Below are 115,938 nucleotides of genomic sequence, written 5' to 3' on the forward strand. Positions count from 1 at the left end.
CTGTCCACTGGTGGCTGGAGGCGGCTCTAGATAGGGTTCAAACTGTCCAATGGTGGCAGGAGGCGGCTCTAGATAGGGTACAAACTGTCCAATGGTGGCAGCAGGCGGCTCTAGATAGGGCTGAAACTGTCCACTGGTGGCGGGAGGCGGCTCTAGATAGGGCTGAATCTGTCCACTAGTGGCAGGAGGCGGCTCTAGATAGGGCTGAATCTGTCCACTGGTGGCAGTAGGCGGCTCTTGATAGGGCTCAAACTGTCCACTGGTGGCTGGAGGCGGCTCTAGATAGGGCTGAATCTGTCCACTGGTGGCAGGATGCGGCTCTAGATAGGGCTCAAACTGTCCGCTGGTGGCAGCAGGCGGCTCTAGATAGGGCTCAGTCTGTCCACTGGTGGCAGGAGGCGACTCTAGATAGGGCTGAAACTGTCCACTGGTGGCAAGAGGCGGCTCTAGATAGGGCCGAAACTGTCCACTGGTGGCAGTAGGCGGCTCTAGATAGGGCCGAAACTGTCCACTGGTGGCAGGAGGCGGCTCTAGATAGGGCTGAAACTGTCCACTGGTGGCAGGAGGCGGCTCTAGATAGGGCTGAAACTGTCCACTAGTGGCAGGAGGTGACTTGTACTGATTTAGGCTTTTCTCACATTCTTTGCGATCAGAAATATTTATAAAAAAAATCAACTAGAAAGAATCATAAGAAAACACGTTTTACGTGTATTGGTTGGCGTGTGGCTTATGACGAGAAGAACAATGTACCGCTTGGATGTATTAAGAGGGTTTTATGGTGTGATGGTTAGCACTCAGGACTCCTGCGATCCGAGTTCAAGTCTCGGTAGAACCTGAAGGCATATTATTAATTTTACTGTCTTTCAAAGTTCAACGTTCATTTATTCGTTAAACCGAATCGTTTATTTTTTAATACTGCATCAAAATGTTAATGGCAAACATCATCGTATTTGCAATAAAAATGCAATATAACAAATTCATCCTATCATTACATCTCATTTCCACTCATGGATGAATCTGACAACATGTTTATTCATGTAAAACAACAAACTAAACACAGTTTAGTCAGAACGATGTTTCTGCGAGCTTTTCAGTCTGCAGGTGAAACGAGTAATGTTATAATTTCAAAAAGGTTAACGCCCATGTAGGGACTCGAACCCTAGACCCTCAGATTAAAAGTCTGATGCTCTACCGACTGAGCTACACGGGCTTCTTGAACAACAAAATACCCGATAATTGATTTGAAACTTCTACTTGGTATGAACACTTGGAGAAACAGTGTATTTCAAACGATTACAACATAAGAAGAGCTTATATGATGTTTAGGTCAAAATTAACGGAAATACGGATTCACAACTTTGCTCTTGTAATATATTAAAGTGCTTTGAAAAAGACGCTTTGGCGAATAGCATTTTCATTAGAGATTTAGAATCAGATACAATATAACAGAATGCTATAGTAAACTACATCTCAGAGATGAAAGTCTGAATAAAGTTCGAATCACACGTGACCACGTCAAGACACTGTACCCCTCAAATAAATCTGATCTCTTCTGTTTTCCATGTATGTTTCGTCCTTTTTTGACTTATCGGTCATAAGAGGCGACGAAGGAAAATCATACATGGAAAACAGAAGAGATCAGATTTATTTGGGGGGATACCCTTTAAACACACACAATGTAATTTGATCAATATCATAATTTTAGTGTAGTGGGTGACAGTGTCTTGACGTGGTCACGTGTGATTCGAACTTTATTCAGACTTTCACCCAAATTCAGCAAAGAACACATCATTAAAATTGTTAGACTCATGTTAAAATAAGGTCGGGTTTCACATTTTCTCTTTTCTGAAATTTTGAATTAAAAATTGAAATGGCGACGTCCATATAAACAAAGCCTGACTTTTTCTATCGCCATTTACTACAACATAGTCGGATTACCTTTAACTCCAGATACCGTATATAATATTCATTGAAGAAACGCGGCGATTACAGGAGTTTGATTTTTTCTGCTTGTATTTCCAAAAATGTCTCGAGTCTTTGTATGTAATCACTTATTTCCTAAAGTTCTTTGCACTCGTATCTTTTTGAGAGCCAAACCAGACAGTTGGCTATTTTCTTGTGAAGGTAAACTGGTTGGTGGTACATGCAATACTTCATACACTGCTATTGTTCTGTACCTTATATATATTGTATGTATGAACCTTAAACAGATAAATGCAGTAAGTCTATTATATAGCTGTTCTGCTGTTTACACTAAGCCATCCTGTTATGTCCTCCTCCGAATCACTTTCATGACAGTGGGCAAACCGTGAAAGAATTGTTCTTGTCCTTATCCTCTATTTTTATTCCTCGCCTTTAGAAGATTGACTGAAAGTATTGTAGTAAATCTGACAGTGAAAGATGTCAACAAATGTTATTATAACCTTTTCGTATCAAATATTGGTTTCGATATTAGAAATTGAAAATCATACGAAAATTTGAATTGATCTTACATTAACATTTCGATATTGCTAATGTATTCTGATGAATTATATATAAGCGATCTGAACACATTTTGATACGTTAGCGACAGTCCCCGTAGCGCAGCGGATAGCGCGCTGGACTTCTAATCCAGAGGCCGCGGGTTCGAATCCCGCCGGGGATGTCTTTTTTTTTTTTTAATTCCAGATGAGAGAATTTGACAAAATTTATCATCACTGCAGGTGATTTTTTTAAAGCAATCAAAGCATAACGAATATTAAAAAAATAAAACCTTTTTCATCCAATTTAAACGAGGAAGGTCTATATCCTTTTCATCAATCGGTAATCTGAACGGAAGAGAGGAAAGTACGAAGCATTGCTGAGGGAGTGCAGGGAGATAGGATGGCAGACTTGGAGCTACCCGGTCGAGGTGGGATGCAGGGGCTTCCCCGCACAGTCTATGTAGAGAATGCTAGCTGTATTGGGAGTGTCGGGCAGGACCAAGAGATCAGCGGTGCAGAGGATGGCCAAGGCAGCAGAGAGATCTTCATGCTGGGTGTGGATGAAGAAAGACTCGAGTAGCTGGACACCCACCACCGGCGCGCATTAACTGATCACTGTGGACCCCCTATCCTGAGAGTGTACCGAGCTAGGGGTAGAAACACACAATGAGGGATTGTCTCGGCTGAGGACGTCGGCGGTGAAGCAGTAAAAGCATCTTAGCTGTATTTAGATAACTGAAGTTAGGTTACTTAGTTCATTATTTCGTTTTTTATTTCCTTTCTATATTCAAAATGTTTTAAAATTATTGCAACACAATATGAAGTCAAAAGAACGGGTACATCAATTATGTATGTGTATAAAAGGTCATCTATAGTGAGGATAAATTTTGTCAAATCCTGTCATCTTGAATCAAACACGCAAAATAACACATCCACGGCGGGATTCGAACCCGCGACTTCTGGATTAGAAGTCCAGTGCGCTATCCGCACTAAAATTACAAAAACAAATATAAACTGGTACAAAGCAAAGATACAAAAACCTATCTAATTACAAATAAGCAAAATTACTTGCAACACAAAAGAGTGAAAGTGGGGCGATCCCCGGGCAACCTCAAAAGCTAACACAACCACCAGGCGACCCTGAAGGTTATAAGGAGAAACGGGCGACCCCACTGCAGCACTGAGCGATCCCAGAGTTGTGATAAATAAGAACCCATTGCGAGTCACCGAGCGATCCCGGAATTGTGTACGTAATAACTTATTGCGAGTAAAGTGTATGCACGTGGCTTACAGGGCAAGACCTAGCAGGTACATAGACTTGAGAACAACATAGAAATGAAATGATGTAACAAATCTTAGTACAAAAAACAAACATAAAATGAATTGGGGTATAATTCCCAAGAATTAAATGCCCAAACGAGCGTAGGTACTATTTACAAGGTAAAGTAGTAACAAGTGAGAGCCCCCAAGAAAAACATATGCCAAAGACAAGTACAAAAAGGTTAAAATATGACATAATTACCATCATTTAGTTTCCTCTGAGCCGCCTGGATGGTAGAAGGTTGAGTTATGGTGTAGGTGGTAAAGCAAGAAGATTTCTATCTACCTAACACCTGAAGAACATGACCTTCAACCCCCGCAGCAGCTCCAGAGGTGCACGCCCCTATTCGGAAGGAATGGCCACTGTAAGAGCGGTCTGCATACCCCAACCTACTTAGGGCTTCACGAAGAAAAGCTAAAAAGGCAGTCCTTGAAAGAAGGGTAGAGGAACGCTCATTTTCAATAAATAAAGGAGATAACTCTGTAGCTCCTAGCTGACACCTTAAAGCTAAATATCTGATCATAGTTTGAACAGGAAATAATGGAGCATTGTCAAAGACATGAATGAGCACACCATTCTTAAAAGGATATGTTTTAGATGGCCTAAGAGTCAGTGTAAACTTAGATTTGTCCTTAGCGACAGAAATATCTTGTAGAGTTACATAATTATCATGCATTGTGCGACAAGTGAATTCACCACACCTTAAAAACCATAAAAGGCTGTTAAAAAAGCACATGTTAGCATAAAAGGGGTAAACATCCCTTTTACAAGACCATCATACAGATTTGACAAAATTGTAAAAGTAATAGGAAATCTTTGCTTCGATCTGTACCCTGGACTTGAGTCCTCCTGATCGCTCTCAGGATATAATGAAGTCGTAAAACATTACTCAAGGGGTCACCATGACCATATTTAATATAATGAAATCTGATGCCAGCCAAATACAATTTAATGGTATCAAACCTAAAGTTCAGCGAAGCTTGGCAATGAGTAACGAAGGAAATGAGTATATCCTCCGAGATAATAGGTAGGGAATCAGCAGGCCACGGGGCCACAAAATGCGTCAATGTAATGAAAGTCAAAAAGCAGTAAGAGAGGTCCTCCTTCACTCCATCATGAGAGATGGCATCGGAAGACACCGAGTCGGCTGGTTGTCTGCCTGTGGTGCGAGTACCCTGAACCTGGACATCTGCCAACGAGAAAGTGCATCAGCAATACAATTATTTCTTCCATCAATATGCTTGGCATAAACAATAAAGTTGTGCGTAACGGAGTGAAAAGTTAGTCGGCGCACGAGTTTCATGATACTAGGCACTTTTGATCTACCCTTATGGATCATTTCCACAGTAGCCATATTGTCGCAATGAAATAATATCTTCTTACATGACCACAAATGACCCCACAGCATGCATGCCATAACAATAGGGTACAACAAGGCCATGGAATGCTTTTTCGCGTACAGTTCTTCAGGGGAAAGTCCTTGAAACCACTTATTATTGAGATATCCCGCGAAAGATGTCAATCTGTGTACAACTCCATTTCTACCGCTTGAGTAACCTGATCGTCCAAGGAAAAAGATACGCCGTTCCAGTTCCGAAGGAAAACTGATCACATAGCTACGTCAGATCGAACTGCTGCTGTAAGAGTGACATGGTGATGCAACTCTTTCACTGAAGTAGACAAACTTATAAGATGAGACACAAATGAACGTCCTGGGTGAATAATTCTGCTAGCAAAATCAATATGGCCTAACAGACGTAACAGCTGGCGTTTGGTACAGGATTTCTTATCCAAGAAGTACTGTAGAATTTCCTGAATACGACGGATTTTGACCGAGGGTAGCCTAGCTTCCACTCGAACAGTATCAAGCTGCACACCACGATATTCTAAAGATGTAACTTGACCCTCTGGTATCAAAACCAATCTTTAAACTTTGTAGCAGGTAAGACATAAATTCTTTGTCCGGGTGAGAGGTTTATTCCTGAGCCAACATAGCCAAATCGATAGGAGTAGTCACCGTAAGGGAAACACTAGCTATTTTGGATTGGTTTGAGTCACAAGTTTCCCTAAAGGGCACTTACTCACCGAATGATTTGATTTACAGTTCAAGCAGATATGGGCCTTGGAACAGGCTGAAACCGAACGTCCCCTCTCTCCATTGAAGTCGTTACAAATTTCGCGAGAACCATAAAAAATTATAGGTCGTCCATAGGTATCCAATGTATACTGCTTTCCTTTAACAGAGGATTTTACAGAAGGTTGTTTCTGATTCTGTTGATGAACAGATGATGGGCAGAAACCAGACAGATGAAGCGAACTACCACAGAACGAGCAGCTGTTTGTTGGGCGATTGGTGAAAACGTTATTGAAAAGAACAGTGTCACTCACTGACCAATCAACGCATCGATTGTAGAAACGAAATTGAGCGGCTGCCAGTTTTGAAAATTCGCAATGTTATTCATAGAAACCCTGGCCCGGGAAACGAGAAGTCATTTCAATGATATCGCGTTCATACAGGTCGAGTTCGACCCTCCTGTGTGGAAAAGTTCTACACATAACCTGTTTGTATGTGCTTAATGCTTGAATAAATTCCCCTAAATCAAGGGACCTGTGCAGTCTGTGGTCGGGTTTGACGTCAAGAGAATTAATATCCCCCGAACCGCGAAGGAAGGGGAATCAACAGGGCAGCCAGGTTGACGTCCTTACCTGCGATAATCTGCTGTTGAAGGGTATGAGAAATGGTTTCTATCCTCGGCAGTGAATGCGCGACATAGCCAAAATGTCTTCTGGTCGCAGTAGGAACAAACTGTGGTTCATTCCCTGACCACTGAGAGGCGCTTCCTGTCGCCGCACTGGGTACATGTAGGCTCGATCCACTGTAGAACGATCGGTAGGCACTATGCAAGTCAAAACTGGAAACGTTACTGACTGTCGTATCACTCTCAGGTGTTGGAACATACCCTCGCTCCGCAGATGTATGACTAGTACTGTTAACATTAATTTTCTGTTCAATTTGTGAAACCTGAGCCGTTAAAAGAGACACAGAATGACTCAGTGTGGCTAACATACCAAGCCCGTTGTTGTTGTCTTGGGCGCGGCCATTTTGACTGACGTCACTATGCACAGCAATATTGGATCGCGCACTGTGTGTTTGTGGGGCACGTCTCGAAACACTATCGTCGTCCGCAGATGTGTTACCTTTGACTAGACGGCGAGCATTGTTGGTAAATGTTAAGCCACGTTCTTTGCACGCGTTAAAGTCCAGTTCTCCAGTAGTTCGGGATCGTACGGCACTGAACGGTTCGAAGATTTCCTTTTGGGCACCATGATAGGGACGAATGCACGACAGTCCAAACAAATCACGCACAAAACTTTTAAAGTACGTTTACAAACAAATCAATCCCCGTAGAGTAGGCCTAGTGCAACAAACCAAATCAAACAGATACATCCGTGGGGAAAGCCAAGTCCATCTTCGATCGCAGTGATGAGGAAACAACGGAAGGGAAAGATCCTTGTTTCAAATCACTGAAAAAAAACCCGAAAAGGGTAGGTCCGACACTCCGTGCGAAAACATGTAGGCAGTAAAAGTCGAAATACTAGTTACACACTTTCCGAAAAAAGCGACATAGGTGACGTTTGGATACCAAGATATAGTCTATCTAGAAAATCGTCGAAATAAACGTTAGGACATAAAAATAACGAAGAGTTGCAGAGAACAAAGAGACTAGTGGTTAATCTTCTTAAACTAATTAAAACTGACCGATGCGCATGCCCCTAATTGGAGACCCCCTCTAAGGATCAATGACCACTGACCGATCACGTGACTAAAGGAAGCTGACTTAAAGTATTACCCAGACTGAATGAGAAAAACTTACAAGATTAAAAGATAATTTAACAGAGAAAGGACTGGGCAAAATTAGTCATGTATAAACAATTATTTAGATAAACAAAATAAGTATTTAGAAATATATTTCAAGGGAAAAAGATAGTGATAGAACGCTATGAGCTTGTGCATGATATTCATATGGGTAGTGAATAACTACTAAAATGGGACCCTTCCTCGAAATGACATTGACTGTTTACGCTACTGATAATCCAGCTAACAGTATCAGAAAATAAGAAATACGTTAAGTCGCGATTAATAAAACTCGTATGAAAGAAAGAAAACAGGACTCGATTGATAAAACTCGTATGAAAGAAAGAAAACAGGACTCGATTAATAAAACTCGTATGAAAGAAAGAAAACAGGACTCGATTGATAAAACTCGTATGAAAGAAAGAAAACAGGACTCGATTAATAAAACTCGTATGAAAGAAAGAAAACAGGACTCGATTAATAAAACTCGTATGAAAGAAAGAAAACAGGACTCGATTGATAAAACTCGTATGAAAGAAAGAAAACAGGACTCTATTAATAAAACTCGTATGAAAGAAAGAAAACAGGACTCGATTAATAAAACTCGTATGAAAGAAAGAAAACAGGACTCGATTGATAAAACTCGTATGAAAGAAAGAAAACAGGACTCGATTAATAAAACTCGTATGAAAGAAAGAAAACAGGACTCGATTAATAAAACTCGTATGATAGAAAAATCAGTTGAGATTTCGCTCGCATAGACTTAAATATCATTCTATAAAAACATAAGAAATAGTGAAAAATAAAGACTGCTTCTTATTACGTCAGCAAAAAGTAATAACAAAAGACATCATTCCTTCATCCAGTCGTTCTTTTCTAGGTATTTAATTAAGAACGCGCCTTGCTTTACCAAATGGTTCTATGGTGTAATGGTTAGCACTCAGGACTTTAAATCCTGCGATCCCAGTTTAAGTCTCGGTAGAACCTGAATAGAACAAGGTGTTCCTACTGAATTTAGCTTTTGTCACATTCATAGTGATAAGCAAGTATAAAGAAAATCATCTTCAAAGAATCATACGAAAACACATTGCATGTGCACTGTGTGTTGGATGGCTTATCACCAAAACACAAATGTACCACTTCAACGTATTAAGAGGGTTCTATGGTGTAATGGTTAGCACTCAGGACTCTGAATCCTGCGATCCGAGTTCAAGTCTCGGTAGAACCTGAAGGCATATCATTTATTTTACTGTCTTTCAAAGTTCAACGTTCATTTATCCGTTAAACCGAATCGGTTATCTGCAGCAAAATGTTAATGATGAACATCATTGTATTTGTAAAATATATCATAACAAATTCATTTAATCGTTAAATCTCCATCGTATATATATTGTCATATCAACCCATGAATGAGTTTAACCACATATTTCTTCATGTAAAACATCAAGAAAGAATAGTTTAGTCAAACGATGTTTCTGCGAGCTTTTCAGTCTGCAGGTGAAAGGAGTTATGTTATACGTTTCAAAAATGTTAGCGCCCATGTAGGGACTCGAACCCAAGACTCTCAGATTAAAAGTCTGATGCTCTACCGACAAAGCGAAATAAAAAGAATTGGTCTAAATGATTGACGGCAAAGAGTTCGGATGAAAGGCAGTGGAAGGAGGCGTCTTACTTAGAGGTAATTTGCTTGTAGATGATCGTCAGCGAAGAGTCGGACGGTGTTGTGTTGAATGCAGTCAGAGAGACCGTTGATATGTGTCAAGAGAGAATTGGTCCAAGTAATTTCCCCTGTGGGACACCAGATATCATTGGGACCATATTGAACTTTATACTTCTGAGAAGGACCGACTGGGTACGGTCGACCAAAAAAAAGGATATTCATTTGACTTTGTGCATTAATTCCATAAAATCTTGTTTTGTACAGGAAATAGAGATGAGAAACTTTGTCAAACACCTAGTCCATAATAATAAAGTCAGTTTATTTGTTTTGGTTTTGTGAGGAAGAGATGTCTCGATTCGAATAGGGCGTTTAGAGCGGAAGCTGTGCTATAAGTAAAAAAGAATTTTCTTGTTTCCTAGGTCGCCCCTAACTTTAGAAGAAATGTTCCCGAATTTTACAACAGATACATGTTAAAGAGATCGGTAATTAATGAGGTTATGTTCATCTCCATTTTTTTAAAGACAGGACAGACGTTGACATGATTCTAATCCCGGGGTAATTCCCCGGATATTAGCATTTCGAATATTATTGTAAGGTTATTTTCCCATATGCTTTTGCTAATATCTGTTCTAGGAATTAAAGCGACGTCTTCTCAATAACCAACTGACCAAATGTTATGACATTTGGCTGGTGCGAGGACTGATTTATAAGTTGTGAGCCTCATGGGCTTGAGTGTTGGCGGTTATGTTGAATTATTGTTCACCATAATTCCCTTCTGTATCTATACAAATTCCCTTCTGTATCTATACAAATTCCCTTCTGTATCTATACAAATTCCCTTCTGTATCTATACAAATCCCCTTCAGTATCTATACAAATTCCCTTCAGTGTCTATACAAATTCCCTTCAGTATCTATACAAATTCCCTTCAGTGTCTATACAAATCCCCTTCAGTGTCTATACAAATTCCCTTCAGTATCTATACAAATCCCCTTCAGTGTCTATACAAATCCCCTTCAGTGTCTATACAAATTCCCTTCAGTATCTATACAAATTCCCTTCAGTGTCTATACAAATCCCCTTCAGTGTCTATACAAATTCCCTTCAGTATCTATACAAATCCCCTTCAGTGTCTATACAAATCCCCTTCAGTATCTATACAAATTCCCTTCAGTATCTATACAAATCCCCTTCAGTGTCTATACAAATCCCCTTCAGTATCTATACAAATTCCCTTCAGTATCTATACAAATTCCCTTCAGTATCTATACAAATTCCCTTCAGTATCTATACAAATTCCCTTCAGTATCTATACAAATTCCCTTCAGTATCTATACAAATTCCCTTCAGTATCTATACAAATTCCCTTCAGTGTCTATACAAATTCCCTTCAGTATCTATACAAATCCCCTTCAGTATCTATACAAATCCCCTTCAGTATCTATACAAATTCCCTTCTGTATCTATACAAATTCCCTTCAGTATCTATACAAATCCCCTTCAGTATCTATACAAATTCCCTTCAGTATCTATACAAATTCCCTTCAGTGTCTATACAAATTCCCTTCAGTATCTATACAAATCCCCTTCAGTATCTATACAAATCCCCTTCAGTATCTATACAAATTCCCTTCAGTGTCTATACAAATTCCCTTCAGTATCTATACAAATCCCCTTCAGTATCTATACAAATCCCCTTCAGTATCTATACAAATCCCCTTCAGTATCTATACAAATTCCCTTCAGTGTCTATACAAATTCCCTTCAGTATCTATACAAATTCCCTTCAGTATCTATACAAATCCCCTTCAGTATCTATACAAATTCCCTTCAGTGTCTATACAAATCCCCTTCAGTGTCTATACAAATTCCCTTCAGTATCTATACAAATCCCCTTCAGTATCTATACAAATCCCCTTCAGTATCTATACAAATTCCCTTCTGTATCTATACAAATTCCCTTCAGTGTCTATACAAATTCCCTTCAGTGTCTATACAAATTCCCTTCAGTGTCTATACAAATCCCCTTCAGTATCTATACAAATTCCCTTCAGTGTCTATACAAATCCCCTTCAGTATCTATACAAATTCCCTTCTGTATCTATACAAATTCCCTTCAGTATCTATACAAATTCCCTTCTGTATCTATACAAATTCCCTTCAGTATCTATACAAATTCCCTTCAGTATCTATACAAATTCCCTTCTGTATCTATACAAATTCCCTTCAGTATCTATACAAATTCCCTTCAGTATCTATACACTTTTGCCAGCGATGTTTAAGGGCCCCAATGCCACTTTTAAAAAAGTCCTTTTCTTGGTCGTTCAGAAAGTCCTACACTGCATGTATGACGTCATCATCTGACCGAAATTGGGAACCGGTTCCAGCTAATGGAACAGGCATTGCCTTCTCTGACAGGGGTAAACCAGGGTACTTCCATTGTTTAGACTGTTGTTTGCTGGGGTGAAATGATGGCCCCACGTTGTATCCATAGTCACAAACCTCTGCAGAAAGTTAGCAGGATCTATCCCTAAAAAGTTCATATTAGCATGCGACCAAGTCGGCTGGTGTGCTTCTGATCAAAGGTCAGAAGTCTTGGTACCCATTAGGCTGAGAGCTTTCTCATTTTCAAAATGGAACGTACTCTTCTTTCCTGTAAAGTACCAACTGTACTGGCAATATAACTCTCTGTAACTCACCTGTCAGCCATAACAATACCATGGACTTTATTTACTTTTCTGGAGTTGCAACAGTGACAGGCCTTCCAGGACAGGCATCATCCCCAAGGCTCTGCCTGCCATCTTTTTCACTGTAGCATATGAAGGGGCATCATTCCCTAGTGTTGCTACCATATCAGTATGGATATCCTTAGGGTGTTATTCCTTTGTTATACAAATATCGAATCTGTTCTTTCATCGATTTTGACCATTTTGCAAAAGTCACTTGCCTCGTTTATTTTAGAGTGCTACTTCTTCGACATAAACCGACAAAAATACACCATGAATATTATGAGAACAGTAGAGCTTTACTTCTTTAATATAAGGCTCACAACTTCTCAATCAACACTCATAGGTTAAATGCCAAGGGTGTAGGTGTTCATGTATTTGTGATAAACATCAATTCTATTTTTGACAAACGTTAAGGGGAAAATGCAGGCCCATTGCACCTCTTGTTAGAGGAAATGAGTGTGTAAGCTCTCTTTTTCCTTAGTAAACACACAAGTTTTCCCTTACATCTGACACATGTGTTTCTCCCATACTAACAGATAGATGATATGCTCAGATTGCAGCCCTTGACGAGACATTTGTAAGTAACAAATAAGACAAATTATACTGATTCATATTTATTCAGATGTAACTTAGTTGTGTATATAACAGTTTTCTGTATCACATTAAATAGCACACGTACCAAACAACACAGAGACACACAAATATTGGTGACCATGCCTCACCACTACACAAGTCAAATAAAAACATGTATTCCCAACAGGTTTCTCCTCAATGTTGTACAAGACCCTGACTAGTTCCAGAGTATACATGATTAGTTTTTAACTGTATTCTAAATTGATCTGATTTTGAATTTATTTTCATTGCTGAAAATAGCTTATCAATAACTAATTACTGTATCTAGACACACAGTAATTACCACTGTATCTAGATACACAGTAAATACCACTGTATCTAGACACACAGTAAATACCACTGTATCTAGATACACAGTAAATACCACTGTATCTAGACACACAGTAATTACAGCTGTATCTAGACACACAGTAATTACAGCTGTATCTAGACACACAATAATTACCGCTGTATCTAGACACACAGTAATTACCGCTGTATCTAGACACACAGTAATTACCGCTGTATCTAGATACACAGTAAATACCACTGTATCTAGATACACAGTAAATACCACTGAATCTAGCCACACAATAAAAACCACTGTATCTAGATACATAGTAAATATCACTATATCTAGATACACAGTAAATACCACTGTATCTAGACACACAGTAAATACCACTGTATCTAGGCACACAGTAAATACCACTGTATCTAGATACACAGTAAATACCACTGTATCTAGACACACAGTAAATACCACTGTATCTAGATACACAGTAATTACCACTGTATCTAGCCGAACCTTAAAAACCACTGTTACAAGCCACAAAGTAAATACCACAGTATCTAGACACACAGTTATTACCACTGTATCTAGACACACATTAAAAACCCACTGTATCTAGACACACATTAAAAACCCACTGTATCTAGCCACACATTAAAAAACCACTGTATCTAGACACACAGTAAATACCACTGTATCTAGATACACAGTAAATACCACTGTATCTAGGCACACAGTAAATACCACTGTATCTATGCACACAGTAAATACCACTGTATCTAGACACATAGTAAATCACTGTATCTAGACACACCGTACACAGTAAATACCACTGTAACTAGGCACACAGTAAATACCACTGTATCTAGACATACAGTAAATACCACTGTATCTAGACACACAGTAATTACCGCTGTATCTAGACACATAGTAAATACCACTGTATCTAGACACACAGTAAAAACCACTGTATCTAGGCACACAGTAAATACCACTGTATCTAGACACACAATAAATACCACTGTATCTAGACACATAGTAAATACCACTGTATCTAGACACATAGTAAATATCACTATATCTAGATACACAGTAAATACCACTGTATCTAGACACACAGACATACAATTCATTCACATGTAGTATAAATACTTATATATACAACAATTGTAATGACTTATCAGTGCTTATTGTGGTAGAAAATTTACTCGGGAATGAGTCTAGCTAACTTTAATTTACACAATTTCATCAGATCAGATTATTTCAATGATTAAAACACCACCTTCATCTTTTAGAGAAACGACAAACTAGGCTATGTATAGCACAGGTGGACTGTTGTCATGTGGTATACACAGGAACGACACAAGTTATGTTATAACAAAAGAGTTCTGTAACCAGTTACATTATAAAGAATGTACTGTTGTAGTTTACTCAGAGTTAGCTACATTATAGATGAAGTTCACTTTTTTACATAGGTTTGTAAGTATACATTGTACATAATGTATATGTGTGTATGGTAAAAACACAATGTATACTTACATTTTGAGTGTATGCTTACAATTCATTCAAAGTATGATCACATCATACACAAACTATTTATGTAAACAAATGCCAACACACCTAGAGTAAATAAGGTGTGTACAAACAGAATGACATGCACAAACTAGGAATACCAGTTTGTTTTACAGATCACATTGGCCAGCAGTGGTACAAGGTAGGCTACATACAGGCAAAGACAAATACTTCTCTTAGACTTATTATCAATTTTCCAGTTTAAAAACAAATATTGTAAGAAATTTCTCTTAATAGACATGTTTCCTTGGCTCAATTCTTCAGAATATGATACCCATGCAGAGAAAGCAGACACATAGATCCAGGGCTAAGTCACACACAGTGAATATCAGAATGCAGGCAACCTACAAACATTGCACTCAATTGTCTTGACATAGGTATCTTAATACATATTATACTGTATATAGTGTATGAATTTTTAAAAAATCTAGTATGCACAATGCAAATAAAACAAATCTATTATCTAATACTGCAACATAATGGAAATTTGTAATGTCGTCACAGACTAATTAATACACCAGATATTGCTCAGCCCCGACTAAACTTTCATTTGACATTATCAAGTGCTGTAATCAATATTACTTACAACATGTACATCCTACAATGATACAATTTCTATGATACATACACATAGAATAACACAATGTACATCTTGAAAGTTGCATGCTTCTAGATATTCCACAAGTCAAAGAACATTCCACTTTCACATTCAATATATCTAATTTACATATGAGAAAAAGTATCACAGTTTAGTAGTAACCATGGAAACAAATGATTCATCACACATTCTCTACATTTCCTCTAAACATAACTAGATGAAAGTCGGTGGAATCAACCAGAACAAAATAATGATTTCAGAGTGACATCATGATTTCCATGGCAATAGAATGGGTGGGGATAGCAGGGTTTCTATGGTGACAAAATGACATCATGATTTCCATGGCAATAGAATGGGTGGGGATAGCAGGGTTTCTATGGTGACAAAATGACATCATGATTTCCATGGCAATAGAATGGGTGGGGATAGCAGGGTTTCTATGGTGACAAAATGACATCATGATTTCCATGGCAATAGAATGGGTGGGGATAGCAGGGTTTCTATGGTGACAAAATGACATCGTGATTTCCATGGCAATAGAATGGGTGGGGATAGCAGGGTTTCTATGGTGACAAAATGACACCATGATTCTCATGCAGGTGACAGATCTGTCATAATTTTCATGATGACTAGATGACAGTATGATTTCCATGGTAACAGAATGATGTCATGATTTCCATGGTGACAGAATAATGCCATCATATTCTGACTTAAACCCTACATAAGCTGTGATTATGGAGAAATTGTTTGCTCTGAGAAAAAAGTTAACATCAATTGTATTTCAAAGGTGACAAAAAGTACATTTTTTTTCCATTTCACCGAGAAAACAAGATATAATTAAATGTTGAAACGGTAGAAGTTATTCCTATGGTAAAGAAAAAGCTATTCTAAAAATGGAAAGTTGTATGGAATGAAGGAATGTCACTGTGGTTATATCAATATCCTCCAAATATTTTACCAAACAAATAACGACAGGAAATAATGTTGACTTTGACAAGAAGATCAAATGGAATGTTTTCATTCGAGTACCTCACTACACCATGTCATTGGTAACTGCGTAAGCAAACATCACTGTATCATTTCCATGGCAACCGCTTACCATTGCCTTCATAACCAAGTAATCTAACCTCATTACATCATTGCCATGACAACCAGGTAATCTTACCACAATACACCATTGCTATGGTAACACCACTGCGTTTAAACAAGTGACTTTTCAAACAAATATTTCATTCATTGAGCCTCATATACCATATCAGATACACAATTAAGAAGTATCACATTAGGGGAAAGAATCTAAATATCTGCCAATAGAACTACTGGGATTCTTTTATACCCCTTCACGCAAATGGTTTATATTTACTGGTCACGACTAAAATCACCTAACATAAGATAGGACTACAATAAGATTAACACTAATACACTCTATACAAGGTTATGACCCTTACACATAGGAATATTCTAATTCTATAGTAAAAACTCACGTAATATCAATAAATAACTACATGGTGAGATGATAACACACTATGAAGTGATATATTGTGCATATTTAATGTCGGATATAAATAAAATTCATTATAGATCTTAATCACGGATCCTTATTGATATTTAAAAGCAAAATGGCCATTCCTTTTCTTTAATGTTGACAATAAACAATTATTTCACATTCAATTTTAATGAATTGATGCAACCATATAAATATTTAATGGCTAAATCAATGAAATCACTGACTAAAGACAAGCATTTGATCTATCACTCTAACACACACAATGTCACTATGCACATTCAATATTGGATTTATTTATATTTATTAACAATTCAAATATATCTAAAATCTAGTTATATCCATTATCAACCTCTATTCAAACCTCCTTTAGTATGTATTTACAAATATTCTATATCACTCTTTACAATGATCATTAATCATTAAGTACTTATGTAAATAAATTTTGAAACATGACAGAGAAGCTGAAGTAGCGACAGACAGGACAAGGTCACAAGTAGTCATGACAATACCTTGACAACTCTTATGTGATATTGTTAAGATCTTAATACATGTATGTGGAACCAATGTGATATTAATTAAATCTTTCAAATGCTAAGTGTTCTTAATGAATTTTCCCCCAGACTTGACGTTCCACCATCTCAGCCATAATACACCCAATACTTTTCCCTTATCATGTATGCTGAACTAACCCTGTAAGAAATGCTTCCCTTGTCTCAATGTTATGAATTGTTAATGTGCAGTTATAGTATTGCTGTAATGTGGCTCTACATTTGTTATGGCGGATATCAAAACAGAAAGCGGAGGGATGATATGAATGCCAGCATGAAACTTTTCTGAAATGATAATAATTTCGACTACCATCTCCAAATCAAACTTATATACAAGGAATTCTATAGATCATTTTATAACAATCCTACAGTTGAGCATATTCAGGAAGAAATTCTTGTGACAGACTTTCTCAGGCTCATTTAATCTGAACATTTTGACATTAATGATGTTTCTATTAAGATGTGAAGTGTGTGTAACTTTGATCATTTAAGAGTTACATTCTGTTACAGCTGAAGTAAAAATTATGTTATCAACTTATTTTTAATTAAACAGATGAAAAAAACAAATAACTTCTTCAAAGCTTGTATTTACTCCTAATTTTACTAAATCTTTCCAAAACCTGACCTCAAACCATTTTAAACCTTAACTTCATTGATGTGAAAGTTTAGTAACATATCAACAGGTTAATCCTCTCAAAGGAATTCTTTTTATCACAGAATCTGTTTATCACAGTTCAAATTTCACTGGCAAATAATTTGATTAACATGTTTTATGCAGCATACTTGTTAATCTTAATTTTAAATCTTCATATCATTGAAATTTTTCTTTAACTGGAATAATCTACTATTGCTTTTGAATCATATCTTGTTCGGCTCTCAAAGGGGCAAGTAGCATGTTTGTAGTTGGTGTCTGTGCTTTCTCTTAAAACAAGTTCTATGAACATTCTCTCAGTTTCACTGATAAATGTAGTTACCCTCAGTTTAATGTGGTTTCCCTCCAATTCTAGGGAATTTTCCTCCATTGCAATGTGGTTTCCCTCAGTTCTAGTTAGTTTCCCACTGTCCCTTAAAGTTTCCCTCTAGTTCAATGTGGTTACCCTTCAGTTCTAGGTAGTTTCCCTCTTTAAAACCACCTCAGTTCTAAGTAGTTGTTCTCTGTCCCATGTAGTTTCCCTCTAGTTCAATGTGGTTTCCATCAATTCTAGGTAGGTTGCCTCTGTCGTATGTGGTTTCCCCCCAGTTCTAAATGGCATCCCTTTAATATTTTGCTGTTTTTCTCCAGTCCTGTTGCAGTTGATCTAGTCTCATGCAATTTATATCTTACACATAAAAATTTTGACAAATTTCACAATTAATCTCTATTTAGTTAACAAGCAAAACAACAAAAACATACTTTTTACCAGTCTCTTCATATTAATTGGTATTGAATCTTTGATGGTAATAGACATCTTAAAAGAGTTCTTTTACAATAGAAATCAATTTGACTACAAGATATGGCTTCTGAATAATCTGATTCAAAACAATTCAATACACATATTCAGAAAAAACAGAAACAAAACAAAATAATTCTTCTTTGAGGGAAAACACCAACATAATATAACAAGTCAAAGTTCTAAACTTTTTCAAGCATATGTAACCTACATTGTAACAGGAAAGCATAACAATTTTTATTCTTGGCAAAAAATCAACAGTCTCATTTCAAATCCGTTTCTAATCACAACAAAGTGTGGTGGAAAATTCCACCGTCTCCATGGCGATCTCCATGGAGATGGACAAAGCTGTATCCTAAATGTCACCTTGTACAGCTCTAGGTGGCAGACCAGTACCTTACAATTGTCTCACGTTCTGGTAAGGCCCTGAACTTCATTGACCCATCAACTCCACAGGAGAACATGTGATGTGTTGAGCCAATAGAAACTTGAGTCACACCAGATGCAGCACCCATATTTCGGAAGAATGTGTTTTTGCTATGTTCTCCTGGAAAGCCTACAACCAGCTGGTGAACGTCCAAGCCCCATACCTAACATTAAAAAAACCTGTGTTAGTACTCTCTACCTTAAAGGCCCCAAAAAGGGTGTACAAGCTTACTGTGTCTCAAGGTCTGTCATTATATATATCTTGTCAAGTACGAATCACAAGTAGTGAAAACAGCGATTGAAACAACATATGTCCATCCCATGCAAGAGAAATTACCAGTATATCATTGTATTGTCTCACCAAAATGTCTCTGAGAAAAAATGCAATTTAATGTATTTCAATAAATCCAAATATGTTAGGAAGAAAATTGTTGAAAACTGATGGAGACAATCTACAGAAAATAGCACATGCTGAAAAGAGCAAAGAGCAATAATTCTTCCAAACCTGGCTGAGCCTTAAGTGAGTAGGTGTTACCTTGATATCTCCTTCAGACGATCCTGTTACAAAGTACTCCTCTTCTGGGTCCATAGACAAGCACCGGATAGCAGAGTCATGGGCCTGGAATGTGTGGCGTATCTGTCTCTGTCTGATGTCAAATATACCTGGTCTTGAGTCAAGGAGTTTGTAATGCACAATATGTGAAAGGCCAATATATCCCAATGCCATGACTCTAATCACACATCTCAAACCATGAAACAGTTATAATTATACATTAGAAACAAATGTACTGTTTAACAAAAACCTGTTTTTTGTTTGGATTTTATTATGATTTGATTCTTTGATTTGAGACTTGATTCACTAACACAAGAGGCCTAATGATCCTATATTGTTCACCTGTTCTGCAAGTTATGAAAATTCTGAATCTTCTAATTTGGCCAAGTTGAAATCCCATTTCTCAAGCATGCTTCTACACAAAGACTTTCACCCTGGGCCTTTAAGTTACTGCAAAAATGTCATTTGAGGGTTTTTAACATATTTGACTCATGTGAGGTTGAAAAGTCAGCCAAGGACATCCATTTGAACAAATTTGACAGCCATTCAACACAGATCAAATACAGGTCAATTAATATGATCTTGGACTTTTTGTGTAGTCATTTGAAGATTTTAACCCATTTGAAACCTCTGACCTTGAAATTCATTTCAACAAAATGGAATGTCCTTTATCAAGCTTACTACTGAACAAATATCAAGACCCCAGGAATATTGGAAATTGAGAAGAAGGCATTTGTAGATTTGAACACAATTGACCTATAAGACCTTGAAAGAACTTGACAGTCACTTCATCTCAGTGTGCAACAGGAAAAACATCCTTACCCTGGACATTTTGTTTTTAAGAAGTTGTTAAAATGAAAGACTTGAATCTTGGCAGATGTCAAATGACAGAGGACAAATGGACTATGTGCTGCAGCATGATATAAACTCAGATACCCTTTGGGCTGGTGAACTAAATATTGATGTTAAATGTATTCATAAGCTATGACTGTAGCACAAACACACTGTACAATCGCCTGATTATCCTGATGAATAGATGACAATCTTTTCTACCAAAACACAACTGTAATTGTATGTTACATTTACCAGGTAAGTTTTAGTATAAGATTTACATCTTACTTTAGTTACATGTTTACAAAAGGATACATATTTCTCCCTTGCGTCCCCCACTGATCAGGAGCTGATGGTGTGGTGCATACACTACAGCAGGGCAGCCATGTTCATGGCAGATAAACGCTGAAACAATCAAACTTTCAATGTCATATATACAGAAAGAGAAAAAAGATTTCCCAGAAAATCCCAGTATCTATTTCTCTATAAAGCCTCTGACACCAGTTCTCTGGTGGCGCAGTGATTACGCACTCACATTTCACCTAGCCGTCCGAGGTTTGACTCCTTGAACGGATGTGAAAAGGTAAGGGTCACCTGCCCGACCATGTGGGTTTTCCGTATGTACTCTGGTTTCCTCCCACAATTAGACCTCTGGCACACTTACATCCGGGCAAACAAGAGTGATTAGTATAAGTTGAAATAACTCATTTTGCAATTGTTGTAAAACAAATAAAGTTTATAGTTTCTCTGACATCATTTCTCTAGAGACTCTCAACAATTAATAGCTATAACCAATACTCCCTACTCAATAAATGATCTGCATAGCTTGCTGACAATGTGAATAGTTACAATGTAATACAACATTTCTAATATGAATAGCAGAGCACTCTGATTTCTATAATATATTCAATGGTACATTACATATGACATGTATTGACAGCATTTAGTACAGCCATTCTGATTTCATCACTTATGTTTTATACTGACATAGAACAGTTACCCATGACATGAAAATAGGATTTTCTAACCTGTACAGAAAAAGCATGTACTGTTATCTTTCACCTACATAGTTAAAGATAAAGAATTATCTATATATCTACCAGTATTTTCTACTTTCAATTCTGAGGTATCACAATATCTGATTTAATAAACTGATGTCTAGCCACACCAATATTCTAGAAATGAACCAAAACACACTGTCAAGAGGAATGCAGATGACAGGAGCACTGACCATGTACACAGGCACTCCTCTGGGGAAGTAGAGTGTCCCAAAGACATACATTGCGGCTTTCGGAGGAGTGACCAGCAGTAGCTATCAGACTTGATGACCCCACAAATGCAAAGTCACTGGTTGTCTTGTTATGGCATTTGAGTTTCTGTAAAAAGATATGATTAAACATAGAAATATGTCTACCTAAAGTGAGGGCAGAAAACAACTCACTTTCAATATTTAATTAAATAACATATTAATCTTAAATTTCATAAATTATAAATATATCAAAGTAATTTATGTAATTGTTAAGTAATTTAGACCTTTTTTCCTTGATTCTTTACACTTATGGATTCAAACTATTTATGTTTTCTCTTATCCTGGACAGGTATATCAGTGCTTTTTCCCAGTGTGAGATTTATAGGATTTCACTTCCTTTAGGGTGAGATAAGGGGATCTCAACCCGAAGGGGAAAATGATTAAGTTGTCAAACATGAGGCTTGTCGAGTGTTAGCTTGATAATTTTTCCCAAGGTTTGGCAGATGATGAGTTTGACTTCAGTCATTTTTTTAGGTCAGAGCTGAAGGCCAGTTCCTCCACATGTTCAGTACATTAAAAAGTCACTATTCATATGCCATCTATATGTTTTTGTTTACACACAATACATTTTGTCTTGCACTCGGACAAGGAAAACTGGGTAAAAGAAAAATAATTATTCATCCCTTTTAGTATTAGATAAGGAGTTTTCAACACTCAGGGAAAGGTTATCAGGTTGTAAAACACTTGCCAAGCCTCCTGTCTGACAATGCAATGACGTTTCCCCTCAGGTTGAGATCTCCCTATCACACCCTAAAGGGAATGAACAATTCTATTAATTGTTTCCATCTTTCCATCGCCTTTCAAAAAAGAAAACCTCAGTATTCCTTTCAATAATATCACATAAAATGAAAATAAAGTTATTGTTTGCATGTTACCATGATGGGTTTATTGAAGTTGCTGCCGAGTCCAACCTGCCACAAACAGATGTCTCCCTCTGTATCACTGACACAGCACTACAATAGACAACATAGCGTTATAACATGTTATTCTCCCACAAACAGATGTCTCCCTCAATGTCTCTAAAATAACACTGTTATAGACAACATAACATTGTAACTCACACAAACAGATGTCTCCCTCTGTCACTGACACAATACTGTTAGAGACAACATAACATTGTAACATATATATGTATTCAGGGAATTTTCATAGGATTACTTAGCTGAAGTTATTTCTTAATATCAGCTTCACAACACTGACACAGATCACCTAATTTGATTTTCTAGGAACATCATGTAACCATGTTTACCTTGTTTCCTTGGGAACTAAACAGAACTTTCGTTACTTTTGGAAACACGCCTGGTTGTCTAAGCATGGCCAGAGGCTGAACATGGCCCCATTCATACAGTCTGACGCTTCCATCTGATCCGCCAGTCAGGTCTGGTTTAATAAAATGCAAAACATGTCACACTTAAGCAACAACATCTTACATCAAGCAACAACAGTATAGCCAAATCGACTTTCATAAGTCAATTCATTGTTGTCACCTTAAATCTTGTAACCATTTCTTCAGATTACTTTTCAGCTTAGTGTACTCAAGATCATAGTACAGCAAAAAAGTCCTATGATTTCATATCAATTTTGTACACTCTAAAGCTCAGTGCAAATACGATTTCATACCTAGTTTGTACACTCTAAAGCTCGGTGCAAATACGATTTCATACCTAGTTTGTACACTCTAAAGCTCGGTGCAAATACGATTTCATACCTAGTTTGTACACTCTAAAGCTCGGTGCAAATACGATTTCATACCTAGTTTGTACACTCTAAAGCTCGGTGCAAATACGATTTCATACCTAGTTTGTACACTCTAAAGCTCAGTGCTATACACTTCACACTGGTCACTTGTTTGATGGGAGTGGCAATCATTAAAACATCACACCTGATTTTCTGATGGGAAAATCAGAACTTCTATTCACATAGACTTATAATGATCAGTTACGATATTGAACATTGGATTGGTAAGTATACATGTACACAAACGTAGCAAGTTTTATATGTCTCCAAACAGTGCTGCTATTTGTATATATTTTGAAACTCTATAAATAGTGTACCATCAAGTATTGGAAATCATTTGAATTTGATGTATTTTGTTATAACTTACAATGTGGAAGGTTAGGATGGGAGCCTATCCGTCTAACACCAGACACAGGACGGCGTAGTAACTGTAAAAACACACCATATCAGTAGGTCAGTAACATCTGTTGATATCAACATGCTTACATTCTCAGCAATATATCAACTTTAGTTTCTCAGCGATATTACATATCTCTTTGGACAAAAATCTTTTCCATTTATCATTAATTACTGGAATCCATAACTCTTTCAATAATAAAAAGCTAGGTATTATAATTTTTCCTGAAATTTAATTGTCTTAATGTAATGAACAAAACAATATCTTCAATGAAAAAAGAAAATGGAAGTAAATCTACATCACAATTTTTATTAACAAAATCAACTATGCCTGAATGAATTGTACTATAAAACTCAAAAAGCAATATACAAAACAACAATTTAACTAATAGAGACTCCTGAAATACATTCAATAACAATACCAAATACACAAACGAAAACAGTAATGATACAGTAAATATATAAAATCTTAAGCATTTTTGGCAAAAAAAAAAATAAAACAATTTTGTGATTCTCATGCTGCAATAAAATAATCTTTAATATAAATGCATGATAATTATATTCCCTGGCAAAGACCACATTTCTGTGTGTTTTCAAGTTTTAACCCTTCTCTGAGCCACTAGTTCCATACATACAAGTATTATCATCAAATGCTGTAGCAGATTTTCTGTATAAACCTTATACATCATTAATTTAAGTTAAACTTAAATTATGATTCCTTCTGTCTGTCTTAAATTGCTTTCATTCCTGTGTAAATCCTAGGTTTTAGATATCCTATATAACTCAATTATGATAAGTGAATACACAACACTCTAACCAATCAGCTAAACATATATGGAATGCCATAGGCCACATGTGACAAATATTACAGCAGTATTGTGACATAAGCTATCAATTTCGTCCATGGATGTTATTTATTAAATCAGATAATTAGATAAGCTTAGAAAGAAAAATCAAACATCATCACAGAACAAGAGATTTCAGAGCACTCCTGGCACCAACCATTGTTTGATCTTTATTAATTCTTTGTAAGTCAAATCTTTTCCTTTCTATATGAAATTTCAAAATCAAAAAATGTAGATAGTAACCATTACTTTTCAAGAAACATTGATAAGAATAACTGATTCTGGACAGACTGACAACAGATGACAGAACATTGACATCAGGTGATTTGAATGACTCACCATCATTTGATAGTGGGCTTAAAATAATGTATGATTGAAACTGAGTAGGGGTAACCTATTTAAGTGTTATTTACCATACATAAAGCAAATCCATAATTAACTGAAGTAATATATTCAAATATATTCAGATATTGCATGGCTACATTTCCACAGTTCATAAATGACATACGTGAGAACTCGGGAAGATCACTGAATCGTCAGTATAACCATGCATCATCATTCACAATATGTCAACATCATATTCCAAAATAGTATAAACAAATGATTTTTTGACTGAAATTGAGGAAATGAATGCATTTCCAAGATAAGACTTTGTTTATATTTGAATACTTTTGCATACATTGATATTTCAGCTAGAAATTTGCTGACTTGACAGATTCAGTTAGTCTATACTTAAAAAATGTTTTGCTACTTTTTTTAACCTATCATTTGTTTTTGTGTACTGTGAATACACAAGGTAAAAGGTACTGATGTATTTATAATAATCAAAAATATTTTTTTTTTATCAAAGCATCAAATAAAAATTTCATTTACCAAATAATTGTTAACTTGAATACCTTGGTAATTGTAGGAAGATAGAGAAACATGAAGCAGTACACAGTTAGAAGTTCTGTACAACAATAAATAATGATCCTACCAGTGAACACCAGAAATAAAAAAGAAATGACAAATAAACAACATAGCTTGTAAACAACACCAAAATAAAACAGCACAAAACAACACCAAAAAGCAAACTCAGGCTGCATGTCTGAGGTGAAAGTACACAAACAGATTTTTGCTTTTATTGGATTTCCAACCCTTAATCAGCCAACAACAAAAGGTCAAGGCCATGAAGTGTCATCCATTTACCATTCAGTAGTAATGTGTCATCTCAGACATAAAAAATAAAGTGAAATATAAATTCTAAAATATATATATATATATATATACAGCACAATAACAAAATGGAAAACAACTGACAGACAACAATGTTACAAAGGGCATCATACATGGGAGTCAGGAGATGACAGGGATACATCACCATACAACAGTCAACCCTGGCCAAGCACTTCACATTCACATGTTTGTTTATCAACTTAACACTTAATCAGCAAAACTCCTCTCACTTCAAACTTACATCATTAGATGTTTCATTTTCATCTTTATCTAAATGTACACCTTAATCCAGCAAAACCAAATTCATCTAATGGTAAACCTTCATCAGACAAAACCAAATTCATCTAATGGTAAACCTTCATCAGACAAAACCAAATTCATCTAATGCTTAACCTTCATCAGACAAAACCAAATTCATCTAATGCTTAACCTTCATCAGACAAAACCAAATTCATCTAATGCTTAACCTTCATCAGACAAAACTAAATTCATCTAATGCTTAACCTTCATCAGACAAAACCAAATTCATCTAATGCTTAACCTTCATCAGACAAAACCAAATTCATCTAATGCTTAACCTTCATCAGACAAAACTAAATTCGTCTAATGCTTAACCTTCATCAGACAAAACCAAATTCATCTAATGCTAAAACCATCATCAGACAAAACCAAATTCATCTAATGCTTAACCTTCATCAGACAAAACCAAATTCATCTAATGCTTAACCTTCATCAGACAAAACTAAATTCATCTAATGCTAAAACCATTATCAGACAAAACCAAATTCATCTAATGCTTAACCTTCATCAGACAAAACCAAATTCATTTAATGCTAAACCTTCATCAGACAAAACCAAATTCATCTAATGTTAAAACCATCATCAGACAAAACTAAATTCATCTAATGCTAAAACCATCATCAGACAAAACCAAATTCATCTAATGCTAAAACCTTCATCAGACAAAACCAAATTCATCAAATGGTAAACCTTCATCTGACAAAACCAAATTCATCTAATGCTTAACCTTCATCAGACAAAACCAAATTCATTTAATGCTAAACCTTCATCAGACAAAACCAAATTCATCTAATGCTAAACCTTCATCAGACAAAACTAAATTCATCTAATGCTAAACCTTCATCAGACAAAACTAAATTCATCTAATGCTAAACCTTCAGCAGACAAAACCAAATTCATCTAATGCTAAACCTTCATCAGACAAAACTAAATTCATCTAATGCTAAACCTTCATCAGACAAAACCAAATTCATCTAATGCTTAACCATCATCAGACAAAACCAAATTCATCTAATGCTTAACCTTCATCAGACAAAACCAAATTCATTTAATGCTAAACCTTCATCAGACAAAACCAAATTCATCTAATGCTAAAACCATCATCAGACAAAACCAAATTCATCTAATGCTAAACCTTCATCAGACAAAACTAAATTCATCTAATGCTAAACCTTCATCAGACAAAACTAAATTCATCTAATGCTAAACCTTCATCAGACAAAACCAAATTCATCTAATGCTAAACCTTCGTCAGACAAAACCAAATTCATCTAATGCTTAACCTTCATCAGACAAAACTAAATTCATCTAATGCTAAACCTTCATCAGACAAAACCAAATTCATCTAATGCTAAACCTTCGTCAGACAAAACCAAATTCATCTAATGCTTAACCTTCGTCAGACAAAACCAAATTCATCTAATGCTAAACCATCATCAGACAAAACCAAATTCATCTAATGCTAAACCTTCGTCAGACAAAACCAAATTCATCAAATGGTAAACCTTCGTCAGACAAAACCAAATTCATCTAATGGTTCATCTATCTGGGAATCTTATTCAACCTATAACCACATTCAATTCTTGACCCTACCTGGCAATTGTTCTTCCAATTTCAACAAAAGGAATACTTCACATTAATCAAATCTGAGTGACACCATATAACTAAAACTCAATATGTCTTATGATTGTCTCCCCTTTGTATATAAACATGTAAAACATCCTCCAGACCACACTTTAACCATTCATCTAACTTCTACAATGGTTTGTCAAGTCACATGGCCAGGGCAGATCTTGAAGGTGGAAAAACATACCAATGTAAGAAGACGGCGACTCCGGTCCAGAACGTGCTGAGAAAACTGTGGGTTTGTGATGCCAGGGATGTGAATACCTTTACCCTGACATATCCCACACAGAAAACACACATCAATATAGGCAGTACACAATCAGTATAGTATCAGCAAAGTCAGCAAAGTTCAGGTCAGGCAGTTCAATATCAGTATAGTGTCAATAAAGTCTAAATACAGGTAAGACAGCACAATATCAGCATAAATAAAATGTCAGGCAGTACAAAACCAGAACCGTGTCAACATAAACTTTAGATCAATACAAGCAGCACAATATCGGTATAAGTACATGGTCTGGCAGTACATAATGAATATAGATTAGAAGAATCAAAGATGTTCAAGTCCAAAGTATAAGCACAGGTTAGGTGGTATACATGTTGTATAGCTATATCAGCAAGGTCAATAAGGTTCAGGTCAATATAGGCAGTATAATATCAGTATAAGCACAGATCAGGCAGTACACAATCAGTACTGTGTCAGCTAATAGTCAGCTAGGTCAGCATAGCAGTATGCCACTCCAAACACAGATCAGGTAATCAGTATTATGTCAGCTTATGGTAAGCAAGGTCAGAAAAGCAGTATGTAAGTATAACACAAATCAGGCAGTAGATGATATTATCAGCATACATACAGCATAGTCAGTAGAAGTATGTCACTTGAACACAGATCAGGCAGTACACTGTCAGTATAGTGTCAGCATAAAGTCAACAAGGTCAGCATAGCAATATTTCAGTTTTAAATCAGTCTGAGAAGTACAGATCAGCTCAAGGCAGTACACAATCAGCACAATATCAGCGCAGTTATCAGGTAGTAAACAAGCTGTACAACGTCGGTAGAAGACAAGTCAAAGAAACCTTTACCAGTATACAACATGTAAGATCAGTCCAACCAAAAGCGAACTTCAGTACAACAAGCTTCGATAGTTAACACTGTCTGTGTACAATGTACAGTAAAAACAAAAAAGACGAGCCAGGGACCACCGAACCAAGATTTCTAAACAGTAAACAAATCAGTAAACAAACTGGTTCTAATCCTTCTTATCCGACAGTTTGGGAGCTCATTTTTTTCTCTCGGAGCGAAGCGTAGTCATTTAAATATAAATCACAATGAAATGATCTTCTAATCAAGTTCTAGAGTTTCACTTGTGTCATGTGGTTCTGTGGTCTCCATTTCTCCAGGTTTGCTATCAAAAGATTAACCCACCAAAGCACAAAAACTATTAAATATTTTCAGTTGCACCTTTCCTCCCACCAGATGGAAAATGTGTAAAAGTTTTATTTGGAGGAAAACTTTTTTCAAAAACTTACATAACAGACAAATATTCAATGCGACACTTTACAAATATGTCAACAGAAGTTTACATCAGTTAATCCTACCCTAACCAACAAAAAGGTATTTGATGCTTTCAAAAGTATAGAGAGAGGTTTCTAAAGATTCACATTAAAATTACAATTATTCAGATCTCTATCTGATAACCACTGATACAAAGCATGCAATAATTATTCCTTTTGCTGAAAAGGAGAAAAAATATTGTGTTTTCATTATACTATACATGTAATGTGTAAGTGAATTTGACTGAATACCATTTTTGAAATCGTAAAGCTGAAATAATTTTTCAATGTTTCATAAACAAGTTACTAGTTTTAGTTTAAATAAACATAAGAAAATAGCAGCTAAGTTATAATGAACCTATTTTACAAATCAAAAAATGAATAGAACAAGGATAAAAATTTAGAATAAGTCAGCTTCATGTCAAAAATGTTTAATAAGGCAAAAAATAATGGAAAAATGTACATACACTAAGAAAGCACCTCAATCAATGTGCAAAACTAAATGGAATCTGAAAGTAAAGTTGTGTGTGTGACAGCTGAAATACAGAGTTAAAGTTTGAGTGTGTGACACCTGGAATCTAAAGTCAAAGTTTGAGCGTGTGACAGCTGAAATATTGAGTCAAAGTTTGAGTGTGTGACAGTTGGAATCTAATGTCAAAGTTCGAGTGTGTGACAGCTGGAATATAGAGTCAAAGTTTGGAAGTGTGTGACAGCTGAAATATTGAGTCAAAGTTTGATTGTGTGACAGCTGGTATCTAAAGTCAAAATTTGAGAGTGTGACAGCTGGTATCTAAAGTCAAAGTTTGAGTGTGTGACAGCTGGAATCTGGAGTCAAAGTTTGAGTGTGTGACAGCTAAAATATAGAGTCAAAATTTGAGAGTGTGACAGCTGGAATCTAAAGTCAAAGTGTGAGAGTGTGACAGCTGGTATCTAAAGTCAAAGTTTGAATGTGTGACAGATGGAATATAGAGTCAAAGTTTGAGTGTGTGATAGGTGGAATCTGGAGTTGAAGTTTGAGTGTGTGATAGGTGGAATCTGGAGTTGAAGTTTGAGTGTGTGACAGCAAAAATATAGAGTCAAAATTTGAGAGTGTGACAGCTGGAATCTAAAGTCAAAGTGTGAGAGTGTGACAGCTGGTATCTAAAGTCAAAGTTTGAATGTGTGACAGATGGAATATAGAGTCAAAGTTTGAGTGTGTGATAGGTGGAATCTGGAGTTGAAGTTTGAGTGTGTGATAGGTGGAATCTGGAGTTGAAGTTTGAGTGTGTGACAGCTGAAATATTGAGTCAAAGTTTGAGTGTGTGATAGCTGGAATCTGGAGTCAAAGTTTGAGTGTGTGACAGTTGGAATCTTAAGTCAAAGTTTGAATGTGTGATAGCTGGAATCTAAAGTCAAAGTTTGAGTGTGTGACAGCTGAAACATTGAGTCAAAGGTTGAGTGTGTGACAGATTGAATCTGGAGTCATAAAAAAAGTTTGAGTGTATTACAACTCGAATGTGAAGCCAGTTTTAGTGTGTGACTGGAGTCAAGACTAAAATGTTAGTATTTGAGAATTGGATATTACAAATGCTTAATTTCTAGAATCAAAATTTCAAAAGATTGCATTTATTTCTGGTGTCAAAGATGAATTTGTACACATATTTCCAAATTGAAGATATTTCAATGCTAAACTTTAGATAGGGACACTGTTAAAATCTATGCTTCAAGTTTGAAAGTGCTTTTGTTTCATTGAGTTTTTAAAAAAAAAAAAACATATCTTGGCTATAGAGCTGTTTTCAAAGATTGCTTTTCAATTCCAGACTCCAACACATGATCTTTGAAATCAAAGTCAAATTTGAAAGGCTAATGCTTTCTGATCTATTATTTATTAAGCAGTGACTAATTCAGAATAGGGTTAAGTAAAATGGAAAAAAAGTAAAGGATTTTAAAATGAGAATATTTTTCATTACTATGTTAAAGTGAAACCACACCACTGTGACAACATGATACCCTTGGTGGTTACATATGTATATATCTTGTATGTAATTTTATTTTTACATGTTTAAACTAAAAATCAGACAGAACATTCTTAGTCTGCAACCAATCGAAAGACAGATGCTTTTAGAGTAGACAAAATTAGTAAAAACTGACAAGATTTTTATATATTTAAACTGTAAAAGTCAACTTGATTGCTTTTCTTTATATCTAAAATGTGAGAGTTAACATGATCTCGTTTCTTTATATTTAAAGTAGGAAAGTCACCACGACCTCATTCCAGTATGTTTAAACTGTGACAGTCAACATAATCTCATTTCTTTATGTTTAATCTGTGACAGTCAACATAATCTCATTTCTTTATGTTTAAACAGTGAGAATTAACATGATCTCATTTCTTTATGTTTAAACAGTGAGAATTAACATGATCTCATTTCTTTATGTTTAAACAGTGAGAGTCAACATGATCTCATTTCTTATGTTTAATCTGTGACAGTCAACATAATCTCATTTCTTTATGTTTAAACTGTGACAGTCAACATGATCTCATTTCTTTATGTTTAATCTGTGAGAATTAACATGATCTCATTTCTTTATGTTTAATCTGTGACAGTCAACATAATCTCATTTCTTTATGTTTAATCTGTGACAGTCAACATGATCTCATTTCTTTATGTTTAATCTGTGAGAATTAACATAATCTCATTTCTTTATGTTTAATCTGTGAGAATTAACATGATCTCATTTCTTTATGTTTAATCTGTGACAGTCAACATAATCTCATTTCTTTATGTTTAAACAGTGAGAATTAACATGATCTCATTTCTTTATGTTTAAACAGTGAGAATTAACATGATCTCATTTCTTTATGTTTAATCTGTGACAGTCAACATAATCTCATTTCTTTATGTTTAAACAGTGAGAATTAACATGATCTCATTTCTTTATGTTTAATCTGTGACAGTGTTTAATCTGTGACAGTCAACATGATCTCATTTCTTTATGTTTAATCTGTGAGAATTAACATAATCTCATTTCTTTATGTTTAATCTGTGAGAATTAACATAATCTCATTTCTTTATGTTTAATCTGTGACAGTCAACATAATCTCATTTCTTTATGTTTAAACTGTGACAGTCAACATGATCTCATTTCTTTATGTTTAATCTGTGACAGTCAACATAATCTCATTTCTTTATGTTTAATCTGTGACAGTCAACATGATCTCAATTCTTTATGTTTAATCTGTGACAGTCAACATGATCTCAATTCTTTATGTTTAATCTGTGACAGTCAACATAATCTCATTTCTTTATGTTTAAAACATGTGAGAATGATCTCATTTCTTTATGTTTAAACAGTATTTCTTTATGTTTAATCTTTAACATGATCTCATTTCTTTATAATCTCATTTCTTTATGTGTGACAGTCAACATGATCTCATTTCTTTATGTTTAATCTGTGACAGTCAACATGATCTCATTTCTTTATGTTTAATCTGTGACAGTCAACATAATCTCATTTCTTTATGTTTAATCTGTGAGAATTAACATAATCTCATTTCTTTATGTTTAAACAGTGTGAATTAACATAATCTCATATCTTTATGTTTAATCTGTGACAGTCAACATGATCTCATTTCTTTATGTTTAATCTGTGACAGTCAACATAATCTCATTTCTTTATGTTTAAACTGTGACAGTCAACATGATCTCATTTCTTTATGTTTAAACAGTGAGAATTAACATGATCTCATTTCTTTATGTTTAATCTGTGACAGTCAACATAATCTCATTTCTTTATGTTTAATCTGTGACAGTCAACATGATCTCATTTCTTTATGTTTAATCTGTGACAGTCAACATGATCTCATTTCTTTATGTTTAAAATCTGTGTTTAAACTGTCAACATAATCTCATTTCTTTATGTTTAGTCAACATAATCTCATTTCTTTATGTTTAATCTGTGACAGTCAACATGATCTCATTTCTTTATGTTTAATCTGTGACAGTCAACATAATCTCATTTCTTTATGTTTAATCTGTGACAGTCAACATGATCTCATTTCTTTATGTTTAATCTGTGACAGTCAACATAATCTCATTTCTTTATGTTTAAACTGTGACAGTCAACATGATCTCATTTCTTTATGTTTAATCTGTGACAGTCAACATGATCTCATTTCTTTATGTTTAAACAGTGAGAATTAACATAATCTCATTTCTTTATGTTTAATCTGTGAGAATTAACATAATCTCATTTCTTTATGTTTAAACAGTGACAGTCAACATGATCTCATTTCTTTATGTTTAATCTGTGAGAATTAACATAATCTCATTTCTTTATGTTTAATCTGTGACAGTCAACATGATCTCATTTCTTTATGTTTAAACAGTGAGAATTAACATAATCTCATTTCTTTATGTTTAAACAGTGAGAATTAACATGATCTCATTTCTTTATGTTTAAACAGTGAGAGTCAACATAATCTCATTCCTTTATGTTTAATCTGTGAGAATTAACATGATCTCATTTCTTTATGTTTAAACAGTGAGAGTAAACCTGGCAAGTGTTGTTATTTTACTTGTCACAGTGTATAATGGGATATATTAGCAGCACTGTTATATAGATGCCACACAGTCTGTCACCCATTGTTTACTTACCTCTTTTAGTTTAATTTTTTGTTTCTAAAAAATTTATGCCCAATATGACATTTTCAATTTCATCTGTTAATTCATATCATGACAATACAGATTCACTTAAGCATAAGTTGTCAATAAGCAAAATAAACAGACCATTTATAACTGGATGCAAATTTATATATATCAACAAAAACAAGTATTTCATAATATCTATTATGTTTAGAATATCAATAAATCTATAATAAATCAAATTGGTTTTAGAATATTTTTATTGAGCTGGTAATTAAAAGATTCTAAGGAATAAAAAATGTTCAAGTGAATATACTGAGTGGAGTTAGTTAGAAATAACCACAATGTTTGAAGGATGATTTCTTGATAATGTTTTGAAACTGATGAAACAGCCTTTTTTTATAAAATTATGTTGAACACATTCTCACAGATGCCCAGAAAATGTCTGTAAGGATATGAATGCCACACCTTCTATGCTATTCAGAGTCTGATCAGGTGCAGAGACCGTCCAGAGACTGATCAGGTGCAGAGACTGTGCAGAGACTGATCAGGTGCAGAGACTGTGCAGAGACTGATCAGGTGCAGAGACTGTGCAGAGACTGATCAGGTGCAGAGACTGATCAGGTGCAGAGACTGTGCAGAGACTGATCAGGTGCAGAGTCTGATCTTTTAAGTTCAGAGCTTCCCTAAATCTGGCATTGATTCAGAATGGGATGTGTCACAATGAGATGCAACAAAGCAGAACACCACCCCACAGGACAGATGGACACAGGTAACTCCACCAGGTTCCCTATGAATTGATAGTGACATAAAGAACAGAAAGACAAGAAATATACCAAGGTAAAATTACAGCAACTGTATCAGATAGAAAGAAAGACACAGGAAGATGGAAATATACCAAGGTAAAATTACAGCAACTGTATCAGATAGAAAGAAAGACACAAGGGAAATTACAAGGTAAAATTACAGCAACTGTATCAGATAGAAAGAAAGACACAGGAAGATGGAAATATACCAAGGTAAAATTACAGCAACTGTATCTGATAGAAAGAAAGACACAGGAAGATGGAAATATACCAAGGTAAAATTACAGCAACTGTATCAGATAGAAAGAAAGACACAGGAAGATGGAAATTAAACCAAGGTAAAATTACAGCAACTGTATCAGATAGAAAGAAAGACACAGGAAGATGGAAATATACCAAGGTAAAATTACAGCAACTGTATCAGATAGAAAGAAAGACACAGGAAGATGGAAATATACCAAGGTAAAATTACAGCAACTGTATCAGATAGAAAGAAAGACACAGGAAGAAGGAAATTAAATCAAGGTAAATTACAGCAACTGTATCAGATAGAAAGAAAGACACAGGAAGATGGAAATATACCAAGGTAAAATTACAGCAACTGTATCAGATAGAAAGAAAGACACAGGAAGATGGAAATATACCAAGGTAAAATTACAGCAACTGTATCAGATAGAAAGAAAGACACAGGAAGATGGAAATATACCAAGGTAAAATTACAGCAACTGTATCTGATAGAAAGAAAGACACAGGAAGATGGAAATATACCAAGGTAAAATTACAGCAACTGTATCAGATAGAAAGAAAGACACAGGAAGATGGAAATTAAACCAAGGTAAATTACAGCAACTGTATCAGATAGAAAGAAAGACACAGGAAGATGGAAATATACCAAGGTAAAATTACAGCAACTGTATCAGATAGAAAGAAAGACACAGGAAGATGGAAATATACCAAGGTAAATTACAGCAACTGTATCAGATAGAAAGAAAGACACAGGAAGATGGAAATATACCAAGGTAAAATTACAGCAACTGTATCAGATAGAAAGAAAGACACAGGAAGATGGAAATATACCAAGGTAAAATTACAGCAACTGTATCAGATAGAAAGAAAGACACAGGAAGATGGAAATTAAACCAAGGTAAATTACAGTCAATAAAACTTAATGTTTATTTGTATATAAAAACACCAGCCATTCTGGACTTCTGGAAGAATGAGTGAATGACACCAATCCCAAACTTTTCTAACACACTCTTGTGGAAGCCAGAAATCAAAAGACACCAGGCAGTTACAAAGATATGAAGGTCCCTAACAGATCAGCACTTTTTATTAGAGGAGATCTAAAAAGATGATTGAAAATATGAGAATGTGCAGTAGAGATGAAGTACACCTGGACTACAGTAGAGATGAAGTACACCTGGACTACAGTAGAGATGAAGTACACCTGAACTACAGTAGAGATGAAGTACACCTGAACTACAGTAGAGATGAAGTACACCTGGACTACAGTAGAGATGAAGTACACCTGGACTACAGTAGAGATGAATTACACCTGGACTACTTTACAAGTAAGGAATCATTATGAAAAAAAAAATATGAGATATAAAATAAATGTTTAATTTGTACATTTTCACTCCATCATTAAACGTCATTTCTTCTCCATGCTGAGACCAAGTACACAAGACAAAGAGCGAGTCTGATGACCTTGATAAGCCCTTCCTTAATGACCTTCACTGTCACCTCAATGGAAAGACACCATTTCAAAGACATTTTATGAGTAGAAAATCAAGCCTTTGTAAAATTTTATGTACTTTGGCCCCAACAAATAGAGAATAAAGTTAACATCTGGTTGTGGAGAAAAAATGTGCATCTCCTAATCAGACTGTAAAATTTGAACCCAGTTTGTATACTGTAAGACACAATGAAAACTAGTGTTAATTTACCTCTGGTTTCAGATGACGTTTTATCTAGAAAAATAGATCAGATCTGAAGTCAATATACGCTGAAATTTTCTTCAATGTTATCAAAGAATTTTATGCTACTTTCGAGGATACAAAATATTTTGTAAAAATTAACTGCGCAGGTCATATTACAAAATTTGTTTACAAGAATGGTGAATTGATTTAATACCAACATTGTGAAAGGTTTCTGTGTGAAATTATTTGATTTTGTGTTATACTCTCTATTTACTCATTATGTAAATAGTGAAGATTTTGTGGCTAATGGAATGAAGGATCATCATCTCACTCATAGCAATAGTTGATACAAAAATTTCAGAGTGACTAATATAAGATAAAATAAACAGAAGACAGTTTCAAAGTATCATGGTTTGTCTTTGTGTGATAATTCTGAAAACGATTGTAACCCTTCACTTTACACCACTTAAGTTCACTGAATTATAATATTAGGATGTGTAACCCTCCACTTTACACCACTTAAGTTCACTGTATTATAATATTAGGACGTGTTGTTTTATTTATACAGTGAAGTTGTTCAATGAGATCTGTTGGTAGTTACTACCATGTGTCAGTAACACATTTCTACACTATCTTAAAAGTAAATGACAACTATCATTCATTAAAGTATTCACGTCAAATGTTCAAGGTTAATTTCTAACAAACATTATCAGATAAAGAAAATTTGAAACATTTGCCAAAAAAAACCCAAAAAATGTCCAGGAAAATAACCAGGAAATTCTAAAAATAGATTTATTTACTGAATTTTTAAGCTTCTTTTCTTTCAGAATGGGCCACTTCTAAACTGAGACATAGTTCCATTATTTATAGATTAAAACTAGTGGACTGTAGAGAAAAAACAAGTTTATGTAAAGTTTGGTCATTCTGAATCATATCTTCAGCTATGTATAGCGATCTTAGCACATGATTTAAATAGCTATGTATGTTTATTTGAACACATGACTTTCATAAAACCTTGAAGGTCAAGAACATTACCCTGTAATATTTTTTGTCATTACTTGAAAAGTCACCACATTGAAACATTATTGTGAATATATCAATAGAACTGCTTAAACATGTCCAAAAGTAAAACGTTCTTCCTTAGAGAGATCAATATTCAAGACATGGTAACTTGGGCAATTGTTTGGATACCAATAGATTATCCCCCTTGGCTGTAAAACCATGGTTTCTTTGAATTTGAGAAAATTTAACATACATTTATGGATGTAATGCCACAATTTATATAGAAATTTACAACCAATTTTGGATTTATTTCCAATAAAAATGTCCCGTTTTACGAGTGAAATAAACACTAGTATCTATGCCCATTTTAACCCTAGACACAGACTAGAAGATACAAGCAATATGGCTACATTTCTCAAACAATAAAGCAAGACTAAAGAGAATTTTATAATTATTGTCTTTGTTCTAAATTAACGTACCTAACTTTTGGAAAAGACTTGATAAGTTTTAAGAGCTAAAGAATTAACTATCAGGAAGTAAAACATAATTAATTTACATTTCATATTAATTTTCAACTCTAAAAACTTACCACATTAGTGCCCCTTCCTGTCTGTGAGTAGACCCCAGATCCAGGGTGTGTAGGGGTAGAGGCACCAGTCTGAGGACTTGATATTCCAGAAGTCATTCCACTTTGCTGATTGTCAGATGGAGCTTGCACCACAAAAAAGTCAGTGCTACTTCCCTCTGAAGGGTTGGGACTGTAATCATGTCATGATATAATCATGAAATCATTAAAGATATGACAAGTGAAACAGAACAATTAATCAACACAAGTAAAGAAATTCAATGCATAATAATACTGTGTGTTATCAGTCATCAACTTCACACAATACTGATGTTACTTTTTTCAAAATATTCTGATAAATTACACCATTGACCAATTGTAGTAACTGTGACCTACTTTCTGATAAACTCTATGTCCATCTCATTTTCATCCTCCATCCAGGACGGTGGGTTCAATAGATGACCAATGTCCAGCTCTACAACATCCTTTTGTGTAGAAAGCACCAAGAAGCTGGAATTGGCCTGAAAACACAATTACATGGTGAGTTCAAAGTTAAAGGTCATTGACAAGGGATCTGTCACTAATACTAAAGGCCGCCAAATGTAAAATGTCTATGTATGCCGCCAAAAAAGTCATGGGGGTTCAAAATCTGTTGTCTTTATGATATTGTAGAGGTCATGTAGGTTATTAAAATGTCTGTGATTAAAGGACAAACTAATGCATCATATTGCTGATAGGACAAACTCTTATATCTTAGTGATGATAGGACAAACTGCTATATCTTAGTGATGATAGGACAAACTGCTATATCTTAGTGATGATAGGACAAACTGTTATATCTTAGTGATGACAGGACAAACTGCTATATCTTTTTGATGATAGGACAAACTGCTATATCTAAGTGATGATAGGACAAATTAAGGTATCTTTTTGATGATAGGACAAACTAAGGTATCTTTTTGATGATAGGACAAACTAAGGTATCTTTTTGATGATAGGACAAACTCTTATATCTTAGTGATGATAGGACAAACTGCTATATCTTAGTGATGATAGGACAAACTGCTATATCTTAGTGATGATAGGACAAACTGCTATATCTTAGTGATGATAGGACAAACTAAGGTATCTTTTTGATGATAGGACAAACTAAGGTATCTTTTTGATGATAGGACAAACTAAGGTATCTTTTTGATGATAGGACAAACTAAGGTATCTTTTTGATGATAGGACAAATCTTATTTTTGATGATAGGACAAACTGCTATATCTTAGTGATGATAGGACAAACTAAGGTATCTTTTTGATGATAGGACAAACTGCTATATCTTAGTGATGATAGGACAAACTGCTATATATTTATGATGATAGGACAAACTGTTATATATTTATGATGATAGGACAAACTGTTATATATTTATGATGATAGGACAAACTGCTATATCTTAGTGATGATAGGACAAACTGTTATATATTTATGATGATAGGACAAACTAAGGTATCTTTTTGATGATAGGACAAACTAAGGTATCTTTTTGATGATAGGACAAACTAAGGTATCTTTTTGATGATAGGACAAACTGCTATATCTTAGTGATGATAGGACAAACTGCTATATCTTAGTGATGATAGGACAAACTGCTATATCTTAGTGATGATAGGACAAACTGCTATATCTTAGTGATGATAGGACAAACTAAGGTATCTTTTTGATGATAGGACAAACTAAGGTATCTTAGTGATGATAGGACAAACTAAGGTATCTTTTTGATGATAGGACAAACTGCTATATCTTAGTGATGATAGGACGAACTGCTATATCTTAGTGATGATAGGACAAACTGCTATATCTAAGTGATGATAGGAGAAACCGATATATCTTAGTGATGATAGGACAAACCGCTATATCTTAGTGATGATAGGACAAACTAAGGTATCTTTTTGATGATAGGACAAACTAAGGTATCTTTTTGATGATAGGACAAACTAAGGTATCTTTTTGATGATAGGACAAACTGCTATATCTTAGTGATGATAGGACAAACTGCTATATCTTAGTGATGATAGGACAAACTAAGGTATCTTTTTGATGATAGGACAAACTGCTATATCTTAGTGATGATAGGACAAACTAAGGTATCTTTTTGATGATAGGACAAACTGCTATATCTTAGTGATGATAGGACAAACTGCTATATCTTAGTGATGATAGGACAAACCGCTATATCTTAGTGATGATAGGACAAACTGCTATATCTTAGTGATGATAGGACAAACTAAGGTATCTTTTTGATGATAGGACAAACTAAGGTATCTTAGTGATGATAGGACAAACTAAGGTATCTTTTTGATGATAGGACAAACTGCTATATCTTAGTGATGATAGGATGAACTGCTATATCTTAGTGATGATAGGACAAACTGCTATATCTTAGTGATGATAGGACAAACTGCTATATCTTAGTGATGATAGGACAAACTGCTATATCTTAGTGATGATAGGACAAACTGCTATATCTTAGTGATGATAGGACAAACTGCTATATCTTAGTGATGATAGGAGAAACCGCTATATCTTAGTGATGATAGGACAAACCGCTATATCTTAGTGATGATAGGACAAACTGCTATATCTTAGTGATGATAGGACAAACTGCTATATCTTAGTGATGACAGGACAAACTAAGGTATCTTTTTGATGATAGGACAAACTGCTATATCTAAGTGATGATAGGACAAATTAAGGTATCTTTTTGATGATAGGACAAACTAAGGTATCTTTTTGATGATAGGACAAACTAAGGTATCTTTTTGATGATAGGACAAACTCTTATATCTTAGTGATGATAGGACAAACTGCTATATCTTAGTGATGATAGGACAAACTGCTATATCTTAGTGATGATAGGACAAACTGCTATATCTTAGTGATGATAGGACAAACTAAGGTATCTTTTTGATGATAGGACAAACTAAGGTATCTTTTTGATGATAGGACAAACTAAGGTATCTTTTTGATGATAGGACAAACTAAGGTATCTTTTTGATGATAGGACAAACTCTTATATCTTAGTGATGATAGGACAAACTGCTATATCTTAGTGATGATAGGACAAACTAAGGTATCTTTTTGATGATAGGACAAACGGCTATATCTTAGTGATGATAGGACAAACTGCTATATATTTATGATGATAGGACAAACTGTTATATATTTATGATGATAGGACAAACTGTTATATATTTATGATGATAGGACAAACTGCTATATCTTAGTGATGATAGGACAAACTGTTATATATTTATGATGATAGGACAAACTAAGGTATCTTTTTGATGATAGGACAAACTAAGGTATCTTTTTGATGATAGGACAAACTAAGGTATCTTTTTGATGATAGGACAAACTAAGGTATCTTTTTTTTGATGATAGGACAAACTAAGGTATCTTTTTGATGATAGGACAAACTGCTATATCTAAGTGATGATAGGACAAACTAAGGTATCTTTTTGATGATAGGACAAACTAAGGTATCTTTTTGATGATAGGACAAACTAAGGTATCTTTTTGATGATAGGACAAACTGCTATATCTTAGTGATGATAGGACAAACTGCTATATCTTAGTGATGATAGGACAAACCGCTATATCTTAGTGATGATAGGACAAACTGCTATATCTTAGTGATGATAGGACAAACTAAGGTATCTTTTTGATGATAGGACAAACTAAGGTATCTTAGTGATGATAGGACAAACTAAGGTATCTTTTTGATGATAGGACAAACTGCTATATCTTAGTGATGATAGGACGAACTGCTATATCTTAGTGATGATGATAGGACAAACCGCTATATCTTAGTGATGATAGGACAAACTGCTATATCTTAGTGATGATAGGACAAACTGCCATATCTTAGTGATGATAGGAGAAACCGCTATATCTTAGTGATGATAGGACAAACCGCTATATCTTAGTGATGATAGGAGAAACCGCTATATCTTAGTGATGATAGGACAAACCGCTATATCTTAGTGATGATAGGACAAACTAAGGTATCTTTTTGATGATAGGACAAACTAAGGTATCTTTTTGATGATAGGACAAACTAAGGTATCTTTTTGATGATAGGACAAACTGCTATATCTTAGTGATGATAGGACAAACCGCTATATCTTAGTGATGATAGGACAAACTGCTATATCTTAGTGATGATAGGACAAACTAAGGTATCTTTTTGATGATAGGGCTATATCTTAGTGATGATAGGACAAACTGCTTAGTGATGATACTAAGGTATCTTTTTGATGATAGGACAAACTAAGGTATCTTAGTGATGATAGGACAAACTAAGGTATCTTTTTGATGATAGGACAAACTGCTATATCTTAGTGATGATAGGATGAACTGCTATATCTTAGTGATGATAGGACAAACTGCTATATCTTAGTGATGATAGGACAAACTGCTATATCTTAGTGATGATAGGACAAACCGCTATATCTTAGTGATGATAGGACAAACTGCTATATCTTAGTGATGATAGGACAAACTGCTATATCTTAGTGATGATAGGAGAAACCGCTATATCTTAGTGATGATAGGACAAACCGCTATATCTTAGTGATGATAGGACAAACCGCTATATCTTAGTGATGATAGGAGAAACCGCTATATCTTAGTGATGATAGGACAAACCGCTATATCTTAGTGATGATAGGACAAACTAAGGTATCTTTTTAATGATAGGACAAACTGCTATATCTTAGTGATGATAGGACAAACCGCTATATCTTAGTGATGATAGGACAAACCGCTATATCAGTATAATCATTCACTGTTCCGTAAAATACAGTAAGAAATAGCCACTAATAGTTAGAATAATTTGTTACATATTGTTTAGATAAACAAAAAATAATTTAATAAACAAAACAATGATTTGGTTATTTAAACAATGATTTGATAAAACACAGTGATTTGATATGTAAAATATTTGATAAACAAAACATTAGTTTGATAAATAAAACACAATGATTTGATAAAAGAAAGAAAGATTTGATTAAACAATGATGTTATCATTTAATAACCTGTAAAATAAGTAAAAAGACAGATGTTAAAAACACTGAAGCAATTTGAAATCAAACTCAATGGATGGATGGATGTATGGATGGATGGATGGATGGATGGATGAATGAATGAATGAATGAATGAATGAATGAATGAATGAATGAATGAATGAATGAATGAACATCTACAGGTGTATACATTTTATTTCAATTCATGCAAGCATGCAGAGTAATATAGTGAATATTCCAGCTTATTACGACATCTGAAAGACCTCCGGTGTATCAGTGCTTAATGAAAAGATGATAATATACAAAAGACTGGTCGGAATCCTGTAAACTCCAAAGGGAAATGAAAACCTTGTAAATAACTATTATACTTTAAACAAGTCAAAAAGGTTTAAGTTAATACCTCACACAAAATGCATGCATGCTGGAACCATAGAGAACCAGAAAAGTTCTGATCACCTCCATCTACACAAAGTAGGAAAAGTGTAAATCCCTCGGGATAAATGATTAACCATCCAGATGTACCAAAGACAAATGTTAAAAGAATAGCCACTAATAGTTAGAATGATTTGTTACATATTGTTTAGATAAACTAAACAAAACAATGAAACAATGATTTGATAAAACACAGTGATGAATGAATGTAAAATTAAACAAAACATTAGTTTGATAAATAAAACACAATGATTTGATAAAAGAAAGAAAGATTTGATTAAACAATGATGTTATCATTTAATAACCTGTAAAATAAGTAAAAAGACAAATGTTAAAAACACTGAAGCAATTTGAAATCAAACTCAAAGAATGAATGAATGGATGGATGGATGGATGGATGGATGGATGGATGGATGGATGAATGAATGAACATCTACAGGTGTATACATTTTATTTCAATTCATGCAAGCATGCAGAGTAATATAGTGAATATTCCAGCTTATTACGACATCTGAAAGACCTCCGGTGTATCAGTGCTTAATGAAAAGATGGTAATATACAAAAGACTGGTCGGAATCCTGTAAACTCCAAAGGGAAATGAAAACCTTGTAAATAACTATTATACTTTAAACAAGTCAAAAAGGTTTAAGTTAATACCTCACACAAAATGCATGCATGCTGGAACCATAGAGAACCAGAAAAGTTCTGATCACCTCCATGAGAACACCAACAACTACACAAAGTAGGATGTCTTCCCACTAAGTACAGTAAATTCCTCGGGCTAAATGATTACCCTTCCTCCAGACCAGTACCAAAGACAAATACTTAAAAGAATTCTCAATTAAAATCACATCATGTCCTCCACTTCACCAATCAATATAACGAGGAATTCTTCTGTCTGTCAATCATGTAAAAATCAGCATCAGCAGCATCCATAATCTTCCTCTCTCCCAAACACTTGCTATCAAAATCACATCATCCACCTTCATTAATAGCTTTTTAATCATTAACAAAATCCAATAATATGGTCAAAAAACCCCCAACATACCCTCATTAAACAATCCCCACAAAACCACATAAATAGTCCTGAATAAATTATAATCTATAAATTGACCCATTTTTCATCTAGACAAGTTGATGATGTGATCTGATGCAAGGCAATCTTCCACACAAAAACATGATCAGGAAAGGAAAGAAAATAGAAAAAAAAAAACCCTCCTTTGAAATTGCAGGCACTTACATCTATAACCGGATATATATTCTGTAAAATAAAAGTCTGTTACATAACGTATCTGCAGGGCAACAATATCTCTAAATCTAAGGTCAGATTCATGCAACCATTGTGTCTCAGTAACATTTTTTAAATAACCATGACACCAGAGGTAAATTTACACCATTATTCCAAAAGCATGACTCCTAACTTAACAGCACCTACATGTATGTATACTATTGCTATAGACAACACTATGACAGGAGTACTTAAATATATATATCAATGGTATCTATGGGAGGCTCATATAAAAACAAACTGAACCTCTCATTCTGCTATTATCAAGGGGAGACAACACCATATGGAACGCAAATCTGCTCAAATGCTCCACACACAAGACTATCAACAGCATTGAAGAATTGTGTTATCTTTATTCCCATACCTTCTTATTTTTGTCACTACAACAACTATAATAGATTTGAAAATCCACTGAAAAATGCTATGCAGTCACCAAAACTGTAAATCTATTACTTGAACAAACCTGTTGTTTCAGACTCAAGTAGACACATTAGTCACAACCATCAGGAAACACTCGCTTCAGATTATCAATGTTAGAACCAGCTTCAGTTATTTGCTTTGATTCTATGTTAAATATTATTACTAATATATTGTTTTAGTTACCTGATAAAATTCCATTTTTAGTACTGAGCAAAATTAAATTAATATAACTTACTATAATTCTAACACAGCCATATTATCGCCTTCATCAGCACCAGCATATATCAGGCAGTTTTGTTAATATAAATTGCCTTAGCATACTTCTCCATAAAGCCATCATACAAGATATAATATTTAAGCTAAGTAACACTTTCCTCTACACAATGATAATATGTATCATTATAATCCCATAAATATAATTATAGCATACAGTAGTTATGATTAAGACTGATACAATTATTTTAACTTCTATAGGGTACCATGGACTATCTGCCTATAGTGAAATCTGTTCTGAATTTCAAAGCCAAAATAAAGAAATCTTGTTATTTCATCAATATCTGATTAAAAAATATACATCAAGAAGAAAATTAGACAAAAATATTTTATTGAAGATTTGTTTTCTAATGTTGGACTTGAGATTAACAAAAACAGAACACTATTTCACTGGCGGGTATAGACTTGGTTATCTGATAAAACAAGGATAAATATTCCAGTCCTGGAATACCTCATGAGATTTGCACTTTTTTACAAAAAAAATTCTCTGCACTTCAGGCAGAAAGCCTGATAATTTTCATGGTTCATGTCAATTGAACAGGGATCTGTCTTTTTTACCTAAATGTAACTAAATTTGTTCCCTTTTTAACATAAATTAATTAAAGGTTATACAAAATTTGGCCCAGGTTTTTTCTAAGTTTCAAGAAGATTTTTCTGTTAAATCTTATTACAGACCCATTTAAAGGAAGCTAAGGAGAGTTTCATTGTAGTACCTGTATTTCTAAATCACAATACTGCAGATCTCTTAATACATTGTAATTTAAAACAATTTCAGAAAACACCGATTTAAAGATGTAGCAGCACTTCCACTGTCTAAATGACAAAATTGTTTCAAAGCTTTAAGCCAACATCTACAATATATTTGCAAATATTCACAACTGGCAAGAAATGGAGGATGCTTCAGGATGGTGTAAAGGAGAGAGAGGGGGCCAACAATTTTCTCTAGAGGCAAATAAGCATACATTTATTAAGTACAACTCTCATGAAGTAGGCGTAGATCACAAATTAGAACAACACAGCTGTGAAATTAACTCACCTCCAAATAGTCGACCTAATCAGAGCATCACACAATGAGACAAAATGATATCATTAGTAACACTAACACACAATTACCCATTTTACCATTACAATAAGTTACCTTATTTTTGTAAATTTCAGTGAATATGTTTTAGCTGACATAATGAAACCAGGTAAGTAAAAACAGGTATATATTTCAGGTCTCTTGTACTTATCTACATGTCACAGTAAATATATAAACTATCCCTTCTTCATACAATGAGAAAATATTCAATGATTTGAAAACAAAAAATGATTCATATAAATGAGAATTCTAAGGATGATATGAATGTTTTATTCTTCAACAAATGATACAAACATTTATGAATGCAACCAAAAATGAGACAATATATAAGGATCCTGGCACCCACCATTGTAGTATCTTTATTGGTTCTAATCTTTTCTTTCCATCTATTATTTGACCTCAACAATTTGGTGTATTGACAATCATGTGAATAGTCTATGAACCTTGTGGTAACACATATTATTTTATAAACATCATTGTCATTTCAAAATGAGGTCACTGGTTCAATTTATTGACAAATATGATACTAAGTAAAGTTTGGACCAAATTAAACGGACATGGTTAATTTGAGAATAATTTCTTCCATTCTTCTAATAAAATGCCATTATTTTTCAACAAACGCTATGATTCAATATGTACATCTAAGGACTAAATTGAACCTTCATGGTTAAACAGAGAAAAAATTCTTCCAATTTTTCTAAATTTCGTAAATTTTTCTAAGGAAATGCAATTATTTTCAACATGCACTATGATTTATTATGCATATCTAAGGACCCAGGAGAATTTACCGATAAAAAGTTTAGAAAGATCCTTTCAGTACTTTCTGAGAAACTACACTTAACCAATTTTACTTAAATATAAAATAGAAATATCATCCTATATCTCATTAAGTATCAACATTCTCGTGAAAACTAAGAAAGATGTGATCTTCAACAGTTGAACGACAGATTAGGGTGATTTGGACAGTTGTTCATCATTAAATGTATAAATAGCTGATTATTACTGAATATTCAAAGATAATGTTAGCAGGTGTTACATATCATTAATTGCATCCATATGTTAAGAGTCTAACGTGAAATGTTAGATTGTGATTAAAATCTTAATAATTAAAAAGCAAAATAAAAACACATTCGTATCATACATTTCCTGAAAAAAAAAAAAATGAAAAAAAAACAAAGAAAATATGGAAAATGATCACTCAGAAAACAAAAAAAGAATTGTTGGATGAATTTGCACAAGCTGTAAAATGTGACCTTTGACTCTTTGACCTTGACTGATGACCGCCCTAATATGTGTAGAACTTGATGTTATGATACTGATCGGGTATTATCATATAAATCAGAGCTGTTGAAAGGTTCTCGAAATAGAGCATTGATTGGAAATGGGACACAATGCAACATGACGGACAAATGGACATTTTTTAAAACTAATTTTAATGTAACAAAGCAATAATTAGTATGACAATATAATTTCAATCCCAATTTTGTAATAATGTGTTATGGTCAATTGTGAGTGAGGTTTGACCAAAATCCTGTAAGAATGAAGTTGTTAGAACACTGATAAAGATTTGATCATTGTCTGAAAATTGTAATGGTGACCTTGACCTTGACCCAACATCACTGAAACTTAAACTTATCCAAGATATTTTAATGCTTTATAAGAGTTATGAGCATGTGAAAGTTCATGAGAACCCCTAAGAAATGAAGCCACTAAAATGTTGAAAATGATGTTCTAAAAATAGTACTGGTGACCTTGACCTTGAAGCAGCTAGAGCGTCAATCATGATTCTCTTAAGATTAGTAAAAGTGACCATGGCCAAACAACACCGAAACACAAACTAGCTTGTATAAATCATTATGGTTGTTTTTACATGTCTGAGATTTGATCAAAATCCTAAAAGGAATGAAACCTTCAAAATGGTGGTGAAAATTTTTGAAAAATAGTTATGGTGACTTTGACCTTGACCCAACAACCCTACAACTCCAACTTGTCTGTGACAATTTGATGCTTTATACGAAGTGTGTGGAGTCAAGCCGCTACTGACAAATTTTACCACAGTCACAGGGAAAGGCAGGTGGTGAGTTTTTCATTAGTAGGAAACTATTAAATAGATAAATAATTCTTTCATCAATACATAAAAGTCTTCCAATGTGGTAGTAGAATAATGGTTAAAATGGTTTGAGCAATAATGTCTTTGCAGTGTATTAGAAGGCAAATAATGAAAATACATATTTTTTTATTTAGTAGCTTGACGTATGAGGTAACTATCCCTCCCCCTTTATATATATATAGATATATATATATATATATATATATTGTATATATTTGTATGTATTGTGTGGTTGTAAATATTCTCCGTTAGTCTTTACAAAGCCTGGAAAACACCAACCTTGACATTATTCTGAAAAGTAATGCGGACAATCTTAATCTTTTAAATAGTGTCACCATTAGTAACAGGATTTACAAGTAAACACTAATTATATAGTGTCACCATTAGTAACAGGATTTACAAGTAAACACTGAATATAGTCAACACCAATTACCATAATAATATGAGAGCATGTGTTAAGGACCAACTGATAGATCAGAAAGATTCAGGGGATGTAGATAAGATAAAATCACAACAGAAAGCATGATCACAAAAGACTGAGAAAGTTAATTTTCTATTAAATTAGAGGAGATCAAAGACTACCACACACATAGAATCACGAAACAAGATCCCATGTCGTAGTTAATTTCAAGGATGATTGTGATTTTTTCTAATAGAAAGATCATCCTGAAAATACATAACAGTGTCTTCAGTAATATCAAATATATTTCACAAATGTGTCTAATAGTTTAATATCTTTGCGAACTTGTGAAAGATACAAAAATGTTAGACACACGAGTGAAATTTATCTGTTATTACTGAAGACATGATTAAATATTCATTTATTACATCATCACAAGCAAAATAGCCAAATTACTGACATGTTTTAGGACAGATATAAAAGGAAGAGGCTAACCATGCTTTCTGAGGATATTACTCGCTCATTATAACTTCACAGTGAGGGACAAAATATAGTCCAATTAAAAAAAAAAATATGTAAAACACAACAATAAATTTCAATGTAAATTTATTTTTATATTCACATCGAAAATGTCACCTTATATCATAAACAGACAAAATTTGTTGTAAAACGTTCAGAGAGAGTTGAACCTGTAACAAGTTACTATGCAGCTGAAACATGGCAGCAATCTAACTGTAGCTGTTGATGACACAAATGCCCTTAGAATGCCTAGCTTTGCTTTGGGGATTGGGTTTGATCTCTGATAAGGTCATTTGAGTTGCACTCTTTGCTGACTTCCATGGTGAAAAGTGAAAGTTTACCAAGGAACTGAAGGTTGTGTTACTAGTAAACAATGCCTGCAGGTTTCTGACTTTGTGAATTTGTTTGTACCAGGCTTTATGATTTGTCTATTCAAATAGACTATTTGTGTTCTCTCTTTTCATTGGTGTATTTCTGCAAAAGTATTACTTTTCACTTGTGAAAAATAACTTTTATCAAGGAGATATTTCTCTATATTTCACTGACCAAAATGTAATAAATTTGATTTCCCTCCCACCTTTCCTGTGTACAGAATTAACGTTACAGTTTTAATGAGTCCATCCCAAAAACAGGGGAGCTAATCAAATATTTAGGGAGAAAATAATCAGATTCCTGAAAAGCACCAGCAACAACTGTCAGTAAATGATGTCTTTATCACCAGATCTCCTAGTCTCGCTTGATATGTTAGTAACTAATTTGTCTGAACAGATTTCAATACTGTCCTGTCAAGAAAATTTCTTATTCAACGTTCTATCCCCTGAAGAGAATGGAATAAATCTTAAATGATTAGAATCTACACTTTTTTTAAGTATGGGATCTTAAGTCTTCTTAATCTCAACTTTTCTCTGTAAAATATTTCATTGGCGACATTCCTGCTTCTATCCATCATTTCTAGTCTTCAAATTTACTTCATTATTATGTAAAATGATAATTTCACTCCTACTTCTGTAGATATAGCTACCTGAATCTATGTAGTCCCCAACACTGTATAACTAATGGTAGTCGTGATGATGTATCTGAAGTCTGATTCCCTAATGCTACAAATAATTATACCAGCCCTCGCCCTGCAGATGTAAAACGAGTTAAGGCCCTGCTGCTTACATATAAACTACACAGGACAAGGCTCAGGATCTATTACTGAAAGTGTCAAAAAAAGAAATACCTGATTGAGGGCAAAAGCAGTGATGATATCTTGTTCCTTGTGAATAATCTTCATAGGGTCACGTATCTTCACGCTTCCATCAGGAATATCAGATTGACTCACAGATTCCTACAACATATTTAATTTGTGTTAAAATATCACTCCGAGGCCACCATTACAGCTGAAACTGACACTACTCTATGCAACTTTAAAAACATTTCAGCTGAAGATTTTCTGAGAAATTAGATTATCATCAGCTGTTGCCGAAAAAACATGTACAACTTAAACGTTTTTACCTTTCATTTTTGCCATGTTATAGCTGTATAGCTGTAAATTCGATCCCAAAATTATGGCATTTCACAACTATAGGAAAGTTTGTTTTATTTTTGCCAAGCTTTGATCACAATGATAACACATTGCATCACCATGACAGCACATTGCATCACCATGACAACATAATGCATCACCATGACAGCACATTGCATCACCATGACAACATAATGCATCATCATGACAGCACATGGCATCACCATGACAGCACATTGCATCACCATGACAACACACTGCATCACCATGACAACACTTTGCTTCACTATGACAGCATATTGCATCACAATGAGAACACATAGTATCGCCATGAGGCTATATGTTACCTCCATCTGCGGAATCTTTTTCTTCCTGTAGATGTATCGCAGGAAGACATCCTTCAGGGCAGCTTGTTTAAGCAGATGGAACCAAAGTCTCTTGATTGGCAGACAGACATGGCTGTCCCTGAAAAGAAATCAAACCAGCCACTCATCAAACAGCAATATCATTTCCTCTGGTAATATTGAGATCAACTAAGGGTTACTTTTGATGACAAATCCATCAGAATACCTATAAATAAAATGCTTTCCTATGGTAAACTAGGGCTGTCCTTTGGTAAGGAGGCTGCTGTGATTTTTTTATTTATTTTTTTTGTATTTTGAATCATGATTATTATGAGGATTCAAAGCAATATTAATACCTATATATCCTAATTATTGTAAGGTAACATGTCTATTTAATTCCCTGAGATTAAATATGTTACAACCCTGAGGAGAGATGGAGGCAGCTAAAGTACGTACGTGAAGGGTGAATTCTGGGGTTGAAGCAACACTTGGTACTTTGACTGTGGGACACCCGTAACGACATCCAACTGAAGACCAGCGATAAAATCCTCAGGTGGTCCAGCAAACAGTTCTAGTTTTCCCTGTAGCACCTCCATCCATTGTTCCAGAGTTTTTAACACTGTATGCATTAGTGTGGAGCAGATAGGTAGTTCTGAAAGTGAATCATGATTGTCAGATGGTCAACCTGACACTCTCACACATGGAAGGTAAGTTGCATATACATATATTTCAAAACTTCAGTGTAAGCAATAAATATAGGATCTTACATAAGTTCATTTTATATGTGAATTTATGAAGCAAGTCTTTAAGTTTTTCATTGTAGCATGCCCCTGATGAGCTAAAACAAAAAATTGGGACAAGCATCATATATCAGATGGAAACCCGTGGAAGATCATATAAATATCACTAGGTTATGAATCTAAGATCAGTTTTATCACAAATATGGTAGAAAATGGATATTTCTAAATCAAATTTGAAGGCATGTTTGCTCTCTATCTATGATCTCAATTGTTACATCACAATGCCATCTGTATATGTGTGATGTTGTTTCATTATCTAAAGTGATATCACAATAAGCTAATTACATGTGGGTAGTACATGAAAATATTACACAAGTATATACACTGAACAATCGTGAGATAAACAGATTTGAGAGCTATTCTTATCATATCTTATATATCATATATCAGGACTTCAAAAGGAAGGAGCCAACGTCAGGTCTGGATATGTGGTTGTTTAGTGGGGTACTTCGCTGTAAGTATGGATACCAGATGGTATGCAGGGCGATTAAACAAAAACTAAATAGTATGTGCAAAACCGATATTAATCACAACATACTCACGCATTACCAATAAGAGGGTGTTTCCTTTATTATGTCTACTAGTTTCGCCTCTGAAATTGAGGCTTCATCAGGACTATTACAGTAAAAGTTCTATACATGACAGATTACCAGTCTAGTCTTACCTTGGAGCTCTATGCCGATCTGTGGTAGGAAGACTTGAAGATTGTGCAAGATAACTTTGACCACACAGAAGCGAATTAGAGCCCAGGAGTAGGACGTTGGGTCTGTGGACTGATGGGTTGAAGCAAGTGGCCTGAACAAAACAATGTAACTTCATGAAAACGGTAAAATGAAAACAAAACAATAACGGCAAAGTCATTACAACACAGTCAGCAAAAAATACACAACAATAATGACAAATTCACTTATCACAGTCAATAACATTCACAAAACATAAAAGGCAAAGTCACTAAACACAGCTGACAAGAATCATAAAACATAGTCTTGTCAGAAAAAAAACTTGAGCAATGCAATTCTTCATCTTCAAAACTTTGTTGTAAAACACCAAATGGTTACTGGTATTGCTAAACTTTATACTCTTGTGGACACCAATTACACTACAATTTAATTCTGGCATACCCATGAGAGTAAATACTTAAACTCCCTAAAACATAGTAACCACTTTACTTGATTACATGATCAAGAAGGGTCTTTTCAACTATACATAGCACCTCGACAAGTGAACATGTTTTAAATATTACGTTTCTGTATCTAATCTATACAGTCATGCACCACTTCCTTGAATTTGCATCATTTGAATATCCTCGATAAATCAAAACTTATCACTTGGTCTCCGTGTCTTTATATGTTCCTTGTTATGTCCTCAAACTGTAATTTCTCAAATACAAACTTTCTTTAAGCTCATTTTCATCCCCATCCCTTAGATGTTCATAGCATTTTCCCCCTCTATTTGTCAAACAGGTGTCAGACAGGGTTTTGGTTGTATTATTTTAGGGATAAATTATATATATTAGAATACATACAAGGTTTTAGGTCTAAGATAGTCATCTTCTTCATCATCAAATGGCTCATCCTCATCTGATAAAGACTCTTCTGAATCGTACTGGAATTCCTTATCTGATGAGGTATTGAATGGCTGAAGAGTCCAAAACATGAACAATGTTTACATTGCAATAACTCTCAAGTATGACAGCCCATTTACAGTTGTTACAGATATACCTCCACAACCAAATGTATTTAGTTACACTCCAATAAATTCAATGTGTTGTACAGAACTAACAATTTAATTAAATGATGAATAATATTCCAATTACAAAAAAAAATTGAAAAAATTTAACGGTAGCGCAAATATGTGTATATATGTAAACTTTCAGTATTTTTAAGACTATGAAATCTTTATGTCCATGTCAGAATTTGCTCTAATCATGCATAGCATGGTTTGTATGGTACATTACAAATTAACAGAGGGTTTAAGAGTACGAGAAATCTTACAAGTAATAACCACACACCTTTGTCATAAAGAAAGAGATCATGCTAAGTTCTGGGGGCACAAATGTTTCTCTGAAGGTCGTCTTTTCCTTCGTCCCTGGCCCTGCCCCGATCACCTTCATGTTGAGCTTCATCCTAGTTTTGGACAAGTCATCACCGGACCCTATAACAGTCATAATCATAGTCTTCACCAGGGGTCAGTCAGAAGTCCACAAATACCAATGTGACAACCAAGGGTGAGTGAAATGACTGTGGTACAGCTGAAAACTGAAGAAATGACAATGTTTAATTTGAAAATCTGACTGACAAAGATTGATTACAGTTACTCACGCATAGACACAGGATGTGGATTGTTAGCCACCTTCAGAGCAGTCTTCACTCCACCACCAAACAGTGCTCCCCACATCTGATGTTCAAACCGATGTGACACAAGTCGGTACAGCATGTTACAGTCATACATTGCCATGGCGTTCACTAGCAGACTCACATACACTGCGATCAGACTCTCACAGCATAAAATGTTCAGCTTTGGTGCAGCATCATCTTTCTCGCGAGCCAGCAAGACCCTAAGGGAGGTAACTCCTGGCCACTTTGAAGGTGGTGTGTTGATTAGATTGTCTCCTGTGCTTGACTTGCGGCGATATCGCTGTACACCTGCCATCAGGTGGCCTGCCTGACTGCTATTAAAGTTGTGCCTGATATAAGAAATAATTGATATTTCACTCAAGATGACACAATACCATGTTGCTACCATTGTTAATTCTTGTTTCTTGTGTGACTTCTAAGAAATGGTCCCAGGTATGAACGCTATTAGCATTAGAAATACTTAGTTTTTGCTTTCTTGGGGTATTTTTTGCTGGACTGCTTAAGGCAATGTTAACAAGAACTTTAATAGGAACTAACAAACTGCGTGTTTAAAGTGAAGCCCTAAAACCTTTGATTAGAAAATAATTGAAAATTTCTTCCTTCCTATGATTTGACATATATAGTTGTTCCTCCACAAGGTATAAACAGTTTTTGTCAAACTAGAAAAGTTTTAAAAATTTTATCAATGCATTCTTACAACATACTTAGAATATAATGCTTTTAGCTTAGAAATGTTTAACTTTAAAACTTACGCCATAAAGCCATCCATGGAAGTTCCTTGGGTTTCATTCAGTGACACAACAAAGCTGTCACAATCACAAAGACACTGATAGATACAAGATGACAATGCCACACTGAGATTCTGCATGACAAGCACAGTGTTCATGTTGATGCCGAGCCCAGGAGGAACCGTCAACTCAACAATGGAATGTAGAAGGTCCTGAGTCATACACTGGATGTGCTGAATAGGGTCTGCAATGACTGTCTTAGAACTTGCAATACTGGCTGACAGCAGTGGCAGTGTGGTGGGGAATGGAAGAGGAGACAGTAACTGCTGCTGGGGCTTGTCTTGTTGTAACTCCTGAAAAAATAGGATTGTAAAATGTGAAGAATTAAGAGATAACCAATCCACAGTCAGTTTATAGGAAACTACAGACCTGTCTACTGAGTATAGACCTGTCTACTGAGTACAGACCTGTCTACTGAGTACAGAGCTGTCTACTGAGTACAGACCTGTCTAGTGAGTACAGAGCTGTCTACTGAGTACAGACCTGTCCACTGAGTACAGAGCTGTCTACTGAGTACAGACCTGTCTACTGAGTACAGACCTGTCTACTGAGTACAGACCTGTCTACTGAGTACAGACCTGTCTACTGAGTACAGAGCTGTCCACTGAGTACAGACCTGTCTACTGAGTACAGACCTGTCTACTGAGTACAGACCTGTCTACTGAGTACAGACCTGTCTACTGAGTACAGACCTGTCCACTGAGTACAGAGCTGTCTACTGAGTACAGACCTGTCTACTGAGTACAGAGCTGTCCACTGAGTACAGACCTGTCTACTGAGTACAGAGCTGTCTACTGAGTACAGACCTGTCTACTGAGTACAGACCTGTCTACTGAGTACAGACCTGTCTACTGAGTACAGACCTGTCTACTGAGTACAGACCTGTCTACTGAGTACAGACCTGTCCACTGAGTACAGAGCTGTCTACGGAGTACAGACCTGTCTACTGAGTACAGAGCTGTCTACTGAGTACAGACCTGTCAACTTGTCTACTGAGTGCAAACCTGTCTACTGAGTACAGAGCTGTCTACGGAGTACAGACCTCTCAACTGAGTACAGAGCTGTCTACTGAGTACAGACCTGTCTACTGAGTACAGAGCTGTCTACTGAGTACAGACCTGTCTACTGAGTACAGACCTGTCTACTGAGTACAGACTTGTCTACTAAGTACAGACTTGTAAAACGGTAGTTTTACTTCGTTTGGATAGTGGATAATCTTCACACAAATCAAAAAAGTTTAAGTGAAATAAAATTTGCAGGACTATTGAAAGACATTTTGTGACATCAAATTCACGAATCTTGTAATCTTTCAATTTAACAGGAGAGTAATATGTGATTGTCAGACATATATGTAACAAGATATATCCTAAATTCATTGTTTGTTCTCGATAATGGATTAATCCTACCTTGTTAACTTTCATATTTAAAAATATACTTTACATCATTAATGTCCAAGTTTCCAGATAAATTCTGCCTTGTTACCTTACCTGTAAGAGAAGCAGGAGTTCCATCTCCACAGAGGCCAGCCCTCCTCCCCCAGCTCCTTGAAGTACACAGTAACTAGCCAGAGTACGCAGCAACTGTTGGTTGGCCCTCAGCCACTGTTTACGACGAGCCATCCTCTCAAGCTTTGCCTCAAAGTCCATCTTTTCAGCCAGAATGACTTCGTGTAGTGTGGGCTTGTAAGAGGAATCGGACCGCTGGGACATGGATCGTGTAAAGCTGGTTTGCACTTCCATTAACGTCTCATCATCGTAGCCATTCAGTGCTGAAAAATCAGGTTTTCAATACTGCACTTTCGATTCTCGATTCTCTCGATATATGTTGGCTGTTGGAAACAGCCATTTTTCCTGCTGTGAAACTCTGTCATAAAAAATACTCCTGACTAAAATTACTTTTAGCTTTTTGCTCTTGTTCTTCGGAGTTGTTCTTCGGAGTTTTTTTTTCATTTTTGAAAGAAGTGTTTATCTTCAATTATAACCAAAGATTACTCAGCACACTAGTACACTATCTGAGTTATATCATTTAGACAGTAGTATTTCAATGTCATCTGTATTATAAGATAAATATAGGTAATACATTAAAACTTTTGTGTATGATCAACGAACCAGAAAAGCAATGAATATATACACGACAAGAATAAGAACAGATAAATTTGAATCAATATTACCATCTGTGTTTGCATGTACGTCTTCCTGACCTTCAGGATCTGTATCACCATAGTTACAAAGGTATTGCAGGACCTCTACTTCCCGCTCCAGCCAAATGTACAACTGGAAACGTAACTGTCCACCATCTACTTCAAACCCTGTGGCCAGAGTCTGCATCTCCTCCATCAGCACCTGTGGGTGCACAATCAGTGAACACTCATGCTTCGTTTGATCAAACATTAAAACAAAATGCTGAACACTAGACAAATGTTTGTATCAAAAGATCATGTCATCAGGACATGAGCCCAGAATCTTAGCATGTAACAGTACAATTGGGCTCATCTATTGAAAAAAGGCACCATAATTATGGGGTTACAAAAACAGAATGAAATATAATACATTATATAGATAATCCAAACACTGTCTTTGTCTACCTTACAGTCCATTGTTCATGAAAATTTTATCCAGATTATCCAATAGTATAGCTTACTGTACAATCAGTTGGTTGTGTGTGCGTGCATGCAAATTTCAGCAGTTTTACTAAAGAGTTACCTTTGATGTTATAGACAGAGAGAGATATACTTTTCGTAGGGTCATGAAAAGGTCAATTTTTGTTTTTATCAATCTCATCCTGTAAGTTATTTATTTGTCTTGGTTATTTCTATTCTCAAAAAAACTACATCCCCTCATGTATCTATATAATACTGACACCAGGATCTTCCAACATGCACACAAGTAGTACCTTGAGACAAGCAATGAACTTGTACTGCTGGGCAAAGATGTCCACCTGATGACCTTTGTCCTTGACCTTTTCTGGGAGTTTTTCTGGGGATGTATCCTCACTACTCTGGAGAATAGGACTTGGTTCCTCCACAACAATTGTAGGTAACTTTTCCAACTTATTTTTAGAATGACTTGTAGATATCACATCCTCATCTTCATCCTCATCTTCTCCTGAGGAAATGTTGAAATTTGGTACATCATCCTCCGTACCAAACTTACTGACTGGTGCCCCCCAATCCATACTGTCCATCGTTTCCTTAGCAGATGACACTGGAGTGCTCCAGTCAAAGCCACTGGATGTGTCCTGAAACCCATTAGCAACAGGTTTACTCCAATCTGTGGAATCATCCTCCAGTGTGCCTGTATTTATACAGTCATCCTTGGACGATGACTCACTTTCAAAGTCTATGTCTGGAGCTTTCTTATCTTCTATAACAGGAGGTAGTTTAGACAGAACTTCCAGGGCAAGTAATGGACATCCATTCATATAATGAGAGTGAGCTGTTGTGAAGAATAGTTTTCTTTCCATGGGTGTCACTTTATCTACAAACACAGAACTATCATCTAACACAACGGTCTGTTGTCGTGTAAACCCAGGAATGATGTTTTTATTCCTCTTGGTTTGACCTGTGGCAGCTATCCGCTGCCTCACCAGTAGCGGATGTGTGCGTAAGAAATTGTAGAAGTTGAACACACTAGGCATAGCATTGTGACCCTCAAGCTCAACACTATCCACCACTTTGTGGTGATGACTGTCACTGGAGTGTAACAATGTGTTCAGTGAACCACGGTAATCCTTGAGGGACCACATTGCCATACTCCGCAGAAAAGGGTCAGGATGAGCTTTAGAGCTGTCATAGTTATCTCCCTTTTCATCACAACCAAGAATGCTCATATAGAGAATCTTTTTGACACTGTCAGGCATCATGTCTTCACCATCATATAACCGACAGACGACAAGTGCTAACTGGATGTCATTGAGCTTATCCAGGCACACCTGCAAAAAACAAAAAACTGGTCAAATTATCTAGTTTATCAGTTCCGCATATCTCCCCTCAATAAATTCCTGTTCCTTTACTAGATCTGGAAAAAAGACTAACTATAGTTATTTCAATAATCAGGTTTCAAGGGAATTGGCAATTTCAAACAAATTTTATGAAGTTGAATTGAAAGATTACTAACAGTTGAAAAGCATAAACATGTGGGGACTACATATACAATGTTTCTCAATATTCTTCTTAAGATATTAAAAGTTGTGCTGATGTGACCTCACTAACAGAAGATGCGGTATGATTCGACGATAAAATACAAAACTTCCAACTGAGGTTATTATGACAAAAACAAATTTCAGATGAAAACTGTAGATTTCAACACTAGATTGTCTATTGACACAGACAGCTGATTCTATATATATCATGATTCTGGTTTATGTAAATTAAGAGTTAAGTCAATTTTTATTTTCATAACAACATCCAGTTACTTGGAACACAATTCCTCCCAGAGAAAGAATGTGATAGCAGGCTTTACAGAAAATGATGGCAAGGGTTACCTCAACAGCATCATTCAATGCCCCAGCTAACAGGAAAAAAGCAGCAGCATGTGTGAACCTCTGGCGCCCTAGAAGAGCAAATGCATTCTTCAATGCTGCTTTCCTCCACCTGTCTTGGCTGAAGTCATTTCGGAAAAACTGCATCATTTTCTTATCATCGATAGACCTAGGTAGAAGAAAAAAACAGATAATGTACATTTCAAATAAGTTGATTAAGCTTTAACCTGGTTTTTAATTTTTTTCCCCCGTTGATATCAATTTTTTACAGATTTTTTTCCGCCTTTGTCACTTATTGTAAAGTTCACACAATGTCATTAAAATTTGGGAAGTTAAGAAAAACTTTAATATTTGGCTTCCATTTTGGAGACAGAATAGTCTTAAGCTAAAGTTCAAATAAACTGTAAAAACTTAACAGGACACTGAACTAAATAGACTTCAAAACTTTTAATTGCTTTATATAGATTTTACCATAGTTTGTAGACTTCATACACATTCTTTCCTGTTCAGTACTTAACAAGATTATTTTCTTACCTGTATAATCCCCATAGCACATTTTTCTTTTTCATGGCAAGGTAAAATATTGCAGAATCCATTGGGTCCTTCCTTCTCTGGAATGCAGCTTTTGCAATCTATAAACAAAAATATCAAAACGTGAAGTAAAACGATAATACAGAATACTACCTCCATGTTAACACAAGGACCTCCATGAGGATCCTTCGTGTAGGTATAAATGTGTACGAGGTACAACAGTATACACTGATGTTAGACCTATTCCTTGTACATTTACATTAAGTGTGAAAATCTGTTCCAACTAGTTGGATTCTGCCAGATACTAAACTATGGTACACTTCAAAAATTGTGGTATTCAGTGCAGGTTCTTAGTCACTACCATTTCCCTGATGCATTTCAGATATCAGATCACATCAGTTCAACATCAAAGCTATCATACTAAACTGCTTGAGTACAAGTGTAAGAATTAGTAAGACAAAAGACTTGACTTAACTATCATCAGCTTATTGTACAGTAGTGTTACCTGTATATTCAATGTTATGTAAATTTATATGTATGCTCTCTATGCAATGTCAGAGTATTTACTTTCTATTGGCTTTGCCAGAGAATGTTCAATATTTACTCTCTACTGATCTACATTTAATACCAGGGTAGAGCAATATTTACTCTCTACTGATCTACATTTAATACCAGGGTAGAGCAATATTTACTCTCTACTGATCTACATTTAATACCAGGGTAGAGCAATATTTACTCTCTACTGATCTACATTTAATACCAGGGTAGAGCAATATTTACTCTCTACTGATCTACATTTAATACCAGGGTAGAGCAATATTTACTCTCTACTGATCTACATTTAATACCAGGGTAGAGCAATATCTACCTTTTCAATACAACGTCTGAGTATATTGATGTTGTTGATCCACCAGCCAGCACCAAACTGTTTCAGCTCCTCCCATGTTGGATCATCCCGCTGTACACCAGGAATGTAGGAGAGCAGTTCCTGAGGCAGAAAATTAATACTGTATACATATAGACAAGGTTCATAATCTACGATGTACATAATCACTAGTGACATAATTACTGTTCTACTGTTGTGCTGTAGCTCACTGTACTGAACCCTTATCTCTTTAACCTCAAAAGGGAAACCTTACATGAAGTTAAAGACTTTAAACCCAGTATCTGTAGCACCACTGGCTCCTTACCTCTTTAGCTTTAGAGTGGAAACCCCAAACAAAGACTTCAGATCCTGTAGCACCCACTCACCTATATGTAGCTTTGGAGTGAAAACCCTGCACTAATTTTTAGAATCTAAGCCCATGTATCTGTAGCATCCACTGGCTCCTTACCTCTGTAGCTTCAGAGTGGAAGCCCCACACCAAATTAAAAGACTTTAGCCCTTGTTGCTGTAGAGCTATCCTCTGTCTGGGCTGTAGCGTACGCAGCAGGTAGGTGTGATGTCGCATCGCTAGAATAAATCTTAAACCACAGTCATCCATAGACTCAGCAGCATTTCCTGCCTTTAAATTCTCCTGCATACTGGAATCTGAAATAGATTTATCATTCAAATTCTGTCTGAAAATACAACCTTTATCTTTTAAAACAATTGCAAGACAAAATAGGTCAACTTATACTAATCACTCTTGTTTTTGTAAAAGTAAATGCACAAGTTACCCCGGCCACCTGACCACCCTTTCTTAAAGACCTGAGATCCTTACTAAAGACAATCAATGTAATTCAGTTAACATCAATGTATCTGTTATGTTAAATATTACAAATTGACTTCATACCTGGTTTATCTGTTTCCATGCGATCAGCAAAGTCCATTTTGGTGTTGGCTACAGTGTCAGCAAGCGCTAGCAAATACATCTGGTCAAGACTGGACAATCCAGGAAGCTGTGTATGGGTTAGGTGACTAGTCAGTGCCAGTGAGTACTCCGGACCAAAGTAGTATGGGTTTTGACGAGAAGCTGTAACAGTGGACTGTAGTCTCGTCCGTGATGTACGACTATCCGCAGATGATGCTCCAATTGTTGTGTCCAGGTCATCATCCAGATTAGGGCCACTATCAAATAGATCACCATAGTCTTGCTCCATGGCCGTGCTGACTTGACCCCCAGAAGTGATGGTATCAGCTTTAGCGACTGTGTTATCCTCATCTGCAGCTAGAAGAGCATACATAGGGAGAGGTGGAATGGAGCTGATCTCCTTGTAATCCAGTTTGAGTTCCTCCTGAAGACGTGGCATGTCACAAGGACTAGCACCACTGACTGAAATCCCTCGAGGACGATTCTGATTCCATTTTGCGTCTTCCTTATCATAGTCCTCAGTATCCTCCATCTGGTGTATATCCCCACCAGCGACATATCGAACTAAATGGGCAAGTATGGCTTTCACTCTCCGTATTTTACCAAAATTTAGAAGCTCCATCAGCTTTTTAGGATGGTACTGTGGTAGGACTGGATTTGCTTGTCGAGCCGCCTCAAATAGTCCAAACTCATGAATGGCTGACAAGCTAGTCAAACTTTCACTTTTGTCCTTTGACAAACTAAACCTTAAGAGATTAGATTCAGAGCCTTGTAACTTCTCTTTTTTTAAACTCAGTGTGTTCAAATGCTTGAAACTTGGCATGGAATATGAAGGTTTAAAATGTTGCTGAGGTTTTAGACTAGATATGTTCATGGAGAGACCAGCATCCTCAAAACTCCTTTGATCATTTTCCTCCACAGGTAGAACATCATTAGTACCTGCTCCTCTCCACTGACTGTACACATGCATTTCATTGTCCATACCAACAACCAAGATCCCACCCCGAACCCATGACAAATGCATTGGTAAGGGAGGTAATCCATCAGCTGTTGATAGATCTATTGAGCGCAGTTTCATCCACTTAATCTCCTCCTGGCGATCATCTACCACCATAGACTTGGATTTCTGGAACACACTACGTCTGTGGCCGACATCCTTCATGGACTGACTGAAAGACTGAGTGTTCTTTTTGTCAGTAGTCTGACCTGAGATACCACGTTTGGAAGACTGTACAATGTCATTGGATACCTGGGAGTACATGAGTATACGTGACCCGACACCTACTGTTAAGATATGATTTCCATCCTCTGTGGATACCCAGTCAAGCTGAACTAAATGTTTCTGTTGTAACATACCAGTTTTGTTGCCATGTTCCGCTATACACTTCCTCACTGTGAAGATGGTACTGAGGCTGGGTACCGACTTTGTTCGAGTCATATTAACAAGCGAGGATGACGGAGACAGCGTCCCAGGACTATCATCCTCGTAGTGTGATGATCGTGAAGAATGATTTTCTGATGTAAATATAAAATTGAGATCTATTTCTGCTTTAGGGTCAGGAATACTTATGTTTTTTAATTCTATGGTATCCTCCAGTGTCCACTCAGAACCTCCTGTAGATAATGAAAACGAGGAGAAATGATAATGATTACATTGAAAATTTAGATTTCTTACTTGACAAAAACGAAAATAAAAGCATTGTATGTAGGAATTTCACATCAAAATATGTTTAAATCGAGACATTTATCTTGAGAGTTTTGAAATATTGCACATCCTTGGAAATTATGAGAGAATACAAAACTACAGATACTTTATATTTCTGTATCATTGAGACTTTAACCATCAAGAACCTTAAAAGAAAGTGAAAACATTGACAGCTTAATTTTTTTTTTAACATGGTAACATGCATTGGATGTTTGTCTTCAATTAAATCCCACCTGTTGATTCACACTCATACACAGCAACATAGAGGTTGACATATTTGTTGTCATTGTCTGGGGCTGACCGCACACCACCCAGACGATAAGCAACAGCCACCCGGCCACTGTACGCACAGCTCACAGAAATGGGGTGACCTATCAAGAAGGATAAGAAACTTTAAAACTGTTTACTGAGGTCAGAAAAGTCTGAAAAAGGACAACAATGTGAATCAGTTTAATATATCTTTAAACACAAAAAGGGCAAAATCAATCTTTACATATTATGACAATATAAATTATCAACTTTGCATACTAGTATCTCTTATCAATATATTGATATTCTGAAATATGTTCCAGCTAATAATTTTGCATCACAAACTATTTACCAATGTCAGACATGTGCTGAACTACATAATGATTCTTGCTTAAGAATACGACCGTTACATTTGAAGTTCATGCTTACCTCGGACATGTAACAAGCTTGCTTCAGACTGCCCCATCATGTGCCATTCTGCCCAGGAGAAAGTTGTATCCATAACATCACTACGTGTTACTGTGGAGACAGTGGGTCGCCGTATTCCGTCTTCTTCCTCTACAGCTAGTTCATAACTTGTTGTGCTACATGTCATCTCATAATGGTTTAATGCATGCGCAGCTTTCAAGTTGCATCGCCAGAAGCGTGTCTTACCATCAGAACATGCTGTTGCCAGCAGGTAAGGAGCAAGGCATGCTGGGTAGATGGAGGCAGAGCTAAGATGGCCAGCTGAGACTGAGGCGCTAACAACACTCACACCATCAGGTAGAGAGAGAGGCTGTGAACACACCTGTTCAACAGATATGGCTTTTAAATACTTACTCACACAACAAAGATTGCTGAAAATGCACCCTTTATTGATTTTTTGGTATATGTCACTGACACCACACTTCCCCCTGAACCAATGTGTAACATATAACCAGGTTAGTGCATATGTACTGAGGTGCATTTAAGGTTATCTGTTGCAATATTGAGTGTAAAAGTTATCTCAATTGTAAGTTTGAACTTCAATTTTACCTTGTATAAAATTTTGTTAATATTCTTACGTACTTGTAATTTACATTTATTGAAAGTTGGTATCTCACCAGGAGTGTTGGTCTTCCAGTAAGTAACCAATTGTCAATATAATTTGTGTCTATGTGTTACCTTTGTTGTGGAGAAGGTGAGTCGAACCACGGCAGTTGATTTGGGCAGTCCACCAACCGGTGACCCTATGTAGGAGTCAGTGTCTGACTCATCCTCCTGTACAAAGTTGTTATCTGGGACATAGTGTCGGCTTTGGTTACCTAGCAACATAAAAATAAGATATTAATATAAAGCAGTCTTCCACAGACTACAAATCAAGTATCCCATTAAACAGTCAATGAGTTAATTCACAACCCATTCTTTATACTTCTAGCTGTGGAAACAATTTCAAAGCACCTTAATTTATATTGTTTGAGCTGTACGTATAGCAGACTAGTCCCTGAAAACTCACCATCCTGGAGACCAGTCTGTGATGCAATATTGATCTTCCACATATGGATGGTAGAACCTTTATCCTTATTTCTTTCCAATACTACCAGGTAAAAGTTTTCTGAGAAGGATCCCGATTCTCTCAGGTCAACAATGGCTTCCATTCCATTAGGATTGTTACTTGGACGTCCTGTTACCAACTGTTCTTGGAAGACGTGAAGCAGCTGTGTCTGCTGCCAGTCCTGTGGGAAAAAACAATTTTATATACTGTATCCAGACATCAGAGATCTGTATCCAGACATCAGAGATCTGTATCCAGACATCAGAGATCTGTATCCAGACATCAGAGATCTGTATCCAGACATCAGAGATCTGTATCCAGACATCAGAGATCTGTATCCAGACATCAGAGATCTGTATCCAGACATCAGAGATCTGTATCCAGACATCAGAGATCTGTATCCAGACATCTGAGATCTGTATCCAGACATCTGAGATCTGTATCCAGACATCAGAGATCTGGAACTAATGATGACTGCATCTCTACTATGAAATCTTTATCTTTCACAAACAAAATAGCCAGACAGGTATTTATAACCGAGTCCCTAGTTAGACCTTTACGCTAATGTCACCAGCTGATGTTGTGCTTCACTCCTTCTATTTTGTTCAACATTTGGCCTAAACAGATTCATGAAACATTTAAAATCACCTGTAATTGTACATGAAAAAATTAAGTTTTTGTTGTTTTCGTAGATCATAAAAAAACAACAAAAGTGAATAAGATGAATTTTGAAATCTTTATCTTTCACAAACAAAATAGCCAGACAGGTATTTATAACCAAGTCCCTAGTTAGACCTTTACGCTAATGTCACCAGCTGATGTTGTGCTTCACTCCTTCTATTTTGTTCAACATTTGGCCTAAACAGATTCATGAAACATATAAAACCACCTGTAATTGTATTGTGTCACATGAAAAAATTATGTATAAGTTTTTGTTTTCGTAGATCATAAAAAAACAACAAAAGTGAATAAGATGAATTTTGTTTAAATACTTAAACACTAAGCTTGTACCACAAAACACTAATAAATAGCTTCAGACAATGCAAAAAGTACTTCACGATATGAAACATAAGACATATATAACAGTCCTATCAGGGTTAACCTCCCGACTCCAAACAATGTAATGTGGTTATCAGTGTTATTCCTGTGGTTATCAGTGTTATTCCTGTGGTTATCAGTGTTATTCCTGTGGTTATCAGTATGGTTATCAGTGTTATTCCTGTGGTTATCAGTGTTATTCCTGTGGTTATCAGTGTTATTCCTGTGGTTATCAGTGTTATTCCTGTGGTTATCAGTGTTATTCCTGTGGTTATCAGTGTTATTCCTGTGGTTATCAGTGTTATTCCTGTGGTTATCAGTGTTATTCCTGTGGTGTTATTCCTGTGGTTATCAGTGTTATTCCTGTGGTGTTATTCCTGTGGTTATCAGTGTGGTTATCAGTGTTATTCCTGTGGTTATCAGTGTTATTCCTGTGGTTATCAGTGTTATTCCTGTGGTTATCAGTGTTATTCCTGTGGTTATCAGTGTTATTCCTGTGGTTATCAGTGTTATTCCTGTGGTTATCAGTGTTATTCCTGTGGCTATCAGTGTTATTCCTGTGGTTATCAGTGTTATTCCTGTGGCTATCAGTGTTATTCCTGTGGTTATCAGTGTTATTCCTGTGGCTATCAGTGTTATTCCTGTGGCTATCAGTGTTATTCCTGTGGTTATCAGTGTTATTCCTGTGGTTATCAGTGTTATTCCTGTGGTAATCAGTGTTATTCCTGTGGTTATCAGTGTTATTCCTGTGGTTATCAGTGTTATTCCTGTGGTTATCAGTGTCATTCCTGTGGTTATCAGTGTTATTCCTGTCTAACTCTGTTTACATATCTATAACATTATTGATTACTCTGGTCCTTACAGCTAGTTTATCATTCCTTGGTAAAGTATCACTATGTATAGAGTTACCTGCTTGGCATCAGCAATGGCTTCCATTTCAATGATACAGCCCGGTCGGGCAGAAGACTGTAGACTGACAATGTTAAACAGTTCACCAGCAGCTCGCGGGGTCTCTACACTATACCCAGAGCTAGTATTACTGGAAAAACTCATCCCCTTCTGTAACTGAAATATCACAAACCCTTATACAACTAAACAAAAACTTGACATTAAAATCTATATGAATCATTGCATACATTTGTTCTTTTCAAAAATAAAAATTTGAAGACAAAAGGCAAAATTTTAACATCACATTACATCTCAATATCTATCATTGTGATATATACAGTACAATAATAGACCACTTTATGGCAGATAAATACTGATAAAAGCATGAAAATTGATATCCACAGACAAAAGAGTCCAATAAGGCAAGAAAGTATGCAGTATAATTTCAAAATTATTATACAGTGATTGAAAGATCGATAGTTTTATCAGGTATAAGGTCTGAACTAAATACATTGTATCTTACATCTTTTTTCTGACTTCCCATCTCAAGGAGTAGAGTACGAGCATCAATAACTGCCTGATACATCATCAAACTGTTCCCATTAGAGGCCACAAACAGGGCACTGGGTGAGTTACTGTAGGATCCTAGTGTAGAACTACAACAGAAATGATAAATCATCATCATGTGGGCTACCTCACTTCAAACAGGAATATATCACTGGACCGATGCTGAACTATAAACTATCATATATCACTGGACCGATGCTGAACTATAAACTATCATATATCACTGGACCGATGCTGAACTATAAACTATCATATATCACTGGACCGATGCTGAACTATAAACTATCATATATCACTGGACCGATGCTGAACTATAAACTATCATATATCACTGGACCGATGCTGAACTATAAACTATCATATAACTGGACCGATGCTGAACTATAAACTATCATATATCACTGGACCGATGCTGAACTATAAACTATCATATATCACTGGACCGATGCTGAACTATAAACTATCATATATCTATGCTGAACTATAAACTATCATATATCACTGGACCGATGCTGAACTATAAACTATCATATATCACTGGACCGATGCTGAACTATAAACTATCATATATCACTGGACCGATGCTGAACTATAAACTATCATATATCACTGGACCAATGCTGAACTATAAACTATCATATATCACTGGACCGATGCTGAACTATAAACTATCATATATCACTGGACCGATGCTGAACTATAAACTATCATATATCACTGGACTGATGCTGAACTATAAACTATCATATATCACTGGACCGATGCTGAACTATAAACTATCATATATCACTGGACCGATGCTGAACTATAAACTATCATATATCACTGGACTGATGCTGAACTATAAACTATCATATATCACTGGACCGATGCTGAACTATAAACTATCATATATCACTGGACCGATGCTAAACTATAAACTATCTCTTTACATTAAATAAATATCAAGGTAACCTGACTTGAGTTTGCTGTATTTATGAGAATCTTGTGTATTCCACCAAATAAATCCAGGAATTAATCCTCTATTTTATCACAGATTTTCTTACCATTGAAATAAATGATCCTTCTGACAGTGATTAAGTGGAAATTCAGGATAATTACAATTTTTTCTATATCCCCAGTAAAATCATTGAAATGAGGGAATTCCTGATTCATTGAGTAGCCAATCAAAAAGATTTTACTTTTTTAATTCTTTTTAAATTAAAAATAGACGAGGTACATTTCATCAGAAGGGTTTATACCTGGGTAGGAGTGTAGGCACCCATGCAACATTGTCGAAGGCAGACAGCTGCGGGGAGTTGATACGAGCCAACTCTATGATTCCACCTGACTTAGAAAGAGGTCCAACTGGATCTACTCGCCAGAGAATCAGCTCACTGCAGAACTCCACACCCCCTACAAGGCTTTCCTGACCAGGTAATCCTCCACAACCTTCCTCATTGTTGTCATCACCGATACCATTGCTATGGTGATCCCCGTTACATGGTGTCAGAGGTTTGGGGACATTGTGGTGTGATGTTGTCAATAACAAGGGTAATACTGGGTGACATGCTGCAGAATTTGTCCGGAATCTATGTCCACATGCCCTTGATGCATGGGCAACACTGACTACTGTTGAGAATTTCGAACTATCTGCAAAACTGATCTGCCATTGGTTTAAGGAACCATTGAAGTGTTTAGTGATAAGTAAAACATTAGGTATAAGCATGTTATCATTCTGTCCAGGGAAACATTTCCCAGTGGCCGGAGCAGGTTGGGGCTGTATTTTTGTAGGGGCTGTAGGGTTACAGGGGGAAAACCGGTTTTCACTGATACGCATGGCTGATTTTATGTCCATTTTACTGTAGTTACAGTACATAAGGAGATTGCTTGCCATCGTCCGGGCATCTGGCACTGGAAATGCACGTGGAAGGCACGATGAAAAGCTGACTTGGGCCTGACGGAAACAGTATGGGTTGTACTCGTCCATCCAATCAACAAGCCTGTAACAAAGAGTAGGCCATGTGATGTATGAAGTAATCTATCAGAAATAGGGCAAATGAGTAAACACAAGTTAATGTTGGAAAGCACAACCGTGAAAAGGCAACACCAACAGCGATTATGTAGATCTCATAAACTCAAGTCATATAAACATGTAAATCTATATACGTTGTGATACTGGTCAATAACAAAGCTCCATTAGGTCTATTACACTATAATGGACAGTTATCAATGTAAGCTTAATAAACTGTTTGCTGACTTCAGCACTGAATAATTTCTAACATAATTGTCTTTTTGATTTTGATTTCTAGCTAAATAATTCAAAAATATTACAAAGCTGAGGATAATGTATAAGAAGCCAGCTTAGCTGTTTTAGTACAAACTGATTAGACAAATACCACTGAGTTACTCTGAGGAATCCACAGACGACAGATAGCAGACAACAAAAACATCATTATATATGTGACACAAAAATGGATCCTCTTTAAGCTGTCAGCTACTTACCATACAAGGAAGCTACCATCCACAGGGTGTATACTAAACAACATGTCTGCACTCTGATGCCAGTCCTTCAGAAGACCTTCAATCTTTCTGTCTAAGGAATCAATCACTGAACCCTGTCCAAGGAAATAGAAATAAAAATTATATTCAAACATAAATATATTGGATTCTAAAGCAAATTGCTTTTTAATGCTGTAAAGACAATAAGAATGTTTTATGTATGCTTGTAGATAGTTAAATTATGTTGGAGAGATTTCTAAATAAGTTTTACCTTTTTTTTCTAATAAATAAAGTGAAGCTTAAAATGAGATATTCTTTCTACATCTTAACCAATAGAAATCCTCAATACAAAACATTATTAAACCTACAGGAACATCCGGGGACATTCCCCCACTGGAAGTGCCCTCCGACATGTGGTCTCCCTGTTCAGATGTGATGCTGGACTGACTCTCAGCAAAATTCCCGAGTTCTTTGGTTTCTTTTGGACTCCGATGACTCTTGTGCTTCTTCTTGAAGAGACCAGACTTCTTCTTTTTAGGATGACCTACCAATAAGACAACATCAACATAAAAATCTGTATATTTTTCCATAATCATAGTTTTTCTTTTTCTTCTTCTCTTTCATCTGTTTTCTTCCATTCTCCTTTTCTCTTCCTGTTTAGCTCTTGCCTTTCTCACATGAACTGTTTTTCTTTCTAGCCCCTTCTAGTCTCTACTATCCCCTGACTGATTCCGTTATCCTTGTCCCCTTTCCACCCCTGATCTAGCCAATTAAAGCTCTACCATCCCTCCCCTGCCAACAAATATCTTATATTTGGACACCTTCTAAATCGTGCTCCTCTCCATTGTGTGTGGCGTGTGATGTGTGTTCAGGGAAGCCATCGCTGTCTGACCCAATGTCTTGTTCATTGTGTTGATGGCTCATGCTGGACTTGTGCAGGTCTTGTAGGATCACCTCAGCCTCCATTGTAAACTGTAGCTCCTTATTATTAAGCCAGTGAAGCTGGAAGTTATGCTGGGCTTCACCCTTTGTACCAACAACTGGTAAGAGAGGGATATCTGGAAACATAGCAAGGTCAAAGGTCAAAGGTCAAAAAGTTCACTAAGTTCAACAAAGCCAACCAGTTCAAATGAGTCAATAAAATCTTTCACAAATAAGTACAAAGTGATATAAGAAAATACAATTACACCAAAGTTAAACAACATTTTTCAGAAACTATGGGTGAAAGCTGTGTACCTGTTTCTGGGTTGATACTGGCAGCTAAATGGAAGTGTAGAGGTGGTGCTACACCATTGTTGTGGAGAGCAAATTTGTGAAAATCATGTATACTGCCTGCACTGTTAATGCTGGAAAGGTTGGCCATACTCATCAGTGTATCAGGTCCAAATTTGTGATGCTTTCTTCGCTTGTGAATGGCATGTCTGTAATACAAACAACAAGGAGTCAAGAAGAATTCCTAACTGGAGAGGACAAGACTTCTAATACAAACAACACAGAGTCAGGAGCCAGGAGGCCTTCTTAACTGGAGAGGACATGACTTCTAATACAATGAACACAGAGTCAGGAGGCTTTCTTAACTGGAGAGGACATGACTTCTAATACAAGGAACACAGAGTCAGGAGGCCTTCTTAACTGGAGAGGACATGACTTCTAATACAATGAACACAGAGTCAGGAGGCTTTCTTAACTGGAGAGGACATGACTTCTAATACAAGGAACACAGAGTCAGGAGGCCTTCTTAACTGGAGAGGACATGAATTCTAATACAATGAACACAGAGTCAGGAGGCCTTCTTAACTGGAGAGGACATGACTCTAATACTGGAGAGGACATGACTTCTAATACAAACAACACAGAGTCAGGAGGCCTTCTTAACTGGAGAGGACATGACTTCTAATACAAAAACACAGAGTCAGGAGGCCTTCTTAACTGGAGAGGACATGACTTCTAATACAAAGAACACAGAGTCAGGAGGCCTTCTTAACTGGAGAGGACATGACTTCTAATACAAACAACACAGAGTCAGGAGGCCTTCTTAACTGGAGAGGACATGACTTCTAATACAAACAACACAGTCAGGAGGCCTTCTTAACTGGAGAGGACATGACTTCTAATACAAAGAACACAGAGTCAGGAGGCCTTCTTAACTGGAGAGGACATGACTTCTAATACAAACAACACAGAGTCAGGAGGCCTTCTTAACTGGAGAGGACATGACTTCTAATACAAGGAACACAGAGTCAGGAGGCCTTCTTAACTGGAGAGGACATGACTTCTAATACAAACAACACAGTCAGGAGGCCTTCTTAACTGGAGAGGACATGACTTCTAATACAAAAACACAGAGTCAGGAGGCCTTCTTAACTGGAGAGGACATGACTTCTAATACAAAGAACACAGAGTCAGGAAGCCTTCTTAACTGGAGAGGACATGACTTCTAATACAAAGAACACAGAGTCAGGAGGCCTTCTTAACTGGAGAGGACATGACTTCTAATACAAACAACACAGAGTCAGGAGGCCTTCTGAACTGGAGAGGGTGTGGCCTCTAAAATATCATGGTATTTAACAGGATATATTGAACTAGCTGTTCAGAAAAAAGATCATCACATAATGTTTAGTCTGGAATATCTACTTCAAATTACTGTAGATTAGAAACAGCTAAACATCTTCAGGTATAATCAAATTTTAGTGAGGAATTTTTGTTTTGTTTTGTTAGTTACTTTCTCATTTTTTTTACAATATCTAAAACGAAATCAGATTTAGTAAGACTTAAGCTCAATTCAACAGAATTATTTGCTTTAAAGTATGTTTTTCCATTTGTTCAACTGATTTAAAAGAGCACAGGTATTACTAAAGTTATGTTCAATGTACACTAAAAAATGTACATATTGCTAATGGATTACTTTAAAACTTTTTCAAACATGCCATCTTTCTAAGAGTTCAATTTACATGCTCACAACAAATTATCACACTGTACAACATATAATTATAAAAATTTACAATGGGCACATTATATTGAGAGAAAAGAGTTGTTGCAAACACCAGCAAAGTAAATTGATGGAAAGAAAGACGTCATAATGCAAAGAAGCATTCCACATGCAACAGAACAGCTGAATGTATCAGACGAATCCTTTAGTATCACCTGCTGAAGACTAAATAGGTTTCTAGTCGACTGAAATCATCCTTATTACAGACTAAGAAACCTGTATAAATCTGAAACAATCACTGATAGGTTTTTAAGTTTCCAATTAGACTGATCTGTACTTAGATAATGGGAATCAGATGTTTCCAGACTGATCTGTACTTAGATAATGGGAATCAGGTGTTTCCAGACTGATCTGTACTTAGATAATGGGAATCAGGTGTTTCCAGACTGATCTGTACTTAGATAATGGGAATGTTTCAGATGTTTCCAGGTGACTGATCTGTACTTAGATCTGTACCTGTACTTAGATAATGGGAATCAGATGTTTCCAATTAGACTGATCTGTACTTAGATAATGGGAATCAGGTGTTTCCAATTAGACTGATCTGTACTTAGATAATGGGAATCAGATGTTTCCAGACTGATCTGTACTTAGATAATGGGAATCAGGTGTTTCCAGACTGATCTGTACTTAGATAATGGGAATCAGATGTTTCCAATTAGACTGATCTGTACTTAGATAATGGGAATCAGGTGTTTCCAATTAGACTGATCTGTACTTAGATAATGGGAATCAGGTGTTTAGACTGATCTGTACTTAGATAATGGGAATCAGATGAGACTGATCTGTACAGACTGATCTGTACTTAGATAATGGGAATCAGATGTTTCCAATTAGAGTGATCAGTACTTAGATAATGGGAATCAGATGTTTCCAGACTGATCTGTACTTAGATAATGGGAATCAGTTTTAGACTGTTTCCAATGTTTAGACTGATCTTAGTACTTAGATAATGGGAATCAGATGTTTCCAGACTGATCTGTACTTAGATAATGGGAATCAGACTGATCTGTTTCCAGACTGATCTGTACTTAGATAATGGGAATGGGAAGACTGATCTGTACTTAGATAATGGGAATCAGATGTTTCCAACTGATCAGACTTGATCTGTACTTAGATAATGGGAATCAGATGTTTCCAGACTGATCCAGACTGATCTGTACTTAGATAATGGGAATCAGATGTTTCCAGACTGATCTGTACTTAGATAATGGGAATCAGATGTTTCCCAATCAGATGTTTCCAATTAGACTGATCTGTACTTAGATAATGGGAATCAGATGTTTCCAATTAGACTGATCTGTACTTAGATAATGGGAATCAGATGTTTCCAGACTGATCTGTACTTAGATAATGGGAATCAGATGTTTCCAGACTGATCTGTACTTAGATAATGGGAATCAGATGTTTCCAATTAGACTGATCTTAGATAATGGGAATCAGGTGTTTCCAATTAGACTGATCAGTACTTAGATAATGGGAATCAGGTGTTTCCAATTAGACTGATCAGTACTTAGATAATGGGAATCAGGTGTTTCCAGACTTAGATAATGGGAATCAGATGATCTGTACTTAGATAATGGGAATCAGGTGTTTCCAATTAGACTGATCAGTACTTAGATAATGGGAATCAGATGTTTCCAATTAGACTGATCAGTACTTAGATAATGGGAATCAGATGTTTCCAATTAGACTGATCAGTACTTAGATAATGGGAATCAGATGTTTCCAATTAGAGTGATCAGTACTTAGATAATGGGAATCAGATGTTTCCAGACTGATCTGTACTTAGATAATTGGAATCAGATGTTTCCAGACTGATCAGTACTTAGATAATGGGAATCAGGCGTACTTAGATAATGGGAATCAGATGTTTCCAGACTGATCTGTACTTAGATAATGGGAATCAGATGTTTCCAATTAGACTGATCTGTACTTAGATAATGGGAATCAGATGTTTCCAGACTGATCTGTACTTAGATAATGGGAATCAGATGTTTCCAGACTGATCTGTACTTAGATAATGGGAATCAGATGTTTCCAGACTGATCTGTACTTAGATAATGGGAATCAGATGTTTCCAGACTGATCTGACTGATCTGTACTTAGATAATGGGAATCAGATGTTTCCAGACTGATCTGTACTTAGATAATGGGAATCAGGTGTTTCCAATTAGTGTTTCCAGACTGATCTGTACTTAGATAATGGGAATCAGATGTTTCCTTAGATAATGGGAATCAGATGTTTAGACTGATCTGTACTTAGATAATGGGAATCAGATGTTTCTGTACCAGGTGTTTCCAATTAGACTGATCTGTACTTAGATAATGGGAATCAGATGTTTCCAATTAGACTGATCTGTACTTAGATAATGGGAATCAGATGTTTCCAGACTGATCTGTGCTTAGATAATGGGAATCAGACTGATCTGTGCTTAGATAATGGGAATCAGATGTTTCCAGACTGATCTGTACTTAGATAATGGGAATCAGATGTTTCCAGACTGATCTGTACTTAGATAATGGGAATCAGATGTTTCCAGACTGATCTGTACTTAGATAATGGGAATCAGATGTTTCCAATTAGACTGATCTGTACTTAGATAATGGGAATCAGATGTTTCCAATTAGACTGATCTGTACTTAGATAATGGGAATCAGATGTTTCCAGACTGATCTGTACTTAGATAATGGGAATCAGGTGTTTCCAGACTGATCTGTACTTAGATAATGGGAATCAGGTGTTTCCAGACTGATCTGTACTTAGATAATGGGAATCAGGTGTTTCCAATTAGACTGATCTGTACTTAGATAATGGGAATCAGGTGTTTCCAATTAGACTGATCTGTACTTAGATAATATAATGGGTACTTAATAATGGGAATCAGGTGTTTCTGATCTGTACTTAGATAATGGGAATCAGGTGTTTCCAGACTGATCTGTACTTAGATAATGGGAATCAGATGTTTCCAGACTGATCTGTACTTAGATAATGGGAATCAGATGTTTCCAATTAGACTGATCTGTACTTAGATAATGGGAATCAGATGTTTCCAATTAGACTGATCTGTACTTAGATAATGGGAATCAGATGTTTCCAATTAGACTGATCTGTACTAGATAATGGGATAATGGGAATCAGATGTTTCCAATTAGACTGATCTGTACTTAGATAATGGGAATCAGATGTTTCCAGACTGATCTGTACTTAGATAATGGGAATCAGGTGTTTCCAGACTGATCTGTACTTAGATAATGGGAATCAGATGTTTCCAATTAGACTGATCTGTACTTAGATAATGGGAATCAGATGTTTCCAATTAGACTGATCTGTACTTAGATAATGGGAATCAGATGTTTCCAATTAGACTGATCTGTACTTAGATAATGGGAATCAGATGTTTCCAATTAGACTGATCTGTACTTAGATAATGGGAATCAGATGTTTCCAGACTGATCTGTACTTAGATAATGGGAATCAGATGTTTCCAGACTGATCTGTACTTAGATAATGGGAATCAGGTGTTTCCAGACTGATCTGTACTTAGATAATGGGAATCAGATGTTTCCAGACTGATCTGTACTTAGATAATGGGAATCAGGTGTTTCCAGACTGATCTGTACTTAGATAATGGGAATCAGATGTTTCCAGACTGATCTGTACTTAGATAATGGGAATCAGATGTTTCCAGACTGATCTGTACTTAGATAATAGGAATCAGGTGTTTCCAACTGTTTAAGTCAGTAACTCTGTAAACATGACTTGTACATGCCCTAGACTGTCAGGATTTGTCTAAAAGATGTTTCCTCTTAACATTACAGTTTTAGCTCTGAAACTGACTGTTTACCACAGAAAACAGCATCACAGCTATAAAGTGACAAACATAAATTTTGTATACAGTAAAAAGCTTGCTGTGATTCTGCTGTGATTAATGTATACACTATATTGGAATTTGTAGTATCATGATTTTCCAATATTGTACATTCCCTTCTGTAAACACTTATTTGAATATAGCAAACACTTTTCTGAGTTGATGTGTACACAAGGGAGATTGCCTTTACTATCATACTGAATATTGATGGTCAATTTAAATGATAAAACTATGCAGGCAAACACAACGTAATATCTTTTCTTGAATATAAGAAGACTAAAAATAAATGTGATCCTTAAGATGCCATTTTGATAATGTGCTTTAACAGTAATTATGGTTATAATTAAGACATTATAAAGGTCACATGACACATGTGATTTATCGTCCTGTAAAGTAAAAATACATAATGTTTGTATAACTGCGTACATTTATATAATTTATATCATATACTTTTTTATATCTGTGGAAATGATACAGGTTTCAATGTGTAATTCAGCAAGCTTGTAACTATTAGATAAAACATAAGGTCCAGCTCTCCACAAGCAAAATAAATCCTTCAACCATGTGTCCTGCCCTAACCCTGCCCTCTGCTAAGCCCCACCCCCAATATGGCATGCTCTTATTATACGACCAGTCAGAACTGAAAACTGCATTGAGAAGTGCTGACAGAAGGTTTGACCTTTCATCCTCAGGGCTTGTCTCATCAAGGTCGTTGTCCGGAGAGTCTGACTGAGAATTGGGGGTCTTGTCTTGATTGCTAACAAGATACAGACAGAACACAACAGTGACATACAGGAATGAGAGAAAATAGAAAAAAAAAAAGAAGAAAAAAAAGCTCAGAAAAAATGCACACATCTTTAAGTACACTACTATATCAATAAAGAACTTGAATATTATTGAATACACAAATCTATAAATATGCAACAGTATAAATAGAGAACTTGAGTATTATAAAATACACACATATTTACATATATTACTACATCAGTGGAGTGTATTAAAGGAGAACTTGAATATAATACACAAACCTATAAATAAGCAACTGTATCAAGAAAGAACTGAAATATTATAGAATACACTTATTTCTGTGTACACCTCTGTATCTATATAGAATCAGAATAGTATAGAATACACTTATTTCTGTGTACACCTCTGTATCTATACAGAATCAGAATAGTATAGAATACACTTATTTCTGTGTACACCTCTGTATCTATACAGAATCAGAATAGTATAGAATACACTTATTTCTGTGTACACCTCTGTATCTATACAGAATCAGAATAGTATAGAATACACTTATTTCTGTGTACACCTCTGTATCTATACAGAATCAGAATAGTATAGAATACACTTATTTCTGTGTACACCTCTGTATCTATATAGAGTCAGAATAGTATAGAATACACTTATTTCTGTGTACACCTCTGTATCTATACAGAATCAGAATAGTACAGAATACACTTATTTCTGTGTACACCTCTGTATCTATATATCAGAATAGTATAGAATACACTTATTTCTGTGTACACCTCTGTATCTATATAGCGTTAGAATAGTATAGAATACACTTATTTCTGTGTACACCTCTGTATCTATACAGAATCAGAATAGTATAGAATACACTTATTTCTGTGTACACCTCTGTATCTATATAGAGTCAGAATAGTACAGAATACACTTATTTCTGTGTACACCTCTGTATCTATATAGAATCAGAATAGTATAGAATACACTTATTTCTGTGTACACCTCTGTATCTATATAGAGTCAGAATAGTATAGAATACACTTATTTCTGTGTACACCTCTGTATCTATACAGAATCAGAATAGTATAGAATACACTTATTTCTGTGTACACCTCTGTATCTATACAGAATCAGAATAGTATAGAATACACTTATTTCTGTGTACACCTCTGTATCTATACAGAATCAGAATAGTATAGAATACACTTATTTCTGTGTACACCTCTGTATCTATACAGAATAGTATAGAATACACTTATTTCTGTGTACACCTCTGTATCTATACAGAATCAGAATAGTATAGAATACACTTATTTCTGTGTACACCTCTGTATCTATATAGAGTCAGAATAGTATAGAATACACTTATTTCTGTGTACACCTCTGTATCTATATAGAATAGTATAGAATACACTTATTTCTGTGTACACCTCTGTATCTATATAGAATCAGAATAGTATAGAATACACTTATTTCTGTGTACACCTCTGTATCTATACAGAATCAGAATAGTATAGAATACACTTATTTCTGTGTACACCTCTGTATCTATACAGAATCAGAATAGTATAGAATACACTTATTTCTGTGTACACCTCTGTATCTATACAGAATCAGAATAGTATAGAATACACTTATTTCTGTGTACACCTCTGTATCTATATAGAGTCAGAATAGTATAGAATACACTTATTTCTGTGTACACCTCTGTATCTATATAGAGTCAGAATAGTATAGAATACACTTATTTCTGTGTACACCTCTGTATCTATATAGAGTCAGAATAGTATAGAATACACTTATTTCTGTGTACACCTCTGTATCTATACAGAATCAGAATAGTACAGAATACACTTATTTCTGTGTACACCTCTGTATCTATACAGAATCAGAATAGTATAGAATACACTTATTTCTGTGTACACCTCTGTATCTATACAGAATCAGAATAGTATAGAATACACTTATTTCTGTGTACACCTCTGTATCTATACAGAATCAGAATAGTATAGAATACACTTATTTCTGTGTACACCTCTGTATCTATACAGAATCAGAATAGTATAGAATACACTTATTTCTGTGTACACCTCTGTATCTATATAGAATAGTATAGAATACACTTATTTCTGTGTACACCTCTGTATCTATATAGAATAGTATAGAATACACTTATTTCTGTGTACACCTCTGTATCTATACAGAATAGTATAGAATACACTTATTTCTGTGTACACCTCTGTATCTATACAGAATCAGAATAGTATAGAATACACTTATTTCTGTGTACACCTCTGTATCTATATAGAGTCAGAATAGTATAGAATACACTTATTTCTGTGTACACCTCTGTATCTATATAGAATCAGAATAGTATAGAATACACTTATTTCTGTGTACACCTCTGTATCTATACAGAATCAGAATAGTATAGAATACACTTATTTCTGTGTACACCTCTGTATCTATATAGAATCAGAATAGTATAGAATACACTTATTTCTGTGTACACCTCTGTATCTATACAGAATCAGAATAGTATAGAATACACTTATTTCTGTGTACACCTCTGTATCTATATAGAGTCAGAATAGTACAGAATACACTTATTTCTGTGTACACCTCTGTATCTATACAGAATCAGAATAGTATAGAATACACTTATTTCTGTGTACACCTCTGTATTTATACAGAATCAGAATTGTATTGAATATGCACATCTTTTGAAATAAAGATTTGAAATATCAGTATATATAGCATGTTTATCCAGTAATAAGCAATGGGGTCAAAGTCAGGGAGAGGATTTATTACCAAACAATGAATTAACAATTGTTTTGTAATTCTACTGAACAGCAGTGGGCTACTACCCATATAAATACAACTGTAATATATACTTAGCAATGTCAATGATTGACATGTACATGAGGAAGTATCATAAATAACATAAGTTATAGTGAAACAGACATGGGTCAATTTCGCAAAACAGCCAACATATGCTTTAGAACAGCTATTTCTGTTTCTTAGACTGAAGTATCATACACAGTTCAATTTTCAATTTGTCAACTGTTTTCAAATGTTTTTTAATTGTAGAATCTAATAATCATATGATAAAATATTACACTTCAATTCAAGTTTGAAACTCAAAATTCAATTCACTATTTTATCTTTTATTTTCATATTTTATATGGTTTTATATCACTGCAAACAAACACAGCAAAAGAAACAGCAGAGAGTATTTCTCACTCCACCACGTGGAATACAATACTTAACAAGCAAGTCAAATAAGACATTGTTCATGGAGAAGCTAAGCCACACAGCAATGAGAAGACATTGGATAAATTTAAACATCAACCAAAGAGAAACAGTAACACTTTTCTATAGAAGATTATCCTGCCTCAGCCAGCCGACCAATGAACATGTTTAGAGGATCTTAACCTATCTGATATTCTATCCAATCATCAGATCATAGCTATATCACCTCAGCCAATTGATAATTTCAGCCAATCAACAGATCAAATCTAGATAAGCTTAGCCAATCAACAGATCATAGCTAGATCACCTTAGCCAATTGATAATTTCAGCCAATCAACAGATCAAATCTAAATAAGCATAGCCAATCAACAGATCATAGCTATATCACCTTAGCCAACTGATAATTTCAGCCAATCAACAGATCAAATCTAAATAAGCATAGCCAATCAACATATCAAGAAAATCAACAGATCTGACTTAGATTACCTCAGCCAATCCAGATTCAAATCTTGATTAGCTTAGCTTATAAACAGATCAAATCTAGATATCTCACTACATCAATTGATCAAATCTTGATAACCCAGTCAAGGAACTGATCAAACCTAGATGATCACAGCCGATCAAAGGATTAAATCTAAAAGAATTCTTATCCATTCATCACTTTAGATCTAGATAAGGTTAGCTTATCAACAGACTAAATCTACATAATCTCAACCAAACATCCGTTTAAATCCAGAAAAGCTTTGCCAATCAACAAAACAAACCCTGATAATCTCAATTTAACAATTGAAGAAAATCTCAACTGATCAAACTTATATAGTCTCAGCCAATCAACAGATCAAACATAAATAGTCTCAGCCAATCAACAGATCAAACATAAATAGTCTCAGCCAATCAACAGATCAAACATAAATAGTCTCAGCCAATCAACAGATCAAACGTAAGTAGTCACAGCCAATCAACAGATCAAACATAAATAGTCTCAGCCAATCAACAGATCAAACATAAATAGTCTCAGCCAATCAACAGATCAAACATAAATAGTCTCAGCCAATCAACAGATCAAATGTAAAAAGTCTCAACCAATCAACAGATCAAGACTACCAGCTTTATCTCTGAGCACCTTGGCTAATCAATAGGTGGACTATAAAGAACTTTTTTAACATAACAAACATACCAACACTAGAGAGTATTAGCCACTAACAGAAATGCTTTGCCATTAAAACAAGTAGCAGTGCAGCAATATGAAAATGGTTTCCACAGAGATTTGACTAAAAGCATTTTTATTGCCTGTTTCTACATTTACAAGACAGAAAATTTAATTGTTTTGATTATAGCACCATGAAGATTTTGTTTGTTCTCAATATCAATTTTAGGGTTGCAATATCTTGATGCTAACAGTTATTCTGGGTAGATGATACCAGCATCACCTACTACAATTTCTACATATCAAGTTCTGTACAATACAAATGCTTTGACTTATATAAGACAATAATTAGATATATTTTATTTGTAAATTCATATATGTATTGTCTCAAATGTCAAGCAGTATTTATAGGGTATCAATGACATATTGATTTGCCTGGCATCAACAACACACTGCTGACTTACAAACAAAACAGGCTAAACAGAGAAAAAACATTTTAGTTGTAATCGCATTAATTTACAAGTTTCAATATCTAGGCGCTATACAACTCCTACACTGAAACCTGTCTGTACTGACATCATTGCTGAGAAAATCAGAGGTCATCAAGTAAAAGGTGAATCATGTCAAAGATGCCTTAAACTGCAGGTGTCAGTAAAATGAGGTTTCATGCAATGTATACACTGATAATACAGAAATATTTCTTTCTTAATTTTTGTCTAGTTTGTCTTCCCAAGAACATTTTTCTTTACCCTATTAATATCAAAGATAATCTTGAAGTCAAGATATCAACTTCAAAATAGTGTTACCTTGTGATACTGACTACACTAGAAATATAAGCCATGTACTAACTGAAATACCCTTGCTCCTTAACATTGAAAAATTAATGAAGATTACAGGGCACAAAAATCATTGCAATAAAATCTTGTTAGCGAATAGAGGACTTCCATAAGTACTGATAAAGTGCACCAAGGTTTATAGGAATTGACTGAGGGTTTAAGCGGCAATATTTTGGTCAAATTTTATACAATCATATCAAAGAAGGGAGGTAACTTCAAAGACAATCTTCTTAAAGGAAAATAAAATACATGTGCATCACTGCTTTAGAAACAAATTATCGTGGATCAAGTTTTCAAATAAACAGTTTAGAGAAAAGTCAACATTACTTAAGCTCTTCAGAGACATCCTGACTGTCGTATATGTATGGGTAGCAACTTCAAAACAGGGCATAGGTATGGTCCTTATTTAAACTCTCAAAAGAGTGCAGAAATCTGGCCTTATTCAAACTCTCAAAAGAGTGCAGAAATCTGTCCTTATTCAAACTCTCAAAAGAGTGCAGAAATCTGGCCTTATTCCAACTCTCAAAAGAGTGCAGAAATTTGACTTTATTCAAACTCTCAAAAGAGTGCAGAAATCTGGCCTTATTCAAACTCTCAAAAGAGTGCAGAAATCTGTCCTTATTCAAACTCTCAAAAGAGTGCAGAAATCTGGCCTTATTCCAACTCTCAAAAGAGTGCAGAAATTTGACTTTATTCAAACTCTCAAAAGAGTGCAGAAATCTGGCCTTATTCAAACTCTCAAAAGAGGGCAGAAATATCCCTTTATTAACAGCCTCAAAAGAGGGCCCAAGTGTCTCATTCAGAGACTCAATTACCAGCATACATATTAGGTCAGAAATGTCTCCCTATTAACAGACTGAAACAAAGCCAAAATGTCTAATTATTTATGGACTTCAAAGCAGAAATATATTTATCAATCCTAATTCCGTTACTTAAGATATTCTGATTCAGGTGCTGTGAGATCGTAACAGAGAGAAGAAAACTCTCTCAATTGATTTTACTCAAAGAACGCAACAAAGGAAAAATGTACTGATATCACACCTACAGCTGGTATCTGACTTTCTGTACTGATATCACACTTACAGCTGGTATCTGACTTTCTGTACTGATATCACACCTAGAGATGGTATATGACTTTCTGTACTGATATCACACTTACAGCTGGTATCTGACTTTCTGTACTGATATCACACCTACAGCTGGTATATGACTTTCTGTACTGATATCACACTTACAGCTGGTATCTGACTTTCTGTACTGATATCACACCTACAGCTGGTATATGACTTTCTGTACTGATATTACACCTACAGCTGGTATCTGACTTTCTGTACTGATATTACACTTACAGCTGGTATCTGACTTTCTGTACTGATATCACACCTACAGCTGGTATATGACTTTCTGTACTGATATCACACCTACAGCTGGTATCTGACTTTCTGTATTGATATCACACCTACAGCTGGTATCTGACTTTCTGTATTGATATCACACCTACAGCTGGTATCTGACTTTCTGTACTGATATCACACTTACAGCTGGTATCTGACTTTCTGTACTGATATTACACCTACAGCTGGTACATGACTTTATGTACTGATATCACACTTACAGCTGGTATATGACTTTTTGTACTGATATCATACTTACAGCTGGTATCTGACTTTATGTACTGATATCACACTTACAGCTGGTATCTGACTTTCTGTACTGATATCACACCTACAGCTGGTATCTGACTTTATGTACTGATATCACACCCACAGCTGGTATATGTCTTTATGTACTGATATCACACCTACAGCTGGTATATGACTTTATGTACTGATATCACACTTACTACACACAAAGAAATAACTCGTTTAATAGATAAAATGCTGAATTGTCAACATAGAATACTAAAAGATGACAAACAACTTGTTATAGTGAATAGACATCAATACAGAGAGAGGGCATACCTTTCAATGAAGTGTGTGTGAAGTCTTGTAGAGAAAAAGAGAACAAAATATCAAAATCAACACATTAAATGTCTACTCTCACATACCTCATCATTTTTTTTAAAGAGTAAACAAATATTTCTAGCTTTTTAACACCTTAGAACTGTCCATTTTTCACTCGTTCATTACGCCATTGAATCCCATAAAACAAAACACTATTCAAAAATAAACTGAATGATAAATAGTGAAAGATTTAATTTTTATTTCCCTGTTTAACAACAGTAAATTATCATTGAATTAAGCTTTTAATCCATACCATACACCTTATAGATATTGTAAACATATCTCTGTAATGGTTAATAATAGTCCCATACCATACACCTTATAGATATTGTAAACATATCTCTGTAATGGTTAATAATAGTCCCATACCATACACCTTATAGATATTGTAAACATATCTCTGTAATGGTTAATAATAGTCCCATAACCATACTCCTTATAGATATTGTAAACATATCTCTGTAATGGTTAATAATAGTCCCATAACCATACACCTTATAGATATTGTAAACATATCTCTGTAATGATTAATGATAGAGTCCCATAACCATACTCCTTATAGATATTGTAAACATATCTCTGTAATGATTAATAATAGTCCCATAACCATACACCTTATAGATATTGTAAACATATCTCTGTAATGATTAATGATAGAGTCCCATAACCATACACCTTATAGATATTGTAAACATATCTCTGTAATGGTTAATAATAGTCCCATAACCATACTCCTTATAGATATTGTAAACATATCTCTGTAATGGTTAATAATAGAGTCCCATAACCATACACCTTATAGATATTATAAACATATCTCTGTAATGATTAATAATAGTCCCATAACCATACACCTTATAGATATTGTAAACATATCTCTGTAATGATTAATAATAGTCCCATAACCATACACCTTATAGATATTGTAAACATATCTCTGTAATGATTAATAATAGTCCCATAACCATACTCCTTATAGATATTGTAAACATATCTCTGTAATGGTTAATAATAGTCCCATAACCATACTCCTTATAGATATTGTAAACATATCTCTGTAATGATTAATAATAGTCCCATAACCATAACACTTGCCTAATGTTGGTGGTGACTTCTTGTTCTATAATACTGTTATCACTGACATATATTACAAAATATAAATTATACCTTCATATATAAATATCCAAATGCAAGCGGAATTCTAGAAATTAATATCAATCACTTTCATATCATGCTTTTTTTTTATTTCAAAGATTAGAGTTAGTAGAAAAATAAAGAATTATTCAGAGAATGTTTTACAGGCCACATTTATGCAGAGTTATCAATGTTATATACAGCAGAACCTAGGGCATCCCAAGTAAGAGTAAGTAGTAACGTTGGAGCGTTTACAAGACACTTTCATTAAAACCAAAAATCATGTGACATTTGCATTACATTAGTAAGAGAATTAAAAAGAAACAAAACTACAGATAGCAGGAATCAGAACATATCTAGGGCAGATCTATTCTGTAAATCATTAAATTCTATTCTTAGTACAAGATACCTCGTCAGGAAGGTCCAATATCTTGCAGGCTCAAAATGAATATCAGCAATAGCCATTATTTGATCAAAAGATATTGAACACAAACTCTTCCGCCAAGTTAATTTTAGGTGACATGTAAGAGGGTAAATCTTTATTCTAGTTCTTGATATTCATAAGAAAATTTAATATATTAATCTAGGTTATTTTTCATTTTGCTTAAAATCAACAAAGTGCTGACATCATTCAAAGTGTACCGTTTTGGGGTTTCCTATCAAAACATTAGCTTCAGTGTTTTTTTACAATAAGAAAACTGTCATTAAATATTGTTGCATTTTTCAACTTAAATTCTACATACCTGATGGTTTTCAAACGTTGCATAAAACGTTTTTTATGTCGGTGAGTGTGAAATTTTCTTTCAGAAGTCGTGGCAGGATCAAACTGTTCCAAGTCAACAAGCCCATCATCAGGTAGGATGGTTTCACACCACAGTCGACACACATTATCGGCACAGGAGGTCACAAGCATGTTGGCTACTGAGCCCCTAGGAAATAAGATATCAAAACAGGTTCACATCAGTGTGTTGATATTTTCAAAGTAGGAAAAGTTACCTGACTTTCAAAACTGAGCTTGTATCATAAAGAAAAGACAGATTAAACAAGAAACATTGGTTCCTCTGCTCAACTACTACTGCAATGAATTGCTGCATCTGTTCATGATCAATTTGTGCAAACACCTTCAAAGCTAAGTGTGTCATTTTTGCATTTGCAATATGAAAATATTTGTAGTATTCAAAAGCAAAATATTGATGTTATTTCGTAACAAATATATCAATATTTCACAGATGTTGAGTAGCTTTAAGAGTGACAATTGTATCATATTTCAAAAGAATTCAGGGTGTTATTATTAGAGTTATTTCCCTTCCACAGATCAGCCACCACATGAAAGCTGATACTATACCTTGGCATGTACTTGCTTGTTTTCCTCCAGGAGAAGCCAGTGACAGCACGGGGATGGGCAATGTACACAAAGGAATAGTGGTGCACTTCCTTCTTTGGACTAACTGTACTATCGGCTCGCATCAGAGGCAATTGTACTATAAAATATTGATAGGTCAGAGGTCAAAACACTGTTCTTGGTCAAAGTTCAAACTCCTAAATACATATTTTTTCAGTTTATTTCTTTACTTTGCACACTTTATATGAAGTTAATGTTTCTTACATAATATCAATCCCTTGACAGAACAGTTAATCTACAAATCAGCCTTTCTAGAAGAAATTTGATCTATTCCTACAAGGATTTTTTAATACAGATTTAAATATAATTATTCAGTAATATAAATATCCTTACATTTTCTATCTTCATGCCAAATCTTTACAAGTCGATCCGCCTAGAATAAAGAAGTACATTTTGTTACAAGTGAGATAAACACTGAAAATAAGAATGTGATGAAATATAATTTACTGTAGTTTAAATTTGAGATTACTAGGTTACCTTTCAATTAACAAGTGACTGTGTACCTGCTGAACAATATCAAATTCATGATTCAGTGTAGGAACAGAAATTCAAAATTCTGAAATAATAATCTGAAATTATACCAGATATTGTGTAAGAGTTTAATTCCCAATTGATTAAGATTATAATTGTTATAACTTTTTACCTTTCCTGCAGAAGCAAACAGCAATCCATCTGGAGAAAACTTGATGTGATAGATTGGTGTGGCTGGTCTGTTTAATACATAGAAAAAGTCTCTTTTCAACAAGCTTTCATTTACACTTGTCAAGTTTCAGCAATTTTATAGGATATGTGAACTTTCAGTTTTTTTAAGATGTGCCTGTGTAAATCTCTCCTAATTAGTCAATATCTATTATTTCTTTGCATACTGATTTGTGCTTAGACCACCACTGGTAACAGAAACATGACTGGCTGAAATATCCCCGTGGTTAATTTCCTATCACTGGTAACAGAAACATGACTGGCTGAAATATCCCCGTGGTTAATTTCCTATCACTGGTAACAGAAACATGACTGGCTGAAATATCCCCGTGGTTAATTTGTTGTCCTATCACTGGTAACAGAAACATGACTGGCTGAAATATCCCCGTGGTTAATTTGTTGTCCTATCACTGGTAACAGAAACATGACTGGCTGAAATATCCCCGTGGTTAATTTCCTATCACTGGTAACAGAAACATGACTGGCTGAAATATCCCCATGGTCAATTTCCTATCACTGGTAACAGAAACATGACTGGCTGAGATATCCCCGTGGTTAATTTGTTGTCCTATCACTGGTAACAGAAACATGACTGGCTGAGATATCCCCGTGGTTAATTTCCTATCACTGGTAACAGAAACACGACTGGCTGAAATATCCCCGTGGTTAATTTGTTGTCCTATCACTGGTAACAGAAACACGACTGGCTGAGATATCCCCGTGGTTAATTTCCTATCACTGGTAACAGAAACATGACTGGCTGAAATATCCCCGTGGTTAATTTGTTGTCCTATCACTGGTAACAGAAACATGACTGGCTGAAATATCCCCGTGGTTAATTTGTTGTCCTATCACTTGTAACAGAAACATGACTGGCTGAAATATCCCCGTGGTTAATTTCCTATCACTGGTAACAGAAACATGACTGGCTGAAATATCCCCGTGGTTAATTTCCTATCACTGGTAACAGAAACATGACTGGCTGAAATATCCCCGTGGTTAATTTGTTGTCCTATCACTGGTAACAGAAACATGACTGGCTGAAATATCCCCGTGGTTAATTTGTTGTCCTATCACTGGTAACAGAAACATGACTGGCTGAAATATCCCCGTGGTTAATTTCCTATCACTGGTAACAGAAACATGACTGGCTGAAATATCCCCGTGGTTAATTTGTTGTCCTATCACTGGTAACAGAAACATGACTGGCTGAAATATCCCCGTGGTTAATTTGTTGTCACTGTTATCTATAATATGAAAGGTTGGAGTCTCATATGAAAGGGTTTTTTTTTCTCAAACACCAGTTATTCTTTTGATGACTGAATTACATGTCCTTATGCTTTGTGTTTCTGACTTTGTCATCCTTGTAAGATTCACTCCCACTGCTTTTCATTATAATAAATCTATCTGTAATAACTCAAAATACCAAGAGTCCTCATTAACACTGTCACTCTCAAAACAAGACATGATTCTGTCAGAATCTGTGAAAAAATCCACAGCAACAAGCAACAATGGGAGGGGGGGGGGGGGGTTGACAAACCTTCATCTTGGAGTGAAATTACTAATCTATACAACCACATACTTCTGACTCCAGATACAATCCCAACTGCTTTCTTCATGGACCTCCGGTGCTAAGTGGTCACTGTCTAATGGATTTGTCTGGCCAGTGGAAGTGTGGGTATCTTCCTCCCCCATGGAAAACTGGACATGGTGTCCCCCAGGACTATTTCCGCTGTCCTGGTTATGGACCCAGATCTGCATGGTGTCCCCTGCTGTCAGCAGCTTTGAGCCTATCAGGAAAAAGTTGAGATACCATAAAACCAATGTCAGATAGTGAAATAGCAGAGACTTCACAGTTTGACTCTCAGCTGGTCTTTCATGATATCCCATCAGAAACATACGAGTAAGAGAAGGAAGGGTAGTAGATCACTGAAAAGATACTTTACAAGTTGACTAGTTTCACCTGCTTTATCAAGATTGTTATTTATCAAAGTTCTGTAGATTGTAATATAACCAACACCTCATCCAAATATACACACCTATATCATGTAACAGTTTGTGTCAGAAATTTGATATCAGTTAAAAAATTCAACTCTGTATTTCAGACACTCTGTAATCTATTTAATTTCCATCTATGGTAAATCTATTGTTATGATAAATCTATCGTTATGATAAGGTTTAATCTCATAAAATACTTAGCCTACTCATATTTATGAACATATTATCAACTTATCAACTTACCTTCCATGTTCCATGTGATACAATTGATAAAGCAGTTTGTCTCAAACATGGATGTCTGGTACCATTGATAGTCCAGCTTCTGTGAACAAAGGTAAATTTTACAACATAAATATCTCTAGATCATCGTCTAAGGGATGGCCTGCAAATATCAAAACACAACAGAATGATCTCCTAAATATACATACTAAAATCAGTGTTGACTTGAATCAAAAGTAATAATTTCAACTTATCCAGAAACTGCTGAATATCATTCCAGGTCATGGCTAAATTAAAAAAGTAATTAGGATTAAAATTCTAAATAAAACATCAGATTTATCAGAGGCGTGCTTTATTTACAGGGAACAAAGTTGTATAAATACATATGACAGTATTTTACGATTGCAGGTTGCCCTTTTCATCCTGCAATAAGCCTAGGGGATCACATCATTACTCTCAAGTAGGAGTTGGCCTTATTATAGAACAATGATATAGCATTTCCTGGCATTTCTTCTGAGACAGATATGAATAAGATGGGCTAATTACATGACAATGATACAGCATTTGCTGATATTTCATCTGAAACAGATATGAATAAGATGGGCTAATTACATGACAATGATACAGCATTTGCTGATATTTCATCTGAAACAGATATAAATGAAAGTTGGCTTCAAAGTTTTGGTTTTATTTCCAGGAACGGGTCTATTGCTGACAAACCACAAAGATGTAACATGATGTTGTATTTATCCTGCAATTGGCACCGCCATTGTCTGAATACACCTGCCACATATATTTTTGCTGTATTTAGCAGTGACGGAAAACAAACAGCTGTATTTTAACTTAATTTAGAAATGTAAATAGTTGTTGAAATAAGCGATTTTACATGTTGTAATGAACAAGTTAATTTATGAAAATTCATGACACCACGGTTTATATCATGGCATCTGTATTCATGCAAAATCCAGCATTACATCAATGTCAGGTAAACACAGATTGAAAAAAAAAACTGTTTCAATAGTCTGATTATCAATCAATGTTGCAGGAAAAATAGAACACATGGTCAGTGTCTTAAAATATAAGCTGTATTTCAGCTCGGGACAGAAAGACATAAGAAGCTCGCCAAAATACAGCTTATATTTTAAGACACTGACCATGTATTCTCTACATATTAGTATTGTTTGTACCAGATAAGGCTTATTGTAAGTTAAAGACAGTATTAAAAGGTATGTACATAGATATAGTAACATTAAAGAAGTATATGTGGTATATAACATATTGATACACAGCATCTATCACCAGCAGGCTGTATCCTGCAGTGCTCTACCAGGGATATGTGTATGCTTACAATTTTCATCATATATATACATATATATCCTACATGATTACATTTGATGGCGTATATTACATTTTAAATGTATCTATTTCAGGGATCAATGTAAGATTTTCAGGATCATATGATCAGCTGATTGACTGACAGAAAAGCTTTTGCCACATCAATAATGCAACAAAGCATCACTTATATAACACTTAAATCAGAGGTACCCATGGAAACTGCAGCCTCCGCATCCCTTTAGAACATGCACGCACATTTAAAGCCCAGTACTTTGTAACATTGGGGATATAATAGTTTTTTTTTTCCAAAACTAGGGTTGAGAAACCTGTACTGATTAAGTCACATGCTGACCACCTACTCTTCTTTAGTCGGCACCAAATCATGATTATCCTACCAAATTTTCACAGCTTACCTTTCATTAAATTTTATTATAACTTTCTAGAAACTATTATATGTCTGTATATACATAGTCAGGTCTAATACATTCTCAGTAGCTAGACTAGCACTGTACAATAACAAACAGACATAAACATATATAGTTATATTTCCACCTGGAATAAAAAAAATCAACTATTGCTCCCCTTACGATTGAGGTATCAAATGTGTCAGCACATAAGCCTTCTTAGAGTCAAATGCTAACGAAGCTGACAAAGTAGTTACTGAATGTAATACATGACCAAGATACAAGGTCATGTGCATGAAACAGTCTGAAAGCCAAAGTTATTGGTTTCTGATTAGTCCAAAGTTACTATTCTTTTTTAATATCAAAATCAGCCCTCAACAAGAGATCTAAGACAGATCTTGATTCATTATAGAACTTTTACTGGTTCTATGTATCTTGGATCTTTTCCTCTTTTCTGAATGGTTGGGTTTGAGTTCACTTGCAGGCATAGTTCATCTAAGGATGCCTACTTACTGAGAATGATCCATTCTAAATGTTTTAGACAAACAATGATAGCTAAACAATCCCAATCTGTCATAATCCAAGATGGCTGCATGATGACCATTTGTTTCCATGATCAGACCCAAGAAACAAACATTTCATCGTCAAAGTTAAAAGAAACCAGGACCATAGAAATTGCTTACTAAAATCTGGTAGGAATTCATTGTTGATATTAGTGTTTATATGTAATATCTAAACCAATTAACTTGGTTTTTTTTTCTATAGAAGAGTGTTGCAAAGTCAAAGTTAATAACAGTATGTAACTGTTTTCATTCATCTGGAATAAAAGCTGTTTATTGCACATTGTCAACTTCGTAAGAAGATATGCAGCTCTCAATCAGATTGCAAAGATCTCATATTTCTTCAGGAATGTTTACAATTCCCTGTTGTGGATTTACTTTGTTTTCAAAACTTTATAACTATGGAAATTCTATAAAGAAGGTCACAAGGACATTTTGTTTGCAACAAATTCCAGATGTGGACAATCAAAAAGACATCAAATTTAGAAAAACAATATTTACTAACATGGTAACCACAGATGTTATGGCACTGATAAGGATTTGATGTGTTACAAGTTTGATAGTAAATTTGTTTTGTCATTATTTAATAGCTTTTAAAGTTATTTTCACTGTTTGTGAAGGCAGCAAACTCAGGTCTATATCAGTTAGTGACATGTGGCCATTTAATTTACCACAGGGAAATGTAGCTGTCTACATAGACCAAATCACTGCAAACTGTTGTGTAGTCTATATACTACAATTTGGTATATTGAGGACCTAACTCCTACTATAAGGAGTTGTGACTTCTGCGGTATGATACCATGGTTTTTCATGCTGTAAAATACAGAATTCACCTAAAAAGTATTGCTTTTGTATTACTGTAATAAGATTCATCAGCTATGTTACAAATGTAAGGCCAAGAATACAAGTGTTTCTGCTAACTCCTACTACTATATGGAGAAAGATTTCTGACTTTTTTAGTCCTTTCTAAAAAATTGTCAAGAATGAATTTTTTAACACAGGCTCAAGAAGATAGGATCAACTGGGTCAGCAGAAATAGGTGACTACTCAAGATTACTAGCACAACTGTGAAAAGAGATTGACTTAAATATGATTAAGTAAAATAAATATATTTAAATAACATTTCATTTTCTGATTTGCCTATGATTAATTCTGTATAGAAAAAACAATTTTGAGGTATCTAAGCAAAAATGTATTTTCTGTACCAAGGATGAAGCTCTCTTTAGTGGAGAAACAAGCCACTTTGATGAATCATTGATGATTCCAACCTGTATCCTATGCCTAGAGATATCAGTAGTAAACACACATTATACATCTGTTACACTGCATGCTAATCACAGCTACCTTTTACAAACTCATGCTTCTGCACCATACTAATGACAACATGTCATCCTTTATATAACCTTGTTAGGACCCAGCAACCATGCAAACACCATTATTGTTAATACATAAACCAATATGTCCTTAAAATATGACTCCATAGGATACTGGACCAAACCTGATTAGAATCTCCAAAATATTCCCAAGCTGAGCAACAGGATGTAGAATCATCGTCTGAACTGCTGTCTGAATCCTACGTGAACAAATATCAACAAAATGGCTGCTGATTTGTAAAATGGTAAACGGATGTGATTAATAGATAACTTTCCAAACATTGTTTGATTTAAAGATCTGTTAATCATTGAATTCTTTATAAGATATATTATATATTTTGAAGTCATATTATCATTTAAATGACTGCTTGTTCATTAAATCATTGCTTGCTTGTCAGATTAAATATATTTGTCACTTTGATATCAGAGCTAGATCTCTCTGAAAATGCTAACACACCAACAACAAAGATAGGTTGTCACATCTATGAGAAAGAACATATGAACTTTCCATATTATGAATGAGAAAGAAGGCATGTGGACATAGTGTTATCTTCAAAATCTAAATCTAACGCCATGAAGGAAAACTAGTAGAGTAATATTGCTGATTTGGTTTGTTCACTGCAATGCTTTTACTTCAGTTTGGATGTAGGTTTAGAAATATGAAATATTCCAAATTTCAACAAAACAAATTAGGTGTAAAAATCATGAAAACTACAACAAATAAGATTGATAGATAAGCAAGTTTTAAAAGGCTGATATTATCCTTTTTTATTATTCACTACATGAAAATTTGAAACAAAATCCTAAGAACAGATAAAGAAATGGTTTAGGTAGACTAGATATCAAGTGGTAAGTAAAGACTAGCATCACTTCAGCGAATTATAATGTAAAACATTTCTTAGTAATTTATGTGTGCAGAGATACTACCGTACACTCTCGATCTGCTAGATTTAGTATCTTTTTTTCCCAATTTAGACCCCAGGTTTTCCCAATTCTAAGGAAAACACCATTATTTTTCCTGATTCTAAGGGCCCCGGGCCCCAGTCCGTAAATGGGGTGTGAGAGCCCTGAACCATTTATGTAAATATACACATTTAGTTATTCTCTTTTTGTTAGATTTTACACCAAATGTATCTTTTTTGACATTTATAAACTGAATGCCCAGAAATATACATAAAGGGTTGTATTTCTAAAGTAACACAGGATGAGATAACTAGCGTTTTACGATATAACAATAAATAAAGTGAATTCGGTTGGTGTTTAATCTGCCTAACCTGACATCTCTGACACTGTCTGTAGGAAACTTTTTTTTTGTGGCAGAATATAAAAGCGATAGTAAACAATCAAGCTATTATAGTCACTACATCTATTATTCATTATAGAAATAAAGACATCTTTCGTTCATTACAGAAATAAACTTTCATGTATACAACTTCTTTAATAAATTGAATAGAACAATGATGTCTTGTATATTTAGTATACATACCATATCTAACCCATTAAGTTTAAATTGGAGGGGGACTTAACAGGACTATTTTTGACGAGATCAAAATCATACATTTTTTAACTTAGGCTAGCAGAAAATCATGGTTGTGAAATTGTAATTACTAGTGATAAATTAGTATTCTTCTGTTGCCCAAAAATCTTCTTGATAGTGCATAATAATGAGTACCAAGAACCAGAATGATGTGTTAGGAGCCTATAAATAAGGGAAGGGTGATTTAACGATCAAGGGCGTTAATGGGTCAGATATGGTACAAACGATGTAGAAAGTCAGTGTATCTAAAATTACAACTAAATTGTATCATAACAAACGTTTGTCAGATCAGTATTACAAAAGGTGATGAAGAAGATGTCAGTGAAGGCAGAGGTCATATACTGGTGCTAGAGTGTATAATGAAGGCCAGGATATTTCATCTACAAACCTGATGATCAACATCAAAATCAGTCATCTACATTACAAAACAAATGCAAACATTTAACTAGCAAACCAAAAGAGAACTGAAATGTAAGAAAATGTTGTCTTTCCTAAGTTTAACAACAAAATAAGCTCAATTTTCCCAAATATTCTAAAGGACCAAAATGAGTTCACAAGTGAAAATCAGCCATGTTAAGTTTCATTATTACATGTAAGGTCTCTCTCATAATACATTCATCTTTTAACATATATACATCATCTAAAGAGCTAATGGAAAAAAAAACAATAGAATAATTATGGCTTTATAAAAATCAATAAGATTTACAAAACTGAACAGGTCAAGAAAATCATTATAGTCTAAGTACATCTGTATATCAAAATGTCTTTTGTCCAATCAGTCATACAGCTATATATAGCAATATAGCATAACGATTAAATAAGCAAAACAACTTTTATAGAATAAGGGCGAAACAAGACATGGGTATACAACAGAAATGTATTCATTATTGATATAACAGCTCTATATAGATGAAACACCACATATAATCAACAACACCAAACACAACTACGAAAATAAGTAAACAAAAAGGAAATATTTACTAAAAAATGTTTTAAGTGAATTTCTTTTTTGGTAGGATTCTCCAACACCATGCATTATAATAGGATAACACATCAACAAAAACACTGATAGAACAAGTTTCTGTAAACACTCACATGGGTGCTCTCATGGTGGAGGAGAGGCGTTGGCTCAAACACATACACTTTGTTTTGGTAGGAGGCTGCAATCTACAACAAAGTTTAATGACATGTAATGTATTTTTTGAGACAATTAATCTCCATACACATGGGTTATGTTATCTTCACACTTAAAAACAAAAGAAAATACATCAACAAAAGATGACAATGAGTATAGATAAATGACAACACCTTAAGAGTATGCAGAGTGCATAACTAAGTTAATCTCCCTTAACAAAGCAGATTGTCTCCCTTATTAAAAAAGTGTATTGCTTAGACTATCACCTTTACAAAAGTAGTGTATAGCAGACATTATCTCTCATACAAAATAAATTATATAACTGAGATTATCACCCTTACCAAAGTAGAGTTGATACTTGAGGTTTTCTCCCTTACCAAAGTAGAGTGTATACTTGAGATTATCTCCCTTACCAAAGTATAGTGCTTACTTGAGATTATCTCCCTTACCAAAGTAGAGTGCATACTTGAGATTATCTCCCTTACCAAAGTATAGTGCATACTTGAGATTATCTCCCTTACCAAAGTATAGTGCATACTTGAGAGATTTTTTACCTTCCAAAAGTAGAGTATATAACTGAGATATTATCTCCCTATCCAAATTATATTTCATAACTGTGATTTTCTCCCTTACCAAAATACAGTGTTTACATAGAGCTGCTCATTAAGTGGTATCAATCAGTCTGGATAATTAACAAATACAGAATTAAAAAAGATTCAGAGCTTCTCATAAACCAATAACATTATTTCAATATGTACAATATTTGTAATGCAAGAAACAAACAACTTGAACTATTTTACAGGTAATGTATGAAACTTACATTGATAGATTATTGTGCAGTCAATTATCAATTATAAAACTAGAACCCATTCTCATCATTGATAATCTCCCCTCTCAAAATACTTTACCTTGCCTGTGTCTGTAGAACAATCGATACAGTTGACCTTAACATTTCCATGAGTGACACCTGGGATGATCTGAACTCTTTGGAAATCACTGGCTAAAATCACAATGTCACATCCTGCAGCATATGCCTACAAATACAAAGGGATCATGTATTTTACTCCTGGAAATACAAAGGGTCATACCTTTTACAGTGGAAAACAAAGGCAGCATACCTTTTACAGTGGAAAACAAAGGCAGCATACCTTTTACAGTGGAAAACAAAGGCAGCATACCTTTTACAGTGGAAAACAAAGGCAGCATACCTTTTACAGTGGAAAACAAAGGCAGCATACCTTTTACAGTGGAAAACAAAGGCAGCATACCTTTTACAGTGGAAAACAAAGGCAGCATACCTTTTACAGTGGAAAACAAAGGCAGCATACCTTTTACAGTGGAAAACAAAGGCAGCATACCTTTTACAGTGGAAAACAAAGGCAGCACACCTTTTACAGTGGAAATACAAACATGTTTTCTATCTTTTCAGATCTGTTATTGTAGAGCATACTTACAATCAAAGCAGCAACAGCTTTTTTCCTATCATTACATCTTGTGATAATAACAAATATAACTGCACATAAAATAGTAACTGAAAGAATGTATTTATGTAAACAAAATTCACATACTATGACCTCTTAGGCAACCACACAATTAAATGTGTTAGACAGTGATAAAACAGTCAATCATGTTTATTGTGATGCAAAAGGAAGCTTGATTTAGGTAGAAGACATATTCAACCCAAACAGGTTCTCACAATATATAAGATGTTAACCTAGATAACAGACACAGGGTTTTAAAAGATGAAGGTTATAATGAAAATGATTGAAAATCATATGGTCTCCCTATTGATCTCATTTCATGTACAATAGGAAGTTAAACATGTTTGATTAAGTCTAGTGATTATGTTATTTTTAACCTTGTTTTCATTTGGGAATACACCAGCCCAACACCCTGAGCTACCAAATCTTCAGATCGAGCTAGTGGACAGGTCAACTAGCAAGGGGCTAGTGACTTTCTGTACACATTTGTTTTCCCAAAAACATCCTGAAGAATTTATGATCATTTCTAATATCTGAAAAGCATATAGAATAGAATTGCTTTCCTTAATCATGAACAAGAGTAATTTCACCAGAGATTTTACTGATACCCTTACTACAATGTCCTGTCTGCTTGTAGGAGTTATATATACCAAACAAAAAACTTAGGAGGCAATACTAACCATCAAAATAGCAGTCATCTGTCATTTAATCAACAATTTTTATTTGATATAAGAATCTTGGTGAAGAGCTGAAGTTCATCAATCCAAAAGTCAGCAAGAGACTTGCTAAAGCAGAGGCAGCCATGGTTGTTTACGGGCATTTTAACCGCTGGAGCCAGATTTCAAACATAATATCCTATAATCTTTCTTTGATTTTCAGTGGAAGAGTAATTTTTTTTCTTATTTCTGAAGATAAAGACACAATTTGCCTTTCTTTCCTTCAGAGGTTAGCCAATTAATCTATTAACTGATTAAAATATCAACATGTTATATGACTGCAATATTTCATGTAATTGTGGAAATATTTGGGACTAGCAGAATATCATTTTTGGGTTAGTGGATTTTAGCAGACAACTAGCCTTGCAATGAATTCCTAGCCCGACATTTCTTAATTTGATTGATCAAGATTTACAATGAGTGTTGTCAATGAATCTGAAGTCACTAATTCTCCTTGAACACCTTGTCTTAATCTCCTTGTATTTTTTAAGGATTTCTGTAACAATCTTTCTTTTGTTCAAAATTAGTTCATAATTTTAATCAAATCTGAGTCAGAATGCAGTGGTAATACTGCTGTCTATACTTTACAAGGCCACTAGGGTTTAATTCTCTGAGCAAACATGAAAAGGTATGGTCACTTGCCTGACCACATGGACAACTGCAGATATTTTACTGAAGAATCATTTAGCAATTAGTGTTTGTGATAGTTAATTATGAAATGTAATTTCTACCAAGTCTTGAGATTTATTAAACATATATATCTGAAAAGACCTCATGTGTTTGGATTTTATAAACCAATAAATGGATGCAGGTGTACATATGCTGTCCCAATTCTTCATAGAATTCTACATGCCATGCTGAAAATATTGTTTGGCCCTGGTTTGAGATTAACCATCACATCCATCTCTTTGTTAATGATACATACACATGAAGTGAAGCCTTAAATTTTGGTAAGTTCAAATAATAACCAGAGTAGGGTATTATAAAGCCATTTTATTATTCAAAGACAACTTGTATAAGCCAAAATGTCAGTCAATCTAGCCATTTTACTTCAAGCATCTCATTTTATTTTCTGATTCACTTTTGGAAACAAATGCATTTTCTTATGATCAAAGATGTCTATTGGAATTGGATTTTTTTTTCTTTGGGGGCGTGGGGGATGGGCGGGGGCTTTACTTTAGAATTAATCCTAAAAAAAATCAAATAAATCCTCATTCATAGAAATTTTCCGTCACTATTTTCTCCAAATATAGCTGATACAACACGACATCCCAGTGTGAAACTAATTGTGTTCCCAAATAACTGTCACTGTGATCTGTCTTTCGAACCTTGTAAATAGATCTGCAAAATGTCTACTCTCGCCCTGTCTATAATGGTACAGATTTCTTACACTGATCTAAATATCAACAGTAATAGTCAAATTAAATGCAACAAAATTAATCCTAGTATTTCACTGATGTGTTTTACCTCATATATAAAACATTCCTTTTATAGATTTAATGAAGTCCATTTTACATGTAATACATTAAAAATTATCAACTAATCCCATAAGTTTGCTGTTAGCAGTGTAATATAACTCAATACAACAATTGTAATCATGACAATGCTGGAATGTGAATGACTGAAGGTTCCCATTGTTTCCATTAAGAGATCATAATAACGTCATGGTTTCATTTGCAATGTGACATTGTAAATGTAGGCATTACAGACTGAAATACCAGGTAATCACCATTTCAGATTTTGCATCAGTCTTATTTGATTTTTTATTAAATATGATGTTCATGAAATTTATCTCATATCAAAGAAAATGAATGTATGGTCCTTGATACAGAATCTCATTTCAGGAGTTTGATACATTTTTCAAATGTCACCATATCAGCACTTTACAATGATTATCATAATGGTTTTTAAAATAAGAAATACTAAGGTTAACAACAACACTTATAATTTCAAATCTTTGTTTTTCTGGGGGGAGGTGGTTTAACATGATAAAGAAATGAATTGCCAAACAAGACATCCAGGTGACAGTATGGTACGACCATATGATATGTCTCCAGAAATTAACATTATGTATGTAACATAAAGTACCTACAGTTGCTAGTAAAAGAGATGGCAAGCTATTTGAGAGATTAGTGCGAGAGACTGGCTATAATCAATAACATGTAAAATTCGTTCTTCTCGAACTGCAATCTCAGCATATTGTCAGCCAGAAAAAGTCATAACAATGGTCTGTAGCATAGAACACACTGGCATGACTGGACCAAGAAACATATTTTCAGGTGAAATTGTGGATCTTTACAGAGATGTGGAAATAACTGTCAGATAGGACAGAAAAAAAGAAAAAAACTATAGACCATTATTCTAGTGATCAGCACCTAGAGCCTCGTCTGTTTAGTACATTCTCAGGCACAGTGCAGCTAGCTTAGTCAAATCAATGGCTCCCTTGTCTTTCAGGAAATCTGATCATCTGAAGCCACATAAGCAATATAATACATTTTTTCTCATAGAAAATATTGTCTAGACTGAATTCTGATACATCATAGGAATGGCCAAAGGAATAATATTGATCCTTAGGCCTTGGTTTGTAATGGTGTCACATAAAGCAATGTTTTATTCAGGAAACGCAGAAAATACAACTAACCTTACCCAGCTATTTCACATTAAAATTTGATGGTTAAGTGTCCAAATCAAGTTTAGACAAAGGTCCACTCATATCAATGTGAAATTAGTTTTCAAAATGTAAATCAGTTTAACTGTCATTTTTTTCTGCTCCTTTTATAAAAACATTTACAAATATACAAATTAAAGAAGATTTGGCAAATTATATTCCCCCATTAATACACCACTTCACCAAGGTGGAACCATATCCCAAGTATGAAGATTCAGTGACTTACACACCCCTGATAAACTCTGATGTTGGTCAGGAATCAAAATGTAGGCCTAAGTGAACTATTATTTTTACCTGACACACCACCCTACATCTGTAGGTGTAGGGCCCAGTCTGCCCTACCAAACTGAATCCATATCCCAAGTATGAAGTTCCAGTGACAAGGTATGTCCTTTGATGTAGATCAAAGGTCAAAATATAGGTCAGACTGACCTACATTTGATGGGTGACACATTGTCTCACTAAGGTGAACCCATACCCCAAGTATAAATTACAGGTAGTGTAGGAAGTAGAATCTAGACAAGATGGGAACTATAGTTTTGTGTTAAGTTGATCCATCCTTCTGTCCACAAAATGGCTTTTAATCTCAAGGCTATGAAGTCTCAAGACAAACAAACATATAATTACACAAACTTGCATGTATGTGAATAACAAAATCTTATTATCAAACTTATATGAATTAATTGCACAAACTTGTATGCTATGAAACTTGTATAAGCTTTTCAATCTCTCTGCAATATTTGCATGCATCTGCCACCAGAGCATATTGTCAAACATGTATAGCTCTGCCAGCACTAGAATTATTTGGAGATGTGAAGTATGTATACATACATGATGCCGTGATTTTACACTGTTCTTACAGTATACCACTTAAGGTTCAATCTATTGTATAAATTTCCAGCTAGAAAATAAATGGTTTAGGCAAAACAAAAGAGAATCTCAAGAATCGTCTGTCTGCTTTTTTCTCCTCAGAGCATCAATAAAAATATCTGTGTTTCAGCCTCATAGTTTGATTGCAACTGGAAGGCACACACAGTGATGTGTGGGATGTGCGTGGGTGGCATTAACACAGATATTCCATCAATATTCTTGCTCTGTCACAGTCAACAACAGACCATTAATTTAAAATCTGATCAGCAACAAAGACAAATCGTTGCATAAACCAAATCTTACAATCATTTCAACAGAAACATTCCACATTTCAAATCTGATGAAAAGTGCTAGGACTGTAAATAGAGAATGTATCAACCATTTCAACAATGTCAGACTATCGTACTGTTATAAGTAAATAGAGAATGTATCAACCATTTCAACAATGTCAGACTATCGTACTGTTATAAGGAGCAAATAATGTATTTCTATCTACTTATAAAAAATGAATTTAATGAAGCACTGTTGGTTAAGATTTGAGATCTATATACCAACTGGATCAAAGGGCTAAAGGCCCTGATAAACATCAGAGTTGGTAAATTGTTAATTTGGATCAAGGAATTTCAGTGCTAAAGATTTCAGTTAACTTAATGATTCTATTTATTTACAGTCAACAATCAAATAGTATCTTATTTAAATCAATTAAAAACACTGAAATAAAACTCTATGCAATACAAGAATGTCAGTGATACTGATGAATGCTCCTCGAGAACAACTTTATTTGAAATAAAATTGTCATAAAGGGAATTAACTCTGCAGTTAAGGAGTTTCTGGTCCTCACTTTGGTACATGAGTACATGTTGTCTTACTATGACCAATGTATACACCCAAGTTTCATTATGCTAGTTAAAATGTGAGCAAAGCCATGCTCAAAACATGATATTTTAGCAATGGACAATACAGTGATTACAGGGTTATGGACCCTGAATTTGGGATATCTTCTTTATATGACCATAGTATGACCAATGTATACACCAAGCTTCATTATATTAATCAAGTATGATCAATATCATATATATACCAAGTTCCATTAGCCTTGTTTAAACACAAGCTAATTTATGCTCCAGACAAAAAATCCAAAAAAGGGTAATAACTCTGTAATCAAGGAATTGTTGGCCCTAGATTTAAGTTAAGTTTACTTCCGGGCCAGGATTTAGAAAATCCTCTTCGCCCAACTCAAAACATATATGAATACACAGTACATAATACTGCATGGTACACTGCAGATTATTTAAATATGACCAGTGATCACATCAAGTTCCCTGACCCTTGCTGTGGACAAATAATTACAATTACCTAGGTACAACATGTAAGATGGTTAACCTCTACAACATATAAGGAACATGCTCCTCGACACTGAAAATTGTGTTCTTTATATAACAACCAATGCATGCACTGAGCATTTATTTTTTGCATCCATAAACTAAAATTTCATAATAATATGAAATATCAAAACATTTAATTTTGGTACAATAAAATCTAAATTTGACAAACATATATGATTCAGAGAGATTCGTGAGGTATTTAACATGCTAGTAATCATAATTGGCCTGTGCCATATAACATGATGATATACATGTGATATTTTGTGCACATGCTTTTTAATAAAAAAAAGTGAACAAATATAATTTTGTGACTCTTGACTCTTAAACTGTTACCAAAATCCAATCAGGTGTAAAACTGTTGAAGTTGAGAGTACAGGTTTCCTTACTAGCCTCAGCTGGTGGGAATTTCCCTTTATCAAGCAGTACAGTGTCTAGCTAGATATTCTAAAGTCTCTTGTTCAAACCCTGATGGGGGTAGGATATTTTTCATTACTCTTTCCTAATGCTATTACAAATTTGGTGCCATTAACCACTTCAAGGGTAGAAGCTAAAGGAGATGAAATGCTTTCTTGGAGATATTCAACCTGGGTTGTTAATGCTTGAACAACCATCTTCGGAGTCACAGACTTTGAGAAGGAATGAGTTGTATAAACGTTGAAAGTACCCGTTTTCTTTCTAGTCTTGGCTAGTGAGAATTTCTTTTCATTCATGTAGTGTGTTTTCCTATAGGCAAAAGAGTCACTAGTTCATACCTAAGCTAGGGTAGAGTGTTTTGTATTACTGTAAACAACCTTATGTTGTAATACTATGCTATTGTGTGACTATATGTACTGAATCTGTGGAGGGGTTCATGAGATATCAAGCTTTGTGTTATGGATGCACAGATAATCATGGAGACTTATGCTTGGATACACAGACTAAGTGATTACTAAATAATACATCCCACTCCTTACTTACTAAGTGAGGGGTATAAAAAGACAATATTGTCTCTGTAATACATCATTGTATTGATTCAAGTTGAGGCCTGGAATAAGGTTAACCTATATAGCTATTTATCACAATTCAGGAAAAATAAACCCTACCTGTTTTGTATCAGCGCACATATCATGTGTTTCAATCAACTTAAAATTACTCTGTAGGACTTACTGCAGGAAGCAGGAAGCATACCATCATTACAACATATCCTCAAGTAACCAATATTTTCTTGATAATGAAGATAACAATATGCTTGTCATCTCCAGGGATCTAGCAGGGCCACTACTAAAGTCTAACACTGTATTAGTTTTACGGTGACTTCACCCTGGGAGTAATGAAATGTTCCAACATCTGCAATAATTACAGTAACACTGTCAGTTGGATACTGTCAGTAGACCAGTCTAATTAATCTGATGGCTGTGTCAGTACACATACCAGTTCAGGTAGAAACCATTGAATACATGACATACAAATGAAATGTTATCCCTCCCCTTAGAGAACACTTAACACGAGGAGTCCTTTAAAAACCTCTTTCAGCTGAAAACATGCACATGGGCCTATGCATTAAACAAGCTGAAATTAAAGTATCATATACCAATATTGGATCATAATTTTCGAGTACAGAGTAGCCCTATCTACAAATCAAACAATCTATCAAATCTAGAACTAGAAATAAACAAATATTACTTAAAACAATAAAAGCTTGAAACCAGATTCACATTGATATTTCCCCCCCCCCCCCCTCCTCCAATGTTGTGGGGTATGTCAGTGATATCCAGCGATTTTTTTCATGTTTGACATTTGAACTCTTACCTTGATCAATGACAAAGGAATTCTACATCACATGAAAAAAGCTTACATTACTTTACTTTGAGCTTGTTAGCTTTTTTTATTTCAAAAGTGATCAGGCATTACCTTTGACACTTCAACCTTGACTGACAGCAACAAAATCAAATCAGGCTTACATTGTAGATCCTGTATATCTATAGGTAAATATGGACTAAAGCCATTGAAAGTTTAATAAATATGAGATATTATAAGAAGGCCGCATGGACAAAAGTTATTGTAAATTTTAAACTTTGATAAATTCACGACAAAAAGAATAAATAATATTATCAATAGAATACATTCCTGTAGTTACAGGATGAAGATAGAATGATAAATTCAATATTTATAGCATGTGTACTGAATGGGATGAAAAGATGAAATGATGGATTCAATATTTAGAACGGCATAATTAAATAGGCAGACAGTTAATTAAGATGATCAAGTAGGACAATCTAAAAAAAAAACCAAAATAAAAATAATCGTCATCATCAATCATCCCACTGAAAGCATCACACTTATACAGGTGCCTGTGTGCAGTCATTACACCTGTGTATACTGTCTTATATCTCATCAATATGTTCTCCTACTTCACTCTCTTTAATTTTTTCATCATCATAATGTACATAGACAACAATACTATGTTCAATGTTATAAGTAGCTTTTGTTACTTAAGTTTTGTTATCATTCAGTTAACATTGTTAGCGATGACCTAGCTATATAGCTCACTGCTGATTTTGTTTGTTTGCCGGGTAAATCTCCAAATAGACAGCAAAGGTCAAATCTCAAAGTTTGACATTTGCAGATGGCAGAAAAAACAAACAAATGTACATTGAACATGTATGTATTTACACACCAAGTTAGTAAATATTGATTGAAAAAAAAATGGTGCAATGCTGTAATGTTGGCCATTGATTAGGGAGGTCGAGAGATACAGAGCATCCTGAAAATTTTCACAAAATGTCCCAAAGGAAAATTAGTAAATAACTCCAAGTTCCTTAATCAAATATTCTATAATGGGAATAACAAAGGTGTATATGTAGGCAAATTTGAGAACAAGAAATTATATCAAGCCTCAAGCTATACATTACTACTAGTCATGGCTACCTGTCACAAATTAGATGTGTGTTAGTTATTTGATTTACAGAGACTTACCTGTATTTAGGACAAACTTCTGTTGTATGACATCTAAACTAATTCTTACAATATCATTATTAGCTATCTGAGTTGATAATTAATTGCCTTTTAATTCAAAATACCTAAATTATCAAATATTTGAGACACTGTGTTTGTATAGAAGCATTACAGGTTATTATTTGTAGTCACTTGTTCTTTAAACTTGTAAAAACTATTGTATGTTCAATGCTATATTCAGACGAATAACGCCTATATATTCACTGCTACACATGTACAGCTAAATGATAAACATTTCAATTTTGTCTGCTATTAATAACACATGAACACTAACAGATATACTGATTTGTTATGCTTTATAATTACATTTATACTAGCTATATAAAAAGTGAATAGCTGTACAGTGATATTTAGTTATTGACTATGTCCTCATTTTTTTTTGTATGTGGAATTCCCTATTGACTGCAATCGGCGATTGTCGAATGTGAATGTGCTGTGACACATATATATATAAATTCAGTTTCTAACCACAAAAGGAAACCAATTACAAGTGGAATCTATTGAATGATGACATAAAATGACAAATACAAAATCGAAACGTACTGGAAGTAGTATATGAGGAAATGCCATGCGCTAACCTTAGGCATTGCTCATAGGAAGTGTCCACGGTTTTAATTTGACAGCCAACCGGTAGCTAATATGTCATCAGTCATAATGAGGATAGGGAATGATTGAAATCTTCATTTCACTACCAAGATTAAAAAAGACGTCAATTCTAAATCTAATTAATAAATACCATCAGGTAACTGCATAGTACAATCGATTGTACGCCCTTCGAAGACTCTCAATCAATCAATAAAAACATAAAATATCGATACCGAAACATATTGTCGTAGCTTACCGTGAAATGGATTCCTTCGACGCTTCCAACCGAATAACACTGATCTCCAGAATTGCAAGCACCCGTGAGTACTTGATGTCGGTTCATTGTTAAAACTGAAGTCGGCTTGTTTATTCCATTAGGCCGACAGAAAACATGGGAAATATCCAGCTACACAGAACCTCCTCCTCGGTCTCAGCCATCTTGGATCAATTTATTTGTAAGGGGAACAACTCTACACTTCCTGTTCTACTGAGAGCCATCGGGCATCACCATTTGGGTTAGTCTCGTAGTATAATGAAGTTTTGATCGATCACTTTTACAGTACAATCAAAATCGAGTTGAGGGAAGGTACACTAACCTCATCATTCAGTAATTTTCGTTATTTTCATATATCATAATTCGATACATTTCGCAATTTGCTTCATAGCTGTTTTACATGTGTTGAGGATGGTACACCTGCCACTAGGCCAGTTCGGATGACTTTGAACGTGGCGTGCAGAACCTCGGGTTACTTCGAAGGTCCGTTATCTAGAAGGTCTATTACTCAAAGGATCCAATATTCTGAAAATACGTCGATCAAAACGGACAAAAAACATCGTAAACAAGATGTTAACAAAATAATGTATAATTTTGAAAGTACCTGATCATAAATTTAGGGCAGTGATCAGGGTCTGTCAGTATACCCGTAGTATAGGTTTAGTCTAATACGACACTGGTCTCAAGAAACCGAAATTTAATTCGTTGGAGTCATAATTACCACTCTCGCATAGATAATTTAGATAAAATAGACGATACCGAAATGAATTTTTAAAAAAATGGTGTACAAGAAAGTTAAGATTACCACGGGCTTAAAATTCTAAGGCCGTGATATTACTATTTTTATTCGATTATAACATCTTAAGCTCATCTTGGAATTAATGGCATCAGTTCATTAAATAAAACTTGTTCTCGATTTTAACAGGGACATATATAACACATATTTACGTCTCTGATTTTAATATGATATTTGGTTTTTTTCTCACATTTCCCAAAATGAAAAAAAAACAGTCAATATTCAAATTGGCCTTACTGTTATATATCGTTGTTCACATGCCCGTTATTTCTGATGTATATTGAGAATTATTGTCTTTTGCAAAGGGGACCTCGAATGTTCCTAAATTTTTGTTTACTTTGTTCTCCATGAGTCATGGTACTACATGATAGGCCAGTTTAATTATCTGATATTGTCTGATTACGTTTTAGAATTTCTCATTTTCTCTAGATTGTACTTCAACAGTTGTAGATTGTCCCGTCTTCTCGTCTTCGTCTATTTCCATCCCGTTGATGCTGTTCTTGGACTTTATTGTTGTCTCGTTGTTTCCTCAGTAAATTTCCAAAGTTACTTTGTGTCATACTCAGATTCTCGTTTTCATACAGACATGACTGTTTGTCTAGTCAGATTTTTAAGACTTTCAACTTTGCAAACGCTTTGTTTTTTAGTAAACACAATTCGAATATACATGTATATACTGGTCACGATAGTTACGGAAGAAAGCTTACATACTATAAAGATGGATTATCGCATAACGAGAGGAAAATCGATAAAAAAAAATGTTTGTTGCATTAGCAAAGTCGTGATGACGTAAGAGAAATTGTAGGAATATTGGGTCTCCGGACTCTTGAAATTTCGGAATATATGGCGGTCACCAAAAATTTACCACACAATTAATTCAGTCCGTCGATGTAAGAGACCTTATCAGAATAACAACAATTACGTGTATGATAATGTCTGTAACCAATTGTACACGTGTATGATATTGACTGTAACAAATTGTACACGTGTATGTTATTCTCTGTAACCAATTGTACACGTGCATGATATTGACTGTAACAAATTGTACACGTGTATGTTATTCTCTGTAACCAATTGTACACGTGTATGATATTGACTGTAACCAATTGTACACGTGTATGATGATGTCTGTAACCAATTGTACACGTGTATGATGATGTCTGTAACCAATTGTACACGTGTATGATGATGTCTGTAACCAATTGTACACGTGTATGATGATGTCTGTAACCAATTGTACACGTGTATGATATTCTCTGTAACCAATTGCACACGTGTATATTGTCTGTAACCAATTGTACACGTGTATATTGTCTGTAACCAATTGTACACGTGTATGATATTGTCTGTAACCAATTGTACACGTGTATGATATTGTCTGTAACCAATTGTACACGTGTATGATATTGTCTGTAACCAATTGTACACGTGTATGTTATTCTCTGTAACCAATTGTACACGTGTATGATATTGACTGTAACCAATTGTACACGTGTATGATATTGTCTGTAACCAATTGTACACGTGTATGATATTGTCTGTAACCAATTGTACACGTGTATGATGATGTCTGTAACCAGCAATAGCGTGGATGATGTATGTAACCAGTTGTACATGAGTACTTGATGTCTGTCAGCAACTGAACACGTGTATGATGATGTCTGTAACCAATTGTACACGTGTATGATGATTGTACACGTGTATGTTGATGACCAATTGTACACGTGTATGTGATGACTGCCACGAATTGTACACGTGTATGTTGATGACTGCCACGAATTGTACACTGATGACCAATTGTACACGTGTATGTTGTGTTTGTACACGTGTATGATGATGTCTGTAACCAATTGAACACGTGTATGATGATGTCTGTAACCAATTGTACACGTGTATGATGATGTCTGTAACCAATTGACCACGTGTATGATATTGACTAACCAATTGTTCACGGGTATGATATTCTCTGTAACCAATTGTACACGTGTATGATATTCTCTGTAACCAATTGTACACGTGTATGATATTGTCTGTAACCAATTGTACACGTGTATGATATTCTCTGTAACCAATTGTACACGTGTATGATATTGACTGTAACCAATTGTACACGTGTATGATGATGTCTGTAACCAATTGTACACGTGTATAATGATGTCTGTAACCAATTGTACACGTGTATGATATTGACTAACCAATTGTACACGTGTATATTGTCTGTAACCAATTGTACACGTGTATGATATTCTCTGTAACCAATTGTACACGTGCATGATATTGACTGTAACCAATTGTACACGTGTATGATATTCTCTGTAACCAATTGTACACGTGTATGATATAGTCTGTAACCAATTGTACAAGTGTACGGTGTTGTCTGTAGCCAATTATGTATATCTATGTATCTCTAACCAGCAATAGCGTGGATGATGTATGTAACCAGTTGTACATGAGTACTTGATGTCTGTCAGCAACTGAACATGGGTATAGTTATGTCTGTAATCAGTTATGTAAAGTGATGACTGCCACGAATTGTACACGTGTATGTTGATGACTGCCACGAATTGTACACGTGTATGTTGATGACTGCCACGAATTGTACACGTGTATGTTGATGACTGCCACGAATTGTACACGTGTATGTTGATGACTGCCACGAATTGTACACGTGTATGTTGATGACTGCCACGAATTGTACACGTGTATGTTGATGCCTGTAACTAATATTGTCCAAGTGCCCGGTTCTAAAATTTCAATAACAATACAAACATTCAACACTGTTTTATTCGTCTTTACGACATCAAAGTATACACAATGCTCAGGATTTGTCTAAAATCGCACCACCTTAAACTACTGGAAACAAGCAAGGCGTTCCCCTCGTCACCTCTTCTTCTACAGTCGAATCCAAACTCTTACTGTGTATAGCTGCATTCTGTAAATAAAACAGATATTAAAGAAATGTAACTTACTGGTATAGTCAGTGTTAAATGCAAGTACAAGACATGGTTGTATAAAGCCATAGCAGTTACTAACCTCATTAGTCACCGATGTTAAGGTCAAAAGTTCTAATTTTGGTTCCGTCTTTTCGCCATAAACCTCTCCGTCATCAGAAGAGGTACTGTAGGTCTTATGGAGACAACGGCCGAAGTTAGACAGCGAAAGTTTCGCTCGACGTCCAAAAGCAAGAACTCTTTCCAAGCTTGGTTTGCCTGTCACAGTTTTCCCGGACTTAATATTTCGCTCCAGTGTGCTTATTGGACTTGAATTTTCATTCAAAATGGCGCGTTGATGAGAACTTGGACTTTTTCTTCCCATGAATGGTATATTCGGCCAATAGTCTCGATTAAAATCCAGACGTGGGAGTCGATGCCGTCTCCTTACTTTTTGCGTTGGTAAATGACTTTCTGTGAATTCTTCGTTTGACTCCGATGTTCGTAAATTGATATCTTCATTACATGATTTTGAAACATTCATATCGAATAATCTGTCATTCTCCAATCCGCAAAACAATTGAACATGGTACTTCCTATTTGAATTTATTTACTGGCCACGTGTTGTTCTGATGAGCGTACGCCATTTTGAAAATTACGTCACAATCTACCGTAAATCGTCACGTTCTTTTACCCGCTCCCATCAAATCTCATGTGAATTAAACCGCTTAATGTTATTTCAGGGTTTGCTGGAACGTGAGATCAAACGTGTTGTGAAAACACAATTATACATTAAAACCTAAATTGCAAAGGATGTCAACAGGGCTCTCTACTATAGTTCCAAAAATTGGGAAACTCGAAATCCTATAAAAAGATCAATATGGAATTGATCAGTTTCAAGTAATGGTACCATAAATTATATGTTATCGGGGAAAACAACCAAAAATCAAGAGCTCAATACAATGCAGACGTGCGTAAGTTTCGTCGGTGTCTGTGAAGAATACTTTCCGGTATACGAAAGAAAGGCCTTTTAGTTTCTGAAACTAGTGACGTTGACCTAAATTTACAGTGAACAAGTAACATGTACTTCGCACAGGTACTCCAATTGCAACCATTTTTTACAATGATTCAGACAAAGAAATCTACTCTTTTCTGTGGTCATCGTTATATCTAGCCAACCTTTATGGTTATGAGACAATTTGTGGCCACCAGCTTACACTCACACTTGTCCATCTTGTATGAGAAACGGATACAGATATGCTTTCTTCCGAAATTGCGCATAGTTACCTCACTTGTACGATCAGAGATAAACACGGTTTTGTTTTCTGGTCTCGGCACACACTAGAATGATCGCAGGTAATTGGAGATCAGAATATATGATCGCAGGTAATTCCACTTGGGGCTTTGCCAGGTATATATTATCATCCCCACTTGTCTGGGATAATTTCTACCATATCCTTAATTTATTTACTGGTATGTGTAAGGATTCGGTCAAAAATACCTTATAAAAACCCCAGATAAATGAATTGAAGTCCACTACACAGCGGTAGTTTACAAGTAGCCATCTTGAAGATATGTCCCCCACTAAACCACGTACGAGTGAAATTGCTCTTCCTGAATGGTAAGTTGGATGCTTGACCGGTTTTCAGTCTCCATGACCTCGTGTACAAGTAGGATTAGGGACCTAAATAGATTTGGTTTAGGTAGGGGTAATTTTAAAGTTCGTATAGTGCATTAAAAAAATGGTCAAAATCAGAGTTGGCCACCTGTCAGCCATGTCGTTTATTTTATCGGTCCCAAAATCAAACGGGCACAACTAGGGACTAGGAATATAGGACACTATATATGAAATTTGAGAAAATCTATCCAGTATTTTCCCCCAAGAACTACCGATAACAAACTTTATTTTGACAAAATCAAAGATGACCACCAGGCTGCCATTTTATTTTTCTTATCAGTCCAAAAATCAATGGGCACATCCAATCTCTTCCAGAGTGCATTGTGGTATCCCAGTAACACCTCTGTACACGTTTCATGCCATTTCAAGATTCTTGATTAATAGATAGTAAACATTCACCAAGTGCTGTTTACATTTTGTACTTTCGCTTTTCAACCACCGACTGTTCTCTTGATACATGTCAATATACATGTGACTAAGTAATGACGGTAATTCGGCTACAATATTGGCACATTTCCGTCACACAAGCATCAATGTCATTGTTTATGTTGATCGAAGGCATTTTTGCCAGATTTCAAACGTTAACACTGACTACGAGGACAAATACTGGTAGTCTGTGAGCCGTTTACAGAGGTGTATTGTGACCGTTAAGGAACGTCAACTCTTGTAGAGATTGGGGAAGAACTAAGGGCCAAGGAGAACCCACATATGAAATTTGAGAAAGATCCATAAGCACTTCTCAAGAAATAGCGATAACAAAGTTCTTTGTAAAATTTCAAGATGACCATCTGTCAGCTGTATTGTTTTTTTTTCTGATCAGGCCAAAAATCAAACCTACATGTAAACTTTGAGAAAGGTCGATCAAATACTTCAAAAATTGTTTACAGACAGACGGACAGCAGACAATGGATGAAGGGTGATTTGAATAGCCTTACATCTGGCAAGCTAAAAATGTCTATGAAGAAAACAAAATATCACAGAAGCTGAAATAGAATGTGCGACCCAATGAAAATTTAACAAATGTAAGAAGTAACGTTTTACTCTCTGTGCTGTAGATACCGATGTGGAATTTATTGACGTTTCTAAATGTAAAATCAGCATTGATGAGAGCATAAGCACTTGATCATTTTTTTTTCAATATTTCAGTATCAGCACTTGTACCAACTTTCGAGGAGAGAATTTAAGTTACATCTGATCACACTGGTTTAGATTCAGGTGTCTAGAAGTTGGTTCATGGGTGCACTGCATATCAAACATGCACTTGAATCCATCCATGATTTACATTCTCGGCCCCCATCGGCTGTCAAGCTTTTGTTATTCCATACCGTCGGAGTAAAACTAAGGGCAGAAACTCCAGAAGATTAGAGTGTTTTTTAATGCATATTGCTTCAGGTAACAACTTCTTCGATCTGTAGAGAACAACACAACAGAGATAAAAGATATTTTTTTCTGGTGATTATTATTTGATATAACTCATTGTAATTGCATTTCATTTCGTTGTTGGTTATGTTTAGGTTGAATCAGGTGGTTATAGGCCATACCTTTTTAATATCATGTGCAGAAACGAAAAGTGACAAAAATAGAGAATTTTCATATTGTGAGATAAGAATTGGAATATTACTGATGTTTATACCCTTAATGTTTTTGTTATGTTTTAGTTTAATGGCCAAAATTTCAACACAGAGAATAAAGATATATGGCGCGATTGGATCACCTTGTCGACAGCCCCTTCTTATATTGATGGATGAAGATACATTACCACCTTGATTAACAAAAGCACTGACATTAGTATGAAAAACTTTTATCCATTTACGAATATCTGGACCAAAATTAAAGAATTTGAAAACCTTGTCAATAAATTTCCATGAAACGGAATCAAATGCTTTCTCAAAATCTATCATTAACAGCATTCCGGGAATATTTTTATCCTCTACATGTTGCATAATGTCATATATTAATCTTGTGTCCTCCCCAATATAACG

General features: G+C 35.2%; 2 protein-coding genes and 3 non-coding genes across 5 annotated transcripts; 2 read left to right on the forward strand and 3 right to left on the reverse strand.

The window, feature by feature from the left end:
* Positions 1-1,137: 1,137 nt before the first annotated feature.
* Trnak-uuu (transfer RNA lysine (anticodon UUU)) lies at positions 1,138-1,210 on the reverse strand. Its single transcript has one exon. It is a non-coding gene; the product is annotated as a tRNA-Lys (tRNA).
* A 1,361-nt stretch (positions 1,211-2,571) lies between these two features.
* Positions 2,572-2,644, forward strand: Trnar-ucu (transfer RNA arginine (anticodon UCU)). Its single transcript has one exon. It is a non-coding gene; the product is annotated as a tRNA-Arg (tRNA).
* Positions 2,645-8,795: 6,151 nt separating this feature from the next.
* On the forward strand, positions 8,796-8,867 carry Trnaq-cug (transfer RNA glutamine (anticodon CUG)). The gene has a single exon. It is a non-coding gene; the product is annotated as a tRNA-Gln (tRNA).
* Positions 8,868-14,008: 5,141 nt separating this feature from the next.
* On the reverse strand, positions 14,009-108,621 carry LOC132552112 (dmX-like protein 2). The gene is made up of 46 exons (XM_060216255.1): positions 108,535-108,621; positions 98,488-98,613; positions 97,540-97,611; positions 91,260-91,338; positions 90,601-90,808; positions 88,963-89,029; positions 88,653-88,692; positions 88,263-88,398; positions 87,661-87,846; positions 72,171-72,355; positions 71,756-71,992; positions 71,309-71,478; positions 70,938-71,050; positions 69,695-70,435; positions 68,410-68,542; positions 67,908-68,057; positions 65,922-66,141; positions 65,591-65,730; positions 64,874-65,234; positions 64,429-64,566; positions 62,473-64,104; positions 62,032-62,228; positions 61,566-61,685; positions 60,701-60,798; positions 60,170-60,335; positions 58,580-59,617; positions 57,858-58,029; positions 57,205-57,455; positions 55,652-55,980; positions 54,864-55,228; positions 54,554-54,696; positions 54,068-54,180; positions 53,207-53,337; positions 52,199-52,394; positions 51,746-51,863; positions 51,114-51,221; positions 38,690-38,814; positions 38,318-38,486; positions 28,013-28,096; positions 23,811-23,871; positions 22,956-23,086; positions 22,582-22,659; positions 21,629-21,773; positions 20,713-20,802; positions 19,549-19,676; positions 14,009-19,177 (listed from the first exon to the last, which is right to left on the reverse strand). Exons 1-46 carry the CDS (start codon positions 108,619-108,621, stop codon positions 18,965-18,967), a joined length of 9,990 nt encoding a protein of 3,329 aa, XP_060072238.1. The 3' UTR covers positions 14,009-18,964.
* A 3,572-nt stretch (positions 108,622-112,193) lies between these two features.
* LOC132552113 (uncharacterized) lies at positions 112,194-112,822 on the reverse strand. Its single transcript, XM_060216256.1, has 2 exons — positions 112,382-112,822; positions 112,194-112,280 (listed from the first exon to the last, which is right to left on the reverse strand). The coding sequence occupies exons 1-2, from the start codon at positions 112,820-112,822 to the stop codon at positions 112,194-112,196; spliced, it is 528 nt and encodes a 175-aa protein (XP_060072239.1).
* Between the last annotated feature and the right edge of the window lie 3,116 nt (positions 112,823-115,938).

This window comes from Ylistrum balloti, unplaced genomic scaffold (genome assembly GCF_031769215.1).
Source record: "Ylistrum balloti isolate Yb309-2 unplaced genomic scaffold, AGI_CSIRO_Ybal_v1 Utg370236, whole genome shotgun sequence".
Taxonomy (NCBI): Eukaryota; Metazoa; Mollusca; class Bivalvia; order Pectinida; family Pectinidae; genus Ylistrum; species Ylistrum balloti.

Excerpts from the sequence above, each read along its gene's own strand:
- LOC132552113 (XM_060216256.1), bottom strand. The coding sequence starts at position 112,822 with ATGAATGTTTCAAAATCATGTAATGAAGATATCAATTTACGAACATCG. Across the intron at positions 112,281-112,381 it reads TAACATCGGTGACTAATGAG|AATGCAGCTATACACAGTAA; the intron begins GTTAGTAACTGC and ends TTTTATTTACAG.
- LOC132552112 (XM_060216255.1), bottom strand. The coding sequence starts at position 108,621 with ATGAACCGACATCAAGTACTCACGGGTGCTTGCAATTCTGGAGATCAG. Across the intron at positions 71,051-71,308 it reads GTGGGGGAATGTCCCCGGAT|GGTTCAGTGATTGATTCCTT; the intron begins GTTCCTGTAGGT and ends TTCCTTGGACAG. Across the intron at positions 51,222-51,745 it reads AAAAGATTCCGCAGATGGAG|GAATCTGTGAGTCAATCTGA; the intron begins GTAACATATAGC and ends AATATGTTGTAG.